Source organism: Lygodium microphyllum, chromosome 7 (genome assembly GCF_053477565.2).
Source record: "Lygodium microphyllum isolate KBCC chromosome 7, Lygodium_microphyllum_v1.1.10, whole genome shotgun sequence".
In the NCBI taxonomy this organism is placed as follows: Eukaryota; Viridiplantae; Streptophyta; class Polypodiopsida; order Schizaeales; family Lygodiaceae; genus Lygodium; species Lygodium microphyllum.
In genome coordinates this window covers 5,677,477-5,821,655 of record NC_141141.1, presented here as the reverse complement: position 1 = coordinate 5,821,655, position 144,179 = coordinate 5,677,477, and the positions used below count along the sequence as shown (strand labels likewise).

At 39.7% G+C, this 144,179-nt stretch overlaps 1 protein-coding gene across 2 annotated transcripts; it reads left to right on the top strand.

The window, feature by feature from the left end:
• The first annotated feature begins 58,386 nt into the window (after window positions 1–58,386).
• Window positions 58,387–119,532, top strand: LOC148033141 (ATP phosphoribosyltransferase 1, chloroplastic-like). Of its 2 annotated transcripts, none has more exons than XM_087680908.1 (12): window positions 58,387–58,718; window positions 59,025–59,122; window positions 59,267–59,326; window positions 59,458–59,571; window positions 101,144–101,209; window positions 101,320–101,427; window positions 101,584–101,667; window positions 118,040–118,141; window positions 118,222–118,335; window positions 118,424–118,504; window positions 118,585–118,704; window positions 118,850–119,530. In XM_087680908.1, the coding sequence occupies exons 1-12, from the start codon at window positions 58,499–58,501 to the stop codon at window positions 118,946–118,948; spliced, it is 1,266 nt and encodes a 421-aa protein (XP_087537034.1). In that variant the 5' UTR covers window positions 58,387–58,498; the 3' UTR covers window positions 118,949–119,530. The 2 variants fall into 2 exon arrangements, with proteins under 2 accessions (XP_087537034.1, XP_087537035.1); XM_087680909.1 differs by having other exon boundaries at window positions 58,466–58,718; window positions 59,011–59,122; window positions 118,850–119,532.
• The last annotated feature ends 24,647 nt before the right edge of the window (window positions 119,533–144,179 follow it).

Sequence of the window (144,179 nt, the reverse complement as noted above, 5' to 3'; positions counted from 1 at the left end):
ACCCACTTTCGGTCGATACAGCCGAAGTCACAGCGTACCCTGAAACTGCTGTCCGCAACCTTGCGGCTCTAAAACGGGCCCTGAAACGGCCTCAAATGCCCAAAATCTCTGCGGGTAAGCCCTAAAGGGCTTATCTGCAGAATATACAGCGCTCTTCGCGCACACCAAATCTCACTGAAATCTGAGATTTTTGCTCTGCCCTGCTTCCGGTGCCTCCACAGGCACTATCCAAGAGAAAGAGTGGAAGGATGGGAGAGCTTCTTACCCGTGGCTTGCTTGCTCGAACCTTGCTTCTTCTCCTTTGCTTCAACCTTCGAAATCAGCCTCTCTCAGTGGTGTGGCTCTGATACCATGTCAAGAATCGCGTGGTGGAGGGGGTTGCTCAAGATGCTGCGCCGAACACACACAGAATGCACAAGGAGAAGCTCACTCAAGAGACAAGAAGAGAGATGGAGGCCAAAACGTTTTCTTGCTGATTTCTTCTTCTTCTTCCACACACTTTACAATGTACACAAAGTATAGATAAGATACAACATAAAAGGAAAGTGGCCTACTAAGTCAAACAATGCATAACCGACTACACTAGTCGACTGGCGCTATAACTATGCCAGCTGTAAATAGGTGTAACAACCTGAATACAATAAGTAATGAGTCAGTGGCCATGTGAGAGTCATAATGACCACCGACGTGCTAAGTGTAGACGTGTGAACCCATCTAACCAGGCGGTCCATCATCCATGTCCACATGTGTTGAGCTTGCCATCTCAACACTATGTGACATTCCTGGACGCATCCTCTGAAGATGAATACCTAAGTCCAGAAGAAGTTACCACTCACACAGAAGTTAACCCAGCTCTGATACTCTTCCAGCAACCTCAACAGACCAATGAGTCATCTGTTTAGAAGGAGGACACTAGTTCTAGTGGAACATCAGACGATGACACTACTCCCTTGAAAGAGTCAGACCTCTATCCAGAAGCAATCCGTGGGACATTTATCCGCGAAGTGGAAGGTGAAAGACAAGTAACATTCTTGGATACTGGCGGTACTAAACGTCACCTAAAAGTGGGCCTCGATCTTCCAGAAGAAGAACTAGTGGTCCTGCGATACTTATTAAAGGAGAACTTAGACATGTTTGCTTGGTCGTATAAAGATCTAAAGGGGATTGATCCCACAATATACCAACATCACATTGACCCAGAGCTTGATGCCAAACCTCTAAGGCAAAGACAAAGGCGTATGAATCCTAATTACTCTGTATTGGTAAAGGCTGAGTTATTGAAACTTCTTGAAGCCGAGTTCATTTATCCCATGGCTAACAGTGAATGGGTTTCACCCATTGTGGTAGTACCCAAGAAGAACGGGAAACTTCGAATATGTGTCGACTTTCAAAAGCTCAATTCGAAGACAAAGAAGAATCATTTCTCTATCCCTTTTACAGACCAACTGTTGGACACAGTGACAGGCCATGAGCTCTATTCCCTCTTGGATGGATTCAGCAAATATAACCAAGTCCAAATCGCAGAAGAGGACCAATCCAAAACAACCTTCACCATAGAATGGGGAACCTATACCTATAGAGTGATGCCATTTGGACTCTGTAATGGTGGCAATGGTGGCTGCCTTCCAAAATCATTTGCATGATTTCATTGAGGTGTATCTTGATGACTTCTATGTCTATAGCTTAATGCGTGAGCATTGGGGACACCTAAAGCAATGTTTTGATAGATGCCGAGAGTATGGGATTTCTCTCAACCCCGATAAATGTGTCTTTGGCATCTCATCAGGAGTTCTTCTGGGCCATATTGTCTCTACACAAGGGATTGCAACAGACTTGGTGAAGATTGAAAAGATTGCCGCCGTAACAGCACCAATAAACCTCAAGCAATTGAGATGATTTCTTGGCCATGTGGGTTACTACAAAAGATTTATTGCACATTTTGCAACTAAGGCAGCCCCTCTACACAAGCTCCTAAGGAAAGATGCAAATTTTCTTTGGACTGATGACTGTGAAGAAGCCTTTAATACCCTAAAATAGTGCCTTATCCAAGCACCTATCTTACAACCTCTTGACTGGATGAAGGAGTTTCATGTGCACACAGATGCATCAGTTGAAGGGCTAGGTGTTGTTCTATATCAAAAGAGCCCCTCTAAATTAGATCAACCCATTTATTATGCAAGCCGAAGATCACTGATAGGGAACGGAACTACACAGTGATAGAGCTTGAGTGCTTGGCAATGGTGTTTACACTAGAGAAGTTTAAATACTATCTACTATCAACGCATTTCAAGTTCTACATGGATCATGAAACCCTATCCTTCCTAATGAACAAAGCAGATGTTAAAGGACGACTAATGAGATGGTTGCTCCTATTCTAGGAGTTCGATTTTAAAGTGGTCACTAAGCTTGGCCGTTCCCATATCCTAGTTGATCATCTATCACGGATCCCTCAAACAGAAGAAGAGGAACGGGATGATCCTAACCTTCTTGATAATTCTTTGTTTCTAGTTGAAACAGTTACTCCCTGGTATGCAAACATAGCCAACCTCCTAGCAACTCAACAGTATCCTCCTGGCATCTCAAGCCATGAGAAGAAGAAGCTTCTATTAGAATCAACCCCCTACACCTTGCTAGGCGGTGCACTGTACAAGAGAGGCAAAGATAAAGTGATGCAAAGATGTGTTGCACGGGATGAAATCGCATCGTATTGAAAGCATGCCATGATGAACCATGTGGTGGACACTTCGCAGGAGAAGCAATAGCCAAGAAGGCTCTGTTAGCAGGATATTGGTGGCCGACCCTCCACAAGGATGCACATGACTACTGCAAGAGATGTGATGCTTGTCAATGAATGGGAAAACCCACCAAAACAAGTGCTATGCCACTGCAACCTATTCTTCCCCTAAAGCCGTTCGAGAAGTGGGGGATTGATTTTGTGGATCCCATTGATCCACCCACCAGATGGAGGCAGAATAGATAGATCTTAGTATGTACGGATTATGTCACAAAGTGGTGTGAAGCTAAAGCGCTGAAGCGGGACGATGGTAACAGCATAGCTCTGTTCATGTACAAAAATATTATCATCCGTTTTAGTAGTCCCCTTGAGCTTGTAAGTGACAGAGGTACTCATTTCCTTAACAAAATCATGGAGGAGCTGATACAGAGCTGTATAAGATCCCCTACCATCGCAAGTCTACTCCTTACTACCCCAGAGCCAATGGCCAAGTTGAAGTCACCAATCTCATCCTTTGCTCGATTCTGACAAGAACGATTGCCGCACATCATCACGACTAGGACAATCGACTTACAGAGGCCCTCTAGGCATACAAAACCTCCCATAAGGCAGCAACAGGACAAACCCCTTTCCAGCTAATATATGGTACAGAAGTCGTCTTCCCTATTGAACTGGAATTGCCCTCTTTATAAGTGGCAATTAAAGAACGCCTGGGAGATGATGAGTCACTACAACGCCGCCTCCTACACTTGGAATGCTTGGATGAGATACGGCAGATGGCCCTACAGTGTATGGAAACTACTCAGGCGCGACGCAAGGCCTATCATGATAGTTTTATCAAGCACAAGGAGTTCAAAGAAGGTGATCTTGTCCTAGCCTACGATTCAAGATTTGGCAAGTTGCCTAGCAAGCTTCAACAATGGTGGATGGGCCCATACAAGGTACTTGCTGTCAATCCTAACGGCTCTGTTCAGGTGCAGACCGTTGATGCCTCTGATGATCCTTTCCTGATCAATGGCTATTGTCTGAGAAAGTACTTCCCTCCCTGGGGATCTTGACAATCACAGTCGACCTACCCTTCCCCTTTTGGGCGTCACACTGTCCTTCTCGTCGTGCTTCTGATAGCCCTTATGATTCTCCTCATGAGGCGATCTCGTTCTGCTAGCCCTTCACAGATGCCTCTCAACCCGACCTTGTTCTCTTCTCGTCTGATTCAACAACGATAGCGAGGTTGGTCCTGACACATGGTATTTCTACCGTTCTCTTTCTTTACGGAAAAAAAAGAAAAGAAAAGAAAAAGAGAAAAAAAAAAGCAAAAGAAAAAAAATTAAAAATTTAAAAAACAAACAAACAAACAAACAAAACTGTTATGGGAGAAAAGAAAGAAATTCCCTGTCATAACAAGCCTTGTTTCAAGAAAAGTTAGAAATACCCTTGGGCGAGAAGCTAACTCTGGAAAAGGTGGTAACACCCCGCAGTTCAGGATAGCTGACTCACCAGCAGAACCTTTTCAGCACGTCATTTGAAGCCACCTCCCTTGGCGCGTTGTCTCTGCAATATCAGTCCATCTGCCCTTCTTAACAAACGATCTTTCTTACAAATCATTAAAGTATCAAACTTGTTGGTTGTCTCCCTGGGTACGCTCGTGTTCAATATCCTAATGACAACAACAGCCGACACGATCTTCATCACCAACCCCTTGAGTGATGTGAGCTTTCATCCTAACAGGATGGGGATGTGAGTATGGACTGCCCTCTGTATCTATCAAAGCGTGAGACAGAGGGTGGGGTAAGTGACCAGCCTTTCCCTTCAAATCAAATGAGAGGTGCGATGTATGAATGGAGTGTTGCACACACGGGATGGACCTCTCAATGCACAATGAACGATCTATTCATGTGCACTGCACCATAAGGCTCCCTGGCCTTCCTTCTTGCACTATATGTCGGCATAGGGCGGGATGCACAATTGCACCATCAAAAGAGCATAAGGCATACAAGCTCTGCACAAGTGACAGTGAGGATTACATCAATGGGTTTCAGGAATGGGCTGCCCTCTGTATCTTTCAACAGAGCATGAGACAGAGGGTGGGCTGAGTGTGACTAGTGTTTCTTCAATCAATTATCGAGAGGTGAGGATTGAGGGACGTTACGACCATTAGAGTCAGGTACGTTTCTGTTTCCCTCTGCACCCACGGGATGGGTCTCTGCCATCAGCATAGGGCACGTCACTCTGTTCTGTACACTGCACTGCAAGGCTCCCTAGCCTTCCTGCTTGCACCTATGCTAGACGGGTTGGCCGCACTGATGCACTATCAATTGTGCACCCTAGCATACTTTCTCTGCACCATTCCCTTGTCGATTCCTAAATCGGGTGTGAGCTCTGGGTTTCATCATTATTTCCTTGAGTGATGTTAGTAATGGGCGAGTGACTGTTCTTTCATTCCACTTGAGGGATCGTGAGTTGAGTGCCATATCCCTTGTCATCGATGAATTTCTTGCGATTCCTTCAACCAGCTACCTCCCTGAGTGCTACCGCGTGGTCCCTGCCACGAAGAACATGTGCTGTGAAGACACCTTGTACCTCCTACAACCGACAACGATACAAGATGCACCCTCGATAATAGTCGACATTACTCCTCGGCAATTTAGGCCAAGTTTTCTAACCCTATACCTTCTGTTTCTCAGTGATGGTCATGTCTTAAGTGTGGGGATGTTTGTGGTTGGTCTAATGTGTGGTATTAGGTCCTTGATGTTCAATTTACCCTTCTTGTTAAGGTTTAAGTGTGGGGACACATCCCCGCGCGTCTATGTTACATACCCCCATGCATATACCCTGTTATGATCATGCATCTATGCCATGACTTCATTTTACCTTGAAGGGGTCCCTTCCCCACTCTTTTGTTCTATTTCACCCTGTCCCTGGAGCTGTTCGTTGATCGTTGCCTTTATCCTTTGTTTTGTGATTTTTCCATGTGAATGCACCCTACGTTCATTGAGACTCACATCCAACCTTACAACCCTGTTCGTCCCTTCGTGTTGCCCATTTTTTCTATTTACTAACCCCTGTTCCGACATACGGTTCTTGAGTTATTAATTTTTGAAGAAACTCCCATAAATTGGATGGTTTACCATGTGAACGCGTCTTTATTGCTTCCGAACACTGATCTGATATGCCACCCTGTCCTACCCATTCCCCTGACATTTTCCATTCTTACTCCGTGTCATTACGATGCACGGTTCATCCGCTATCAATTTTTGCGGGTTTTCGGGCCCTTTTCGTGCCTATTTTTCACATTTTTCCATGTGAACATGCCCTATTTTCATCAAAATTCCAGTTTAATTTGGCAGCTGTGTCTTGCCAGCCTTTCCCCCACTTTTTCTTTTTTCCTTCCCCCTCTTTCGACTACTAGATTTTTAGTTATTAATTTTTCTGCGTGTTTTCGAGAGTGTTTTCTATGTTTTTTCCATATGAATCCCTCCCAATTTCCCCCAATGTGAGTTTTGATGTGTCAATCCTGTGAATCCCTTTCTTTTGGACATTTTTCATTTGTATTTTCCTCTGTTCCGGTGCATGGTTCTTCCTGTATTAATTTTTGAGTCTGTTTTCGGGTTTGTTTTTGGGGTTTTTCCATGTGAACATGTCCTATCTCGATTGGAACTATGTTTTGCCATGATAGGGTTGTTGGACACCTTGTTTTGCACATTTTTCCTTCTTTTCGCAGTTCGTTCTGACGCGCGGATTTTTCGGTATTAATACACGTAAGTGTTTTCAGATCTATTTTTTGTGTTTTTTCCATGTGAACACCCTGCTTTTGCCCTGGAACCAGTGTCGCATTTTTCCATCATTTTCCCCTCATCTTCCGGCAACCTTTTCCTTTTTGCAGTTTTTCGATTTGACGTGCGGTTTGAGTTTTATTACTTTTTCTTCCTTTTCGTCGTGTGACCGCGTCTCTTGTGTCGCGTGTGAACGCGCCTATTTTTGGTTTTAAGCGCCTTGGAATGCCCCCGTGATGTCTGTGGCTCACGCCATCATCCCCACCCCATTTGATCCCGCCGATACCATAATAACTTTTAAAATTTTTATTTAAAAAAACAAAAAAAAAACATACCACCTACCACCCAAGAAAAAAAAACAAAAACAAAGAAAAAACAAAGCAAAAAAAAATGACAACACAAAGAAATAAAAAAATGAAAACAAATGAAAACAAAACGAGAAAAAAACAACAAAAACCAAAATAGAAACAAAATGAAAACAAAAATAGAACAAAAAAAGCAAGAAAAAAGAAAAAAACAACACAAACACACCAAAAAAAATTTAAAAAAATAAAAAAAGAGAAAAAAGAGAAAACAAATGAAAAAAAAAACACAAAATTATCTAAAAAACAACAATATCCAAATCAAAACTCATTTTAAAAACCAAAAAAAACTATTAATTTTTTTAAAAATAACCAACCGTCTTACCTGCGCGCCCGTGTCCTGCTCCCGCCTTCCCTCTCCTTCGCCTTCTCCACGCAGCCTGCCCCCTCCTCCACATGCCCCTCGTCCTCCCGCCCCCTTTGTCTTCTCACCCCCTCCTCCTCGTCTTTGCCCTTCTCGGTCCTCCACGCGCCCTTCGTCCTCGCCCTACCTCGTCGCCTCCCTCTCCCTCGACCTTCTCCCTCCTCGGCCCGCTTCGCCGCCTCGTCGCCGCCTCCCTCTCTCTTGACCTCCACCCGCCCACCCCTCCTGTGGGCCTTTCCCCCCTCCTGCCGTCCGCCCCTCCTGGCCTTCCCACCTTCCTGCCCGCCCCTTCTTTGGGTACCCCCCCACTATTTCAACCCCCCTCCAAATTTATCCCCCCCTTCCCGATTTACCCCCCCTTCCAGAATTGCCCCCTCCCCCCACCTGAATTGGCCCCCACCACATTTGGCCCTCTAACCCACAGTTCCTCTAACCCTACCCCCCATCAAACCCTAGTTCCTCTAACCCTAACCTACCCCTCTAAACCCAGTTACCCCTACCCAAGCCCCCTTTTCCACCCCTTCCACTTCTCCCACTCATAGCCCCTTTTCCAACCACCACCCGCAGCAAACCCACCGACCCCCCATTTCTCACGGGCAACCACCACACTCTCCAACCCATCCCTACATGCAAGCCTCCTTGCTGCCGATGGTCTCGTGTGTGTAAATATTCACGCGGGCCCCACCGTGTGACTATCCGTACGTGCACTGCTAGCGAGCATTCACGCGCGAGGACACGCTTTCGACTTATCCGTGCGGTGCTGTGTTGCAGTCAGCCGTTCACACGCAGTCATCCTCCGTTGTTCACATGCAGCTCGGGTACCGACTTTTAATTTCAAAACCCGAAAAACACATTAAAAACACATAAAAATAAACATAAAATACCCAAAAAAAACTTCATATTTTCATTAAAATTCATTTAAAATCTAAATAAATTTTTTAAAGCTTCATATTTTCATTTAAATTCATTTGCACTATTTTTTAAAGCGGGGATTCAAGAAAATACATTGCAAAAATTTTAAAACTTCAGAATTATTTCAAAAATGCATGCAAAATGAGCAAAATTCATTAAAAATTGATAAAAATTCAAAAAATGCTTCCATAAAATTTTCAAAAAATTTCAAAAATCCCTTTGTCCCTTTTGCCAATAATTTCTTAGTTGAAAATACTTTCATAAATGGCCAAATTATTATTTGAAGCCAAAACCCTAAATTTAATACTTCACCTCATGAAAATTCATTTTAAATTCCAAAAATCTGCTAAAAAATCATGGATACATTCAAACACATTGTTGACACTTGTTGGATTGCTGAAATTCCACCCTTACACTTCACAACATATTCATGTGTCCTATATCCCGTTTTAATCTTTTTTTAACGACAAAAAAAGAGAAAAAAATCCCATAACGTACAAAATACAAATACACCTAAAATAAAATTTTTAAAAAATAGCAAACTAAACAACAACAAAAAATAGATGAAAAATAATAAAACTAAAACAAACCCACTAAGGTGTTTTATTTTTTTCAGTAAGTGATTTTTGCTTTTTCGACTGGATTCCTTGCATTTGGGACTACTTAGTGCGCCTTTAGTCTCTTGCATACACACCCCTTCCAAGTATTTATTTTTTGAGCTTTATTGATTTTTTATAATCCCTTAACCACAGTTAATTGTTAAAATAAACATTATTTACCCGCTTTTTCACGCGTGCTCGCGCTAAACACACATTTTTCTAATAATTTAAAATCAACAAGCCATTCACTTTGCACGCACTATGTGTGTTTCAGATGCACTTTAATATTTAATAAAAATGAACCAACTGTCACAAAAAAGCACGCACTGGCAAAAAAGCGCTCCACATCACCCTTAATTTCTAATTAATAAATTTGCATTTAGAGACCCCAGTCTAGGTATCGCAGTCTGGGTTTCATTAAAGCACCGCTTCACTCTAATAAATTGTAATTAAAATTTTAAGAAAGAACCGTCATTTTCTTATTAAGGTTTATAACCTAATAAAATTTCACCCATTGTTAATAATTTCTTAAAATGAATCCTTCATTAAAACCATTTCCTCTCACTGCACTTTCTTCCCCCTTTTTAATAAACACGCTTCGTGGGATGGGCACATATAGTCCTCTTAGCTGAAATTATTGGTCAAAGTTATGGTTAGGTCCTGATTAGGTTTTTAAGGTATTATGGTTTGCTTGTGTGATACGATTACAAGTGTGGTCTGTAGTTTTTCTTCTTTTTTGCCTGATACAAGGTCTTGGGTGCCTATTTGTTGCATCGCATAAAGTTTTCGGTCGCATATGTATAGACGTCATATCAAATTTTCTCTAGGATGTGGGTTATTTGGGGCGGTCAATTGGTTAGTTACGTCTGTGTGTGTGTACTTCTTTTGATCGATTTCTTTTTTATAGCTATTTGGTTGTTTTGTAGGCACTCTATGTGATTGTCTGTGTTTGTGGTGTGTATGTTTTCCATCTGAATGACGCCTCACGCTCCTCCTCCTATCCAGTATGTCTAGTTGATCAATAGGGATTATTCTTCCCTACTGGCTTTTGAGCCTATAGCGAAAGCAGGACTTGCAACTTTCGTGTCTGCTTCACTCCCACTGATTCCAAACGATGCAACTCTGTGTGATGAATTTCTTGCATCATACGGTAAGAAATTGGGCCTGGTTCGTGGTGGTTCCATGGTATTGACACCCCGAGGGTTAGGGAAGGCTTTGTCTGTTCCCTACAAAGGAGAACCCTTTGTCACAGCCAGACAATTATTCTCCAATAATGAGATTCTCAAGCTATTACAAAAGCAGACCAAAGAGGTTCTGGATGTCAAGAAGGTGATTAACACTTCAAGAGTGTCTTTTTTCATGATCCTGATCCTCTTTGAAAGTTAGTCTACCAATTCCTCCAAGACAGGTTTATACCTGCCAAAACACCATCTCATTATTTGTCCAAGGAACTCTTCACAGCTTCCTGGATGGTGTTAAAAGGGGTGGCGATTGATTGGAGTACTTACCTTCTTACAAAGATGGACCAACATTTTGTCAAAGTGACCAGATGAAATGTCACAAACATCACTTATGGTTCATACTTATATGCTTTCTTGACATCCTCTGGCCTTAAGAAGGGTGTGCTCTCCCCCTCCTCCATCTGATCCAGTTCCTCCCCCTCCACCTTCAGAGGATTCAAAACCTATTGATATAGAGGATCTTGATTCCCCTCCTCCATTGGTCATTCAGTGGAAGTGCTTGAAGCGTGTAGCAAAGAAAACTCCCTAAGTCATTCCTTCATTACAAGTTCCTACTACCTTTCGCAGTGACCTCCCTGCCTACCTCACATGCAACAATTTATTCAGGGCACATCGAGAGGGTTCTTTGGCTTTTTGTGAGAAGATCTGCAAGATTCTGGTCAGTCGAGATCTTAACAAGATCAACAGACTTGTCCTCAACAACCCCACGTATGAAGTGATACCTCATCTCAATGTGTTTTGTCTTCGCATGGAAGACCAGATTCTTGGCTAACTGAATAGCACTCATAGAATCCAAATGCAGTGTAGGGATAGTATCAATACCAAGGTTAGCAACCAAACGACCCAACCAAATGGCCTCCTTGCAAGCCTCAGTGGCTGCAACATACTCGGCCTCTGTAGTAGAAAGGGCCGTGCATTTCTGCACCCTGGACATCCAAGAAACAGCACCTCCAACATAGGTGAATACATAGCCGGAAGTGGACTTCATACTATCTGCATGTCCTGTATAATCAGAGTTAGTGTACCCCACGACTCTTGTATCCTGGCTGCCATAGCATATGCACATATCTGCAATGCCCTTCAGGTACCTCATGATACCCTTTACGGCATCCCAATGCTTTTTGCCAGGTGTAGCCATATAGTGTGCCACAACACCAACTGCAAAAGCAATATCTCAACAAGTGGCTATCATGGCATACATAAGACTGTCCACTACGGATGCATAGGGAATCTTGGCCATCCTGGCCCTCTGCTCATCTGTCTGCGAACAATTAGCCTATGATACCTTCACATAAGAAGACAATGGACAGCCAATAGGCTTTACATCCTGTATGCGGAAGCGCTCAAGGACTTTATAAATGTACTCCCTCTGTGACAAATAGAGGAGTCCCTGATGCCTATCACGTCTAATGCGCATACCAAGTATGTGAGCGGCCTGTCCCAGATCTTTCGTCTCAAAGCTCATCATGAGCTTTCCTTGCTATCAGCATATCATCCACATAGAGTACCAAAATCAATAAAGAACCATCACGGGCTTTCTTCGTGTAAAGACACAGATCCATAGCACTCCTGCTGTAGCCATGTGACTGCATAAAGGCATCAAACTTATGATACCACTCCCTAGGTGCCTACTTCAAGCCATAAAGACTTTTCTTCAATTTACACACTAGGTGCTCCCTGCCAAGTTCTACAAAGCCCTTAGGCTGCTCCATATAAATCTCATCATGCAAGTCCCGATGTAAGAAAGCCATCTTGACATCCATCTGGTATAGATCCAAGTCAAGCTGAGCAACCAAAGCCAAGACTAAGTGCAGGGTGGTCATCTTAACCACAGGATAAAAGACCTCATCAAAGTCCACACCATGCTCCTACTTAAAACCCTTTGTTACCTGTCTAGCCTTATATGCCAACCTGGGGTATCCATGAACACTTTTCAGCTTGTACACCCACTTGCATGGCAAAGCCTTCTTGCCCTCAAGCAAGGAAACAAAATCCCAAGTCTCATTCTTATGTAAGGATTCTATCTCAGACTGCATAGCCCTCTCCCAGGAGTGACTATCACCCCTGTGCATAGTCTCATCATAGGTGAAAGGCTCTCCTGCATTTGTAACCAAGACATAATGCATCGAGGGCTGAAATCTATCAGGTGGATGTCTATCTCTAGTAGAGCATCTCACGGCAAGCTCTGTTGCCTGCCCAACTACATGTTCAACACTCTGACCATGAGCATCTGCTGCAGCTATAGGCTGTCCAACTGGCTATGCGTGAGCTCTCGGCTCCTCCTGAAATATGACCCTACAGATCTCAATAACTCTCTCAGGCTGCCGATGCATCTTGTCTTCATGGAAAATTACATCATGACTACGGATGACTTTCCTTGCCTGCGGATCCCAGAGAAGGTAATCCATCTTGCATGCATCCCCATAACCAAGGAAAATGCATTTGACACTCTTAGGATCCAGCTTACTTCTCTTCTCCCTGGGCACGTGGCACATCCAAAGATACGAAGATGCGCATAAGAAAAAGGTTTTCCAGTCCATACCTCTTCTACAACCTGGAAATCCAAACCACTAGAAGGTGATCTATTTATGACATGCACAGTTGTACTAACTGCCTCAGCCCAAAAGCTCTGTGGTAGGCCTACATGGCTAAGCATACTACATACACACTCCTGGGTTTTATTCATCCGCTCAACCAAACCATTCTGGGGGGGTGTAGGGGGTGGTCAACTGACGCTTAATATCGCTCTCATCAGATAACTGCTCAAAAGCACGTGAGACATACTCACCCCCATTATCTGTCCTTAGGCATTTTAGCCTATACCCAAACTGGTTCTCAACCAATGCAAGCCATCTCTAAAACACACCCAAGACATCGCATTTCAGCTTAATGGGATAAGCCCAAACTTTCCATGAAAAATCATCTATGAAAGTAACAAAATACTTTGCACCACCCATAGACTGACAAGGCATGGGCCCACAGACATCCAAATGTACCAATGCCAAGGGCTCACTTATGCGTGGCCTACTAGACTTCTTATGCGTAGACCTAGTCTACCTGCCATAAAGACAATGCTCACATGAATCAAAACATGCATAATCAAGGGGCAATAAGTACTACAAACTAGAAAGCATTTTCATTCCCTTCAAAGACATATAGCCCAAACAGGCATGCCAAAGAGATACATGTGGGATAGAACCCACAGACAAAACATGATCAAGGGAAGAAGCAAATACAATCAAGGGATAGAGGCTGCCAGCCTTGGCACCTCTCGCAATCACAAGTCTGCCACGAGTGATCTTCCATGCAGAGTCTCCAAAAGATACATGATAACCTACGTCATCAAGCTGTCTAGCTGACAGGAGACTGCGTGTCAAAGCAGGTATATGACATACATCCTACATAACAAAACTACTGCCAGAAGGAAACTGCAGTCTAACATCACCAATGCCCACAGTATCACCCAAGTGCATAGAACCCGAAACAATACGATATGAATGAAACCACTCTTGGTAAGGTGTCACATGAAAGGATGCACTTGAGTCCAAGAGCCAACACTATGCATACATAGAGTGTATCTCTATCATCTGCGAAGCACTAGAAGAAGCTACAAGGATATAATCATCATCAACATCCTCAAGCTACATAACATTGATCTCTTCAATTTTAACACTGGACTTTGCAAGCACTATGCTGCGATCAGAAGACTTATCCTGCACTTTGTCTTTCCTCTTATCTTTGCACATTTCATTGCGTTGTTCATGGCTTTGTGGCCTAGTATGGCCCTTTTTCCCACAATGGTGACAAGTAACATCTGCATTCTTGCCACGGGATTTGCTGCATGACTTCCCACCAGACTTAGACAGAGATTTCTAAGAATCCCGTCCACGGCCACTGCCACTGCCACTGCCATGCTTTCCATATCCATCATTCCTGCCTCTAACTGTCATAGCATGTGACATGCGCGAGAGGTATCCAAATTCTTACGGTTAACCTCTTTCTGTAGAAGAGCACTCTCAACATTAGATAATTTCAAAGTAGCAGTAGAGGCGCATAATGCCGTGCGGAATATATCCCATGACTCATTAAGAGTACCAAGCAAGAAAAGAGGAGTGACATCCTCTACAAAAGTGATATCGTGCAAAGTCAAGTTCTTGAGTATAGCATGGAACTGGCTCAAGTAAGCAGACATGGTCACATTCTCCTTCATGCGGCGCAGATCCATAAGCTACTTCAGCCAATACATCTAACTCGCTGGACTTTTCTTGTCATAGAGATTCTTGATTTTAACCCACAACTGCCATGCACTCTGTTTTTCCTTAAATAGATTGTAATGAACCTATTCTGTGAGAGATAATACAATAGTGGACTTGCATAACTCATCAAGCTCAAACCATTCCTCATCTGGAATAATTGTAGGCGGCCACCCGCCCGCTGAACCTCAATGGTTTGATCTGTGATTTCTGCACCAATACCTGTCAAATCTGGCTCTTCCAATGAGAGTAATTCGTACCATGAAGCTTAGTGATGTTGAAAATAGCATGATCAATGGACGAACTCGCCATAATGCAGGCTAGAAGACTGTAGACAATTCAAAATTGCTTGCTGTTTACTACAGAAAATGACCAAAAAATCACCAAAATCAAGAGAAAATGGCGAGAAAAGTATAACCAAAGCTGCTACCCACCAAGTACTAGTGAAAGTACAGCATTTCAAAATATTTCAGTATGAAAAATCCATGTCAGTCCAGAGTTATATGCTTACTGTAATAAATGACAGCAGGATACTATGAGAGTCAATTTCTGACCAAATCACTGCACCAAGTCAATAAATGACAGCCAAGACATGACCATCCATAAATTGGCATAAATCAGCACTAAACAGTCATCAAGACCCTGAGTAAACACCCAAACATGTCACCAAAGCATCCATCAGTGTAAGCATACCCCCTGGACAATAGGGCAAAGTATACATAACACTGGCAAGACCTGACACCAGTAGGTGTATCCTCATTAGAGTGCAAAGCCCAAGCTCAGGTCAAAAGCAACTCCAAGATATTAGTGCATGAACCATGCAATATTTAAGTGTAAGAGATCCCAAAGTTTCAAGTATCTGCAAAATGCTCAAAATAGCATAAACCTCCTGCTCAATGTCAGTCAAGTATGCAAGATGCTCCCACTGGCACAAAAGACAGATAAATGAGCTCAACAGCTCAATCAAATCAAGTCAAAGTACCAAAGACAGGTAACCAAGATAATGCCTCAATAGCATCCCAAGAGCATGACGGCTACAGAGTGACTGTAGGTAGCATCCATGAGCAAGACATACATCCCAATAAAGATCTCTGACAACCAAAGTGACATCCAATACAAAATTCCAGAATAGCAAATGAGAATCCAAGCCAAGTCTTCAGAGAGCACTAAAGCTCAACAGGTACGTGGTACACTATGCCAAGACAAATGTATCAAGTCGTAGGCATCGAGTAAGCATGTATCCAAAGAGCATATAACTGTCAAAGCACTGACCATTGTCAAGCATAAACCAATGTCAATAAGTGTGGGCTGAAATAAGCTCAAGCTTCCAAAAGCATCTGGATCCAATGACAAGCTCGAAGTCGTTCGTCGATGATCAATACATCATAGCATAACCCAAGACATAGATCCGAAACCAATAGGCATATGTCAAAGCATGAAAGATAGCTTCAGCCCAAGATTCAGCATTTTTTACTATTATAAACTGAGTATTTCTAGCCCTACAATCAGGCCAAAATCATAGCATTATATGTAGCTTCAATCCCCCAATCAATCGACATCATTAGAAGCATCACATAAGCCATAGGCATACAAATACATGCTGTCTCAAACCTGAAATCTGTTGTAAAATATTCTATCATTAGAATTTGGAAAATCCAACATCACCATCACATCCGAAGCGTGCCAAAATCCCCAACTTAGACTCTTACATTGCCTGAATCGGGTTTCAAATGCCCGAGATATGGCAAAAAGAGTGATTTTTTTGCCAGATTTTGAAACATGCGCAAAAAATACGTGAGCTGGCTGGGGGGTTTGCTGTCCCACATGTCAACAATGGGGCTCAAAGGGGACACAAATGGGGGCCAAAGAAGGCCTACACCAAGCCTCAGCAAGCCTTGATAGGCTGGAAGCAAGATCCAGGTGAAGGAAGCTCCAAGAGGTGTGAGCTATGGCTGCCCACAACCTGTGAAAACCCTGTTTACCTAGACCTGTGGACTGAGATAAATCTCTGAAATAATGAAGCAATACCTCAATATCAATGCCCTGATGGTGCCTCAATAGACCGGGAAGAATCTCGGAAAGCCGGGGAGTGACGGGAGCTCAAGAGAATGACCTATGGCTGCCGTGAAGGAGACCCAATGCGAGTGGGGAGTCAATGGGATGCTCTGATACCAATTGAAAGGTGAAAAGGATCGAAGCTTGCACTCAAGAGCTATGATGGGAGAGCAAGAGCAAGAAAGAGAGAGACAAGAAATGGGAACTCCAACGATCACAATGTGTGACCGGGACTTCCTTTATTCAAACTGTCACTAAAAGAATAAAGAATAAAGTGACGGTGACAGGCACTCGCCACCTGCAGTGTACAGTGGCGGTGACTATCAGTGTAGTAATACACGAGCGGCTAGGCAGAGGCACCTTTACCCCCAACAGAATCAACGTCAGAATACAGGTTCTACTTATGTGCAGAGAGCACTAACCAAATGAGGGTCGATCTCTTAGCTTATCTTTCCAAGAACAATCCATTTGATTCATCCTTCTTTGATGCCTACCAGAGACGATCTGTTTTAGGTCCCTCTGTTCCTAGCCTATTGTACTATCAACAAATGGCCCATCGCTATGATACTTATCTTTCCCTTTATCAATCCAACTCAGTAGCTATCTTACCTTTCCTTTTCCAACCTCAGGGTTTTCCTCAAATTCTTATATTTACCTATTGTTCTTTTATTGAAGATCGAGTTTTTTTTCCTTCTTCGCCATGTCCTTCTCCATCTATCCATATACCTTCTACTTTTCCTGCTTATCAATTGACAGCTTTCCTAACTAGTTCACTTAAATTTTCAGCCACTCCTCTTTAGCTTATTTCTCATTTTATGGTTTTGCCTACCCATCTCTTCATCCTCTTTTACTTATTCCACTTCCATCTCATGCCACTTCTATTTCTCAACCCCCTCAGTTGGTTAGTGGGTACGAAGGATTTGATCAGCAGATTCCAAGAAGAAGAGGATGGACCTCAACTGATTCTCCCACGGGACCACAAATTAACTGGCCATTAATTCTAGGGGACTGGACAACTGCTAGTTAAGCACACCAGAATTACCTCCATTTTTCTCACCAATATTCACAATCTCTAGATCCTTCAGTGAGATTGACAGCTCATTTTGCTTGGTATCTAGCATATATCCATAGGCATTCCCATAACGATCAAAAGGCCATTTCAAAGCTTTGTATGAATGTCAATGTAAACATTGATTCCCAACAGTTGGATGTCCTATATTTTCATGCCCTATGTCTACCTAGCAGATACCTTGTTTTGCTAGAAAGGATGTGCTGCCTTCAATTCTTTCAAAATCCTCCCAATACATTTTTGGATGAGTCCTTCTCCATGGATCGTTTTCGAAATCACCAAGCCTTGAAAAGGGATCACCTTCATTGATGCCTTTGCAATATATTTTGGATGATTCTTAATGATATATATCTCTTTTTGGAGGTGTCATTCAGATGGTTGTGTTTGTGTGTGTGTTGTAATAATTTGTATGTGATGAGTTCGTGCTGGTTGAATAATTTGTTCGAGAGCTCTTTTCAACTATTGCTAGTGATGGTGGATGGCAAGCCTATGATGGAACGTTGAAGAAAAACCTCTTATATCCTTTACAAATTTGTTATGAATTTTTATTTTTTATCAGATGAGTTAATGAATAACGAAGTTTTCCTTTAAATGTATTTTTTCTAGAGATACAGGTGATAAGTTGGGGTTGTGGTTTGGCAAGATTATTGAAGATACTGAAGAAGATAAAATTGAGCTCTTTACTGAACTTATATTCTTCTTTTCCTTAGGTCATGAGGACGCTTCCTTTCTAAGTGTGGGGATATGTTGAGAATGGAAAAAGACTGAATTTTTGACTGATTTTTGTTGTTTTTGAGGTCTAAATGATGGATTTTTGGTGGATTTAGAGTGATGTATGGTTGTTAATGGAAGTATTTGAGAGTGTTTTGTATGATATTGATTATGCTTTGGAAGCTCATGATGATTTTTAGTAGAAATATGAGGCTCTATTATGATCCGATAAGGTTCTGTTGAGATTCTAATTGGTTCTGATACCTTCTGTATAGCTTCTGTTTTGTTTTGATTTTCTTCTGTATAAAGCATGGATTGATGACTGATGAAGGTTGAAATATTTTAAAGGTTTATTGAATAGTTTTTGATAGTTTGAAATGGTTTTAGTATGAGTTATGAGGATTTGATGTTCTCTCATGCCCTTCTGTAACCCTCTGTAAACCTTCTGTAGAGCCTCTGTCTCTACTCTGTATATGTTCTGTCTTTGCTCTGTTTTTGTTATGTATTGTTCTGTAGATCTTCTATGTAAGTGTTCTGTAGAATGTATGTGTGACTTTGGGAAATTTTTCTAACATTTGGAAAGGATGAATTTAAATTCAAAAGAGCTAAAACAAATGGAAGAAGCAGCTATTGAAGACTGAAGAGAAGACTAGAGTGACAGTGACAGTCGTGAGCTATGAAGAGACACTATAGTGGCTTTGGTGCCTCTTCACATCAGACATACCTCTTGGGAGGTGCATCCACGACCTAAAAAGGATTATTAAGAGTCATTATAGAGCATTGTAGTGAGGATATGATGTACTATTGAGAGAGAGAGAGAGAGAGAGAGAGAGAGAGAGAGATAGTCAATTCTATCAAAACAGTGTAACTGTATATGAGAGATTGAGAGAGAGAACTATGAAGACATTGAAGATGAATACTATGTGATTGATTTCCATTCAAAAATGGTTTATTCTTTTGTGTTCATTGTTCTATTGGTGGATTTTATGAAGATGTTGAAGATTATGATTGATTCTATCAAATCCGTGGGAGATATCTACTATGATGCTGGGTGAAGAATTGTTGTTTTCTTTGTTTTGGTAATCAAAAGAATGAAATAAAAGCTTGTTGATGATACAAGATAGATTTTCTTGCAGTAGAATCCCCTTTTCCTTGGTGTTCCTCTTGGGGCTCCACGGTGGTTCCAGATGAGGTGAAAATCGATTCAATGGCAATGATTCTGGGCATGCCAAGCCACACAAACTTTCAGAATGAAAGAATAGATAAGAGACAAGGTTTATATACACCTAGCACAGCTGAAAACACCCGTACGCAATGATCAATCCATGCTTTGCCCCTCTCTCTCTCTCTCTCTCTCTCTCTCTCTCTCTCTCTCTCTCTCTCTCTCTCTCTCTCTCTCTCTCTCTCTCTCTCTCTCTCTCATTGCTGAGACTAAAATTGAGCCTTCACTCCCTCTTTAACCCCTTGTTCTAATGCCTGAGTGTTATCATGTTTGTGCTCTTGCCTTATAAATGGATTTCAACCCCCTTTTTCCCCTTGTTTTTGCCCTATATTGGGCCTATTTATAGGAGTAACCCTAAAGCAATTCGCTTCGATTTCTTCGTCATATCCTACTCTAAATGCAACAAAAATCAAAGCTCAAGAACTAAAATGATTTATCCTACTTGCCTAATCATTAAAACTCAAAATACTTACTTGCTTTTAGGGATGGTACCCTACTTCAATGCTCGATTTGAAGTGCACAAGTGCTCAAGCTTGAATCCATTGTCTCAGCAACAAAACCAAAATGAAGTGGGAGCTCACACTTGACCACCAAGATTCATAGATTGCTTATTGTTTCAAGTATTTCAAGCGAGCTCTAATGGCTATCTCTCACCTAGTCAACGTACTTCCGATCCTACAAGTGTAATGAGCTTACCTTGATGCCCAAATGAGTAGCTACCTCCCTCAAGCACTCCAATAGCTCCATGATTTGTGATGCAAGCTCAACCCTCTACCATCAAGCTCCATCCACCATCATATCCGTGAGCGTGAGACAAGAGAGAAGAGAATAGCAAAAGAAGAAGAGAGAAGACAATGGAGAGATTCTCCACCCTGATCCCTCACTCACACATACTCACTCTCTCAAGCACAAGCACAAGCACAAGAAAGAGGAAGAGAAGAGAAGAAGAAGAGAGCTACTTTTTCCACACACTAAGAATAAGCTTCTCATTCACTTTTTGAGTTTATATATAAGCATTAAATCCCTTGATGTGGGAACTTTCGCTCAAACGCCAAGACCCACGGACCGCTTATTGTTTCAAGTGTTCCAAGCGAGCTCTAATCGCTACCTCTCACATAGCCAATGCGCCGTTGATCCTACAAGTGTAGTGAGCTTACCTTCATGCCGATATGAGTTGCCTTCTCTCTCACACACGCTGGTAGCTCCACGATCCTAGATGCTATCTCAAGCATCCTCAAGCCTCCTCCATCTCCAAGCTCCATCCACCATAGAAGAGAAGAGAAGAGAAGAGAAGAAGAGAAGAGGAGATGGTGAAGAGCTTCACCCTCTTGATCCCTCACTCTCACACACTCACTCCCTCACACTCACACTCCCTCTCTCAAGAGCACACACAAGCAAGAAGAGGATAAGAAGAGAAGAAGAGCTCTTGTTAGCCACACACCCAAGAATGAGCTTTCATTCACTTTTTGAACTTTATATATACAAACCCTAAAACCCCATGGGCGCCCATCCCTTTTTACATGAATGGCCATTGTAGCAAGGTCCTTTTTTCTAATTCCCCCTTCTTGCTTAATGCCCTAAGCCTATACCCGTCTATTCTTTTACAAGTGGCATAGGAGGAAACCTAGCGCTCTTTTACAAGAGTTTTTAGAGTTTTTGAGACACCTTTCATTTAAATTTACGCTTTTGGCCACGGCTTTGCTTTAGAGGCCGCCTGCATGTCTTTGCTCCTTTTCTATCGTCTTCCCGCTTTTTCATTCATTATTCCGCCTTCTTGGCTTGGGCATTCTTTCGCCTTCTTGGCTTGGGGTTAACATTACCCCCCTCCGAGATGGGTGCCAATCCCATGGCACTCTTGGCGACTGTTGGGGTTTAAAAGGTAGTTGGTGAAGTAGTCGTGTAAGGGCAGGGCCACGTGTAAACTCGGGTGCTCGTGGAAGCTTGGTAATAAGGTTTATTAGAGAAGCCAAACTGATAGCAAGTGGTTGACAGGGGCCTTCGAAGTCTGTGTGGTTGGTCGCCTTTGTGATGCTTGAAGGAAAGGGTGCAGTGCTCTATCTAAGAGGGGTGTCTACCTTATTGTGTACTGCATTGTGCTCATGCTGGTGGAATGGGGAGTTGGGTTTAGCCTGGGTGATATCCCAAACTTGGGGACCCCATTCGTGCAAAGGGAGAGGTGCAGTGCAAGTAGCTTAGGGTGACAGGTCTAACCATAAGCGAGTGTTACCTCCCTAGGTATGTCCTGCCCCCCTTGATGGGCCCTAAGTGTGAAGTGGGGGAGCAAAAAGAGCTAGGAGTTTAGGAGCGGAGCCAGCCGACCAAAGCCACCAGGCATGCCTAACTTGAGGATCCCTAGGTGCAGTGATCATGCTTTATACTGGCCTCTAGCTTTATCTCTAACCTCCTAGTGAGTGCTTCCAAATTTCCATGCACGTGTCTTACATCACATCAATAGTTTTATTGCTTTCACAAGCCACACATTCTAGACTAAATGGAATACCTATTTGTTTCAAGCATTTTGAGTGACATGACTATGGCTACCTCTCACATAATCATTACAAACTCTCCAAATGGATATCATGAACTCACAGATTCACCTTCTCATTGTAATCTATCTACAAAAAGACCATTGATGGCTCCACAATCCTTGCAATGCATCTCAAATGATCTCCACATCCTTTGCTTTGATCGTCATGCAAGCTCTGCAAAGAAGGAGAATGTTGAGAGGGCAAGCACAACACGTGCAGACATTGATGAGTGATGGATCACCTAATTAGATGGGTGTGCAGGTCTACACTTAGCACATTGGTAGTCATTATGATCCTCATGTGACCATTGACTTATCACTTATTGAATTTGGTTAGTTACACCCACCTATAACTAGTATAGTTATACCACCAATCGATTAGTATAGTTAATTATGTACTATTTGACATAGTAGGTGACTTTTCTTTGTGTTCTATCTTATCTATACTTTGTGTACATTCCATTGTGTGAGGGAGAAGGAAGAAAAACCAACAAGAAAATGTTTTGGCTTCCATATCTCTTCTTGCATTCTTGAGTAAGCTTCCTCTTATGTGTATTACATGTATTCGATTCAATAGCTCAAACAAGTCCCTTCACCATGTGATTTGTGACATGGTATCACAACGGCCATAGTGAGTGAGATTGCTTTTGAAGGTTGAAATAAAGGAGGAGGAGAAAGGATTCAAGCAAGAAAGCGATTGAGATAAGAAGCTCTCCCATTTTCTCTCTCTTTCCCTTGGATTGTGCATTTGGAGACAATGGAAGCAAGGTGGAGCAAAAATCTCAAATTGCTATGAGATTTGACATACAAGTAGAACTGTGCATATTTTACAGATAAGCCCTAAGCCTAAAGGACTTATCTACTGTGATTTTGGCCAATTGAGGTCAGTTTAAGACCTATTTCAACTCCATAGTGTTGTTGACACCAATTTCAAGACATATTTTAATTTTGACTGTGTTGGTCCTTCTCAGGTACACATGTTACATATTTTAAATCTATAAGTTCTAAGTTGTTTGTCAAGAAGAAAAAATAAGATTTATCTATAAATAACTATAGATATTATAATTAAGTAGTCAATAAAAAACTATATTCGGTTTAGTGTTATGTACATCTTGTAAAGGATTATAGAAGTTTTGCTTGCTATTTAGTACTTAGATGTGTCATAATGATAGAGAATAGTGAAAAGCCATTATTGAGAAGCTAGACAAGAACAACTACATATCATAGAAGTTCCATATGATAGACTTCCTTAGTGGAAAAGGCCTCTACGAGTTTGTTTCTAGTGAAGAAAAGGAACCAGAGCTAAGTGATCCTATGGTTACAAAAGAATTAAAGTCATAGATAGAATACAATAAAAAGCACAAAAAGATAATGTATTGGTTATCTACAGTCATTGATAAGACTAATGCTAAAACATATCAGAAATGCAAAAAATTGACATGTAGATTGGACAACCTGTGAGAATATATTTTCAATAAATACAAAGGCACGAAAGATTGAACTCAAGTAAGAGTTGAATACTTTGAGGAAAGAAAAGATATTTATAAATGAGTATGCTTTGAAGATGAGAAGCATTGTATATACCTTACCATCCATTGATGCAATGTTTGATGATGATGATTTAGTTTTATCTACTTTGGATGGCCTTAATAACTAGAAGACCTAGAAATCTTTTGCTACTTCGGTATATGTGTAGAAGCTATTTCTAGATTTTGATGAGTTAGTCCCTCTCATGATCACTGAAGAGATTAGTCTATAGGGTGAATCACATGAAAGAAGTGATGAACAAGTCTAAGAATTTCACTTAAGTTCAAGAAGAGGACGTGGCAAATCCTCTTCAAGAGGTCATGGTATATGTCATGCTGGTGATAACTAGTAAAAACAAGCAAAATCAACAGTTTGATGATATGTAGATTTGAAAGGCCATGGTAATTCTAGAGGCAAGGGACCTTTATTGTTTTGATAAGAATGATGATATTTACGATGGCAAGTTGTAGTAAGAAAATTATGTATCACCTTCAAGATAAAATGATGATAAAAATAAGCGTATCTTTGCCATGTAGCATATGATGAATGCTATTATAGAATAGAAGGCATATGATTATACATGGTATGTTAATTTTGGTACATCTAATCATAGACAGCCATGATGAATGATTTAGAGGGATTGGTATTGGTTGGTCAAATGGTAGAATAAGGGCTACAAGTTAGATTTAAAGCAAAGGGCTATTTTATTGAAGATTTTAATAATAAGTATAGGTTGATTACAAAAGGAAGAAAAGTTAATTGCATGTTTACCTTGGATGCTTGGATTCCTACTATAAATGCTACTATGTATACTAAAGACAAAGGTATGGTTACAAATATTGAAATATGGCACAAACATATCAGACATGCAAAATTGTAAAGGCTGAAATTAATGCAACCCAAGGGGTTAGTTATAAGTTTACCTATATTCAAAGTTACATAATTACATAAATTTTGTGAAGCATGTCTGTTTGGAAAGCAAGCAAGGCAATAATTCTTGCATGATAGATATGTAAGTAACAATACACTTGATATTATGTATATAAATGTTTGGGAGTCTACCTAGAATGTATCTCTTGGTGGCAGTAAGTATTTTGTTACATTCACTGATGATTACTCTAGGAGACTCTAGCTATGTTTCATGAAGCAAAAGAATGAAGTGTTTGATTACTTCAAAATTTCAAGGCCATTGTTGAAACAGAAACAAGCTTGAAATTTGAGTGCTTGAGGTGAGATTGAGGGGATGACTAACTCTCTAATGAATTCATTGATTTTTAAAGGTCCCACTGGATAAAGCATTAGTTTACATGCACATATACTCCACAACAAAATGGGATTGTAGAAAGGGAAAATATACGTATTACAAAAGTCACATAGGCATTGATGGGTGGCTGAAAAGACTATACCCAATAATTTTTTGCTTTGATGCTATTGATACTACTGTTTACATTGCGAACATGTCTCCCATAGTTGCAATTCATATTATGACTCTTGAAGAATATTCTACATGTAAGAAACTTGATGTATCATACTTGAAAGTATTTGGTTATATTGCATATACTCATGTTCTTGATGAGTTAAGGAAGAAATTGGACCCAAAGGCTTAAAAATGTATTTTGATTGAATACTCTACTGAGACTAGAAAGGATCTCGTTGTTATAACCTTATTAGTGGTGAGTTTCAAGTAAGCAAGGATGTTATTTTTTATGAGATAAGCAGTTGATATGCATCTAGTGGTGAGTTTCAGGTAAGCATGGATGTTATTGTTTATGAGATAAGCAGTTGATATGCATCTAGTGGAGATACACTTGATGATGTTGATGATCATGATAGTTATGCATAGGTAGAAAAGTAGGAATCACAAACTCTTAGTGGACCAGAGACATCATTTGGTAGTAGATCTATAATCAATCCTAGACTAAGGAGTAGGCCCACATCTTCAAGTGCATCTACTAGTATTGCAAATAATGAGAAAGAACACTATATTAGAAAATTTGTGAATTTTCATATAGTTTGGAAATTCCCAATATAGTTAATATTTGGCCACATGATCAAATCTTGTCCCCTTACTTGAAAGCGGAGTCTATCCTAATTACTATATAAGTTGTCTTTCCAAGTCCAACTTTGAAGCATGGGTTAAGATTTAGCCACATGGCCAAATATTTACCTCTTATTTGAAACTAGGACTTAGGAGATTTCCAAATTCTCTAATATGGTGTTAAAGGAAATAAAAAGGTATCAAATGATAATAATGCATTTATTAGTCATTCAGTTATTGATGGAGACTCTAGTAGCTCAAAGAGTTTGGATGATGAGCTTAGTATTTGTTCAATCAAAACACTAGGTCTATAGAGAGCACATGGTAATGTAAAGGCTTTGTTGAGTGATCTAGTGGTACATAGACCTAGCAAGGTAAGATTTCTTGTTAGAAGATTTGGTTTTGAGAATTATACAACTCACCATTTTGCTTATATGGTAAAGGTAATTAAGAATATTGAGCTCACTTATTTTAAAGAGGCTATTGGATGCAACAATGGATGAGGAGATGGATGCATTCAAGGCCAACACAACTTGGCATTTAGTACCATTGCCCAAGGGTAAGAAAGCTATTAGTCGTGAGTGGATCTATAACATAAAGCATAATGTAGTTGGTTTTATTAGTAGATATAAGGCCAAATTTTTATAAGAAGTTGGGATGATATATTGTGGTATAAAATTGTTAATAATACCTTATTTTTTAGAATAGCAAATTATGCTTGTATGTATGCCCATAGAGGCTAGATAGAGACTTGCCCATAAGTGGCTTTATATGAGAGAGAGAAAATTATGCATGCTCTAGGAAGAGATATCCTAAATCCCATAAGCACAGTGATAAAGAGTGGTACTATCCAAAAAGCTATATAAGCATGTACTTGACACTCATTTCAATGCAATGATAATTTCATTTTGTGTTACTCAAGATTGTGTTTATGAGTCCAAGCTAATCTATCTTGGAATCTAATTCACTTGCATTACAATCTTTCACCTCTACCATGTTCCATATCTATTATATGCGACCTCCATAGCTAGCATAGCTCTAGATCTGTGTTTCTCAACATGGTATCAAAGCCGTGGTGAGCTATGTCTAGCCACACCCATTCTCCCTCTTCTACTTCTATTGCCTCTTATTCTAGCCCTCACAATAATGATAGCGGTTTAGCTTAGGAGGAGTAGTATTAGCTTGATAGTGTAGGAGAGAGAGAGAGAGAGAGAGAGAGAGAGAGAGAGAGAGAGAGAGAGAGAGAGTTCTACTATTGCGAGTAGTTTCCTTAGTACCAATTAGTTGATGCCTAATCTAGCTTTGTTTACTAGCTCTACCATCCAAATGATCTCTCCTTTTCTTTTGCCTCCCAACCAAGGTTCTTGGTAGAGTATTGGAGAATCTTGCCACTGAATCTTTGATGTCTACTGCTTTGAAAGAATCAAAGAATTCTAAAACATATTGGTTGTTGAGCACCTCAGTGATGAATTGAGGAGGAGGTTTACTAGATCTGGTGCAAGTAGTGAAAGGAAGAAAGGCATTACTAATGTACGTGTTTTTGGGAAGGATGTGCAGTTCATGGGATGGAAAACATCTTCGCCAGACACTTGGAAGGCAATGATTGACTATTTGCTTGAGATCTTGAAGTTGTCAAATCTAGTCACAGGCACTCTAAGCCACAATAGTACATATGTTTACTTTGAAGACGCCAAGCTACCATTTCATTGATTGTGCTGCCATCACCTCTTGTTGAAGAAGGAGGTCAAGGAAAAGAATAAGACAAACGCCTGCACATTAGAGGGTAGACCATTGACAAATGATATTTGTTCCTTCTCTACCAGCCCGTGCAAGTGTGGTGAAAAGCTTTGGAGCTCTGTCCATTCGAGCACAGAAATATCCTAAGCATCTTACTCTTAGTATAGCATCTCTAGCTATTGATACCACCGACTACAACACAAGCTCCTTATCCTCCAAGTTACAGTGAAAAGATCGCAGTTTTGGTCTGGGTCACGAGTTCCCTACTCACACAGGAGAATCTCACGGAAAGTCAACGCCATCAAGTGCACAATCATAGGTGCAAGTTGCCAAGTATAGATAAGCATCTTTAAATTAACACCTTATAATCCTACTACTAAGGCTTAAAGAAGCATTTATCTTCAACCCCTATTCACACCTTTTTTTTCTTCTTGAAGAGCTAGTTCACACTATTGCTCTCAAAAGTGGGCCAAGTAGCCCTATTCACACTATCCTTTGCCTCGAACTGATTTATGTAATCACCTTAAAAGGTATTTTCATGCTTGTAATTTCCCAAAAGCTCAAAAGAGTGAAGATGTGTGGTTTTGAAAGAAGATCCAACGTCAATGTAATGTCAAGCCATATAACCATTAAGCTAAAGCTCCAAACTCCATGTATCCAAGGCCATGATGTGCTATCAAGCCATGTATCCCAACAAGCCCAAGAGCTATTCAAAGAGATATGTATCCATCTTGAATGCCTAAAGCACTGCAATGCACATGTGATAAGCCAAAAACCAATCCTATGTATTTCAAGACCTATGTAGTGGATCACCAAGTCATGTATGTCAAAAAGAATCTGCCACGTCAAAGCAATGTACCAGATTATATCTATCTCATTGAACAGAAAGATTGTGTCAAGAAAATTGGAGAAAAATGCACATATCACGCATCAACAAGGGAAAAGAGCTTGAAGACCAGAAGGACCTCACAAAGAAGACTAGAGCACAAGATAATGAAGAACAAGTCAAATACCAAGATCATAAGACCAAGACCAAGTCACTTATTTTCTCTCCTCTTTTCTCTTTCCTTTGCTTTTCTTTCTCTCAACTCTGTCAGCTCTTTCCTTAACAAGTGGTATCAGATCTTAGGCTTTTGATCTCTTTTATTTTCTCATTTTCAAACATATTTTCTCCAATTTTCCACCATTAAATCTTAGATAGCAGGTACAAGAGACACATGATAAGCACTTGCACATATTTTACTTGGAGAAGAGACTAATCTTGGAGCTCTGGCAAATATATTGGAAAGATTTAGCCAAGCTATGGCTAAAATAGTAGATTGTGGGGACTAATTTTTGTTTATTTTAAATAGCATTTTAGAGAACTATGAATAACTAGGGTTAGAGGAGCAATATGTCTTGGTTACTTTTCAAAGAGAGGACTCTCTTTCTCTTTTCTCAGGCTTCCTTGTGGCATGTTTCATGGAGTTTTCTGCCAATATCTCTTCCTATCACACAAACCTTAGCACTCATACCTCATCTAAGTTGGAAATCAATTGCTCCATCTCATAAGCTCCAAGTTCATAACCATTTTGAAAGATTGCTCGTTGTCCAAAGATGCCAAATAGCCCCAAAAATTGGGACACAAATTTTGGACTAATTATTGTTGTCATATCTCACTTCTCTTGTTGCAAGTTGTTTCTCTTAAAAATCATCAAGACTGGTGCTCTATTTCTCTTCTTCTACTCTCTTGAAATCCAAATAGTGCAATCCATGGATAGCCATGAAACCTTGAGTTCAAGCTTTGACTTCTCTCAAAATTTTTGAAGATGCTTCATCATTTCAACCCTAGGATTCATCCTTGTGAATATTCTTTGAAGAAATTGCAAGGATTGAACAAGATTTGGCCAATATTCAAACTCAAGAGCTTCCACAGAGTCAAATTTTGGGGAAAGTGGGTCCAAGGCATCAACTCAAGTTACTAAGGCTTCAAATTTGCTTTTAAGCATTCAAGAAATGAGTATTGAAGATTATTTCATCAACATTGAGTAATCGAAGGCTTATTCAAGCACTTGGGACTATTCAAGTCTCCATCAAACTATTTGAAATATTTCTCTTCAATTCTTGATCTCTCCAATCCATCCAAGTGCTGAGCTTCATCCATTTGATTGAGAGATTTAAGAATTGAAATATCCCCATAAATTTTCAATCCTCCATTGGTTAGATCAGCCCATTTATGGAATGCATTTCTCTCTTGATTCAAATAATGAATTAGAAGTTTTTGCTCGAGCTTTTAGCATTGCAGTCAATCATATTGGTTGATTGAAGAATCAATTAATTTGTTGTATTGCTTGTTGTATTGCTTACTCTAATTATATATCTTGCCGATGTTGATTGATTCATGGCAGAATTCATAAAAATCCATTGTAAAGGATAAGTCAAGCAATGAGTCATTACGTGGTAAGACCCCCTTCCTACATATTTTCCCAATTCCAATCCTATTGCATCTCATAGAATGAGCTTTAGTAATGCATAGCATGTTGATTAAAATAAAGTAGAATATCTCTACCATGTTGAGATTCCCAATGAGGAAAAAGATGAATGCCAAGAGAGATAGTGGAATAATAGAGAGGTGACCCTTTCCCACTATTAAAGATCAGGAAGGGGTGCAACCAACCGCGGGGAAAACTTTGCCCAACTCCCAATGATTTAGAGCATGCATAGGGAGTTTGTCATGCCATTTTATCCCTCGTGTAGGTACCGCGAGTGGAAATTTGAAGATTCAAGTGCTCACAAAGATTCAATTCTCTTGTAGATTGTCATGAGATCTATTCAACTTGCTATAGGCTTTGATAGCCATTTGCTACAACCATTTTAGTCCCACTGGTGGAAAAATGATGCTTACACATTGAAACAAGGTACATATCTGGATAATTTAGCCTCAAAGATTGGATTACATAATTATTAGTTTAAATTTTGTTATAAATTACCAATACTCATCTTGAAGAGGGTGTTGTTCCCTCCATTTTGAACTAAAAATTTTGGAAATCAGAGTTTCCTAGCTCAAGTTATAACTAATTCACTAACAAGGGTCCTGCCAGATTCAAAGAGAAAAATAAGGCCCAAGATGAATATGCCCAACAAATCATAGATACCTTGCTGGAAAACGCACCCCAAGAGAGCCCTAAAGAGCCTTAAATGCAAGGAAAACTTAGTGCTTTTAATCATACCATGTGTGAACATGAGAACAAACAAACTCAGAGGCATATAGAGCTATTATCCAAAGTTGAGAAAATGGTCTTATCCAGCCATCAAATGAAGTCTTCTATTGGTGAATTTCACAACCCAAATGAAGGTTTCAATCGAAAATTGGTAGAGTCCAATGCACAAATTATGGCTCATGTTGAGTTAGATGCAATGGAGCTTCTATGTGTAGAGATGCAAGTTGAGAGAGAAGAGATAAATGCAAGTTGAGAGAGAGAGGAGAGATAAATACACATGATTTGTGGTACTGAAGAGTATACCTCAATAATGATTCTAGATGGGTATACGTACTATGTACATCTTGGCCCTTACAAGCTGACACGAGCACTGACCTTTATCCCAACAAGCTCCCCCCTAAAGGCAATGTGCCCAAAGGTAGATGAAAATAATCAACTAAGTCTAAGTATACAAAGCTGAAGAGACTATACCTATCCAATACCCATCATCTACCAGTAATGGGCAAACCTCTCTGCTGGAAGACCCTTCGTGAGAAGGCCTGTAGGGTTATCATTAGTGTGTGCACCTTGACCAGCTCAATGTTCTTGCTGTCAAGTACCTCTCTAATGAAATGATACTTCACCTATATGTATTTTGTCTTTGCATGAAAGGCAGGTTTTTGTGCTAACATGATAGCACTCTGACTATTACAGTGGAGAATAGGAACCTCAGTAATCCCAAGCTCAACAACCAAACATGATATCCATAAGGCCTCTTTGCATACCTCAGTGGCAGCCACATACTCTACCTTCATAGTAGACAGTGCAACACACTTCTACAGAGCCTAGATATCCAAGGGACAGATCCCCCTGTGAAGTTAAACACATATCCTGTAGTCGACTTCCTGCAATCTGCATGTCCAGCATAGTCTACATCCATAAAGCCAATGACAGATGTCTTCTACTTACCAAAGCAGATGCACAAATCCTTTGTGCCCTTGAGGTATCTCATAATACCTTTCATTACTTCTTCCCAATGCTTGTTGCCAGGGTTTGCCATGTACCTGCTAACCACTCCATCTACAAAGGCAATGTCTAGACATGTAGCAACCATAGCATATATCAAACTACCAATGGCAGACGCATACGAACTGTTGGCCATTTCAACTTTTTCATCATTAGATGTAGGGTTGTCCTCTTCACTGAGTTTCACATATGTAGGCAATGGAACTCTGATTGCTTCCCCCCCCCCCCTTCCATATTGAAACGCTGCAAAACTTTGGATACATGCTCCTACTGAGATAGATAGAGTAACCCTTTCGATCTATCTCTAAGTATCTGTATCCCAAGAATGCGATTGGCATCACCAAGATCCTTCATGTCAAAGTTGCCATGAAGACTTTGCTTCAATGAATCCAAGGCATGAGTATCCTTGCTGTTAGCAATCAGTATGTCTATCATCAACATACCAAAAACCAAGATAATTGGGTTGATATTTGCTACCTTCTTGGTGTACAAGCAGTGATCAACTTGACTTCTCTAAAAGCCCTGAGATTGCATGAAAGTATCAAACTTATGATACCATTCCCGCAATGCCTATTTCAACCCATATAAACTCCATTTTAGTTTACAGACCATCATCTCTTTGCCTTTAGCAACAAAACCCTCAAGCTGCTGTATATATATGTCCTCATACAGATCACTCGGTAAGAATGTAGTCTTTACATCCATCTATATGAGCTCCATATCTTCAGTTGCAACCAAGCCCAAAATGATTCCTAGAGTAGTCACCTTGACTAGAGGAGAGAAAATCTCATCAAAGTCAATTCCATGTTATTGCTTGTACCCGTTCGCAATCAATCATACTTTGTACTTTGGCAAAGAACCTAAAGTGACCTTCATCTTGTAAACCCACTTGCATGGAAGAGTTTTCTGCCCTTTACGCAACTGCACCAAGTCCCAAGTACCATTCTTATCAAGCAATTCCATTTCTGACAACATGGCCTTGAACCACTTCTTGTTGTCCGGTCTAGTCATTACTTCCTTGAAGCATGACGGCTCACCACAATCCATCAACATGACATAATCTACAACATAATGCGCACCAAGAGCAAACCTGTCAAGTGGTCTTGATGGTCAAGTCGACCTATCGATCAAAGGCTCAACATTTCTTGATTGATGGGCTTGCAAATTTGCATTTACAGGTTGCTGTCCTAAAGTATGGGCTTGTAATTTTGCATGTACAGGTTGCTACCCTAAAATTTCAGCATGTTGTCCTGACAGTTGAGGCTATCCTAACTGCATGTTTTTAGGCCGAAACTGTGGTGTATCATGGGCAATACCTTGTTGATCATTTCCAGCACCATTTCTTGCATTTTCAGGAGTATTTACAATAGGTATATGCTATTGTCCACACTGGCCACAAACGACTTTTGAAAAGGTACATCCTCCCTGAAAACAACCCTTCTGACTTCCTTAATCTTCTCGGGCTTCTTATGTATGCAATCTTCATGGAAAATGACGTCATCACTACGTATTACCTTTCTTTTCTCAAGATCCCAAAGTCTATACCCATCTCACCCTCATCATCATATCCTAGGAATATGCATTTATAGGACTTTGGTTCTAGTTTGTTGCATTCTTCTTTCTGTATGTGCAGAAAAGCCTTGCAAAGACAAATACTCGCAAATGAGCATAAGAAGGTGGCTTGCCCGACCACTCTTCTTGAGGGACTCCATCTCCCAAAGACCTATTCGCTGACCTATTAATCTGATGAACAGTTGTCATAACAACCTCTGCCCAAAAGCCATGGGGTAATATAGCATGAGACAACATCGTACTGACCTTGTCCTATATGGTCCAATACATGTGCTCTACAACTCCATTTTAGGGTGGATTGTGAGGGGCAGTGAGCTTCCTCTTTATCCCCTTGCTGTCACAAAATACCTAAAAGGCTTTGGACACATACTCCCCATTGCTGTCAAAGAGAAGACACTTAAGTGTCTTATCAATTTGGTTCTCAACCAATGCCAAGAATTTTTGAAACTTGTCAAGTACTTCATCTTTGCTACGATTAGGGTAAACTCATACTTTCTGAGTAGCATCATTAACAAATGTGACAAAGTATTTATTTCCTCCTAGAGATAACCCTAGAATCTGACATACATCGGAATGTACTAACTCTAGAAGCAAAGATTTCAGTGAAAGAGACTTTTTATGAGATCACAGTGCTCAAAATCAACATAACGAAGACAAGGCAAGTAACCCAAATGAGAAAGCACTTTATTCATGTTTAACTGATGTGTCCCAACAAACCGTGCCACAAGGAAACATTTGGCTGCTCGATCACAGCAACAACATGTTCATGCACACTAGATACATGGAGAGGATAAAAAGTATTGCTCTTTGAGCCTCTGGCAATAACCCTAGATCCTCTGCAGATCTTCCATTTCCCATTGCCAAAGGTGGTATGAAATCCATCGTCATCTCATTGTCCAGTACTAATCAAGTTCTTCTTGAGCTGAGGCACATGCATTACATTTTGAAGAGTGAAGATAGATCCGTGCTGAAACTGCAATTGCAGACTACCAATGCCTGCAATGTCACATGCATAATGGTCCCCGAGATGGACAACACCATGTCGAACTCCTGTATAGTTTGTAAACCACTCACGATGACAGGTGACATCAAAAGAGGCCCCTCCCATTCTCTTTCTTCCATTTATAGCAATCACATTTAAAGTGGCCCTTCGTGCCACTGTGATGGCATTCAACATCCTTACCACGTGATTTACTACATTGCTTGCTATCAGATTTACCTTTTTGCTATGATCTGCCTCTAGTATGCAAAGCACTGAAAGACTTACTAGATGCATTGTTCTACCGATTCATTTCTTCCATGAGTAGAGCACTCTCTATATCAGCATACAAAAGCATAGCATTAGGATTGCTCATTGCAGACCTAAAGGTGTCCTAGCTCTTTGGCAGAGTGCAAAGCAAGAACGTAGCTTTGAACTCATCATCAATATTGAACTTCAAACCAGCAAGCTAGCTGAAAATTGTTAAAATATGTAGGATCTAGAGCATGGCAGATGCGGAAGCTATGGAGGTTGAAAGAGAAAGAAGAAACTCATGAAGACATTGACCCTAACAAAGACAAATTGTCATACAAGTAAATTAGGTTCCAAGATTGATACTTGGACTCATAAACACAATCTTGTGTATTGACAGTGACAAGACACTTTACTGGAAAGAAAAGAGTACTATCATTGCATTAGAAAAAGAGTGCAAGTACAATGTTTTGTAGGAATTGAGTGGTGGTACTTTCTCCTACTGTGCATATGGGATTCTGGTCCTGAGCCCTCACTGCTCCTTACAAAGTGTTGAAGTAGGTGTGATTGCAAATATCTCAATACACCTCCTCAATCACAACCAGAAGTACAAAGTGTGTAGAGGCTTTAGTGAAAGCAACACTTGCAAAGTGTGGGCACACCATAAACATGGCAAAACTCCAGAGGTTGTTGCAAAAAAGGCTAAGTGTGGGTACCACAAACATGATGGACATCCAAAGGCTATAGCAAGGGCCTCACAAAGTGTACATAGGCTGTAGTACAAGGCTTATTTGACGAGTTTATAAGTTTATTTTGAAGCAATAGGGCTAGAAAATACAAAGCTAAAAAAGTCTATCTAAATAGAAGGACTGATGAGGTTTGTCATTTTCCTAGTGGTCTTCTTCTTCTTCCTTTGCTCCATTTTCTTCTTCTTCTTTGACTGGAACTAGATAGGCCTTTTGGGACCTTTTTGGCATGGCATAACTTCTCGGTGTGTCTGGTCCTTTTGCAAAAGTCACAGAAGAGCTGATTCCTCTTGCCTTTGTACATGTTGCCAACATATAATGCATGTTCATCTCTAGAGGTGCTTGGTTCTTCCTTAGTTTTTAGCTTCTTTTCCTCTCTAACAGTGATGCCTGGATATCAACAAGTTCAAGATTTGGCATGTTGATTAAAGTTGTTGATACATTATTATATTCAGGAGGCAAACTCTTAAGTAGAACACTGATGCAAACATCTTCTTCCATTTTAATGTTGATTCTTGCAAGTTGGGTTAGAAGTCCTTCCATATACTTTAGATATGTGGCAAGTGATGTGTTGGACTTCATTTCAAGCCTGAAAAACTCAATCAAGAGACCATACTTTGATGATTTAGACTGTGCACCAAATAAGGTGTCAAGTCTCTTCCATGTATCCTATGAAGTCTCACAGTTATCCACATGGTGGATATAGCTATCATCTAGCTCTAGTTTGATAATGGCCTGAGCCTTATCATCATTCTTTTGCCAAGTGATAGCAAGATCTGCATCATGAGGCTTCTTTTCTTTTCCAGTGGTAATGGCCCAGAGGCCCTTCTTCATCAAGATGAGTTTGATACGAGTCTGCCTGGTGTGAAACCCGACTCCTTTGAAGCGAGTAGTTGGAGAGTCTTTGTCCATGTTGGACTTGTGGGAATAGTAGCAAATCAACTTCAGAATTATTAGATTTGAGCAATAGAAGAGTCGGTTGAGATGTGTCAAAAGACACATGCTAAGAGCATTAAATGAGTATCAATGGACACTATGTTTCTTCCTTGAGTCTTCCAAATCTGCAAAATCCTTTAAGTTCTTTCAAATCCAAATCTTCCCCTTCTTGATTTGATGCTGGGATAGTACATCGGAGTGGCAATGGTGCATAGATCGGATGATGTATGCATACGTAGTTAGCACCGAAAGGTCCCCAAGAACAAAAAAACTCTACTTTTGCACAAAAAACAAGAGAGAAGACTTGCACGACATGAACCAAAAGACTAATTAGGTACAATCTCCCCCCATGCCTTGTGTGAGCACTCCACAAAGCATGTATTTGATATATTATTCATCTCCAAGCTCAAAAAATAGCCCAATTTACAATTAGCATGCTTTAGCTTTTATGTTTGCTTTTGTCCAACTAAAGAATTAAAGCAATTGGGCACCCAAAGAGTCCGAATGTGCCCAAATACAATGTCCAATAACAAATATTTAAATCATGCACCCATGCACATACAAAATAATAAATAAATATCAAGCGCTTCAATAAATAAGCGCACCAAAATAAATATTGGCGCCATGCCTAAGATGTGTGCCCATCAAAATGATAATTTTTTCTAAATAACTTAAATACACCCTATTGCCCAGTGCTTCCCAATGCCACCGTTGGCCTGCTCTACACATCAACTGAAGCATTAATGATTGTTAGAAAATAATAAAATTAAATCGACAAAAGTAAATGCCTAGCAATCTTCAGCTACAAAATAAATAAATTGGTTAGAACTCGATCCTAATCTTAATTTATTACGAGTGTGCACTCTAAACTCATAAACTTCTATTAATTTAAATATGTATTTTGCGGAATCATCCACTATGGAATCACCCACTTGTATATTAAATTAACAAGACACCCGAAAATGACAAGCATCCCCATCGACTTTTCGCACAAGGAATCAACCTTGTGTATGAGCTCCGAACCAAATATCTAAAATATCTACGGCCAGTTCTAGTGGTCATAAAGTCAGTATCTAGAATAGTTTCAGGTTCAAGGATTTCAATTTCTTCTTCTAGCAAAGGAGGGTTTTCATAGACAGGATGTACAGGTAATTGCCATCTAAAAGGTCATAACAAACTGATATGAAAAGTGTTGTGGATTTTCCAGTGTTGTGGTAATTCTAGTTTAAATGCATTGTCATTGATTTTGTGAATGATCTTGAAAGGTCCATAAAATCTAGGAGTTAACTTTACAACAGGGTGTTTATCAATACTTTGTAATCTTCGCTTTTCAATACGTAACCAAACATAATCATCAACGTTGAAACTCATAGCTTTTCTTATCTTGTTAGCTTGTTTTGTGTATGATTGCTGGGCTTTCGCAATCATATCTTTAACTTCATCAAAAATAGTAGCATGCATGTTAGCAATATCATCAACAGCTTGAACTTTGTTTAATAATGATGTAACAGGTGTAAGCAATCTATATCCATAAATAATTTCAAATGGTGCTCTCTGTGTAGCTATATGTGGTGTGTTATTGTATGCAAACTAAAGTAAATGTAAATGTGTATCCCATGTTTGTGGTTTTGAAATTGTATACGCACGCAAAAGATCTAAAATGGTACTATTAGTAGCTTTTGTTTACCCATTTGTTTCAGGATGAAATGCATATGAAAAATCAATCTTTGTTCCTAAATTAGAAAACAAAGTAATCCAAAAATTATTGCAGAATCTAGAATCACGGTCAGAAATAATAACTTTTGGCAAACCATGATTAGTGAAAACAGTTTTCAAAAACAATTGAGCAGCTTGAGATGCAGTTAATGTTTTATTGTATGGAATGAAATATGCTTGTTTGCTAAACCTATCGACAATAGTCCAAATCATGTCATGATTAGCTTTAGTGTTAGGCAAACCAGTGATAAAATCCATTGAAATTTGTTCCCATGGTCGTTCTGGAATTGGTAAAGACATTAATAAACCATATTGTTTACCATGGTGTCGTTTAACTCTTTGGCAAATTAAACATTCAGATACAAAGTTAGATACATCAGATTCCATGTGTGGCTAATAAAAATCTTCAATCAGTGTACGCAAAGTAGAAATAATTCCTCTATGGCCTTGGTATGGGGGACAATGAATTTCATGCAAAACAAATGATCAAAATGGAACAGTTACACATAATCTTTTTTCATAGAATATAAATCCATCAGTGTAAGACAATGAATCGATGGGAATCTAGTTATTTGCAACTAATTTATTCCAATCAGCTTGAAAACTAAGGTCTTGGTCGTAGGTATCTTTCATAGGGAGAAGAGAATCAAAAGATATCACAAAGATATTATGAATAGTCGACCTTCTACTTAAAGCATCGGCAACAACATTTTCTTTTTCGGGTTGATATTATATGAGTGGATGAAAACTTTGAATAAAAGCAGCCCATTTAATGTGTCGGTCAGATATTTGTGGTTGACTAATGAGATGTTTAATGCGTTGTTGGTCAATTTTGATCATGAATTTAGATCCCATTAAATAATGTTTCCATTGACGTAAAGCTTGTACTATAGCTAGCAATTCCTTATCATAGGTAGAATACTTAAGTTCAGAGGGTTTAAGTTTACAGCTAGAGTAGACTATGGGATGGGAATCTTGCATAAGGACTGCTCCTATTCCAGATCCACTAGCATCAGTGACTACTAGAAAAAATGGTCTATTGAAGTCAGGTAATTGCAATACAAGAGCATGAGTTAAAGCATGTTTCAGTAAATCAAAGGACTTTTGTTGATTGTCGGACCAATGATACACAATGCATTTCTTTAATAATTTTATTAAAGGTAATGCAAGCAATGAAAAATTTTTCACAAATTTTGTGTAAAAGCTAGCAAGACCTTAGAAAGAACGTAATTCGTGCACATTTTTAGGTATTGGCCAATTCAAAATTGCTTCTATCTTTTTAGGGTCAACTTTAATACCTTCAGATGAAACAATATGTCCTAGATATTCAATTTGTGTTTTGAAAAATTCACTTTTTTCAGGATTAGCATATAATTGATTCTCTTTTAATAATTTGAGAACCAAAGATAAATGTTCATAATGCTCATTTTCATTCTTACTGAAAACCAATATGTCATCAAAGAAAACAATGACACAATGCTGATGCTTAAAAAATATGTGATTCATCATACGACTGAATGTGGTTGGTGCATTAGTTAAACCAAAAGGCATAACAAGGAATTCATAGTGTCCAAATTGTGTTCTAAATACAGTTTTGAAAATATCAAATGTGTTCAATCGTACTTGATGGTATCCAGATTTAAGATCTATCTTGCTAAATATTGCAGATCCTTGTAGCTTGTCCATAAGATCATCTACCCTAGGAAACGGATATCTATTCTTAACAGTGATCTTATTTAGGGCACGATAATCAATGCACATTCTATAGGTATTGTCTTTCTTCTTCACTAATAGGAGAGGTGCACCAAATGGAGAACTATTGGGTCTAATGAGTCCTCGAGTTAACAATTCTTCAACTTGGGCTTGAATTTTTTTCTGTTCAATTTGGTTATGTCTATATGGTGCTTTACATGGTGGTTGTGATCCAGGAATTAAGTCTATTTTGTGATATTCGAGATGAATAGGTGGTAAGCCAGGTGGTAAGTCAGCAACAAAACAATCTTGAAATTGTGTGTGCCTAGGATACATCTGATTTTCTTTAACTTCAATCTCATTCACCCATATTAAGTAAGATTTGCTACCTTTTCATAATGCATGTTTAGCATGTGTATGACTAAGCAATGGAAAATTATCGAAAGTGTGCATACCATGCAATGTGATTTATTTCCCATTAGAATGAATCTTCATTGAATGTGTGGAAGAATCTATATCAGGATTATACTGATGACACCAAGGCATTCCTAAGATAATATCACTAGATTGTAAAGGCACAACTAAGAAATTGTTGGGGGTAAAGGCGCCTCTGCCTAGCCACCCGTGTATTACTACACTGACAGTCACCTCCACTGCACACTGCAGGTGGCGGGTGCCCGTCACTGTCACTTTATTATTTATTATTTTAGTGACAGTTTAAATAAAGGAAGGCCCAGTCACACATTGTGACTGTTGGAGTTCCCATTTCTAGTCTCTCCCTTTCTTGCTCTTGCTCTCCCGCCATAGCTCTCGAGTCCAACCTTCGATCCATCACTCCCTTTCAACTGGTATCAGAGCTTTGCTTTCTGAATCTTGAGCTTGGTTTGTGGCATTCTCATTATCCATCGACTCCCTACTTTCATTGGGTCTCCTTCTCGGCAGCCATATCCGACTCCTTCGAGCTCCCGTCACTCCCCGACTTCCCGAGCACCTTCCCGGCATTATTGGGCACCTTCAAGGCATTACATCAAAGGTATTTGATCATTTTCTTCAGGTTTTACTTCAGTTCTCTGGTCACACAAGCTGTGAACAGTTTGGGGCAGCCACCATTGAAGCTCCGATGCTTCACATCTTCATTGCCCCTGCTCAAGAACCCTTGAGGCTTGGTGTGTGCCTCCTTGGGCACCTACTTGAACCCCTAATCTACCCCAGGTATGCCACGTGGGCTACAGGCCTCCCAGGACAGCAACACGCTGTTTGCGCCTGTTTCAGGCTGATCCATATCTGCTCCACACCGATCCTCCTCAAGCTGCAGGCCATTGGGAACTTCCACAAGCTTCATCTGAGGCATTTGCACATGCTTGATGCTTGGTCTTCCAGGCCTGAGCATTGGACATTGATTTGGGGCTGATTCAAACACTATTTGGGACTATTTACAGTAGTTTATAGTCATGTTATGCTGATGCTACACTGACAGTAAATGCTATGCTTATCTAGGCATACACAGTCAACCGGTTTTATGCCTATTGGATGCCGATTGACTTGGGGATGGATTGCACATGTTATGCCATCATTTTGGCACTGATTTGGGACTGAAATTTCTCAGTTTTTACAGTCATTTCATGCTATAATAAAAGCGGGCTGAAGCTATTTTACATGCTTTGGGTTATGCCTATTGGTTCTGGCCTATGTCTTGGATATATGCCATGAAGTACTGATCTTTGGGGTACGACTTTGAGCTTGGATTTCATTCCGGATGCTTTTGGAAGAGCTTTGACATTACGCACTCATTGACATGGTTCGTGCTTGACAATGGTATATGCTTTGACAGTGATGCTCCTTGGGTTTATCATACCCGTTGCCTATGGCTTGATGCTCATGTCACGGTTGATTATCCTATGCATACGTTGAGCTTGAGTGCTCATTGAAGCTCCACCTTGGATGCATTTTGGATTATCTGGAGTTGTCTTGGATGTTACTTGACTTGTTAGAGTTTGGATTGGGATGTACTTGATGTCTTACATGCTTATGGATGCTACATATGGATGCTCTACCGCCTACATGTTCGGGATGTACTATTGATGTACTGTCTTGGACTTATGTCATTGGCACTGTGTCTTGCCTTGGTTTGAGTTCTTGAGCTTGTACATACGGCTTTTATGCCAGTGGGAGCATTCTTGAATGCTTATCAGACATTGAGAAGGTGGTATTTTTATGCATTGAGCCGTTATATGCTATTGAGCAGTTACAGACACTTGAGACTTTGGGACTTCTTACCTTTTGGGATGATACATCATATATCTTGGTTCACTGTATGCTTATGAGCTAAGTCTCAATTTTGGATCCGTATCTTTGTGAACTGACACCTACTTGTGTCAAGTTTTGGTAGTGGCAAGAACACTTTGCCCCGTTGACTGGGGTGTGCCTACTCACTGGCAGATGTTTGTATGGCATACTTGGGTGTTGGATTCATGCTTATCGACTATCATATGCTTATGATATGTCTGCATGATGCCGGCTTTGGCCTTGGCAATATTTGATTGCCTTGGGATCCGATTTTGGCACTGTTAGCTCTCTTTTTACTGAAATCTAAAATTTATTACAGCAAGCATATATGTATGGACTGACATGGATTTTTCATACTGAAACACTCTGAAATAATGTACTTTCACTAGTACTTGGTGGCAGCAGCTTTGGTTCCACTTTCCTCGCCATTTTCCCTCGATTTTGGTGATTTTTTGGTCATTTTCTGTAGTAAACAACAAGCAGTTTTGAACTGTCTATAGTCTTCCAACCTGCATTATGGCGAGTTCGTCCACTGATCATGCTATTTTCAACATCACTAAGCTTGATGGTACAAACTACTCTTATTGGAAGAGCCAAATTTGGTAGGTGTTGGTGCAAAAATCGTAGATCAAACCTTTGAGGTTAAGCGGGCATCTGCCTGCAACTATGCCAGATGAGGAATTGCTTGAGCTTGATGAGTTATGCAAATCCACTATTGTATTGTCTCTCACAGAACAGGTTCACTATAATGTCTTTGAGGAAGAACAGAGTGCATGGCAGTTGTGGAATAAGATAAAAAATCTCTATGACAAGAAAAGTCCAGTGAGTCATATGTATTGGCTAAAGCAGCTTATGGCTTTGCGCATGAAGGAGAATGTGACTATGTCTGCTCACTTGAGCCAATTTCATGCTATCCTCAAGAACTTGACTTCACAGGACATCACTTTTGCAAAGGATGTCACTCCTCTTTTCTTGCTTGGTACTCTTAATGAGTCATGGGATGTATTCCGCACTGCATTATGTACCTCTACTGCTACCTTGAAATTATCTGATGTTGAGAGTGCTCTTCTGTAGGAAGAGGTTAACCGTAAGAATTTGGATGCCTCTCGTATGTCTCATGCTAAGATAGTTAGAGGCAAGAATGATGGATATGGAAAGCATGGCAGTGGTAGTGGCCGCGGACGGGATTCTCAGAAATCTCGGTCCAATTCTCAGAAACCCTCTCTACAGAGCGCTTTGCCTTCCTCAGGAGGTTGATGGGCGTGGGATGAGATGACGTCTTTCCTCATCCTCTTGTATATGTGTACATGTTGTACTGTCTTTTTTCTTTTTTTCTTTTCACTCCTCACTGGGGCAGATTCGCATTTAAGTGGGAAGTTGTCGGGGATAAAGGTGCCTCTGCCTAGCCGCTCGTGTATTACTACACTGACAGTCACCACCACTACACATTGCATGTGGCAGGTGCCCGTCACCGTCACTTTATTCTTTATTCTTTTAGTGAGAGTTTGAATAAAGGAAGGCCCGGTCACACATTGTGACTGTTGGAGTTCCCATTTCTAGTCTCTCCCTTTCTTACTCTTGCTCTCCCGCCATAGCTCTCGAGTCCAACCTTCGATTCGTCGCTCCCTTTCAGAAATTTATGTTAGCTATATATAGTCTGTCTATATATAGCGCCCCAGGTCCCCTCTATATATTCCTATCATGTGTGCTCTGTTGACACACTTCTGGGGTTCCACTTCTGGTGTCTCATATCTCTCTTCTTTCCTCTCTTCCTTTCGTCTCTCGTCTTCCTCGCAATTTCCAACACAATTTCTACATTCAACATAGTCACCAATTTTAATTTTTAAATCATGCACTTCTTGTGTTCCATTGTATCTAGTGCCTAAGAATGCAGCCTTGATGTGATAATGAGTAGAAACAGTATGTAAATTCAATTATTTGACCAAATTTACAGAAATAAAGTCGTGTGTGCTCCCATCATCATGTAAAACAGTCTTTTCTTTACCATGCACAAGATATTTCATTGTTAATAAAGAATGGGGATTTGGCATACTTAGTAAAGTATCTGAAGTAGTACCGATATTGTCATCGTCTTCCGTAAAATCTGGCATTTCTTCATGTTCTTCGTCTTCTGTTGCTCCCAAATAGTTGATGTGAACAGTTGGCTTTTTGGATTGATAATTTGCTGCTAGATGTCCAGGTTGATGACATTTGTAACAGACTATGGGTTTGGCCTTAGACACATTATTGGTAATAGCAGGAAGTTTAGGAATGTTGGGATTTGGCTGTAAAGATGGCTTAGGATTTGGATTTGTGTTTGATAGTAAAGCAGGGGGTCGTGTCCAAGATTTACGGAATGAAGATGGAAGGAAACGGTTTTGAATTGAATTGTTTTGAACCAAAATTACCATTAGTTGGAAATTGTTGTGGTCACTTCTCTCATCCTCGAATTTTGTCTTCAATATCATGGGCCAAGGAAATTGCATCGTCGAGAGTCATTGGCTTGAACATTTTCACCTTCGCATAAAAATGTCCAAGTAAGCCAGACATAAACTTGCATTTATGGGTTGCCTCAAGTACATCTTCGAGCATTCGAAGTTGCAATAAAGCATTCCAAAAACACTCGGTATATTGTGAAATAGGCTCATGATCCCTCTGTTGTTGCAGAAGATCCCATTGTTTGATTGCTTTTTCATGGAATTGGGATGGAAGGAAATTCTACAAAAATTTCTTTTGGAAAGTCTCCCAAGTGGTAGGACAATCAATGCTTTTGCGGACAACAATCCACCATAGGGATGCTCTGTCCACTAGATGATTAGTGACACACTTAATTTTGTCTTTCTCAGCATATTATTCTTCATGGAAATAATCATCAAATTGACTGATAAAAGCAAGTATAGTCTTTCCATCGTGTGACCCATTGAAAGTACGAAATTTGAAATTTATTTTACTTATCTTTGTTTCTTTCCGAATAGATTGCGCTTCAAGTGTTGCATCGATTGTACGTCATATAAGATCTTCAAATTGTGGTCCATCTTGATTGGTGGTAGATCGTTGCAAATTGGACAATTGAGCTTGCAAAGTTTGACGTGTTCTTCGTTCCTCTTGAAGCTACATCATAATTAGATCCAGTTTTTGCTCCATCGTTGGTTCCGGTAAATCACCTTCGGACATAAAATCTTCCATGGTTTGATCAGATATCCTGCAAAATTTTTAAGACCTCACATACTCGAAATCTTGTTAGCGGGATGAGAATAGCTCAAAGTCGAGTTTACAAGGCTTATTTCTCATTTTTTTAATGGCTTTTTACAATATTTCTTATTTGCGAATGTTAAATTTGATATCACGGTCTTCTTCCAAGAGGATACTTTATGCGTGTAGCAATCTTGTTTGCTGGAATTGAACTCTGTCAGTCCCCAGGTGTGAACAGGGGCTTCGATGGAAGTCAAAACCCGTTCAGGATTAACTGTATATGAACAGCCACTATGGGAGGGGCTGAAAATTGAATCAAAGCCTTTGTGTAAAGCTTAGAAGCTTTAATCTTTAGGAAATTCAATAACCTTAAGCTTTAGTTAAAGCTTAATGATTTTAAATCAGTCGATCAGGACGGTGGCATACCGTTAGCGCAATCATCGCCAACGAAAACGTCCTCACGCAGTGTTTCGAAAAATTTAAGAGGCTAAGCTTTTTAAATAAAGCTTATTAAGCTTTTAACTCAAAGCTTAATCTTCTATGTTCTCTGTTAACAAAGAGACTTACAAAATATATTCAAAGGTGGTCCTCCGCTTCCTAGGAGAGGTCCTTCGCGATCCAACAGCGTAGCAAGGGGTTCTTCACCGCTAAGAACACACTGGTATTGACAGATTGCCGCGAGACTGACTGTAGAGCTCAATCGTTCCAAGAGCTTTGCCTTCGCTCGAGATGATAAGCGATTGGAAGCCCTCAATCTTAGCTTCTCTCTGATACCATTGATGCACAGATCGGATGTTGTATGCGTACATAGTGAGCGCCGGAAGGTCCCTAAGAACAAAAGAACTCTACTTTTGCACAAAAAACAAGAAAGAAGACTTGCACGACATGAAGCAAAAGACTAATTGGGTACAATCTTCCCACCATGCCTTGTGTGAGCGCTCCACAAAGCATGTATTTGATATATTATTAATCTCCAAGCTCAAAAAATAGCCCAATTTACAATTAGCACGATTTAGCTTTTGTGTTTACTTTTGTCCAACTAAATAATTAAAGCAATTGGGCATCCAAAGAGTCGGGTTGTTCCCAAATACAATGTCCAATAACAAATATTTAAATCGTGCGCCCATGCGTATACAAAATAATAAATAAATGTCAGGCGCTTCAATAAATAAGCACGTCAAAATAAATATTGGCGCCACGCTTAAGATGCGCACCCATCAAAATGATAATTTCTTCTAAATAACTTGAATACACACTATCGCCTAGTGTTTCCCAACGCCACCATTGCCTGCTCTACACATCAACTAAAGCATTCACAATTGTTAGAAAATAATAAAATTAAACCGACAAAAGTGAATATCCAGCAGTCTTCAACTACAAAATAAATAAATTAGTTAGAACTCAATCCTAACCTTAATTTATTACAAGTGTGCACTCTAAACTCATAAACATCCATTAATTTAAATATGTATTTTGCGGAATCACCCACTTGCACATTAAATTAACAAGATGCCCAAAAATGACAGGCGTCCCCATCAACTTTTTGCACAAGGAATCCACCTTGTGTATGAGCCCCGGTAACAAATATAATTTTACGGAATCCACTGCAAAACCTCATGGAATCCACTGTGGAATATGCCTCCTAGCATCAGACAGTGGGTTGTTCCAGTGGCAGAAGAGAGAAAATGAAGAGATTTTTGAGCTTCAGTGAAATTTGGCTATGGCTTCCTAGATTAAGGTTTTGACCCAGCCCTGGTTTTTTTGCTGATTGTGGGAGCAATAGTTGATCATTTTTTAAAATTTTTAAATCAAAATGAAGCTTGAATGATGGGATATCAATGCCCTATGGTGATCATCAACATCGCGACCTCTAGCAGCGGTAGCAGCAGTACGAACGGCATCGGGTGCATTATGGACAGTGACCACGAATTTTGTCAATACTGGGCTCTGGAGTGGCCAATGTCAAGGTGTCATGTGATAGAAATCTTCTTCCTGAGCAAGGCACAAGTCTCTAGAAGGAAGCTTCCAAATTTATGAGCTCTATGATGTGATATGAAAGCTCCAAGTGCAACAGGTCCTATCTGGCTATGGCTGCCACAAGGTGACTGTGAGATTCAAGTAAGAAATGAGGGCTATGCACTCAACCTAAACTGGACTGAGATGAAGAGAAGCTAAGAGAAGTGAAAAGAGATTTGGACCATGCTCAGCTAAGCTCTGATACCATGTTAAAATATGCCGGATCTAGAGCATGGCAGATGCAGAAGCTATGGAGGTTGAAAGAGAAAGAAGGAACTCATGAAGACATTGACCTTGACAAAGACAAATTGTCACACAAGTGAATTAGGTTCCAAGATTGAGACTTGGACTCATAAACACAATCTTGTGTATTGACAGTGACAAGACACTTTACTGGAAAGAAAACAGTAATGTCATTGCATTAGAAAAAGAGTGCAAGTACAATGCTTTATAGCAATTGAGTTGTGGTGCTTTCTCCTATTGTGCATATGGGATTCTAGTCCTGAGCGCTCACTGCTCCTTACAAAGGGATTGAAGTAGATGTGATTGCAAATATCTCAACAAAAATGAAGTTAAACTCACTATGGTGAGTAGACATTGCAATATCCTCTTTCATTCGCAAATCCATGAGTTTCTTCAGCCAATAGACTTTGCTTATAGCACTCTTCTGGGCATGCAATTCTTTCAACCACTTCCAAATGTCATAAGAAGAATCCAACCCTTCAATGTTAAGCAATAAGGTATCAAAAATAGATAGCTCAATAGCCGAGCATGCAAGCTCATTCAACTCATCCTAGTTGTCCTACTCTGCATCAGCTAGTTTTGTTTCCTTTACTTTAATCGGCTTTGCTTGCTTCTTCTGCAACAAGATATTATAGCACTGTTTTTGCCAAACTGCAAAGTTGTGTGCTCCTTCAAGCTTCTTGATATGCATAAGATGATTGTCATTGCTACTACTAGCCATGATTCACAACCAAATAACTGTATGACAGTAAATGACAGCTAATGCCAAGCAATGAAAGCTCCAAAAATCCACTCAGTAGTATGTTAGGAATATCCCCAAGTATGTACGGTAAGAACATACATCATTTCATTGCCCAAAATGCCTCAAAATCATTCAATGATAGTAAACATACCAATTTCCTGACAAAAATAGTGTGCATTCCTAAAATTCTTAACAATACAGGTGGCTGTCCTGCAATTCAGGAGTGCAGTCCAAACATTCAGGAAAAATCTGTCTTGAAATCTTAGGACTGAAATAACCTCTTAGACTGACGGATATTGAGCTCCAAAGACCATGCAAAGCCGCTCAAAACATCACCATAATGTTCTTGCATAGAAATATATCAAAATTTCTGACAGTGAGGTATGTTGTCCTGGATATGCAAGAAACTATTCGGAATTATAGCAGTATACCTGTAAGTAAAACTAATCCAAAAAATGAGCTCTAATCATTGCTCAAATGCATTTTAGAATCAAATCCAAGCATATAACATCAACCATAAGCATGAACGCATGGTATAGAATGCCTGTTATTCCAATAGCCAAATCTCTGTTAAAGCTAAGTGAAATCTCAATCAAAATCAGCCCAAATGCACTTCAATACATAGACATATTATTCCTCAATGTCTTGACATCACTTGCGCATGTATATGCATCAACGTGCATGTCCAAGGACCAATTCCATTAAAGGACAGAGAGCTGCCTGTAAATTATACGCTGTGGATAGTGTATTCTAGCCACAAGCAAGTTTGCAAACTAAGCAAAATGATTGACAAGATTAGCTCCAAATGACCTGAAGACAATGCCACATGATACTTGAGACATTTAGCATCCATTAACATCCAATAGCCATCAAATGAGCATGATCTGTATACACCAGACACACAAAGATATGTGTTGCCTTGTTTATTTCAAATCTGAATACTAAGTATTTCAAACCTGAAGCTGAATGTATATCAGCCCCAAGTGTAATAATACTATACCAATGCTCAATGCTAAGCATTAGATGCAAAGTCTGGAGCACAATCATGATGCCAAATGAAAAGGAGTAGCTGTTGTAGTCTTGAGCATGTTGAAAACCAGATCTGCATACCCATGCTAATGACGCCTTTAGCCCTGAAGATATTGGAATGCTGGTCCAAGTGTTGGAGATGATGGGGAGGGTCCCTAAGTGGCCAATGAGGCTGCCAACAAGCTCAAAAGTAGAGAAAAGCTTCAAATCTTGATGCCCTACCTGCAAACTCTTCATAGTGAACTCTTCTTTAACTTCAAGCTCTTGCACCTGAAGAAATGCCAAGCTCCTAATTGCCTAAACACCAAGCTCTAATACCAATTTGTTGAGTTAGCTGCAATGGAGCTTCTGTGTGTAGAGATGCAAGTTGAGAGAGAGAAGAGATAGAGACACATGATTTGTGGTACTAAATAGTGTATGTCAATAATGATTTTAGACAGGTATATGTACTATGTACAGCCTGGCCCTTATGAGCAGATACAGGCATTGCCCTTCATCCCAATAGTTGAATTCTCTCAATGGATGCAAATGCAAATGGAAACCAAGGATACTAGGGAAAATGCACAATCAAACAGTATTTCAAACAATCAATATAAAGTAGAGGAGACTTTACAAATGAATGATAATTATTTAGGCAACATAAATAGTGCTAATCCACAAAGCTTATGGGCTGAATCCTTAAATTTCTAGAAGTCCTCTACCATCGGGAAGATTCCAAAATAGTTCTCAATCAGCTTTTGGAAGAGTATGATCTACCATCATGAACATTCCAATATAGTTCTCAACTAGCTTTTGGAAGAGTATCATCACATTTTGAAAGTCCAATATCTACTAATCATGATTAGCCTATTTTGGGATGGAAACTTTTCATGAGAGGGAGTTGGAAGATAAAATAGTTTTGGAAAGTAAAATAGGCAGTTATTTTCACCATCTAACTTAGAGGAATGGATTTCAAAATTGGAGTTCTATTTTGTTATATTCCTTAGGACCGATAATATGAAGATTTACTTTGCTTCATTACATTTGGAAGGATTTGCACATACTTGGTGGAGATACATTAAGAAGGAAAACGTACTAGTGGAGATTTGGAAAGCATTTATGGCACTTATGGTTGAGAACTTTGTTTCTCCTCTTGAAAAAGAGAAATTGACATGAAGATGGTACATACTAGAGCAAAGAGGTCTAACTGTGTGGGATTATACAAACCAATTTCTCAACCTCACTATGTATGCAAAGAGTATAAGTGATGAAGCTAAATTCCATAAGTATATGTATGGCCCAAAACCTTTATTTTATCAACTAGTGTTATAGAGAAACCCCACCACTCTTTTCAAAGTCCTTGCAGAATAGTATGAAAGGAAGTATAGAATAGATTTTACGTTTCAGCCTGCTTTTGGATATCCAAGGACTATTTTAAAATAGGGATAGTTTGGCAATGTTTATGTAGCAATCATATACCAAGTGGGGGCTCTAGAGTGCCAAATTATATATCATTCAATGCTTCAAGACCTCAAGGCAATTGCAAGACAGCAAACATTCCAATATTTGATTTTAAACAAGGGGATAACAAGTCTGAAAATACTTCAACCAATGGTAATCCAAAGTCTATTCCTATGGACATATACAAAGAAATAAAGGAAAATTTCTTGTATTTCAAATGTTGATAGAAGTACACAACTGACCATGCAACAAAGTACATACATAAGAATGTAAAACCCAAGGTCCATACTATGTTAGTCTTAGAAGATTCAGAGGACAATCCATAAGAGTTCAAGTAGCAAATGTTGAAGATGAAATCAGAACTCAAATATGCCCATATGTTTCCTTATAGTCAGTTGAAAGTTATGAAGCAAAGATACACCTAATTACTTTGAAAATGGAACCCATAGATGTTGTACTTGGGTGTGATTGGCTAATGACCTTAGGGAATATTATTGTGGCTTTCTCACAATTGTATATGGAGTTTTCCATTGATAGGAAACTTAGCCATCTACATGGAATCCCTAGTAAATCTGATTTTGAGCTTATTACCATTAAGCAACTCAAGAAGGAGTACAAGTGGTGTTCTTAGATTTTTGTTTTAAACCCGAATAAAGAGATTGAAGTTCAGTCCAAGAATTCAATTGATTATCTAGCTTTGAAAGCTCTCCTTGAAGAGTACAAGGATTTGTTTGAAGTACCTACTTCATTACCTCCTAAGAGAGTAGTGGATCACTCAATAGATTTGGAGCCACATTCAAAGCCAATCAAAAAGCTATCCTACCGATTGTCTAAATGTGAGCACAAAGAAGTAGCTAAGCAAATCAAAAAGCTTCTAGAGATGGAATTTATTGAGCCCAATTCTTCATCATACATCTCTTCGGTCTTGTTAATGAAAAAGAAAGATGGGTTGTTTAGGATGTATATTGATTATAGGGATCTAAAGAATATCACTATGAAGAACATGTATCCAATCCCTAGAGTAGATGATTTGTTTGATGAGCTCAAGGGGGGGACTAGGTTTTTTTTTTAAATTTACTGAAGTTGACTTGACATCGAGATATCTTTAGATCCATAGGTGAGAGAGTAATGAAGTTAAAACCACCTTTAGGATTGATCATAGGTTATACCATTTCTTGGTGATACCATTCAACTACCTTCTAGAGTTTGATGAATAATGTTTTATAGTCTTTTCTCTTTCAATTGTTCCTTGTTTTCTTCGATGATATATTGATTTACAACAAGACACTATAAGATCATTTGTCACATATGAGGAAGGTTTTTGATGTATTGAGGCATCACAAACTCTTTGCTAAGGAGAAGAAGTGTCCTTTTATGCAAATTGAGGTGGAGCACTTGGGCTATATTGTTAGTGAAAAAGGGATATAGGCTAATCCTAAGAAGGTGTAGTGTGTTAGAGATTTGCCAACACCTACCACCATTACTTTTCTTAGAGGATTTCTTAGTTTATTATCATTATATCATGCAAATTCATTAAGCATTATGTGGCTATAGCAGCTTCTTTGATTAACAAGTTGAAGAAGGAAGCTTTCTTTTAGGATGCACTTGCAGATAACAACTTCAAACAATTAAAGGAACTCCTTACTTTTGCTCCTATATTAGTATGCCCAAATTTCTCTAGGGAGTTTACCACACAATGTGATCCTAGTGGTTGTGGCATAGGGGCTATTTTGCTATAAGAGCATGGATTTATTGCCTTCGAAAGTAGCAAGGGTACATATAACAAGATGGTTGTGAATGTCTATAACCAAGAGATATTGGCTATTCTACATGCAATAAAGAAGTGACACCATTTCTTGTACAACAGCTAGTTTAGAGTTCAAAGTGATCATAAGGTTCTAAAGTACTTCCTTACTTAGTCAAATCTCACTCCTAAGTAGTGTGGGTGGATAACTACTCTGCAAAATTATGATTTTGACATCACTCATACAAGGGGTAAGGATAATGTGGTAGTTGATTCTCTTTCCAAAATATAGGTGTATAAAGTTTTAGCTATGAATGAGCTACATAGTGATTGGATTGAGGGATTACAAGAGGCCTATCTTTTGGATGATGAGCTCACCCATGTTTTTCAAAAATTACAACAAGGTCTCATGGAGGAAAACTCACATTATCAACTAAAAAATGGCCTAATCTGGCTTAATGGCAGGATTATTATTTCTCTAAAAGTATAGAGAAGTTGCATTCTGTGAATTTAGCCAAACATTTTGGAGTCTTTAAATCTATGATAAGATCAATGAAAGCTTTTATTAGAAAGAAATCTGGAGAGATGTTAAGGATTTTATCATGAAGTGTGTGTCTCATCACCAGAATAAGGATAGCAACCATAAGCCAAGTGGTTTATTGTAGCCCCACTACATATTCTTAAAGGCAAGTGGACACATATTACCATGGACTTCATTACTGACTTACCTACTACCAAAAAGGAATGGAATAGTATCTATGTGGTAGTGGATAGACTCACCAAGGTAGCCCATTTTATTCCTACTAAGACACAATTCACTTCTTCACATGTGATTAATCAGTTTATGGAGTAGATGTTTAGATTACATGGATTACTGTAGGTGATTGTGCGTAACAGGGATTCAAAGTTCACGAGTAACTTTTGACAAGTGGTATTCAACTCCATGGGCACCAATTTGGCTCCTTCTACAACTTATCATCCATGGACTAATGGCCAAACATAAAGGGTGTAACATCATGCATATAGTAGGTCTTAGGAAGAATAAAGAGAACTGCCAAATGCACAATCAACCAAGCAAGAGTAGCAAAGCTCAATACATACCCAAGCAATGTGTATACACCACTGACATCACACTAATAGTAATAGGTGCCGAATCCAAAGCATAGATCAAATTAGTCCACTAACGAGTAGTTGCATAAAATAAGCATCAAGAGAGCACGTATGCAGCTCAACGAGTCCCATTATCTAAATAAAAGGAGTTCAACTACATAAACCCAAAGCTCTACTTAAATGCAAAATATCTAAGTAGCTCCATTGACTCCCACTGGAATAAAACTAAATGATAGACAAGTAGTCAAGCTCAATACTTAAAGGACATAATCATTTGGAACCTAAGATGCATAATGACCATACATATGGGAGCAATACAAATAGCCAATCCTCAAGCTCGTAAGTAGAATGACTGAAGCACCCAAAGAATAAGGCCAATGTTCCAATACATGTTATCAAACTCAAAGTCAATTGTCAAGCCAAACCATAAGCACATCTAGGTATATCTCAATGCTAAGCATCATTAGAACCAAGAAATAGAGCCGAATGACATCAAGACATAAGAGGCATAGAGCTTTGCCTATCAAAATGCTTGTTATCCACTAGATTACTATAGTAAAAACCAACTGAAACTAAGACAATATGAGCTCAAATCAATCCAATAAACACCTCAAGGCATCCATCAAATATTCAGGTATCAAAATACCATCAAATAAGCATCATGGGCATTATGGAACTTAATACATGCTACCATGTAGTGTATAATGTAGACATGTTTGCAATAACCAGCAATGGATGACCTTATACAACCCAAGCAAAGCTCAAGGGCAAGTCAAAAAACATTTCAAGACGTTGGGTAAATATCCTCCAATGATCTTGCATCATAGCATGAGTAAATGAGCATAAATAAAGGTCTAAAAGTGGTTCAATGGTTTTTCCATAAGTAAACAGTAGGTCTACTCTTTTCTTACTGTCAATGATTGATGCACATAGCTAGAGATTCCCAATAGAGTGCCCAAAAACTTGAGCAAGTGATAGAGTTGGAAGCCTGTTGTGATCCAGAGAGTGTAGACTAAGAAAAATGGCACAAATTTAGAATAGATTACTATTGCCTAATGCTGGTTGGTATGAGACTTGTGGAGCACTTGGTAATCCTTAGGAAGTTACTTGGAAGTTTCTCAAAATTCTTGGAGCGAGTCTTGATAAGCTAAGTAGAAATAGAAAGCAAAGGTTACCTTGAGTGAGGTAAAGCAAATGGCATCCATTAAACCTTGAGCTATAGGTACTTATGAGGTGAGGCAATTTGAAGAAGAAGCTCCTCGAACCAAAGCTCTGATACCAATTCAAGGGACAAGTTTGAGTGAGAGTACAAGCAAGTGGAATCACAAGAGGTGTGAGCTATGGTGGATGGAGCAAGAGAGAGAGAGAGTTGAGATGTAGAAACTTCAATGACCTTCCTTAGTCAATTAGTCACTAAATGAATAAAGAATGAAGTGACATTGATGGGTGCCCGCCACCTACAGTGTACATATGTGCAAGTACTATTAATGTAGTGAATATACGGGTAGTGTAGGCACATGCGCATTTATCCCCAACAAAGCGCATACTTCAAATTTGTTGCTACTATAACTCTAAAGGCTTCAAAAGAAAATATATTGCAAGTTGTTAAACATGTTCTTCTAATGTACCATTGCTTGGGCTTTATGCAACAAAAAACTGTTGCTGTAGGAAACACTACTAATAGGGCTAGATAACCAAGAACCTTTCTCATTCAAGATCCTTGAATAAGAAAACCACAATTCTCAAAAAAACACAAAATGTGATTCTTTAGGCTATTCATCAAACTAGTCCAGTAGTGCATTCCATCCATTGCATCAATTTAGGCTCTTTGAAGAATAAGCAAAAAGTATTGCTTTCTCTTCTCCACTATTCGTGCAAAGATATTGCATTTTGAAAACTCTTTGTAGATAATCTATCCTCTTCCAAGAGTGAAGATTCTCCTCCTTCTTCTCCTTCATTCTGCAATAATTACTATTGTTGCTCACAATTATTGCAATTCTGTGGAATCCATTACTTCAAGATTTGTTAGAAATTTTGAATATCTACCATAAAACAATGTCATTTTTATAGTATTTTAACTAGAAATATATGGAAATGCAATTGCATCATCTTATTTAAAAAATGCAAAACTAAGACTTTGAATTGTATCCTTCCTTCATCACGAAAGGTTTCATTGCTTTGAGTTTTACAAAAAATTCATATTTCTACCTTGAAACAATGCCATTTTTAATGGAGTTTTTAAAACAGAGGTCTAGGGAATCAATGGTAGGACATACACATAGAAAACCCTTTCAATTACATACAATAAATTTGATTTTCTTCCATAAAACAAAGTCATTTTTAACATAGCTTCAAACTAGAGGTTCATGATGACAATAGTAGGATCCCCAAAGTGTTACAACCTCTAATTTATGCATAATACATAATAGGGCTGCAATGTTGTATAGAGGAACACATCATACTACTACAAGTATTGAGGAAAGTGACTTTGTTGCCTTAGGAAACAAGCAAAAAACTCAAAAATAACACCATGGAACCTTGAGAAAATACCACATATACTTATGATACCATTATAAAGACAAAATATAAAGAATACTGTTGTAGTAAACATAGAAATGAAGTTGAAATATGGTACAAATAGTTGGGATAGATTTGTATTCTCAACATCCCATCATATATCAGAGCATGAATAATAAATGAGAGAGTCAGAGAGTCCCTTTAGGCCACATTTGATCAAGAACTACCCGTAACTACTAATCACATAATCTTATAAGTCCATTTACACAAAGGCACAACATTGACTAAGGCATAAACCATGGATAAGGGTAAATGTGATGTATCAAGCCGTGGCTAACAAGGACTAGGGGAAGTGGGTGACAATTCTTGATGGTTACCTTATTGAGTCCTCTATAGTAGCCAACACATACATGAAGAGAGCCATCCTTCTTCTTGAGAAATAATATTAGAGCTCCTAATAATGACTTCAAGTGCCATATGAAACCCTTGGCTAGATTCTCATCGATATAGTTTTGTAAGTTCACCAATTCATATTGAGATAGCTTATAGATTGAGCTCCCTCTAGCAACTAAATGGAACAATCATAAGATTGATGCTTGGGAAGCATTTTTTAATACACCATGATAATTATGATATTGGAGCGAGGGATATTGCATGCCTTTGTCAATCAACGGCTTGGATGGCAGAGCATATATTATGAAACTAGGATTTTTCTCAGCTGGTCTATGAATACATTTGCCTTAATGTAAGTTAGTCTTGCATTCTATTTTTTAGTAAATTTTGCCTTCCTTGCTTCAACTTTTTGAGTTTTCCAATTGATATCAGGATTGTGTAACTTGAGCCAAGATAGACCTATGATGATTGGATTATTTGAGTAATATATGATATTGAATACTACGTTTATTAAAGTCTCAAAATTTTACTTTTATATGATGACTTTTGTACTTGACATCTCCTAAAGCAAGAGGGTAGCCATCTATGACTTTTGTAGAGCTAGATTTCTCCAGGATTGTGATACCATGTTGTCTTGCAAACTTCTCATCCATAAAACATGCAAAGGCTCTAGAGTCCAACAATGCTCAATATCTAGTTATCAATGTGATGCATAAACTATTACCAACAATATAAAACCTGAATAGCCTTAACAAGGAGGGGCCTTCAAGAACTCTTGATTTCCATCCAATCGTGTGACTCCTATTATGGCTAGGTATCCATATTTCCCAAATATGAGGATATTGTAGAGCTTCATACTTGCATCTTCTTATTAGGACAATATTGAGCAATATGTTGAAGTTTTTCACAATCTAAGAGCATATTATTGTTGCTTCTCTTAAGTTGACAATGGCTCAAATCAAGTTGAATTGATCTACATAGACTCGATATCGGTTTCTTGTTTCCCATAGGAGGTCATTGTTGTGGTATCAGGCTTAATAAAGCCCCATGATACTTTTCTTAGCGTCTCTCAAATAGGCAATTATCACATTATATTTCTTGAGAAGTGACATCACTTAATATGTGAACCTTTGATATGATCAATAAGAGATCATTCACGTCATCATTCAGTCTCCAAAGAAATTGGCTAATAAAATAATCTAATGCTAAGTCAAATTGTGATCGAGTTGCTATAATTCAAATGCATAAATAGATTCTGATCTAGATCCTTATCTTAGATATCTTATTTTGGTATCAATAACTCTAGTTGTATTATATCTCCAAAGTTGGCTAAGAATTCTCGAATAAAAGCCTATTCCTTCTCAAGCAAGGATGCAAACCAAGAGAGGGATGTACTTGAAAGAAGGGTGCTAATAAGCCCCAATTGAGAAGCATCATTAGAATAGTGCTTGGACTGTGTGCGGATGAGCAACTACAATTTCTATAGAAAGCCTCTAAACCTTGATATGTTCAGTCGAACTTTTTAGGCAAGCTAACATTTGGCTCCTTCCTATAGCTAAGAGGGTGGCTACATGATGTTGAAGGGCCTTCTTAATGTAGACTTGTGTCTTGGAGTTGACCTTAAAGGTCTTGGATGGCTAACTTCAAAGCATGTGGTTTCTTGCTTGTAATAATTGTACATCACTCTTATGAAGTTCTAGAATTCATTCTTGAAGATTTTTGAAGGTGGTGATGGCACTTTCCATCACCATATCAATCACAACTAGGCAAGATCAAAGTATGCAAAGTAAGACTTGGCTATCACTATAAACACCATGTTAACATAGAATTGAATGGAGTTAAACAATGTGCACAATAATTAAGAACCTTAATGGATAAAATTGACTAGTGTTCCACAACCGACAGACTAACATGAAATGACAACAATTGATATTCTTGACACTTTGCTTATATTATTTCATACTTGAACACACTTGCTCTTGTGGAAATGGATAATATGCAAAAGGCACAAACTATTTAGAACCCATATGTATAAATTTGATGACTAGCATGCGATGAAACCATCCCGCATGTAGTAAACCATGGAACATCAGGCAGGTATTGTTACGAAGCACATAATAATAATATAATAGAAGAAAGTGAGCAACCAAGCCCAAGTAAGCGATATACTAGGCGCTTCGCGCCTAGACTCGCCCCAGCGCTTCGTGCCGGGGTGGACGCGATTTTTGCGGGGGGAGGGGGCGGGTGCTGGACGTGTGGCACCCGCCCCTGCGTTCTCTTTTTTTTTTGTGGGGGAGGTGGGGGCTGCCACGTGGCACCCGCCCCCCACCTCTCCTTAACTAATAGTATAGATGACACTTGTTATGGCCTCCCAAAAGGAGCACATGTAAAATATGGCACATGTTATTCGGTATATCCCTGGGACATTCAAGGCAACCCATTATATTTCAGAAAGCGACCCAAATGAGCCCACAAAAACCTTAAAACGAGAGTGGTCTCTGCTCCATGTCCATTCTTTCACAGTCTATCTAAGCATAGGCAGGTGTTCTCGTCTCCCCCTCGACATGGCCCTTCTGCAGCAGAATGCCTGCCCTGCTTCCGAGGTCCAGCATCGACTAGGGTTTCTGCCTTCATTATCTGCTTCGTCTCGCATCTCGCTGCTTCTTCTCGGGCATCATGCGGGTCGATGCCGCAGGGGTGTATCTTCAAGGGGTCTCCCGCAATGCACATCGTCCGCCTCCCCTTCTGCAACAACCGTCCCTCACACCAGTGCTGTGAATGCAGGTAAGGTTTCCTTTTGTTCACAATCTCATTTTTTTCCTCTCAGGTCTCGTGAAACGATACAGTATACGTTTTCCTTTTTGAGAGAATTTCCTTCACACGCACACGGATGTACATAGCATCGTAAAATCGGATCTCATTATCATGATTCCTTTCTCTGCTATGGCATAGTTCAGTCTCAGGAGCCTTCTTTTTAAAGCATCTTTTGTAGTTTATCAGTCAAGTTAAATGCAGAAGTAGTATTCCCCAGTCCAAAGTCTCTCTTTGGATGTGACTTGGACTGCAACTGATGCAGATTCATCGAAGCAGGTGACAATGTGACATGGAATAGCCAGGAGCGTTCTACAGTGCGACTGGCTCTTCCCAGCAAAGGAAGGATGGCTGAAGATACGCTTAATCTTCTCAAGGTGTAAGATCATGCAGTTTTACACATAAACTGTAGCATGCTGTATATGAAACATTCATGGGGAAGCGAATTAAGAAACTCAGGATCATGAATATCACAAAGACAAAGCTTTATGGGGCTTGGTGTGCTGGTTTGTTATTGACAGGATTGCCAACTTACCGTGCATAAGCCGAATCCTCGCCAATATATTGCAGATATTCCAAGTGTAAGATATGATCTGGAATAGGAAGGAGTGGATAGTATGTTCGTGTTTACACACTGAGGAAAGACTGGGCAATATGTTTGTGTATGCACTTCTAACTCTCTAAACGTTACTTTCTTTAACCCAATGCACAGTTGCCAGGCTTGGAAGTTTGGTTTCAGCGTGCTTCAGATGTTGTGCGAAAGATCAGAACTGGTGATGTGGATTTGGGTATAGTGGGGTATGACATGGTTTGTGAGTATGGACAGGTTAGTAACTCAGTTATTCAAACAGTTTTCATAGGGGATGTTTATTGTTCTCTTAAATCTTTTTGAAGTATGTTTTTCAATGCAGATTACGAATGGAAAGTTTACACTGTTTTTCTCCACTACTGCTTAATTATAAAAAAAATGTCTGATTGCTTCAGCTTGAATATAAACTGCCCTTTCGGTGAAAGTTTACAAGCTTACAATTTGGACCAGTTTTATTGAACACTCTCCTCAGTAGCTTTACTTGGGGTTGAAAAATATTACTTGACTTGGAATGAGGAACTCATCAAGGCCTTTGTCATTCACCATATTTGGCTGTTCATGATACACTATGGATGTCTAAAGAAGGGATGAGGCCATGACCTACTGTTCTTTGCCGAGCCTCTTGGAAGACACTAGTCTTCTAAAATGAAAGTTAAATGAGTGAAGAGGATTCATAAGTGGAAACCGGTATTTTGTCTAATGATGTATGGAAGGGAAAAGCTGCCAACAATAAAGCCTTGCTGCACTTCAGTCCATATGCAAACCTTTTGCTCTTTGGAAGGCCAATTACAAATTCCATTAAAATCTTTACCCAAGGCAATTCTAGAATAGGCAATAGTTGTAACTTCTTTGCTAATTTCAAGTTGTTTGGCTTTGAGGTCTGGCAATGCTCAGCATACCTTCATGAAGATGTGAATGACTTGCTTCATCACTTGATACCAAAAGAAGTGTCAATATAATTTCTCAAGGGTTTTGCAGCTAGTGTATTGTGTGCGTCTCGAAGAACTATAGTCTTGGAAGAGCTCTTAACATCAATACAATGTTGATTGTAGAAATATAGCTTAGCTATCTCCTCTTTCTCTTTGTGATTGAACATGTAAGGTTGCTAGGAGATTGGAAAGCTATTGATCGATGTTTCTATTTTGTTGTTTAATGTTCCATGAGATTGTGGAACTGCATTGGGAATGAAAAGGTATCAACAAGCTCATTATGCCATATGTCCATATAATGTCGAGAATTGCATCAAGAAGATCATGCTAGTGCATGGTAGAGAAGCAATGCTAGAAATATAGAGAGAAGAAAATGCAAAAGTTGATGAAGAAAATAAAATTCCAATCCAACTAAAATGAGTAGAAATTATGATGCGAAAATATGTAAATGTGCAATGGAAGAAAATGAATATTGAGGGAAGATAATAGTAGATGAAATGCAAACGAAATAAAAGAAAACCACATTTAGATGAAATCACATCATTTCGTATAGTTTCCCTTATTCATTTCCATTTTTGGTTTCAGTTTTCAGCCCTAGGATGGCTTTCTAGGGCATTCTGAGAGTGCTGGAGTGGTGTTCAAGAGACTTTAGTGGGCGAGACTCGAGATTGTTTGTGTCTATATATACGGCACATCCCATTCATTCTTCACGTGTAGTCACCATACTCTCACTTCTTCTGAGACTTTCGTCTCTTCTCACTCCTTCCACCATGTTTATCCCTACTCATTAGGCGCTAATTACCTTTCTCTTGAGGTCTGCGTTTATGGTGGCGGAGGCTCCATCTCCAGCAGCTACATCATGGTGACAGCATCTTGAGGTTGGCACTTTTTGTGTTTGTCATCATTTGCCGTGCTCCTCACTTGGGTGATCTTCCTATACAATGGGTGTTAGCTGCTTCTCCTCCAAGTGGCTTCATTAGCCTGTGTTTGGATTCTTGGTCTGGTGTCACATCCTTAGCTGAAGTCATCATCTCCAGAGGTTGGGAGACCTTGTGTTCATTAGTTTTTGCCTCTTCCACCATCAGGCAACAATGCACCTACTCTTGGCATTATGTAGCTATTTGGATTTGGTTGTTAGGGAGGTTGCCATCATTCGCCATTATCGCCCCTAGTGTCTACTGTGAAGAAATGCTCTAAACACAAAAAACACAAAACCAATCATACGACAAATTATAGATTGATAAATACAGAACACAATTAGGGTTAGGGTTAGGGTAACTCAGAGATAGTGAACACAATGAATAATAAAGTGAATGAATAATGAATATACAATGCTCATGCACCAAAGACACTATGCAATGAAAATTAAACCTTAAACTTTTGTATCTCTAGGATCAAGGTAGAGGTTATGAGCTATAGAGTGTATTATACTTCGAATGGATCTCAAATCGTAGCAAAGGCAGCCTTTGAGTGTCGAACATCAACAAACATAGTCAAGGAAGGTTGAATTTGATGTAGACGGCAGTGCATGAGAAAGACTAAAATTAGAGATATTTGAGGAGAGGAAATTCGGTGGCAACTTTTAGGTGCAAATGCAGTCTATGGAGGAGAGAGAAGATTAGGGCCGCAATTGGAAATTGTAAATGCAGCCTGTTGAGGATAGAGAAGATGAGGGTGATGTGAGAGTGCACAATGAAAGAAGGAACATGAACACAGAGAGAGAAAGCAGAGAATGAAGGAAGAAACACTACACTGATTGAAATGTATGCTGAATACAAGGATGTGGATTGATCAATCCTTGCACGCAGCTTAGAGCATCAGTGAGGGCACCAGATCAGGTTGAAATGAGTGGCAGCACTAATGTCAAAGAGGAATGGGAGTAGTGTGTGTTGAATTTGTAGAAAAGAATGAGTGACAGTGACCAAGAGAGAGCTGCTATAAATAGCCCTCTTCTCCTAAATTTGGATGACCAACTGGTGGCTTGCCAAAATTGGCTGACTGCCCTAAAATGGGCTGACTAGAAAATGTGCCCTAAAAATGGATTAGCAGCCACTAAAAAATTAAATGCACAAAAGTACTGAACAAACTGATAGAGCTTCTCTGCCTCTTGCCAAATCTGACAAAAGCTCACAGCCAAGAGATGACAGACTGGCATACAAAATAGGCAGGCTAACATCTCCTTTTAGACCCTGGGAGTATCTGAAGATCTAACAAACTCATGTGATGAATCAAAGAAGCTTGAGGCAAAGGCTTCGTGAAGAGATCAACAGCATTGTCCTTCGTGGGATAGTAGGCTATTGCCAACTCCAAATCCGCGATCTGCTCTTGAACATAGTGGTATTGAACCTGAATGTGCTTCGTGTGAGCATGAAACACCGGGTTCTTGGCTAGAGCAAGGGCACTCTAGTTATCCATGCGTAGCTTCGTAGGTCGGGGCTGTGAAAAGCCAATCTTTGCCAACGTATGACGGAGCAAAATTGCCTCCATAGCAGTCAAACATAAGGCCCAATACTCAGTGTTTGTAGAAGAAGGAGCCACAATAGGCTGCTTCTTGCTGCTCTAAGAGATAGCTCCCGATCCAAGGGAGAAAACATAGCTTGTAGTGGATCGTTGGGAATCCACATCACTTGCCCAATCAGAATCACTCCAACCAAAGAGAGCGACTCTCTCTTCATACATGATCCCATAGGATTGAGTCCCTTGCAAATAGGGAAGAACACGCAAGGCTGCCCTCTAGTGATCTTGGGTAGGAGTCTTCATGAAAGAAGACAACAAAGCCACCACAAAAGAAATATCCAGCCGAATGTGAATCAGCCAAATAAGAGAGCCAACAAGGCACCTGCAACGGGTGGGATCGGTAAGGGTGTTAAAATATTGAGAATGCATGCTATGGAGGATCACTGATGAGCAAATAGACAATCATAATGAGACAGAAGCATTGACAAAGAAGAACAACTAATATTATCCAAGCATTATGCAAGTACAACTGAATGATAATGATTGATTAGATGAGTGTGGAATGAGTGCCTTTTATAGGCTTACAGTAGGTGGTATTGGTATAGGTGAAAAAAGTGGAAATGGATCATGGTAATCACCAACCATGGTTTTAATAAACCATGCATAAGCTACCTAGTCTAAGGCTTTATTTGCAGTATGTTTCTTTGCCCTGTTTGTTCCATACAAAGAGGCTATGGTGGATGTGATTGCACATTTCTCAACATCCCTCCTCAATCACAACTAGAAAAGACACCGAGTATATAGAGGTTGTCGTGAGTAGAACCTTGCTAAGTGTAGACATGGAAGAAAAAACCAACCATACAAAGCTAGAGGTTGTTACAAGACCTCACTAAGTGTGTAGAGGCTGTAGTGTGCAGAGGTTACATGAGGAGTATATAAGCTTATGGAGGGAACATTAAGCAAGTCCACATGTTAAACTTACAAAAGTCTATTAGAAAATGAGCTACAAAAGAGGGATTGGTGAGTCCTATCCTTTTGTTCTTGGGGTTCTTCTTCTCCTTCTTCATTGTTGTCTTCATCTTCTTTGACTGTAGCAAGATATGCTCTTTGAGACCTTTTCTTAGCATAGCAAAATTTCTCAATATGCCCAGTTTTCTTACAAAAGTCACAGACTACGCTCTTATTCCCTTTCACATAGAGAAGTTGTCGGTCTCCTCTTGGAATGCTTGTTTCTCCCTTGTTCTTGATCTTCTTTTCGTCTTCCAAGAGAGAGGCTTTGATGTCCACAAGCTTCGGCTTTGACATGTTGATTAATGTGGTAGACATATTATCAAACTTAGGTGAAAGACTCTTAAGAAGCACTCCAATGCAAATGTCTTCATCCATCTTCAAGTTGATTCTTGCAAGTTGTGTCAACAAGCTTTCCATATAATTCAAATGAGTTGCAAGTGAGGTATTACTTTGCATGTTGAGCCTAAAAAATTCAATCAGTAAACCATATTTGGAGGATTTTGAATGAGCTCCAAATAGGGTTTCTAATCAATCCCATGCCGTGTAAGAGGTTTCACAATCATCAACATGATGAATGTAGCTGTCATCAAGTTCGAGCTTGATAATAGCTTGAGCCATATCATCATTTTTATCCCATATGATTGAAAGTGCAGCTTCCCTTGGTTTCTTCTCTTGACCACTTGTGATTGACCACAAGCCTTTCTTCATTAGGATCAGTTTGATCCTAGTTTGCCATGTATGAAATCCAACACCATTGAATTGGGATGTCGGTGAGTCCTTGCCCATTTTGAGATTGCAAGATCAGCAGCAAATCAGCTCCAAAAAATTCAAATTTCAGTTGAGCACAAGTGCCAAGAAGCACTAGTTAATTAGTATCAAGAGATACTAGGTGATTTAGTGACTTAGTACGCCCTTTGAACTTGGGATCTTCAAAGTCTTGCAAGTCCGAGTCTTCCCCTCCTTGATTTGATGCTGGAGTTGCAAAAAAAACTGAGAGTAGTTCAGTAGAAGTGTTGAATTTGAGTGTGTCAAAGGACACAAGCACTTGATGTTGAATCTTCTTCTTTGCCGATTCGAAGTGGTAACTTAGCTAAGAAATCAGTGTTGTAGTAGATCAGAGAGTCAGTGGCATTATTGAGCCAAAGGAAGTAGGAAAATGAAGTAAAAATTGAGCTTTGAGATTAATGGCTATGGAGTCTAGGGCAGTCTGGTTTTTCAGCTCCTGTGAATTGAATAGTTGATCATTTTCAAAACTTTCTCTTTAGAAATGAAGCTTGAGAGATAGGCTATCAAAGCCCTATGATGCTTGTTAGCATCGCGGCATATGCAGGCGGACTAAGTAGTACGTACGAAACAGGCACAGATTTGAGCAGTGATTCATTGCAGGTGCAATGCTGGGGTTGATAGGTGACAATGACAAGCTCTGAGATGACAAGGAGGAGCACCTTGAGTCAGGAAAGATTTCTCCAAAAGAAAGTACGAGCTGAAATGGCTCGAGAAGAGAGATTCAGGTCCTCCACTAAAGGTGGGTAGCTATGGAGTTCGGTGAGAGATTCATGGGAAAGTGAAGGGAGCCAGAAATTCAAAGTGGAATGACTCAATCAGTGGCCTAATGACTTACCAACTTGAAACCCACTCTGATACCATGTTAAAGTATTGAGAATGCATGTTATGGAGGATCATTGATGAGCAAATAGACAATCATAATGAGACAGAAGCATTGACAAAGAAAAACAACTAATATTATCCAAGCATAATGCAAGTACAACTGAATGATAATGACTGACTGGATGAGTGTGGGGATGAGTGCCTTTTACAGGCTTACAGTAGGTGGTATTGGTAGGTGAAAAAAGTGGAAAGGGACCATGGTAATCACCAACCATGGTTTTAATAAACCATGCATGAATGACCTAGTCTAAGGCTTTATTTGCAATATGTTTCTTTGCCTTGTTTGTTTCATACAAAGAGGCTATGGTGGATGTGATTGCACATTTCTCAACAAAGGGGAACTCCGTCTACCACAAACTTGGACTCTGGGGCTATGGGGCAAGAAATAGGTTGACAATCGGCTATATAAAACTCTGAAGGCAACTTGGAGATGTACCTATGCTGTGAAATAAAAATGCCTTGTGCCATCTGATAGATCTCCAATCCAAGAAAGAAGTGAAGGATCCCAAGATCCGTCATGTCAAACTCTTGCCTTAGAATAGTTGGAGTGTGATCCACCTATTGAGTGTCGCTCCCTGCAATGATAAGATCATAAACATACAAAATCAGCAAAACACAGCAGTTATCCTCAACTCGAAAGTATAGGTCGAGGTCATGATCGGAGCAATGGAAACCACTCTACATAAAGAAGTGATCAATCCCTTGGTACCAAGCACGAGGAGCCTGCTTCAAGCCGTAAAGGGCCTTCCGCAATGTGTAGACATGATTCTTCTTCCCCTGCACAAAAAAGCTAGGAGGTTGTGAAACATAAATCTCCTCCTCAAGGACGCTATTCAAGAAGGTTGACTTGGCATCCATCTGATAGATAGGCCAATGGTGGTGGGCTGCAAGAGCCAAAATAACTCGAATAGTAGACATTCGAGCTGTAGGAGCAAAGGTCTCAAAATAATCCAATCTTGCCTGCTGTGCAAAACCCTTGGTAACAAGCCTAGCTTTGTGCTTGGTCAAGAAACCATCGATAAAGTACTTGGTCTTAAAGACCCACTTCACACCTATCACCTTTCGCTTTGTGGGATGCGGTATGAGCTCCCAAGATTGATTTTGCTCGATGGAATCGTGCTCAACCTGCATAGCTTGTCTCCAAACATTGTGTGCAAGAGCCTTTGTGATTGTATAAGGTTTAGAATCCTAAAGAATGAGTGACATCAGAGCATAGTTCACATAGAGTAAACTATCTCGCTGGGCTTGTAATCGGGTTGATTTGTGTGGACCTAAAGGAGTACCAAGAAAGTGAGTAACACCAGAATCCTGCGTAAGCTGCTTGTACCACCGAGGAATCCTAAGAGACTCCTCCTGCCGTGAGGGAGACTGAATAGCCTCTAAAACATGCAAAGCACGTGCCTAAGAGACTCCTTTTGCCGTGAGGGAGACCGAATAGCCTCTAAAACATGCAAAGCACCTGTCTGTGGAAGGGACTCCCCCTCACCAAGGGAAGGGAGATCTGCCTCTAAAACATGCAAAGCACCGGTTTGTGGAAGGGACTCCCCCTCACCAAGGGAAGGGAGATCTGCCTCATTGAAAGAAGGCTCCCCCACTGACAGCTAAGTATCCTTAGAAGACTCTTGAGGAGAGGCTGAAGGGGTGGAAGAATGCGACGAAGAAGTATGCATGTTCGTCAAAGGTGGAAGGGAAGCCGAAGTAGAGGGTAAAGGAGGAGGGGTAGGAGGGGGAAGAACCGCAGCAGGAGGAGGGGTGCTAAGAGGCAATCTGGAAGGAAGAAGAGGAATAGAAGGCAGGGGAGGGTGAGTCGATGATGAAGTATCACCTGTAAGAGAAAATTCAATCGGATCCTTGGAAGTCGTAGCCTCATCAAAGATCACATCTTTGCTCACCTCAATCTTCCATGTTGTCGGGTCGTAGAGCCGATATCCCTTCGTGGTCATGCTATAGCCCATGAATATAAGCTTCTGCGACTTCGAGTCGAGCTTGTCTGCCTCTTCTTCTTGTCCACATGGACATAGGCATCACATCCGAAGATGCGAAAGTGGGATATAGAAGGTTTTTTCCGGAAGAAAGCCACACAGGTAGTCATGTCTTGTAATGTCGAAGTCGGAGAGCTGTTGTGGATGTGAATTGCAGTAGCCACCGCCTCACTCCAAGGGGAATAAGGAATATGCCTACGCTCCAGCATCGATTGGGCCATCTCCACCGTGGTCCGATTTGCATGCTCCACCACACCATTCTCCGATGGTGCGTTCTGATGGGCATACTCCACCCGAATGTCGTGATCCTTGCAAAACTGAGAAAAGAGGTGAGAAGTAAACTTGCCACCATGATTAGCTCGAACACCACGAATTTTGGAAGTAGTTCGTGTCTCCGCAAACACCTTCCACTTGCAGAATTGGGAGTACACATCGCTCTTGTAATCTAGGAAATAAGGCCCCACACATAACGACTAAAGTAGTCAACAATCAACATCACATACTTGGCCTTCCCAAGGGAGGATGTGCCCATCGGGCCATAGAGATCAGTGCGAACCAACTCTAGCGGTGAAGATGCCCTCCTAGAAGCAACCTGGGAATGTGGCTGCCTATGCCCCACAAGTAGCTAGGGCACTAAGTGTGAATAGGAGGGAAATTTGGAAGTCCCTCCACCACCTTCCGAGAAGCCCGCCGGATGGCGTCAAGGTTTAGATGCCCATAATGAGCATGCCAAAGCAGCCCAAGCTCGTGGGAAGTGTAGCCAAGGCTGTGAGCGTATAAAGCCCACCCTCTTGTGTACTTGTCCAAAGAGTTGCACCTGAGGAAGCATCCTCCATGGTAACTGCATCCTGTGTAAAGACAATGTGGGTACCTAGCTTGGTCAGACCATAATCAGGCAAAAGGTTAAAACCCAAATCCGGTACATAGAGGACCCTGGCAGAAGAAGAGTGCCGATCTGGTAGTAAGGGAATAGTCTCCACTCCATGAACGGGAACAATAGAATTGTCACCAATGTTGACTGTGCCCCCTCAGGAACATAGGTGCTGAAGCCAATCCTGTCGGTAGGTCATGTGAGAAGAAGCACCACAGTCCACAAGCCAAGGCTTCGCTAGTGTAGAAGAAGCAAGAGCTGTATCCTCCACCTCAAACAAATGTACAAAGATAGATTTTGTGGTAGCGGGGGTAGCCTTCGAATCCTTCTCCTTTGGCTTCAAATGGGGGTACTTCTGCCAACATTTCTCTTCGGGGTGAGTGCCCTTCCCACAGTGTGGGCACTTGGGCTGCTTCTCCTTCAAATCCTTCTTGTCCTCTTCCTTCGTATCCTTGGCCTTCTCTTGTTACTTCTTCATCTTCTTCCCGCCACCTATACGTGCAGTAAAAGCCTTGGTGGAGGCAGATTCATTGGCCCCCACCTCTTTGAGTCGCTCATCATGCTCCAAGACAAGCGGTGAAAGCTCCTCCCATAAGAGTTTCTTGTGGGTCCTCGAGGTGATAAGGCTGGTCAAGAAGACATCGAACAGAGGAGATGGTAGTTGAGTCAAAAGAATAATAGCCATGTCTTTAGAGGAGTTTTTTGTCCAAGAGAGGCAAGCTGCTTGTCATGCCTTGTCATCTCCTGCTTGTGAGTCTTAGTTTGAGTCAGACTATGAGGACTTTAGGAGCTCTGACTTGTCTATCACTTGTTTTGATGAAGGAGGTAGCTCATTCTAGAGCACTTAGTTTATTGCATTTTTGTGTATTTTCTCCTCTAGTCAAGATTTTATGTGCATTTCCCAGGGCAATTTTTGCATTCTTCAGCCTGCCTCACCTGCCGGACATTGTCCACTCTTTTCGGGATTTTTTTGAGCATTCTTGGCATTTTTACTAGCATTAAATTCTGGTCGAACCAGCATTAAATGCTGGTTAGACATATTTTTGGATTCAAATTTCAGGTTGGCCAGTTTTTGGGTTTTTTGGCTATTTATAGCCTCCCTCCTTCCTTGGTAGGTGCACACTCTGACTTTGTCATCTTCCTTCGTCTTCGGTGTTGCCGTCATCATCAGCTTGATTTGGTGCCCTCACTGACGCTTTGGGCTGCATGCAGGCACCGATCTATCCACAGCTTTGTATTCAGCATTCATTTCAGTCAGTGGAATATTTTTTCCTTCATTTTCTGCTTTCTTTCTCTCTCCTTCCCTCTCTTTGTGTTCGTGTTTCTTCTTCCATTGCGCACTCTCACATGGTATCAGAGCCTAACTGAGAGCACAGAGGAGAGCTTCCATTGTAGAGGAGGACACCATCAAATGCAGCCCTTCGTCCATCCTTTCCAGCCCCTGGTGGTGCTGTCCAGGCTGAAACGGAGCCTTCCATATCTGCGTTTTGCTGTTTTGCAGCATCAGGAGGAGTAGGCGACAGCTTTCTAGGTGTTTGCAGCTTGCATTTGCATCAAACACAGCCAACAAGAGGTCGTCCACATCAGCAAAGGAGGAAGCGTCATCATCTGGAGGATAGGCGGCAGTTTTTCTCTCTAGGCGGCAGCTTTTTCTCTCTCCTCTTGCAAGTGACAGCATCTTCTGGGTCTTTTTTGACATAGGCGACTCCGTCTTGACTTTCTGTTGGTTGCACTTTGTTTGGTGATTCAGATATATACGAAGATGTCTTATCACTAGTTATTTGCTGACTCAAAGGGTGAGGTCTGTATTCCTTCCTGTGAGAGACGGAGAGACTTTTGTGTTGGTTCACATGATGAGTGGAGGTTACCTAGCCCATTTGTATGAGATCCCTCTATTCCCTGTTATGAGGGCAGTACTCCTTCCTCACCCACGTGATGGCGTCGTGTGATGCGCGTTGATAGCTCCACCCACTACACGTGAAATCTTGTCCCCCAAGCCTTCTGGCTTTCTTGTAAATATACTCGTGCCTTCGTTGTACCTTGTAATACACATACCATGTTACCTTCATTCCGTGTCGTGTTACCTTGTCTTGTGACGTGTTACCTTCCGCTGCTCATGATGTGTTACGCTTCCGCGTTCCGTGTCGTGTCGTGATACGCTTTTGCAAAATTGTGGGACCGCTGATTAGAGGGTGATCCCTCATGAGGCGAGCTCCACGGGGTGGGTGTCGCCTGCCCCATAACGGGCCTCAAATGGAGGGTTCGTTACACTTGGTATCAGAGCAAGCTCCTCGGCTAGTGTGTGATGACCCTGGAGTGAGTGAGCCTGGTCGAAGTAAGATGGGTAAAAAGAAGAAAGGTGATGAAAGAATTAAGAATTTTTATGTTGAGAAATACAAAATTTCGGCACAATGGTATGATGGTGAGGATGAAAAAAGAGTCCTCTGGACAACAAAGATACAATGGCTGCAAGGTGGCTCTTTTTTCAAAAAAAGAAGAAAATGATCTGGAAAGTAGATTGAAGCTCGTAAGGGATCCACAACTTGTTGTAAAAACGTGTCTTTGAGCAGTGAATGACAACATAGCCGATTGGTCTGAAGCACACAAGAAGAATTTAGCATTTGATTTGTTGCTTGTGGAGCGACAATTGAAAATGGAAATGATAAAAGAGTATGGTGAAGTCATTGCGCAAGGGGGTATGCCAGATGAGACAGTTCCAACAAAGACACCCCCCGCATGTCAACCTACACCGTGTGCTGAAATGCACAAATCCGACAGTGAATCTACACCGTGTGCTGAAATGCATAAATCCGATAGTGAATATGATTCAGAAAGTGACTCAAGAAGTGAATGTACTGATAATGATGATCTGATGAATAATGAGGAGTTTTGCACTGCGGCTGCATACCGGTTGGCCCTGGCTGAACAAATGATATCAAATGGGCAATTGACTACCGAACAACAAAGAACGCTACCACAGATGGTAGACAGGATGAAGCAAACGCTGATAGCGCACAATCCGCAATGTGAGAAAACCGTCCATCTACAGGCTGCCATGACTGAATCAAGACATAAAGAAGCAGAGACCATCCAACCCGACCTAGAACTGCAGGCGGCCCGGTTTTATGAACCCATAGATTGGAATGCTTACAGATGCTATGGTACACCGATCAGGGCCATTGAAGGAGATGATGAAGATGAGCAAAATGATAATGAAGAAGAAGGATACTATGAGGAGAAGCATTGGAGAAATGACAGCCAGACTGAAGAGGTAAGCGACATGGACACATGTGATATAGCTCAGTTTGATGACGTAGATGCAGAAGCAGAAATGCAGGGGGAGGCTCACTGGAATGCAGATGATCCAAAATGGAAAATAGACTTCGGCCGGTACGAAGATTGCGATGATCATTCTTATGCTCCTGGATATGAAGTTGCTGGAGGTGCACACCAAGAAGAACTAGAAGGGGCCGATGGGCCATATGCAGAGGAACAGTATGAAGAACTTGTGGCGGCACGGATGAGTGTAAATGAAGCTGTGGCCAACGAGACTCCAATATGCATACAGGGGGCTAGTGCGGCCAGTTACATGGTGGATGGAGTACTCATTGAAAAATATGAGGATGAACAGGCGACCTTTGGTTGGAATCAGAGACAGAAGAGCAAGTTGAAGAACTCGTGACGGCACGGGTAAGTATAAAGGAAACCGTGGCCATACAAACTATAGTATGCTTACAAGTGGCCTTTGGGCCTAGTTATATGTTTGATGGAGTACTTATAGGAGACTGTGCTGAAGAAAAGACGACCGCCGGGTCGGATCCATTACTAGACGGAGTGATCCTTGAAGCGTGCAATATTGTGGACGAGGCAGTTGAGGCCCAGTCCCAAGCAGTTGACCGCCCCTATGGCATGGAGTCGAGTTCGAACTCGCATGACCACTTTCCCTATGAAGATTCCTGGAGCCGGGAGGATAAACGAATGGCCACATCATGTATTGAAGACTCCTGGGTCCGGGAGGATAAACGAATGGCCATATTCCAGGATGACATCTGTGAAGATTCGTGGTGCCGGGAGAATAAACGAACGGCCATAATTCACCATGAAGATAAGCCATGTCGCCGAGAGCTGAGTTCGAGCTCAAGTGACGTTTTTTCCAGTGATTACAGTTATGACTCGGATGAGTCCGACAATGAAGATGGCTCTGCGCAGTCCAGTGATATAGATGCAGATGAAGCTAATGAAGATAGGATTTCGGTCTGTTTCGTCTTGATGAAGACCGCCATGGCAAAATTTATGCAGATATGGGTTGAAGCCCAAAGAGAGAAAGAAGAAATGGGCCACATGGAGCCGGGTTCGAGCTCGTGGCTGGGTGATTTTCAATGTGGCACACAGTCGGATACGAACTTGCATGGCCAAGTTATCAATAATCTACCGGAGGCCAGGGGCGTGTCAGAGGATGAGGAGTCAGAAACCGAAAATCCGAAGACACATGCAGATAACCCAATGTACCAGGAGAGGTACTGGAGAGACGACAGTGAACCAGAACAAGACAGGGCCATCTTTGATGAAGAATCAGGCCAGTTTTACCAAGAAGAGGATACTCTTGAAGACTCTTGGAGCCGGGAAGATAAACGAACGGCCACATTTCCTGTTGAAGACTCCTTGTGCCAGGAAGATAAACGAACGACGACATCCTGTATGGAAGACTCCTAGAGCCGGGAGGGTAAACGAACGGCCAATTTGCATGTTGATATCCTAGAAACTTCGTGGAGCCGGGAGATTAAACTGACGGCCATATACCATATAGAAAACTCCTTGCGCCGGGAGGATAAACAAACGGCTATGCTTATTAATAATCTTTTCAAAGACTCCTTGAGCCAGGAGGATAAAAGAAAGGCCATTTTCCACGATGATGCTTCTGAAGACTCCTTGAGCCAGGAGGATAAACCAATGGCCATACAGAATGTTCAGATGTTTGAAGACTCCTTGAGCCAGGAGGATAAACGAATGGCCAATTTCCATGATGAGATCATTAAAGACTCCTTTAGCCGGGAGGATAAACGAACAGCTACTTTCCAGAATGATTCTTTCGAAGACTCCATGTGCCAGGAGGATAAAGAAACGGCCAATGTTTGTACACCTTTTGTCGAAGACTCCTTGCCGCAGGAGAATAAAGAAACGGGCAATTTCCATGCTTATCTTGCAGATCTACCAAGCTCCTTGTGCCAGGAGCCTAAACAAAAGGCCATTTATCTTGTTACCATATGGTACGTGAAAAGAGTGAAGATCCGAAGGATAAAGAACTCCTTACGCCAGGAGTATAAACGAATGGCTATTGGGCAAGCTGCCTCAAGAGCAGTCAAAACCTCGCGTCGCCATGAGTATAAAAGAATGGCTATCCCCCTTCCACTTGGCGCTTTATGCGTCACTAAAAGTGCCACCTTCGCAAGACGGTGACATTCTGGCCCAACTTTTTTCAAGGGGAGGTGCGTCTTCACAGCGCACCTCACACAACTATCTTGTTCCTAGATTGACAGATCAGGCCAATTGGGGTCTTCTTTCTTACTTCATTCAGGGATTGACAGATTTGGGCAATTGGGGCCATCAAACTCAGGGCGCCGCTTACTGGGCCCTTGCATTCATGGCGTGGCACACTCCAAGCTGAGTTACGCGCCTCGCCTCTTTAGTCCGCTGACAGTTTCTGCACACTCAGTGTGTGAGGACCGTCAGTTATTGGAAGTGAACACAACTTGTTTTAACTTGGTTATTCTCCATTTTGTGCTTGTAAATCTGGTCAGCAGATGGATGAATTGAAGTGTTTCCAATATTACATCTCTTCCTAGTCAGCCAGTTTGGATCACTCCACAACTGTAAATTGAGTCAGTGGGTGATTTCCTTTGAGTCAATGAAGACCATGTTCCACACCTGTAATTAAGTCAATGGGCATGGCACCTAGTGGGCAGACCCTGGTCGGCTTGATAGTGAGTTGACAAAGACCCCCAAGTTTGTGGTCATAGGTTAGGTCTAGCGGGCAGACACTGGCCGTCTTGATAGTGAGACGTGTTTAGACCCCCAAAGTTTTGAGTCTCATCACACCACCCTTGGTGGATTTGAGTCTAGTTTCGAACCTTGATGCGGTCGTTGAGTTCTTTCAAGGGGAGGTGTGTATAAGGGTAGTACTCCTCCCTCACCCACGTGATGGGGTCGTGTGATGCGCGTTGATAGCTCCACCCACTACATGTGAAATCTTGTCCCGCAAGCCTTCTAGCTTTCTTGTAAATATACTCGTGCCTTCGTTGGACCTTGCAATACACATACCGTGTTACCTTCATTCCGTGTCGTGTTACCTTGTCCCGTGACGTGTTACCTTTCGCTGCTCATGACGTGTTACGCTTCCGCGTTCCGTGTCGTGTCGTGATACGCTTTCGCAAAACTGTGGGATCGTTGATTAGAGGGTGATCCCTCATGAGGCGGGCTCCACGGTGTGGGCGTTGCCTGCCCCATAACAGGCCTCAGAAGGAGGGTCTGTTACACCCATTCTCTCCATGTCTTACAGAAGGCTCATTCTGCTGGCCTTCATATGCCTTCCATGGCACATCCTCTATACAGGTTCCCGTACTCCCTTCTTTGCCCAAAGAAGACCGGCTTGATGGTTCCAACCACTCGATTTGGTCGTATAAGGTGGAGTGTATCCTTGGTACCTTCGATCTTTGGGAGTTTGTTACCCACCCTATTCCCTGTCTAGTGGAGGATCCCACCGTTGGATCATCGATGGATTGTGCAGCCTTATGGGATCGGCTCAACTCGAGAGCTCGATCTTTCCTCTTTATAAGCTTATAGGATTTTGTCCTAGTGGATGTGCGCAGGTTGCGAAAAGCAGCGAAAGTGTGGATAAAGCTTGCTTCTTTGTACCATCAGAAGACTTTTGCCCATTTGATTACTCTCGAGAAGAAATTACGGATGCTTGTTGTTGATGATTCTTCTTCCATGAAGGATCATACCAATAGGTTGGAGGACATGAGGGATGAGCTTGCGTCCCTTGGCAGGATGATCTCTTCCGAGGATATTGGCCATGATTCTTTTGACTTAGCTGCCATCTCCTTGTTTTGATGTCTTCTATACTAGCCTTCTTACATCAAGGACCCGTGAGAAGCTTCTTTGGGAGGAGCTTGCCCCACCTGATTTGGAGCATGACGAGCGCACCAAAGAGGTAGCCAGTGGATCCACCTCCACTAAAGCTTTTATTGCTGGTTCGCGAGGGGGGACATAGAAGAAAGAGAAGTCATAGGCTAAAAGATGGGAGAGTTCTTCAGGTTTAGACTCTGACTCGGAGAAGCCTAAATGCCCATATTGTGGGAAGGGGACACATCCAGAGGAGAAATGTTGGAAGAAGTACCCTCACCTTTGTCCGGGAGCGAAAAATGGAGCTAAAACATTTGAGCCTTCTTTACCTCATCTTCTGAGAGGCCTTGGTTGATAGTGGAGCTTCTAGTCATATGACTCTAGGAGGTGATCTGTTGCAGGATCTATGCCCTTTTGAGGTTCAATCACTGTTGGTGACATTGTTTCGGTGCCTATTTGTGGTGTTGGCACTTTGCTTTTATTTCCCAACCATGCGTCAAGCTCCCTTTCCCAGGCTCTTTATGTTCCGGACTTGGGTTTTCCACTCCTCTCAGTCTATGGCCTTGATAGGCTTGCTACCCACGTTGTCTTCACCAGGCAGGCCGTTTGTATTGAGAATTCTTCTACAAGGGCTGTTATCACGATAGGTTGGTAGGAGAGCGGGCTCTATAGGCTCCATTCCCCTTCTCTTATGCAAGGTCCTCCGAGGCAGTTGTCTATTGCTACACCCGTTCCCGCTTGTGCACCCTCTTTTCCATAGGTTCCTTCCCATCCCCCATCCTCTCCTCCGATGGTTCCCTCGTATCCCCCATCCCTTTTAGAGGGGGACAATGTCGGAGATGCGGCTGTGGATTTCTTGGCCCCTAGTGTTTCAGAGGGGGTTTTCAAGGCTCGTGAGGAGCTGCTTCATCGGCAATCTTTATCGACAGACTTCATCGACATTGGCATTCCTCTGGCCACCCCAGGATCTGTTTTTCCCTTGGCCTTCCGCCACATCCAGGATGATCTGAGAGGGGATGTTAGCAGTCATGTTTGTCATGCCTTGTCATCTCCTACCTATGAGCCTCAGTCTGAGTTAGATGAGGACTTTAGGAGCTCTGACTTGTCTATCACTTGTTTTGATGGAGGAGGTAGCTCATTCTAGAGCACTCAGTTTATTGCATTTTAGTGCATTTTCTCCTCTAGTTAGGATTTTATGTGCATTTCCCGGGGCAGTTTTTGCATTCTTTAGCTTGCCTCACCTGTCGGACATTGTCCACACTTTCCAGGATTTTTTTGAGCATTCATGGCATTTTTACCAGTATTAAATGCTGGTTGGACATATTTTTGGCCTCAAATTTCAGGTCGGCCAGTTTTTGGGTTTTTTGGTTTTTTTTAGCCATTTCCTGCTTGGCAATTAGTTGGATTAATCATCTTCCCTCTTTCCTTGGTAGGTGCACACTCCGACTCTGTCATCTTCCTCCGTCTTTGGTGCTGCCGTCATCATTAGCCTGATCTGGTGCCCTCACTGATGCTTCGGGCTGCGTGCAGGGACTGATCTATCCACAGCTTTGTATTCAACATTCATTTCAGTGAGTGCAATATTTTTTCCTTCATTTTTTGCTTTCTTTCTTTCTCACTCTCTCTTTGTATTCGTGTTTCTTCTTCTGTTGCGCACTCTCACAGAATCATCAAGATTGAGCAGCCGCAACTTCTTCTCAAGGGAGATCTTATTCGCAAAGTTCTTGTGTTGATACAAAGACACAAGCGTCTTCCACTCTTCTGCTGCAATCTGTAACTTGCGAACATGCTCAAGAACAAAATCTTGTAGACTCAGAGAGAGAAAGGAATGGGCTCGAGATTTTGAGCCGATCCCATAAGGTCACATGGTCCATGGAGATTCCATCATTAGGGTCGTCCTCGGGACAAGCAATAGGTGAAGAAACAAGCGTCCATAGATCAAAAGTGTTGAGGATACACTCCACCTTGCACAACCATAGGGAATAGTTGGAACCATCCAACTTGTCTTCCTTGGGAAAGGAAGGGAGAATGGGTACTTGTATAGAGGGAATTAGGGAAGGCATGTGAGCATTTGATGAAAGCTTCTCCGATGGGGCCTTATGGAACCCTTTGAGATACATGGACAGAAGGACGGGTGTGAGGAGACTCCCGTCATTGATCACAAAACTCCTGATAGTCACGTCTCCGCTTAGAGGAGTGTCGAGAAAGAAGCTCTTCCTTTGAGTCATCAAAGCCTGAAAATTGGTAAGACATCTTGCAAACACCCAAGAAATCGTGTTTGCAGAGGGAAAGGACTGTGAAGGGGATGATTGGTCCATAGAAGAGGACAACTGGAGCAGAGGAACAAATGCCAAGGAAAAGGGAGATTTGCTTGATGGAGAGGCCGAAACAGCCCGAGATTATGACGACTGCCACTTGAATGTGGTTACCAAGCCTCAGAATGAGGTTGCCTAGTTGTGGATGCTGCTGCCTTGCCACTAGAGAGGGTTGCCTCTACACAGGTGCAAAAAACGTAGGTGATTTTGGTTGCGTTTTGGGGCAGCTAGGGTGGTCTCCGCAGAAGATCTCAAATCTGTGTTCACTTAGGCGATGATACCGTGTGAGTGTGTGCAACGGAAGAAGGAACACCAACACAAAGAGAGAAAGCAGAGAATGAAGGAAGAAATACTGCTCTGACTGAAATGTATGCGGAATACAAGGATGTGGACTGATCAGTCCCTGCATGCAGCCTGGAGTGTTAGTGAGGGCACCAAATCAGGCTGATATGAGTGGCAGCACCAATGTCGGAGAGGGACAGGAGCAGTGTGTGCTGAATCTGCAGAAAAAAGAGCGAGTGAGAGTGACCAAGAGAGGACTGCTATAAATAGCCCTCTCCTCCTAAATATGGCCGACCAGCTGGCAGCCTGCCCAAACTGGCCAACTGCCCTAAAATGGGCCGACTAGAAAATGCGCCCTAAAAATGGGCCAGCAGCCACTCAAAAATGAAATGCACAAACACATAAATGTTGAACAAACTGATAGAGCTCCTCTGTCTCCTGCCAAACTCTGATAGGAGCTCACGACTAGGAGACGATAGACTGAATTACAAGATAGGGCAGGCTAATAGGCGACAACTCTAGACTGCTGGCGACAGTACCAAATGTTGAGGTCAACACAAACACATCATTGAGACAATAGGGGCAAAGGTTGGAATTAGGCACCAAATGGTTGTAGATGGCTCGTGGAAGCTCTGACCGCGATGTCCTTCGTGAGTGGGGTGTGGATAGCAGAGATACCACTCCTGAAATCTGCAAAAACGAGATTGAGGGAGAGTGGTGGATTGCATGCCTATTTATAGAAAGTTTGGGGAACCAAATTAGGGTTTTGCATGTGGGACATAGTAACTCTCTAAGATCGCATTTCTTTTTAAAATAAGAAGGTTTCTTCATTAATTAAGTGTGTTTTGGGTATGTTTAATTCAGACTAATGCATTTTTAGCTTAATATCCCCTCTTATGCCCAAAACTGAGCCATGAGAAATAAGCCCTTTAAGTTGGTTTTCTTTTACCCCAAGGCGTCCCACCTTAAAGTAGCTAGGGCATTGGGCAAAGGGTGCATGCTGGTTGCGCAGTGATCTGTTAGCAAATATGTCAGCTCATGTTTGAGTCTGAGCTACAGAGGCTTGGGCACATTATTTAGGCCACTTAGGCATTTTTTATCGTGTCATTTTATGGTCATATTGGGCACTTATTACTGGCTGACCATCATTAAATGCTGGCCGACCTGACATATTTAATGGCATTATTTATGCCTATTTATTTTGGGCTCCTCCTCCTCAGTTGGTCAGCTCACCACTTGGAGATCTCGTGGAGAGAGGAGCAGGTGCCAGTGCCCACGCAGCAAGTGACTCATTGTTGTATGTGACAGTCTCATATCTGATATATGGATTCCATTTCCTGAGCATACATTTGAGTTCTTATCTATATTGTGTTCTTCCTTTCCCTTTCTCTTTTGTCTTGTGTTTCAACATTTTATTACAGCTTATGTTTATAATTCCATTGCTTCATCACTTTTGACATGGTAACAAATGTCAAGATTTGTGCTCTTGCTGTGTTTTCTTGCTGATTTCAGGACTGTTTCCACCTTTGCTGATCAGGTGATTGCTACTCCATACAGGCAACCTGTTTGACTTGCGTTTTTTGTAGATTTGCCATTGCCTGCTATCTACAGTCCCTTTGCTGCCTGCGTTTTCAGTTTTCAGGCTGCTGCGACAGTTTTCCAGCCTATTTGTGGTAGTATTCAGTCTACATTTTGGTGTTCCCGACTCTTTCCTGGCTGGGCGCTTGTACTTTCAGGCCGTTTTTGCCGTTTTTGGCAGTTTTTGATTGATTTGTTGATTTTTTGCAGTAGCTTTTGTCTTCTTTTGGTCAGATTTTGGGTTATACTGCATGTGAACTCTTGTTTTTTGTAGTCTGTGCTCGTGTTCTGGGTGTGTTTCCTCTCCAAATACCTTCTCTTCTCTACTTTTCTTCTAAATCCTCTATAGATGGCTCCTCCATGCACATCCATTGATGACAAGCTCCATGGACTTGATTATGACACATGGAGTGCGGTGATGAAGGCCTGGTTTATCTAGAAGCGGTTATGGTACGTGGTTGGCGGAGCTTTTGCACACCCTCAATAGCCTTCTTTTGTTCTTTTCATGAAGACAACCATGAGGAAGTAGTGCTTACATGGGATTCGGATGATGCCCATGCTTATTTGGTCTTACTTCGGTGTATTTCCAAAGAAGTCCTATAGGCGGTCACCTCTTGCAGGACAACTTCAAATGTATGGTCGAAGTTGCAGTTGATGTACGAGGCTCCTTTCATCATGAGGGCCATTACTCTCTATGGCCAGCTCTACCAACTAAAGTTTGAAACCAAAGATACAATCCAATCATTCCTACTTCAAATTATCCAAATCCAGGATCAGCTTCACACTATGTAGTTTGCTCTATCAGAGGCACATCTTGTTGGTACGGTACTCTACAAGCTTTCTCGGGAGTTTGCTGGAGTGGTGAATGCTTTAAGGGCGCAGACATCTACGACTCTTGTCGGTTTTCTTTGTATTTCCTCGATGTTGCTTGAGCATGAGGCAACTTTGCAACTATAGGGGTGGCTTTCGTCACATTATGGAGGTTCAGGTGAGGCTTTTACAACTTTAGAGAGGGGTTTGAAGATGAAGAAGTTGAAGACCCAGTATTACCATTGTGGCAAGAAGGGCCATTTACGGAAGGACTGCAAAGAGTGAGCCGCTTCTAGGAAGAAAAAGGAGCAAAAGATGAAGCAAGATGTGGACTACTTCGATGAGTCATCATCAACCTCGGATTCCGACTCAGATTGTATCAGATCACCCATGATCTGAGAGAGGGTGTTAGCAGATATGTCAACTCATGTGTGAGTCTGAGCTGTAGAGGCTTGGGCACATTATTTAGGCTACCTAGGCATTTTTTATTGTGTCATTTTATGGTCATATTGGGCATTTATTACTGGCTGACCAGCATTAAATGCTAGTTGACTTGACATATTTAATGGCATTATTTATGTCTATTTATTTTGGGCTCCTTCTCAGTTGGTCTGTTTACCACCTAGAGATCCCATGGAGAGATGAGCAGGTGCCGGTGCCCACGTAGCCAGCGACTCACTGTTGTATGCAACAGTCTCGTGTGTGATATATGGATTCCATTTCCTGAGCATATATCTGAGTTCTCATCTGTATTGTGTTCTTTTTTTCCCTTTCTCTTTTGTCTTGTGTTTTAGCAGTTTATTACAGCTTATGTTTATGCTTCCATTGCTGCACCACTTCTGACATGATCTACCAAGACTACAGAGGCGATGGCTATCTTACCAAGGAAAGCCCAAGTGATCACCTTAGAGAGGCCAGGGCATGGACCAAGGTTGGGCGTTAGTTGCGCGGGGTTCCTACTAAGTCCTGCGAAGATGGATGGAATCAACAATGGATTTTTTTTTTGGAGAGCTTTTGGTGTGATTTGTTCAAATGATTTAGCATTAAGTAATGGTTTCAAATAAGTTTTCATCCCATTGAGTCATTGTGTCCCAAGGTACGGGAAAATAAGGATGGATAGCCCCACTACCTATAAAACAAGCAAAACAATGTCACACACTACTAGGATAATTGCCTAGGGATTCCTTAGTGTGTGTGTGTGTGCCAATATTATGGAGAATATGTGGAGAGAAAGACAAAGTGGATAAGCATGTAAAATAAGCAAAGCGAGCATGCAAGCATAAAAAAAAAATTACCTTTGGGGACTGCCATGTGGAATGCCACGATTATGTTGGATTCAGAGTCAACCACTCCTAGGGTGATTGAAAAGGGATAAATGTGCGCAGATCCATGTTTACATGAATAGAATGCCAATGCATGGATTAATGCTAAGGAAGATGTAAGTATTTATGCTCATGTAGAATGCGATGCAATGGTGCCACTTGAAGAGTGTCCTTGTAGAGGAATTATTTACTTGTCAAAGCGCCCTTTTACTGTTATGGATATGCCATGATCAAGGGTATGGATTAATTCTTGCTCATGCCATATGAATTTACACCCCATGTGAATACACCCTTAATAGGACATCCTCGAGCTAACCATGCGAACCCACCCCTGTTATGTCATCATAGAACCTTCTAGAAGATACGCCATGTCATCGCTTGCATAATCGATGATATCATCATGGAACTTTCTAGAATATCTTTAGTTGCCCTTCAATACCTATAAAAGGAGGGGCTCGCCATAGAGCTCAATCTTGCCAATGCTAGTCTTTGGAGCTCAAGGAGTTGAGACCTCCAAGTAAGTAACTTCGAGTTTCAGTTCTAGTGCTTAAAAAATAATTTCACCAATTAATAATTAAATTGGCTAGGTCAATGTCTTCCAAGTATTTTGATTGTTATTGACCCTTAGATTAATAATAATTAATTAATTAATTAATTAATGCCTAGTCTCTAATGTGACTATTGCCATTAGTGACCAACAAAATGGTCTAGGTCCAAATTTGACACTAGGTACCACCTAGGACATGTTAGGCATAACTTATTACAACTTTTGCCTTTGATATCCACTGCATCCTCAGGGTTCTTGGCTTATTACTATGAAATAACTAACATGTGCATTACATGTGCTAAATAACCTTGCATATTTGATTAATAACTTAATCAAATGTTATCAGCAAGATTAAAGCATCTCAAAATTTCACAACCCTATAACAATAGAGGTCCTAAAGATTGGGCCTAAATTTGCAGAATCCCCTGGCCTAGGGTGTGGTGAATAATGTGGTGCAATTAATGGAAGCCGAAAGAAAGGTGTAATGGAAAATGAAGGAGGGATGAGTGAGAGCCTAAATGGATTTGTGATGGATGTTGTTGTGGAAAATATGATTGGTCTCTTTTGTTCATTAAACACATTAGATGAAGATTCACTTACTCCATATTGATAATGAGAAATAAAATTATTTGAAAGAAAAGGAAGGGATGAAATACTTACAAGTTCTTCTTTCAGCTTCTTACCTAGTTTTGAGTTCATAAAGAAATACTTTTCTTCCTCATTACTCACAAACCAAAGTTTGTTTTGAAGAGTTTCTTCTTGATGATCCTCGATCCAACAGAAGATACAGAATCGGTTGGCACAGAATCTGACATAATAGTATTTGTTCTTGGTATTGGAGAAAAGAAGTTATGTGGTAGTGATGTGTAATCCAAGCCAGGTTCTACTTGCGGATGGCTGGTTTGTAGTGGAGATTACGAAGGTCCTGTAAGATCATTAGGTTTGTGCACGGAATCTAGAGAGAAAACTCAGGCTTACCTTCAACCTTCTGTAGAGTCCTATACATAAGGATGAGACCTATACATAAGGATGAGATTATACTTAGTGGCAGAAATGTGATATGGTCTTTGGACTCCATGGTAGTCTGATGGTTCTTTGTTCATGTCAGATCAGACAATAGCAAGTTGGGGGGACCCACTCCTGATCGTTTTTGTCTATGTTTGGTTGTGGAGATTGGAGCAATGTTGTGAATGTGTTCGAAGTTATTTGACCCTTTTGTTGTCTCTACTTTCGTGAATGAGCTTTCCGATCAAAGTCAAATGCTTCTCAGATGTACCAAGCTGTGATGCCATGCGAAGAAATACTCTTTAATGTAAAAAACACAAAACCGATTGTACAACAGAGCACAAACTGATAAACGCAAAACATAGTTAGGGTTAGGGTAACTTAGAGACAATGAACACAATGAATAATAAAGTGAATGAATAATAAATATATATTGCTCATGCAACAAACACACTATGCATTGAATATAGAATCTCGAACTTTTGTATCTCTAGGATCAAGGCAGAGGTTATGAGTTGTAGAGTGTCTCCTACTCCGAATGGATCCTGAATCATAGCAAAGGTAGCCTTTGAGTGTCAAACATCAGCAAACACATCCAAGGATGGTTGGATTTGATCAACATCAAACACAACACTTAGATTGTAGGTGACAACTCTAGGGTACTAGGCGAAGGTTGGAATCAAATGCTAGATGGTAGCGGTTGGTTGGGAGAAGCTTAGATTGCTATGTCCTTCGTGACGGGGTTTGGGCAGCAGAGATACGACTCTGGAAACTTGTAAAAACGAGATTGAGGGAGAATGGTGGACTGCATGTCTATTTATGGAAAGTTTGGGGACCAAATTAGGGTTTTGCATATGGAACACAATAACTCTCTAGGATCGCGCTTCTTTTTAAAACAAGAAGGTTTCTTCATTAATTAAGCATGTTTTGGGGCTATTTAAGTCAAGATAATGCATTTTTAGCTCAACTCCTACATCTTGCGTTTGGCATCTTGATGGCTCTTTCAGCATCTAGTGACCTTCACCTCTAGTTGGTATTAGCATCATAGGCTAGTGGACCTTGTGTTTGACAGCCTGGGTCCATCACGAGTTATCATTTTTACGTTGTAGTTTCAAAGAATGTATCATGGAAAGAAGAATGGTCATGTAATCTACCGGTGGAAACAATTTAGGGTCCATCTAGTGGTGATTTGCACAATGGGATGCATAGTATGTTATATGCCAAAGAATACTCATGTAGCAAGTGCCACTTGGATAGTGTCCCTCGTGGGAAAATTGTTCACTTGCCCAAGTACCCTAGTACAAAGATGATGAAATCATACAATGCATAGGGGAAGATACAATAGAGGGGGAAAGGGCAATGTCAAAGACAAGTACCGAAACTTGTAGAAGACCAAGAAGGGTAGGAACCCCCTCTCAACCATGATGTTGAAGCCGAAGAAGGATGAGGAGTCTGAGGATGTCGGTCTTTATGTGGTGCCAAAAACCATGTGGATGAAAATGATGAAGCATCCCTATTGGAAGTGCAAGGATTGAAGTCACCGCCATGATAGCATCAAGAAAGATACTGCATGATCCACCGCGGGAGGGGAAGCCCCCATGTTGGTAGAAGAGCAAAACTCCAAGTAGATGGAACCATGAAAGAAACAATGGGCATCTCCTCTCTCCTGCTCAGAAAGGATTGATACAAGCATGGATATTAGCCTTACATTGAAATACAAAACCCTGCAAAAGAGAAACATTTGCAAGCATAGATGTGAGTAGTGAGACAAAACTGAAGATAAAAACAAAGAAAGCAAAGCTAAGTGCAATGTAATGAGTATGTAAATATGTAGCGGAAGTCTAAAAAGAGAGGCTAAGTGTGTGGCCACAATCGCGTATGGTGAGGTGGGGAAGTGGGCCTAGAAGGTGCAGTGGAGATCCTGGGAATGGATGTGTAAAGTGCAATAGGTGAGCCACTGGCAAGACCAATCGGCCAATTCTTTAGGAGTAGTGAAGGAGATAGGCTATTGAGTTTGTCTGCATGCCATATATCCCATAGCCGCTGGGGTGGATGGAGTAGATGGCACAACCATTGGAGATACATAGCCCCATTGGCTGGCGAACAGGAGTGAAGGTTGTTGCAATAGTTTGCTGTGGTTTTCTAGGAGGAAGATCTTGGGCCTTGATACAACACTCCTTGTCCACATGGCTTGATCTTTGAGAGTGTGTGCAAAAGCTATTTTTCTTAGGAATTTGCTGTCAAAGGGGTTTTGTTTCTTTGTTTTGTCGAAGAAAGTGGTGACATTCTTGTTTTGGTTTGCCTTCGCATCTTGTGAGTTCTTGACACATGCAACCAACCGTTACCCCTTTGAATGGATGTGTGTGGAGGACTTTTTGTGTACTTGATCATGCAACCTCGTATAATGTAAGAATTGACACTCGAACTCGTAGAAGGTTAGTAGTCTAGGTAGTGAGATAATGTGATGGATAAAATGAAAGTATTTGTTGGGCAACTTGTTCAAGAAGAATGTGACATGATCGTCGGTTGGCTTTGGGGAGCGAGTGTTGGGTGTAAAGTCCCTTAATCTCCGTGTATAAACTTATATAGGTGTGAACATACTCTTAGTTGTATCCTAACATATAAATACATTTTATTCAGTGTATTGTGAATAAGTTGGTACACTCATCTTGGGATTCTCTCACTCTCACACTCAACATTGCTATTGCTCCACTTTAAACTTGCATTCCATTGTGCACTCATCCCAACAAACTTGTATTGGAGTTGCGGCAAAGGTGTGTGCGCTTCCAAAGGAGAGTGCGAGTCAATTCCAACACGCGCGCTTGAAGAAGGCAAGCCGTCACCTTTGCAGCTAGGCAGGCCAGGCGGCAGTCAGTTGTGTTCAGGCGGCAGCAGGCGTCCATCATTCATGACTAGGCAATAGTCGTGACTAGGCGAAAATAGGTGGAAGTCAACTCTGACCAGTATGACAGCAGACGACATTATCTAACAAGCCGTGTTGTTCACGTTAGCACATTTCAGACCTGATTCGTTATTTTTTTAGAAATTATTACCTTTAAATCAAGCAGGCCTCTTGCTCATTGATGGGGTTTTGCACATGTAAGCATAGCTCTAAGATTTGTGCTTGAAAATTTGGGGCTTTTCCCAGATTTGATGGTGTTCATGATAACAGTCACATTTGACCCAAAAATTGCAAAAACTGCACTCATTGGCTTTGAAAAATTTGGGGCTTTTCATGTATCAATGAAATTTTACTCAGTTGAGCCGAATTTATTGACATTGGTGCACATTTGGACCCAAAAAATTTGGTGTTTTTGCAAAATTTGCCTATTTTATACTCTTGAGAACATGTATTAATGCAATTGGGGTAGATTGGTCAGTGAGTTTTTGGGGCTTTTGCTGAAATTTGTGGATTATGGTAAAATTGATGTGTGAAATGCACTTTGGGGACATTGTTGAGGCAATCTTGGTGTTGTAAGCAGTGTGATTGGAGTTTATTATCTCCCACTTGTGAGATTTTGGAGAAATTGCAGAGAAATTTGGTGGTTTTTGTGTATCAGAAGTGCTTTTGGGCACATATGTATGCAGTTTACATGTTAGGCAAATCCTGTTGAGTTGATGTATTGCTGAATATTCATGTTGTAGCAGTCTTATTTTTCATTTGCAAATGTGGGATTGTTGCAAATGTATTTTGGTGATATTGCTGAAGTGGGAGTCACTTTGCCGTGATGTATGCATGGAATGTATGTTGAATTTCAGTTATGTTGATGAAAATCATTCTTTCTATTGCTGTACATGTATTTAGATCAAAATTTGCTCTTATTCCCTGAAATTTTGGGCTGAAATTAGCTGAATGTTAAGCCTTTTATTTACTGTCATATAATACAACATCGGTACTTGGCACTTTGCTGAAAAATGGCCACTAATGCCTCTAGTAGTAGTGACACAATTCCTTCTTGAAATCAAGAGGTTTAATGGCACTAGCTTTGATATGTGGAAGTTCTAGATGCAAGGCATTTTGTTTCTCAAGGATTGTGACAATACTCTTTTGAAAAACAAGCCTGTGGCTATGACAAATGAGGATTGGGCTAGGCTCAATAAGAAGGCCATTGCATACATTAAAATGCATGTATTTGATGATATACTTATAAACGTTAAGCATCTTGATACGACTTATGCCATATAGAAAAAGTCAATGGACACTCATGAAAGTACAATTCCAGTGAATCAAGTGCATCTCATGTGCAAGCTTGTGAACATGGAGTTGGATGAGTCTAAGCCAACATTTGAGAATTTGAGTGCTTTCACAGGGATTTTGAGTAAGTTGCAGGACTTTGGTTTGCAGCCTTTCAATGATAAATTGAAGGCTCTTTTCTTATTGATGACTTTGCTTGATTGCGGGAAGTCTTTAGTTGTTTCACTTAGCTACAACATTGCTTTAACCTTTGATTGTGTTAGGGGTTCTATTCTCAATGAGGAGATCAAAAGATAGTCCAGTGGAGAAAGCGGTGGTTTAGCCTATCATCTTAGAGGTAGGTGAGAGAAGAGGGGTAATGCGGGAAATAAATGCAAAAGCACGAGTAAAAGCAAGGGCAAGCATTAGGATTTTACTTGCTTTCAGTGTGGGCGTAAAGAGCATAAAAAGCCTGATTATTGATACTACAAGAAAGAGCAAGAGGGAAATAAACAAGAAGGAAAGAAAAAGAAGGATGTTGTGGCAGAGTGCAATGGAGTGTGAGATAGGAATGGAGTAGGAATAGAGTTGAGAGCGTATCAGTTTGTTGGGGTACAAATAATGGTGTGTTCACACTCAAGTTTATACACACGGAGATTAATGGGACTTTACACATGAAGGGACTTTACACCAAACAACCTCCCAGTTAAAGGCCCGAAGTGGTACCTTTAAGTTAGCCAACTCCCACTAATAAAATGCAATGCTTATGCTGAGCCTTTACAAGACTTTTAGTAAAAACATCTGTAGGGTTATATTGGGTTTTGACCTTAGTGTGACGAGACCATCATCCAAGACTTGTCGAATGAAGTGATACCGAACATCTATGTGTTTGGTACGTGCATGAAACATGGCATTCTTAGCTAGGCATATTGCACTTTGGCTATCACAACCAAGCACTGGAGTACGTGAAGAAAGACCAAAATCCTTGACCAAAAGGCTAAGCCAAATAGCTTCCTTAGAAGCTTCTATGGCTGAAATATATTCAATCTTTGTAGTACTCAGTGATACAATTTTCTGCAACCTAGAATACCAAGAAATAGCCCCATTAGCCAAATTAAACACGTATCCACTTGTAGATTTTCCAGTGTCAAGATCTCCGGCCATGTCCGAATCACAGAATCCTTGCAACTCTAGTGTACCCTTTCAATAGCATATACACTTGACTCGTGTACGTTTTAAGTATCTAAAGATACATTTCACTGCTTCCCAATGTGGTTGCTAAGGTTAGACATGAATCTACTAACAACTCCTACTGCATGAGCAATGTCAGGACGCATAGTAGTAGTAGTAGTAGTAGTAGCATCATTTTTTGGGCAATCAACTTTGCTAAGCTTTGTATATGGCGGTAAAGACACACCAAGAGGCTTAGCATCAGCCATATTAAATTTGTCAAGTACTTTGTTGATGTACTTGTTCTAGGAGAGAAACAACAAGCATTGGCCTCTATCTCTTTTAATGCGCATATCCAAAATGTGTTCATATGCTCCCAAATCTTTCATTGAGAAGGGTGAACTCAGTTGTTTATAAGAGCATGTAGAGTACTCTTATGCTTTCTTGCAATGAGCATCCACACATATAACCAACACAATGAGGCTTCCATCATCAACCTTTTTAGTGTATAAGCAGTGATTTGTATGACTGCATTTAAATCCATGGTTGAGCATAAAAGTATCAAACTTTTTATACCACTGTCTAGGGGCTTGTTTCAGCCCATGTAAGCTACGGTTCAATTTACAAACTAAATGCTCTTTCTCTAGAATAACAAATCCTTTAGGTTGTTTCATGTATAGCTCTTCATTCAGGTCATCGATGAAGAAAAACAGTCTTCACATTCATCTGATCCAACTCTAAATCCAAGGATGCACTAAGAGCAAACAAAACACGAAGCATAGTCATCTTCACCACCGACGAAAGAACCTCCTGGAAGTCTATGCCTTTCTTCTGTGTATAGCCCTTAGCAACCAAATGTGCCTTGTATTTGGGCTTTCCATGAATACATTTCACCTTATAAACCCATTTATTAGGAATAGATTTCCTATCTTTGGGCAAGGGTACAAGCTCCCATGTGTTATTTAGATATAGAGACTTCATCTCTTCTTGCATAGCGAGCCCCCAGTTTCTCTTGTTTTCACATGACTATGCCTCTCTAAATGTCAGAGGCTCACGTTCATTAGTCAATAAAATGCAATCCAAAGATGGCTGAAACTTTTGTGGCTGCCTTTTGACACGTGCAGACTTTCTTACCCAATGATCTATATTGATGAGCAATGGGTCTACATCCTCAAGTATGTGCATACCATTACCTGGTGGCTGATTTTCAGCATTTGCTTGCTGTTGTAACGTGTTTTCAGCATGTTTTTCTTGCTCTCCTATTCCATCGTGTGCATCTATTTGCTGTCCATTATCTTCAGGCTGTAGCACAATAGATTGCTGCTTATTTTCAGCATCAAAAGTGACAGAATCTTCAACTAATGGTTGCTGAATGGCTGGTTGTTCATGCTGAAATTTGACATTTTTTTTGTCAAGGTCACTATGTGTAGCATTTTTCAGTAACTTTACCTCATTAAATACTACAGCTTGGCTATGTACTATCTTCCTATCTAGAGGAAGCTAAACTCTATATCCGATCTCTCCCTCATTTCAATATCTCATGAAGATATGCGCGATGGATTTCATGTCTAGTTTAGTCCTCTGATTTACATGAATATGCACAAATGCATCACAACCAAAGACACACAAATGGTCATATGAAGTAGATTTGCCAAAGTAAAGCTTTTCAAGAATGCCATTTTTCAATGCACGATTGGGAGAATAATTGCACACATGAACAACATTTTTAGGAGCCTCTCCAGAATTGCTACGGGAAATTAGCTGTGGACAACGTGCATCTGACTCTCTCACAAAGTGTGCGATTATATCTTTCAACCATGCCATTTGATGCAGGATTGTAAGGGGTTGTCAACTCCCTCTTAATGCCGTGCATCTCACTGAAGTTTTTGAACTCATTAGAAACATACTCGTTCCTTATCCGTTCTTTTAGCTTTTAATTTAGGACATTTCGGTGTTGTAAGTAAAGCATGAAACCTTTTAAAGGCATCCAACAATTTCTTTTTGCTCTTTAACATATACACCCATGACTTTCTATTGAAATCATCAATAAAAGTGACAAAGTAACGTGTATCCCCATGTGAATTAACAAGCATAGTGCACACATCAGAGTGTACTAAGTCAAGAGCTTTGGACTTCTTAATGACACCAGAGTAATAAGGAGACTTTATATATTTTCTATATATGCAATCATTACCAAAGTGGAAACTAGAGTCTTTTACATTAAATCTCCCTAAAGAAGAGAGAGCTTGAAGGCCTTTTTTTAGCTCATATGGCCAAGTCCATTGTGCCAAAGTTCCATCTGTGAATGAAGTCGATCTACAGCCAAGAACTTGCGAGGTGATGCTTTACAATGCAAATAATACAAAGTCCCCTTTTTGCTATCTTTAATAATCAACATAGAGCCTTTGTGGATCTTTCAAGATCCACCTCCAAAGGTAGTAAAATATCCTCTTGCATCAAGCTACGCAATTGACAGTAGACTTTTCTTTATGCCCATTACATATTTGACATCTTGCAAAATCAGCTCTTGGCCATTTTCAATGGCCAAGTGAATGGTACTTACACCCTCTATTTGAGATGCATAATTTTTGCCCAAGTAAACCTTGCCTAGGCAACATGCAGTGTATTCAAGAAATGACTCCAAAGAGAGAGTAACATGAAAAGAGGCACCGTTGTTGACTATCCATGATTGGGACAACCCATCATGAGTTGAAAGTAAGGCATCAATTACCTCCTTTTTTGTGATGTGTATATCACTTACTGCTGCCATAACATGTATAGCATTACATGAGGCTGCAACAAGTATCTCTCCAGTGTTTGAGAGCTCTTCAATGAGCACAATAGATGCAACTTTTACCTTTGCAACTTCTTTTGAGGGAGAGTGCCATCATCTTGCTTGTCATCCTTCTTTTTCTTTCCTTGCTGTTTCTTTATTTCTTGCTCTTTCTTGTAGTACCGACAATTAGGGTTTTTATGTTCTTTATGTTCACATTGATACCAAGTAACATCTTTTTGTTTGCCCTTGCTTTTACTCTTACTTTTGTCTTTATTTCTTGCATTACTCCTCTTTTTTACCCACCTCTAAGATGATAGGTTGAACTACTACTTTCTCCACTAGACTTTCTTCTAATCTCCTCATTGAGAATAGGGCCCCTAACACCATCAAAGGTAAAAGCAAGGTTGTTGCTTAGTGAAACAACCAAAGACTCCTAGCTATCAAGCAAAGTCATCAACAAGAAAATAACCTTCAATTTATCATTGAAGGGTTGCAAACCAGAGTCTTGCAATTGACTCAAAATCCTTGTGAACGCACTCAAATGCTCCGATGTTGGCTTAGATTCATCCAACTCCATGTTTACAAGCTTGCACATGAGATGCACTCGATTTACTGGAGTTGTGTTTTCATAACTGTCCATCAACTTTTTCTATATGGCATAAGCCGTATTAAGTTGCTTAATATCTGTAAGTACTTCATCAGATACAACCATTTTAATGTATACAATGGCCTTCTTGTTGAGTCTAGCCCAATCCTCATTTGTCATAGTTGTAGGCTTGACTTCCAAAGGATCATGATCACAATCCTTGAGAAAAAAATGCCTTGCATCTTATCCTTCCACAAGTCAAACCGAGTGCCATTAAACCTCTTGATTTCAAGAAGGGATTTAGTGTTAGTGCTGCTAGAAGCATTTGCAGCCAATTTTCAGCAATGCACCCAAAAGTCAAACCCACAATTTATGGTAGCAAACAATGAGCTGAATAATCCTAATATCAACCCAAATTTTCAGGCAATAAGAGCAAGATTCAGTCCGAGTATACGTACATTAGTAGAACGAATGACTTTCAGCAATATAACTGAAATTTCAGCATATAATCCATGCATACATCACTGCAAGGTGACTCCCACTTCAGCAATATCACCAAAAATACATCTACAACAATCCCAAATTTGCAAATGATTACTGAGACTGCCACAACATGACTATTCAGCAATACATCAACTCAATGGGAGATGCCTAACATGTGTATTGCATACATATGTGACCAAGTCAACTTCTGATACACAAAGACACCAAACCTCTCTGTAATTTCTCCAAAATCTCACAAGTGGGAGATAAATCTCATTGCTTACAGTACCAAGATTGCTTCAACAATGTTCCCAATGTACATTTTAGACATCAATTTTGCTAAAATGCTCAAATTTCAGAAAAAGCCCCAAAATTTTATTGATCAATCTGCTTTGATTGCATTGATGTATGATCCCGAGAGTACAAAAGGAGCAAAACTAGCAAAATTTGCCAAAATTTTGCAAAAGCCCTAAATTTCTTAGGTCCAAATGTGTACCGATGTTAGTAAACTTGGCTCAGCTAAGCAAAATTTCTCTAATACATGAAAAGACCCAAAATTTTGAAGGCTAATATGTACAATTTCTACAATTTGCATGTCAGATATTCTTGTTTGGTATCATGGTTCTCAAATTTGGGAAAAGCCCTAAAATTTCGGCCAAGATGGCACACTATGCTTGTGCATGCGAACACTTGCTAAGGAAGGAGAAGTAAAATTGCAGAATAAAAAAACGAAAGAAAAATGGGCTTGTTGAGGCATTGACTAGGCCTTGTTACCCAGTGCGGTCGCCCACTCGACCTGCACACGTGGTAGCTTGATGGACTTGCATGCGTGCTTGCCTAGTCGCTATGTGGTTGCAGGTTGTTGCCTCGTCACGTGCTGTCCCAACTTGTTGCACCTATCTGTTGTCGCTTGACCTATTGTCGTTGACTTGGTGCATGGTATCCATTTGGTTGCGATGACGACGACGACAATTCTTGCCATGCTGGTCGATTGTGTAGAAGTACTGTCCCCTGCTATTGTGTTGACTTGGTGTTGTCTGCAAAGAATGTGCCCCTCTTGGTTCGATTGCCTTCGACAGGCAGTCAATTGTTGACTCTGACTTGTCTGAGTAGAAAATGATCTGTTCCTTGCTGTCGAGTGACTGCCTGAGCAAAAATGAGCTTCTTCTTGTGCGCAAAATTGACTCGCACTCTTGGGAAGCATGAACACTGTTACGAGAGCTTTGATACCGGTTTGTTGTGGCATAGTGCAATGGAGTGTGAGACAAAAATGGAGTAGGAAGAGAGCTCAAAGTGAGAGTGAGGGAATCCCAAGATGAGTGTACTAGCAAGTGTTATGGTACATAAAAATGTATTTATATATTGGGATACAAATAAGGGTTTGTTCACAACTGCAAGTTTATATAAATAGAGATTAATGGGGCTTTACTCCCAACAAAGGATGATAGGAAAGATGATGATAGCTCTTCCTAAAAAACAGTTGCAAAGGTAAATGTTGCATCTAGTGTGGTCATTGAAGAGCTTTCTGACACTGAAGAGATACTTGTTGTAGCATCATGGAATGATGTAGATATTATGGCAGCAGTAAGTGATATGCACATCACCAAAAAGTAGGTGATTGATTCTTTACTTTCAGCTCATGATGGGCTGTTCCAATCATGGATTGTGGACATCAGTGTCTCTTTTCATGTTACTTCCTCTTTGGAGTTGTTTTCAGAATACAGTGCAGGTTGTCTAGGCAAGGTTTACTTGGGCAACAACTATGCATATGAGATAGAGGGTGTGGGTACCATTTACTTGGCCCTTGAACATGGCCAATAGCTGATTTCACAAGATGTTAGATATGTACTTGGCATAAAGAAAAGTCTATTGTTAGTTTGGCAGCTTGATGCAAGAGGATATTTTACTACCTTTGGTGGTGGATGTTGGAATGCCCGCAAGGGCTCTATGTTGATTGTTAAGGGCAGCAAAAAGGGGACTTTGTACTATTTGCATTGTAAAGCATTACCTGGCAAGTTCTTGGCTGTGGCTAAAGTTCATTCACAAATCTAGCACAAAAGACTTGGCCATATGAGCCAGAAAGGCTTTCTGGTTCTCTCCTCTTTAGGGAGATTTGATGTATAAGGCTTTGGTCTTGAATTTTGTAATGATTACATGTATGGAAAACATGTGAAATCTCCTTATTACTTTGGTGTTGTTAGAAAGTCCTGTGCTCTTGATTTGGTACACTTTGATGTGTGCACTATGCCTTTTAATTCATATGGGGATGCACAGTACTTTGTCACTTTTATTGATGATTTTAGTAGAAAGTCATGGGTGTATATGTTAAAGAGCAAAAAGGAAGTGTTGGATGCTTTTAAAAGGTTCATGCTTTTGTTACCACATAGAAAGGCCTTAAGTTAAAAGCTATAAGAACGGATAATGGGGGTGAGTGTGTCTCTAATGAGCTCAAAAAGTTTTGTGAGACGCATGTCATTAAGAGGGAGTTGACAACCCCTTACAATCTTGCATCAAATGGTGTGGTTGAAAGATATAATCACACACTTTGTGAGAGAGTCAGGTGCATGCTGTCCATAGCTAATCTCCCATAGAAGTTATGGGGAGAGGCTCTTGAAACTTTAGTTCATGTATGCAATTGCTCTCCTAATCATGCATTGAAAAATGGCATTCCTGAAGAGGTTTGGTGTGGCAAACCTGCTTTATATGACCATTTGTGTGTCTTTGGTTGTGATGCCTTTGTGCATATTCTTGTAAATTAGAGGACTAAACTAGACATGAAATCCGTCAAGGGTATCTTTATGGGATATGGAGATGAGGGAGAGATGGGATATAGAGTTTAGCTTTCTTAGGATAGGAAGATAGTACGTAGCCAAGATGTAGTATTTAAAGAGGCAAAGTTGCTGAAAAATGCTACACATAGTGACCTTGACAAAAAGAAGGTCAAATTTCAGCATGAACAGCCAACCATTTAGCAACCATTAGTTAAAGATTCTGTCACATTTGATTCTGAAAACGAGCAATAACCTATTGTGCTATAGACTGAAGATAATGGACAGCAAATATGTTGTGAGCGCGGCTAATGGAAGCGTGAAGATTTCAGCAGAAGTGTGTAGGTGATTGAGAGTGACAGAGAGAGAGAGTACGAGCTGATTTGGGTGTATGTACAACATAATAATACACGTGTACAATACACGGAGGTGAATAAAGGGCCTTTACATCCCAATAACCTTCCACTTAAAGGTCCAAAGTGAACCTTTAACCAATTCCCACGAGTCGTATGCAATGCTCATGCTGAGCCTTGCTTAAACTTTTAGTAAGAACATTTGTACGATTGTCCTGTGTTTTAATCTTGGTCAATGTGATTAGACTATCTTCTATAATCTGTCTGATAAAGTGATATTGCACATCTACATGCTTTGTGTGTGAATGATACATGGCATCCTTTGCCAGATACACAACACTCTGGCTATTACACCCCAACATTGGAGTACTCATAGACATGTTGAGGTCCTCTCCAAGTTTGCTCAACCATATAGTTTCCTTAGAAGCTTTAGTAGCTGATATGTATTCAGATTTAGTAATACTTAGTGCTACGATGTTTTGCACCAAGAGACGGCCCCGCCAACAATTGTAAAGATATACCCGCCCCAACATTGGAGTACTCATAGACATGTTGAGGTCCTCTCCAAGTTTGCTCAACCATATAGTTTCCTTAGAAGCTTTAGTAGCTGATATGTATTCAGATTTAGTAATACTTAGTGCTACGATGTTTTGCACCAAGAGACGGCCCCGCCAACAATTGTAAAGATATACCCGCTAGTGGACTTGCAAGTGTCCAAGTCACCTGCCATGTTTGCATCACAATAACCCTGTAGACTAAGTGCACCTTGCCCATAGCAAATACACTTTCTTTGTGTACCCTTTAGATATCTACGAATACATTTGACAGCCTCCCAATGTGGTTTGCCAAGATTTTGACATAAACATGCTGACAACTCCCACTGCATGAGCAATGTCTGGACGAGTAGCGACCATAGCATACATAAGAGAGCCACAAGTTGATGCGTAAGGGACTCCCTTAATAGCATTGGCTTCCATGTCATCTTATGGGCTGTTGGCTTTACTAAGCATAAGATATGGAGGTAAGGGTACCCCAAGAGGCTTAGCTTCAGCCAGGTTAAATCTGTCCAGTACCTTTTCAATGTACTTCTCTTGAGATAAGAACAACAATTTTTGCGTTCTATCCTTGCTTATCCTCATGCCCAATATATGCTGTGCATTCCCCAAATCTTTCAAGGAGAAAGCTGATTTCAGTTGATCTTTGAGAGCATCCAAGCTAGTCTTTCTTTTTCCAGCTAGCAACATATCATCCACATACAAAAAAAGTATGATGGGATCGCCATCTGTATCCTTTTTCATGTACAAACAATGATCTGCATGGCAGCGTTTAAACCCATGAGAGAGCATAAAAGCGTCAAACTTTTTGTACCACTGCCGTTTTGCTTGCTTCAGCCCATACAAGCTGCGCTTTAGTTTGCACACCAATTGCTCTTTTCTAGGAACTACGAAGCCCTCGGACTGTTTCATGTAGATCTCCTCATCAATGTCACCATGCAGAAAAGCTGTTTTCACATCCATTTGGTACAACTCTAAATCCAATACAACAGTGAGAGCAAAAAGCACACATAGAGTGGTCATCTTCACAACAAGTGAGAAGACCTCTTGGAAGTCAATCCCTTCCTTTTGTGCATACCCCTTGGCAAGCAGTCTTGCCTTGTACTTGGGTTTCCCATTAACTGTCTTTACTTTGTAAACCCATTTGTTTGAAAGAGGCTTTCTTCCTTTGGGCAATGACACAAGATCCCAAGTATCATTAGCATACAAAGATTTAATCTCTTCTTGCATAGCTAGCTCCCACTTATTACTGAATTTTCATTACTTGGCCTCTTTATATGTAAGAGGCTCACCCTCATTTGTAAGGTTTACCCAATGCAAAGAGGGGTCATATCTATGTGGTTGCCTTCTTAAATGTGTAGACCTACGTATCCAATGATCTACATCCTCAAGAATTGGGTCTACATCTGGAGGCATGCTATTTTCAGCATTTATTGGTTGCTATAAGCCATTTTCAGCATGCTTGTTGTACAACACTTTCATTTTCATTTCCAACACTTACATTTTCATAATCAGCAAGTCTATCTTGCAGTCCATGATCTCCTTGTGCTTCTATTTGCTGTCTGTCATCATCTGGCTAAAAAATAACCAGTTGATCATCAGTTTCAGCATGTGGTACAACATCATGAGGTTCATCATTTGAAGTAATAGATGGTTGCAAATTCGGAAATTTGACATTTTTCATGTCTTCATTAGAGGCTAAAGTACTTTTCAGCAACTTTGCCTTACTAAACACAACAATACGGCTGCGAACAATTTTCTTGAACTGTGGTAACTACATTCTATAGCCAAATTCACCCTCATCACCATAGCCCATGAAAATGCCTTTGGTGGATTTCAGGTCAAGTTTACTCCTAAGCTCATCTCTAACATGCACAAAAGCATCACAACCGAATATTCGTAGATTGTTATATAAGGCCGATTTGCCAGACCAAACCTCCTCAGGGATGCCATTATTTAAGGATGTGTTTGGAGAGGGGTTGCAAATGTGAACCGCGGTTTTAAGTGCCTCTCCCCAAAATTCATGAGGGAGATTAGTAGTGGACAGCATGCACTGCACTCTCTCACATAAAGTCCTATTGTATCTTTCAGCCACACCATTTGAAGAAGGGCTGTAAGGAGCTGTAAGCTCCCTCTTGATTCCATGCAAGTCACAAAAAGACTTAATCTCAGTAGATGTGAACTCGCCCCCATTATCAGTTCTCAAGCATTTCAGCTTTCTACCTGTCTAAGTGGTCACAAATGCATGAAAAGTTTTAAAAACAACAAACACTTCACTTTTCTTTTTCAACAAATAAATCCAAGTCTTCTTGGAACAATGATCAATAAAAGAGACAAAATATGTAGCACTACCCAACGATTTCATGGGCATACTACATACATCAAAATGCACTAAGTCCAAGACATTGGACTTACGGGAGACACCATAGTAAAATGAATTTTTCATTTGCTTTCCAAATTGACGTTCATTACAAAAATCAAGTTTAGAGTCTTTTCCATCAATCCTTTTCAAAGAAGTAAGGACATCAAGTCCTTTTTGGCTCATATGGAATCTCTTGTGCCACAACTCCAAATGACAACCAATTTCAGCAATTGCAAGAAACTTGCCATTCAAAACTTTACAATGCAGACAATACAAAGTGCCCTTCCTGGTTCCTCTCGCAATCAGCATGGAACCCTTTTTCAATTTCCACAAACCACCACCAAATAGTGTAGTGTAACCATGCAAGTCAAGTTGTCCAATAGATAGTAAACTCTTCTTGATGCCAGACACATATCTGACATCTTTTAACACAAGCTCTTGCCCATTTTCCAAAGACAAGTATACAGTGCCTACGCCATCAATGCTGCAAGCATGGTTATTTCCAAGATATACTTTTCCATAACTGCATGCATTGAACATAGCAATACACTCCAAGCAAGGAGTTACATGGAAAGAGGTACTAGAGTCTACAATCCAAGTTTGAGTGACACCATCATCAACTGACAAAAGTGTATCAATCACGTCAGTCTTTGTAATTTGCTTATCCTGCATGTGGCATACAAGGACATCATAATCTACTGCACATAGTACATCAACCTCTGCATTCGAGAGCTCCTCTATGACTACACTAGAGGCCACATTGGCCTTTTCCTTGCCTTTGATTGCCTCAGATGCATTTGTCTTATCCTCTTTTTTTTTTTTGTCTCTTGCATTCTTCTTTCTCTCTTGTTCCTTCTTGTAGTATCTGCAATTAGGCTTCTTGTGGATTAATGGATTTTTGGCCGTTGCGAGAGGAGTGATAGTGCTAAGAGATGGAGAAGATGTGTAATGGGGATAGGATGAATGGGGAGGATAGGAAGGTAGAGTGGAGTACACTTGGGAAATAATCCCTGAGTGCCCACCATGCATACGAGAAGTGTGCATAGCGGATCCAAATGTGGCCAAAGGCGGATTGGGTTTGGGTATGGGTATGGTAACTGCCTGTGGAGCCCAAGGTGGAGTGATTGGAGGGTGGGTAGATGGTGGGATGGAGAAAGAGAAATTGCTAGGAGCGGAGATGACAGAAATGAGCATTTGTTTATGGTGCAGCACATGAATAATTCTGTGATAAGTGCAGAAGAAAGCAACGATGTGTGGTATGTTGACTCGGGTGCATCAAACCACATGACAGGTCATGCAGAATGGATGGAGGATACAAGGAAAATGGAAAAAACAAGATTTGTGGAGATTGGTGATGATACTGCACATCCTATTGTGTAGATTGGAAAAATTCCGTTGATGTGCAAGTACTCCTCAAACTCTTCATTTGTAAGATGACCAAAACGAGAAGAAGAAGATGGTAAAGTTGAAGGTGTCTCTACCTCCTCCTCGAGACCATAATACTTTCTCAGAGCCTCCAATGATGGAGAAGCTTGATAGGGCGTCATAGGATTAGAAGAAAAAGTTGCTTGAGACATTATGGGTCAGAATCGAGTTGCATGTGAGTCTTGTACAAAGACTAGCCTCCACAATCGCGGTATGATACTCTTTTGAAGAGCACTCGCTTTGATACCATGTGGAGATATGCTAGGGCTTGCATTGAGGAAACATAGCATGTACGACCAAGACTGAAACACAAAGATTCAGATAGAGACAAGTAAAACTCAAACCCTAAACACAAAATGCAAAACACAAAAACTCAAAACTCAAATACTAAGACAAACACAGAGAGGAAGCTCTGAAGTGAATGAATGCTGTAAATGAATGTAAGAGTGTACAGAATGCCCGAGGAAAGAGCAATGCAGTGTTGGAGAGTGACGTCCACGAATGACAGATCCCAAGTGTAGTAACCACCAGTCGGAGTGCAGGAAACACCAAATGCTGATCACTAGAGTGCCAAGGAATTGAGGTGACAACAGGAGGGGTGTTTGCTGATGTAGACGGCCTGTTGGACAGCAAAAACACACATATTGCAACAGTGGCCCAGTGGGAGAGATGGCAGCAGCTTATTGCCTGGCACCAGGTGCTGAAATCATAGGTTGATCAGGTGCTATGATGACGCAGCAGATGGAGACCTCAAAACAGTAAGGCAATGGCTGAAAACAAGCTGCATAGGGTTTATCATCCCTTAGCCTGCTCCTTGAGTGTGGCAATCTTAAGCTCCTTGAGGCTTGAGCACTCAGGTTGTATCTTGTAGCTCTAGTTACTCATGTGTTGTTGTGTAGTGTACACTCTGCATTCTCTGCAAAACCCATTGTTTCCGCGTAGTGCCAAGGCTGGCAGCTTCTTACCCTTTCTTTTTTGCAAAACCCCTAATTGGCAATCAGACCTGCAAGCTCTTTAGTCAGCGTATTATTTTGGCATGATTTGTATTTGTTGAATGCATTATGCATCAAATGTGATTTGACTTGGAATCCCTTGTGCTTGATTGTTTGTTTGACCTCTTGTGACTTTTTTGTAGCCCAGCTCTATGATGTATCTTAAATTGCTTACAGTGGTCTTTGATTTTATATTCAATTAAGGGAGTCGAAGAAGGCTTTCTTATTTTCACGGACAATTCACCACTGTACTTGAAATGTTTTCAGGGTGATGAAGATTTGATCATAGTGCACGATGCTCTGGAGTTTGGAGAATGCCATTTGGCTATAGGTGTAAGTGGGATTGTTACTTTACATTTAATTTCTGGGGCCATTGTGATGGTTTTATTTTCTGTTCTCATTGAATCTAGAGGTATGATTGTTTAGCCTATTTTTAATTGCAGGTGCCAACTTATGGAATTTTTGCTAATGTTTCATCAATAGCTCAACTGGCAGCTATGCCACAATGGACTGCTGAAAGGCCTTTGAGAATTGTCACTGGCTATACTTACGTGGGTTTCTGCTTGAAAAAAAAGAAGTTATTGTTTGGATTACACTTTCTAACATCTTATTCATTGCGACAATTTTAATAGGCAGTGGTCTGAATTTGTCCTCTGTTTTTCACGATCAATGTGAAAATCTTAACAGTCAAAGTCCTAACTTTGCAGCTAGGAAGACAATTTGTGGAGAGAAATGGGCTCAAGCATACACAACTATTGACAGCTGATGGGGCCTTGGAAGCTGCTCCTGCTGTATGTAGCGCTCATTTGAACAATTTTGGGATGAATTGATTGGCTTGTTTACTACTTGTGTTTGCTATTTGCCAAGTGGCAGCCTTTCAAAAGCAGTTTTTAGTGTTAATTAATTTATTTTCAGAATGAAATTCCTGAAAATTAGTTAATTATCCATTGGACCATGCCCTTTAATTGGCTAGCGCTGTCCACTTTTAATGTGCTAATCCCTTTGGGACTTTAAGTTATTCACAACATTAAATGGTGTTAGATCAGCATTAATTAATTAATTAATACCTAGTTCTAATGTCACCTTAGGACATTTTAAAGGCCCTATTAATGTCCTAGGCCCAAATTGACACTAGGCACCTACAAGTACATGCCTAACATAACTTAATACTACCTTTGGCAATGCAAACCATTGCATGCTTGTGGTACTTAGCCTATCATTGCGACTTAATTGACTTGCACTTCACATGTGCACCTCACATGTGCACAACTCAATATTGCCAAATCTAAGCATTAAAATACATGTCCATGTGACTTTGTGTCCAATTCCCACCACAAAACTCTAGGGTGACACCGGTTTAGCAAGTCAACTCTCCTCCAGGGGTGCTACTATAAATAGCAGTCCCCAACCAAGCTCTCTATTATAGTGTTTTGCAGACTCCACCACTCTTCCCCCATCATCTTGCATATTTCCTATGTCATCAGCTTGGTGTAGTGTCCTCGTTGACGCCTTGGGCCATGTACAAGATCAATCCTTCTTGTATCAAGCATTCCATTTTCACATAAGTGTAGATCGTTTCTTCTATTCCCTGTTTTCATATTAGTCTCTTCCTTCCCTCTTTGATGTTTGTGTTTCTTTTTCCATTGCGGATGCGCACAAGGTTGACTTCAAGGGGTTTAGATTTAGAAAAACGAGTTCAACACATAAGATTCGACCAATAAGCAATCACAAGAACTCAACTAGCATTGAACATCAAAGGTCTTAAAGTGGGATCACTAGAATTGTGCACTTCATACTTAGGAAGCGGGAAGTTATCCTGCACAGAATATTCATTGGTGCATATGTAGGTGTTTGAAAGCCGGTCAAAATTAAAGGGCATCTCAAAAGAAGATTGTGAGGACTGTTTTTCGTAGACTTTGAGAAGAGAGACTAAGAAATGGTACTTTTAGTAATACATATATGCCAATGAAATCCACTCATCACAAAAAGAAAAAGAGATTTGCCAACTTACCAGGCTATAATGAAAGCCTTGGTTTTCAAGTCTGGAGAAGAAAAAGCATAATGGGAGATCATGGAGAAACTGGTAAAGATCAAGCAAAGGAAATTGAAGTCCAGGAAGTTTGTGGAAACAATAAAGTATTTAAGCACGATGGATAACCATGCCACCCAAGATGAGGATATGCACTCATGGTTTCTAAATGGAACTTTAATCAAGCAATTAGCAAGGCAAAAATTGCCACACCCACCAAACCCTTTAAATAATTGGTGTAGAGATTGTGAAGATGAAAGCAAAGGTACAGAGCGGGAGTTGAAAGAAATCTTTAAGTAAAAGTAGTAGTGGTTGAAAATCATGGATTTTGACACTCACCAAAAGCACAAAGAGGAGAAGGATTCTTTGCCGAAGGAAGTAAAGAGGTTGAAAGAAAGTTTGTCGCATACATTGCATAACAAAGGATTAGATTGAGAGTTTTGCAGTGTGTGGGATTACTATGAAAAACAAGGATATCAATTGAAGGAATGTTCCATTAGATTTGCACTTGTTATGTGATTGGCAGGTGCAGTAGTAGTAAGACCAGAGGTTTGGGAAATGATTATTAATTGAGGAACTTCGATAGACCTCCTTGGAGAATGTTCTACTATTACAAGTGGGGAGTTTGGGCACTTTGGTAGAGATTTCCAAAAAGAAGAAACACAAAAGCTTAAGGCTAGTTGCTTGCTCTATTAGTTGTTAGAATGGCCATCCTAGTGGTTGTAAACTTAACTCTGTTCTTGAAGGCTAGTTGCTTGCTCTACCAGTTGTTAGCATGGCCATACTAGTAGTTGCGATATTAACTCTTTTGTTCAGGCAGCACGACACCAAAACACAACAAATTTTTAATATGTTTGTAGGTTTCTTTGAAGAGCTATGAGTATCCGTTCGATGCATTTGATGACTCGGACAGGGGTTAATCCATTCTTCTTCAAATTGATGGTTTTAGGAATCCGAATATCATGAAGAGTGACACAAAGATCAAAGACGAGTGCCTTGATCCTAAAGACAGTGATACTTTTAGAGGTCTTGAAGATTGGAGTGGCCTCATTTTTCCAATGCTTTTCTATATGTCTCTAAGAAGGTCTCTATTGCAATTCCTTGTATGGTGGTCCTAGCACCTTCAATGGAGGTGCGTGTTCTTTCTTCTTTCTCAAAAGAAGACTGCCTTGATGGCTCAAATCACTTCCTTTGATCGTACAAGTGGAGTGTATCCTTGCTACCTTCCATTTATGAGCATTTGTTACTATCCCAATCCCTCTTCATCTAGAGGAGGATCTCTTCATTGGTTCTACGTTGAGCCAAGCTCCTCTTTGGGATTAACTTAACTCTAGAGCTTGATCTTTTCTCTTTATGAGTTTGCAAGATTTTATCTTTATGCATACTTATGGACTTTGGATCACATTGAAGGTATGGACAAAGTTATATTTTCTCCATCAATTCGAGACGTTTTTTCATTGCCTTACCATTGAGAAGAAATTTTGGATGGTTTCTATTGATGATTCTCCTTCCATGAAGGATCACATCAATAAGATGGAGGAATTGTATGATGACCTTGTATTTGTTGGCAAGATGGTTTAGTTAGAGGGCATGGCGATGATTTTTATTACTCATCTTCAATTTAAAAAATATGATGTCTTCTATACTAGCTTGCTTACCTCCAAAAATTGAGATACCATTCTACGGGAGGAGTTAGCTCTATTGATTTTGGAGCAAGAAAGTGGCTCAAGGAGATTGGAGTGAGTGGATCTAACTTTACAAGCTTTTATTATAGGTTCGGGATGGGGAAACAAGGAGGACAACAAGAAGTTCAAGAACAAGTAGAAGAAGTAGGTTAAGCATGTAACACAATTGGTCACAATTTGATAAAAACCAACACAATTTTCAATAGAGTGACACAAGTAGAGAGAGAGAGAGAGAAGACCAAAATGTTGCATACAAATGTCTGGGAGATTTCAAAAGTCCCAGTGAAGCTAACATTTATGCTATGTTGAACTAAATTGAGTAGGTACAAAATGATATCTGGACTAGATACAATCTAGAGGTACTCCCAGTGCGGTGTGGAATTGCTCCTGGGGGTGTTCATCCTAAGATGTCCCGCATGAGTCGGTCTAGCATGGAGAGGCTAAAGCGGCGGGGCAAGGCCCTCCGATGGCGGCGTAGTATCCCTTGTATCTTCGACCAGTGTCTTCTGCGGGGACGGGGGCCGGCGGGGCGTGGTCGCCAGGCTTTACCTCTCGTTGTGGCTATTTCTAAGGTGGTCCTCGGGGGCTGGGAGGCCGGTTGGGCTGGTGGGGCCTTGGTGGTGGGGAGGGTAGCTGGTATTTGGTAGAAGTCGTTGAGTGTGCGTTGGTTGGTGGCTCCTTGTCTTTGCTCCGTGGTTCGTAGGAGGTGGTCTCTGTGGCGTCGTATTTCCAGTAGAAAGAGCCCCAGGCATCTCTGGTCTTTGAATTCCATCACCTTGGAGAGTGGTCCAAATCCTTCGCTGAATAGGCAGTGGAAGCATCCCCGGATTTCGTAGTACACTGGGCATCTACAGATATAGTGTTCCTCTGTCTCTGGCTCGAGATGGCAGAGCTGACAGATTCGGTCTTTTGGGGGGAGGGGGTTGGCCCCGTATCTGCCCGTTTCGACCCGTAGTTGGTGTGAGGACGTGCGGATCTGTCCGATGGCACTTCTGACCCCGTGAGACAAGTGTGTGTCCATGTAGCTTGGGCGGGTGATGAAGCCGTTCGGGGAGATATGCAGGAAGTGTTCTCGGTAGAAAGCCTTCTTGGTTCCTAGTTCCGATGTGGGGGTCACCCATGTCCTGGTGGTGTCTGTCTGGATGATAGAGAGAGAGATGTATTATAGTTTGAAGGAAACAGAGGAGCAATAGTTAGCACAATTAGAACTTACATTTTGATGCGGAGCTTGAACCTCCTGATCACCCTTGAGTTGATTTCATGTACATGATAAGAGATCCTGATCTTACTCTCAATCTCATTGCCAATCACAATGATAATCACAATCCCAAATTGTTGGATAAAGATGAAGAATAAAAATTGCCTCAATTAGTTGTGCTCTATATGAATCCGTGAATTGTGTATCTTCTCAAATAATGTATTTCTCAAGAAAAGCCTGTTCCAACTTGTCGATATACCAAGCTAGATGTGTGGGCATGACTCTTAATCCTATTTTTGATCTCAATTCTCATAATCAAACTCAATAACATAGGAGAAAATAATCATACACAACTCAAAAAGAAAAGAATTAAGAAATAGGAACTCCTTATATCTATGTAGTTTGAATTGTTGTGAAGTAGTTAGCAACTTATTTTTATTGTAACTTTTTGCTATGAACTTAGAATATAGATGTATTGTTACTCAAATCGATTGGAACACGGCTGGTTGACAAGGCAACATAGGAAGAATTGTAAAATTAGGCTTTTTATGAGACAAAACGATGATTTTAGGTTGACTATCATACAGAACATGTTTTTGTTTTTCATGACTCATGCATACTATTTTAGGCATTATTATGTATTTTATTGAAAAAAACAATAATATCCATTAAAAATATTAAAAATATCATTTATAGCCAATATGATTGTATTTAATCTATGTAAACTATATAGTTTGAACAATACTATTAATAAGTCCATGGATATATACTTTGATTATAGCACGATTTATTTATTATATTACAATCCATTAGATAATATAATATATAGTTTTTCACATGGAAGGATCATACAATTAATATGTTTGATAGTTTTATGGAGAAGATCGTTTCAAAGCACTCAGAGTCCTCTTAAAGCTTTGACATAGACTCAAATGGGCAGCCTAAATACCCATAATATGGGAAGGTGCCTACCCTCAGGACAAGTGTTGGAAGAAATATCCTTGCCTTTGCTCGAGAGCAAAGCATGGAGCTAAATCATTTGTGCCTTTCTCCACCTTTGCTTTAGTTGTTACTTATTACATGTACGTGTTTCTTCACATCCATAAGATGGAGGAGCGTTCTTCTTTGATTGTCTCATCTTTCGAGCGGCCTTGACTCATTGATAGTGGCGCTTTGAGTTATATGAGTTCTCGAGGAGATTTGCTTTAGGGTCTTCATTCATCGGAGGGTATAGTCATTGTTAGTGACATTTATTCGATGTCTATCAATGGTGTTGACACCTTGCTATTATTACTTGACCATCCATTGAGCTCCTTTTTGGGCATTCTCTATGTTTGAGATTTGGGCTTTCTAGTTATTTTAGTAATGTCCTTAATAGACTCGGTACTCAGATTGTCTTCATAGAGCAAGTCCTCTTTATTTAGGCCTCTTCTTTAGGTGCCATTTTAGCGACATGTTGGCAGGGGCTACATAGGTTGCATTTTCCTTCCATTGTGTAGGGTCCTTTGAGGTAATCTTTTGTAGCTACACTTATTCCTGATTGTGCAGGGCCCTTTGAGGTGGTCTTCATAGGCACACCCGTTCTCAATGGTGCACACCACAGGTTCCATCTCATTCCTCACCATCTCCTTTGGCGGTTCGCTCCTACCCCCAGGCTTTTAGAAGGGGACAATATTGGTCATGTGGCTGTGGATTCCCATTCCCCTCGTGTTTTCGAGGGCGATTCTCATGATTGTGAGGAGCTAGCTTCATTGATGAACTACATCAATGGACTTCCTCAACATTGTCACTCCATCTGGTACCCTTAGATCCATTTCTTCTTCTTTGGCTTTCAGCCACATTGAGGATCTAAGTGGGAGCATTGGCAATCACTTATGCCATGCATAGGCATCTCTTGCTTGTGAGTCTCAGATTTAGATGAGGACATTAGGGGCTCTAACATTCTGTTTATATGTTACTTTTTGTGTTTTGATAGAGGAGACAGCTTTGCTAGAGCCTGCATTACAATGCGCTTCTTTTTCAGTCACTTTAAGTGTGTTCACATTGGCTGTTCCTGTTTTCCAGCCCTTGACATTTCTTTTTTAGCAACTGGAGCTTGCATTCTCACTAGCTTGATGGGGCGACCACTTGATTCAGCAAAACTGTTGGAATGCCTACATACCAGTTGGCCAGATGCTTAGCGCATTGGCTATTTATAGCGATCAGGCAGTGGCTGGTCATTCATTCATTCCTGCAGGTTCAGCACACTCCGAGTTTCAAGAATCTCCTCCATCTTTTGGTGCTGCATTTTTCATCACCTAATCCGGTGCCCTCCTTGATGCTTTGGGCAGCATGCTGGACTGATCAGTCCACATTGTATTTGGCGTTCTTTTGGAGTTCAGTGCAGATGTATCACTTTCATTCTCTTCTTTCGTTCCAGTCTTTCTCTTCCTTCCCTCTCTGACCTCATGTTTTCTTTTGTTGCATATTCTCACAATAGCTTCTCTTGGAGTCTGCAAAAGACGAAGATGATTGCGAAAACAAGTGTGCACCTGCAGAAGAGGAAGAAGTGATCTGCCCAAAGTGCCCACCAGCTTTAAATAGCTGAAATGCCTCTAAACTAGCTGACCAGCCAGCTGAGACACTAAATGTGGTAGTTGTCCAGCTAAATCTGACTGAGCAGCATGAGAAAATGCTGAAAGTGCTGACATGACAGGGGTAAAATGTAGATAGGGGCAAGCAAGGCAAATCACAATCTATAAGGGCTGCACAACCTGACTGGTGCTTTACAAAACCAAGAAATGCACACTAAATTTAGTGAGAAAAGAAATGCATGCTTTGAATAAAGGTGCCTTCTCTGTTAAAGCACATGATAGAGATGTTAGAGCTCCTAATGTCCCCATTTGTGGCTTAGACTGAGGCTCATAGCCAGGAGATGACAATGCATGACAAACATTATTGCTAACTATTTATCACGGAGTCATTAAGCACAACTTTGATTCTATGCCTTCCTATTGATTCTTCATGCTTTCCAAGATTCTTTTTTCTTTTAAGGACAGTCCCAAGTAGAGTGATTTGGGGATAAACAATAAAAACATATTTTTTCCTTTATTGCCTTTTCATAATTCTCGTTTTTTAGCTTAACCCTTTTTTTCCCTTGCAAATGTTGGTTGCTTTTTATCTTTACTTTAAGATGACTTTCTTTTGAAATCCCCAATGGGTTTAGTGTGTGATTCCGTAGCCTTGGACTTAAGACTCAACGGGCTTATAAATGTATCCAAGCGTGTATTATCTTCATAATTAAGGCAAATTCAATCACCTCTTCTACAAGCCTTGTCTAGTCCTCTAACAAAAATCTCTGGTCTTTTGGAGTCATGAGTTCCCTTTTACAAGCTTCGTCTAGCCCTCTTTACAAAATCCCTTGTCTTAGGTGTATTATGCTTGACTTACCTTTTACAAGCCTTGTTGAGCCCTATAACAATATCCCTAGTCTTCTAGAGTGGTCAATTCCCTTCCATGTGAAGATTATTTTGTAGTACTCCATACTTCACAATATATTTCAATGAGGGCCTACTCCTTTCCATGATCTTTCTTAATCCTCCCAAATTCTTTGAATTTCATTTGGTGGAAGGAATTCCTTTAAGAGGATGGTTTTAAATTGAGGTTAATCTTTAAGAATTTGTTGGTCTCTAAGATGATAAACCACCACTTGTATACTGCTAGCCCCAAATATAGGCTAGCCTCAAGGCTTAAGTGCTTGATACTCGGGTGGGGTATTCTTTAACATATGTAAATCCTATCATTTTTAAAGAATGAAAAATTGTATCTTTATTTTACTCTTTTTCTTTCTCATGGAATATTGTAATGGCTTGCTTTTGAGGTGTAAATGATCTGGATGTGGATATATTATATTGATTTTAGTGATTTAGTGACGGAAAGTGGAATGAAGATGATGATACAAAATGCATAGAAGGTGAAACACCAAACTCATTTTGACTTTGAGAAGCATAATTCAAAGAAAAAAAAACAAGAATTACCAAATTTTTCCTTATAATCCCCTCTATATGTGATAAGATACAAGAATAGATCTTTAAGAAATTTTTAACATGGTCAATAGATAATACTCTCTTCCTCATGAGCTTTATCGTTCGATGTTATCTTTCCTTCGTTGTTTCTGTTTTGAAGTTGGGGTTTTCGATCAAGGGTCTAGATTCTTCAATGAGTACCTAGCTTTGCTATCGTGAAAAGATACTCAACTACAAAATATAAACACAATTATATGACAAACATACAAAATGATAAAGAAATATGAATAGGGTTAGGGTAACACATAGACAAGGAGCATAGACGATGAATGAAAGTTGAATAGTGAATGAATAGAATGCTCAATGTAGCAAACTGACTATTCAAAGATAAAGTATTGACTCTTGAACTCTCGAACTCTCATGTCTCTAGGATTAGGGTAGAAATTAGGAATAGAAGAGCGTGTCGTACTCTGATTGATCCTAAAACACAAGATGCATTAATTTGATGACGTGGCAAGGTTGGGCGGGTTCGGGAACAACCAAATGCAGATTGCCGTTGGTCATAGCTACAAACACAAAGAGTTGTCCACGTGCTAGCAAATGGTATGTGGTTAGGGTGTAGACAGTAGTCACTAGGTTGGATAGCAAGCAGGAGAGGCTGAGAACGGTTACAATCGAGAGCAGAAGGTTGGATAACATGCGTGTGATGATACGAAATAGTGCCCAATAACTTAAGCTAAGATATTCTCCACAAATGGGGTATGGACAGTAGAGAGAAGGCACTTGCAAGTTGCAAAAATGAGATTGAGGCAGAGTGTTGGGCAACTTGTCTATTTATACATGGATAGGTCCTCCCAAATTAGGGTTTTACTTATGAGACACAAACACTCTTCAAGAATGCACATCTTTCAATGAAAGTTTGGTAAACTAATTAATTATGTGAAAACCTGCTATGGAGGAGAGAGAAATAAGAGATGGTAGACCATGACAACATGTGAGCTAAAAGAGTATATTAACTAAAGTGAGAATCATAGAATGCAAGTATAAAACACAACAAAGATCTAAGGTTGACCTGGCAAACCTTTCACACTCTAACTAGAGTTGAAATAACTTTACTCTAGGGCCTAGTATCACCACCTTAAAGTCCTTAGATACATCATCCTTTGACACTTTAATAAGTGTCAACACACCACATGAATTACATTGAGCACAACCTAGAATTGGTAAATTGTAACACCTTCCTACTGTGTCAATGTGATGAAGTACAAGGACCATCAAACACTGAGGGGTAATAAGTTCAAGGACTTGCGAAAAGCCTCAAACTTCTCACATAGTAAAGCTTTGGTGAAAATGTCTACAACATTTTCCTATGTGAAAACATATATCAAGCTGATCTCTCTTGCATAATATCTCTCTTTGACATAATGGTAATGAATCTCAATTGCATGAAATACATGATTTTGTGCTACTGCAATAACACTTTGATTGTCCGAGAGAATGGGTGTAGGATCCTTCAATAAAACTTGTAGATCAGCTAACAATTTGCACAACCATACATATTCTATTGTTGTTGTGAAAGCTTTCTCGTACTCGACCTTGCAAGACGAGATAGCCACTGTAGGCTGTTTACTGCTAAGCCATAAAATGCATGAATGACCCAAAAAGAAACAATATCCACTAGTAGACTATGAGAGTGTTTGTGTCCCCAGCCCAATTTGAAACACTATAAGCTTGTAGCTACAAGTATCCTTCCCTAGGAAATATCAAGGCATGTGTTTGAGTACCTTTGCAAGTAACGAAGGATTCGCTTAGCACAAGGACTTGAAAATTTAGTGCTTTGCTTAGCATTTGACTAAAATTTAATCAAATGTGCAGTTGTGACTTACACATGTGAGGTGCATGCTAGTTATCTAACAGTGGTGGGGGAGGGATGTAGGACCTCGAGATATTGGTTGGTGTAAAAGACAAAAGTTGTAATAAGTTCAACTTGAGAGGTACTAGGTGGTACTTGGTGTCTGATTTTGGCCTAGACCAATTTATTGGCCATTAATGTCAACGGTGATATAATACATTAAAGACTAGGCATTAATTAATTAGTTAATGCTAGTCTAGGGGCTAAGAAGTGCTTAACGATGCTTGGGAGATAAATTGGCCTATCCAGTTTAATTATTGGTGGTTGGTGGAATTATTTTTCTTGGCAAGAAGTATTTATTAACTTAATCTTTAGAATTAATATTTTGAAATTAATTTAACAAGCTAGATAATGTTGGAAAATGGGACAAGAAGGCTGCCATTGGGCAAACTTGCCCATGCAAGTGGGGAGAGGGCTGTTGGAGATTAATGGAAGATCATTGTGAGAGAAGAGAAGGCTCTAAGAGAGAGGGGAGCTACTGCTAAAGTGACCTACAACCACTAGGGACTGTGCTACGGCTGATGATAGCAATTTTGTGCCCTCCAAGACGAAGCGATAGCAGTCCAAAGGCTTTTGAGTTCTAGGTGCAGACCACAATAAACAAAAGGGTTTAGCAACATATTGGGCGGTCGAGAACTTTAGGCCATAGCTTCCAAGGCTGCCATAGCAGCATTAGATTTCTTCTCTTCCACATGAAGAAAATCAGGAATGCCTCTCTCTTCACCATTATCTCCATTCTCTAGCCATTTTTGAAGTTCTCTTAGCAAAATCCAGTCATCTCAGCCAACAAAGGTAGAGATTTTGGTTAATCTCTATTGTAAACCCGAGTTTACAATAGAAATTAGGGTTTGACAGATATCTCGAGATGCGTGCTTAGAATTGAGGGCCTAGGACTTGATTCTAGAGCTGAAATTGAAGAATTTCAAGGACATTCAAGAGGCTAGATGGCCAATATCAAATTTGGGGCCAAATTTGTCTTGCAAGGAGTAGGGTGAAGGCCAATCCTCGTGCAAACCAAGGGGCAAGTTGGTTTGAAGGCTTGCTAGTTGTATACGATAGCAAGAGGCACTGGGATTAGTGGAGGAGATTAGAGTGTCCAAGATTAAAGTGGTAAAGTGTGCATTTCAGAATTATTGAGTAACCAAGTTATTATCACCCTATTTGAGGAGAAATGATGGTTTCATGGTTCCATTGCCAGTATTTGAACCAGGAAACCAGCAAGAAGTAATCTTCGACAATCGACACCTGATTGTTTTCAAAACTTGGCGCTCCTTGTGGTATTTCTTCAACTTGTATTGCAAATGTATAGAGTACAACTAAGATTTTTCAATCTCCTCCACTAATCCAAGTGCTTCTTGCTGTCATAAACGAGTCTACAAATTGATTTGTCTCTTGATTTGCTAGGTGATTGGCCTTCACCCATGGTCCTTGGAAATAAGTTAGCCCAAATTTAATGCTGGCTGGTTGGTCTTTTGAATCCTTTTGAAATAGACTATTTGAGCTTTGAAAATTCAAGTCCAAGGCCTTTAAATATAGGCATGCTTCTCGAGGTGGTTGTCAAAGCCTAATTTCCACTATAAATTAGGGTTTAAAGCAAAGATTTATCAAAGTATCCACCTCCAATGGTTGGATTGCTTTAAAACTTAGACTTAAGCTAGGGAATGGTTGGAGAAATAGAGAGAATGTTGTAGAGAGAGAAAATGCAGAGATTTGTTATGAGAATTTGGTGAAGTTGAGGTGCTGACCTAGTTTTCTAGCCCCAATGGATTCACCAACAGCAAAAGGGAGCATGAAAAACCATGATATTGAGGAGAAAGTGTATCAGTTGCAATCGCCAGCTTCCCTTGGTCAAGTATTTGCAGTTATCTTCAGCAAAATGGTCTTCAATGGCTGGGAAATGGCCCCAAAAGTAGGCAGCAATAATTTAGTACCTCTTTCCAACAGCTTTAGAAAGAAAAAACGAGATTTTCTTATTCTTTCAATCTCAATTCATTTTTCCTTAACTTGCATGGGTAAGTTTTGCTAAGTGATAGCCTTCTAAGTTGAATTTCCAGCATTATCTAGCTCATCAAATTAATTTTTAGAATATAATGTGAGAAAAATAATATAACAAGCCAACAATTAAATTGGCAAGGCCATTTTTCTCCCAAGTATCTCTGAGCAGTTATTGTCCTTATAGTGGTATAGTTATTTAATTGATGCCAAGTCTCTGATGTCACCGCAACCACTTATAGTTAATTAAAGTCTTATAGGCCAATATCTGACACTAGAAACCACTTGTAGAATCTAACAACATAACTTGTTATAATATTTTCCTTTAGCACTAGCTTATTATTTGGGGTCCTTGGCTCGCTACCGTGAAACAACTTGCTTGTATATCACGTGCATCTCATATTTGCACATTTGATTTTTAAATTAATCAAATGCTAAGTAAAGCTGTTAGCAAAGCCTTTAAATTTCATGTTCTAGGTTTGTCATGAGGACATGAAATTTTAGTGCTTTGCTTAGCATTTGATTAAAAGTTAATCAAATGCGTAATTATCACTTGTATATGTGAGGTGCACATTAGTTATTTCACAGTGTGTGGCCAAGAACCTTGAGGTATGAAAAGGTGCGAAAGGCAAAAGTTGTAGTATGTTATGTTTGACAGATACTAGGTGGTATGTAACTAGCCTTTCTTCCATAGATGGGTGGTAAATCCCTGATTACAACTAAATTAAAGCAGCAAACAATTAATGCAAATCTGAAAATACAAATTTACCTACTGATCTTGGAAAATGCACACCTGATTGGCTCCAAAATTAACGCCCCTTTCGGTGTTTCTTTAGCTTTATTGAAGAATAAGTTGATTTACAATGGGATTTTCCCAATCTCTTTCGGTATTTCAACTCCCCTTGTTGTGATGAATCACCAGCAAGTCTTTAATCCGATTTGCCTCTTGATTCGGGCAATCAATTGGCCTTCATCCGCTTTGATGAAAATGGAAAATGTCCCAAATTCAATTATTTGTTGGTCCCTCCACTTGAATAGGCTAAAAACAGCTTCAGCCTTGTTCAATCCAAGTCTTGGAGCTTCCAATTTCTGGTACAATTCTGGAGGCTGTTGGTAAATCTTAATTTTTGTTGCATATAGTATTTACAGTAGAGAAATCTGAAATTTCTCAACCTCCAAGGGACCAAATGCTGAGATCTTCAGAGCAAGGTTGTGAAATGGTTGGGAGATGAGAGGGAAAGCTGTAGATAGAGAAAATTCAGAGTTTTGTCGTGAAGAATGACTGAAAATTAGTCAAATGCAGCTGTTGCCCTTCCACAACAGCTTGTAGATGCAAAGAATTGAAGAAAATTAGTAATTTATAGCTGCTGTCTTGTCTCAATAGCCTGTAGATGCTATCTCGTGCTGTTGATTGGTCTTCTTTTGCCCTTGGCAGCCTTAGAAGGTCCTCCAATGGCTGCAAATCAGACCAACAACCTCTCCTCCCTCTCCTTTGCAGGCTGAATTTATAGAAATGCTTCTCCAACCTCTAATGATGTTTTTCAGTCTTGCATGGGCAATTTTGACAAGTGGCAGTCTTCCCAAATGGGTTTTTCAGTAATTTTCATAATCAAATATTAATTTTCAGTCTTTAAAAATAATTAAATTGACTAGTCAACTTTCATTCCCGAGTGTCTCTGTGCCATCTTTGACCATCAGATTGGCGTTAGATACCATTAAATGCCACTTCTCTAGTGTCACCAATTGACACTTATGGCTAAATGCATGACCTAGGCCAACAAATGGCACCAGATACCACCAAGTATCTGTGCGGCATAACTTATAGCAACTTTTGCCTTTGACACCCTTAAACTCTTCGGATCCCAGACTCGCAAATTTACTTTAATCCCAGTTGCACCTCACATGTGCAACATTTACTTAATCATGTGATTAAAATTAATCCACATGTTAAGTGAGGTTTCAAAAATACATGTCCTCATGACATGGTACCCAGTGTGAGATTTTGGGGAAGATCAATTTATTGGCCATTAACATCGGTGGCATGAGATGGTACAAATTTTTTGAACAAAAAATAATTTTTGGATTAATATTTGGAATTAATGTTTTGAAAACTAATTCAAGTAAGTGAGGTAATGGTGGAAAATGGGATTAGAAGGCTACCATTTGGTAAAACTTGCCCATGCAAGTGGGGAGAAGGCTATTGGAGGCTAGTGAAAGACAAATTCCGGCCATTGTGAGAGAAGAGAAGGTTGTAAGAGAGAATAGAGATGTTGTTGAAGTAATCTACAGCCACGAGGGATTGTGCTACGGCAAGTGATAGCCGTTTTGTGGCCTCTAGGACTAGGCGATAGCAGCCTAAAATCTTCTAAGTGCATGTGATAGCTCAAAAGAGGGGTCAATAGTATATTGGGTAGCCTGCAATTATAGGCGATAGCTTCTAGGGCTGTCGTAGCAAGGCGACAATAGATTTCTCATCTTCTGCAAAGAAGATTAGAAAATGTCTCTCTGTACAACATTCTCTTATCCTCATGCCATTTCTCAAGTTATCCCAACAAAATACAACCATTTCAGCCATTAGGGGCAGGAATGTTGGCTAATCTCTCCTGTAAATTCTTATTAACAGTAGAAATTAAGGATTGATAGCTACTGCCTTGGGATGCATGTGTCAGAAGCATCTATGGTGAGATATGGAGAGGTAAAAAAGAAGTGCAGAAAGCAAGCTAGATAAGCTAAGCAAGCAAGAGAGATTGTCATGTGCAATGCCATGAGTATGGTGGATCTAGAGTTGACCACTCAAAAGATTGAAAAGGGATAAATGCTCTCAGATGCATGTTTACACGAGCAGAATGCTAATGGATTGGAGCTATGCAAGAAAGAACATACTCATGCAAACTATCATGCAATGGTGCCATTTGGATTGTTTACTTGTCCAAACGCCCTTTTACAATCATGATCATCCTTATGATATGGATGAAGATATATGCAATATACATAATGTGTGAATTAAATAACTATAATTAACACCTTGCTATCAACAAGAGAAGAAGACTGCCCCCTCTTAAACTGGAAGGGAAAGGTGGAGGGAAACATCATTTTCTTGTTATTTTGAATAAGTAGGGGAGAAAGCACCCAAGCCGATCCTAGGTAGGAAGTATTGTAGCAATGGCCAATTGATCGCCTTGATCAATAGGTCTGCAAAATTATCAAATGAAGGCACAAACTCTAGACATATAGTGCATAAATCAACTTGCTCTCTGATAACATGAAAACATACTGTAATATGTTGTATTCTAGGTGGGAGGATCGAGTAACGAGCTAGTGCAATCACACTTTGATTATCGTAGCAAAGGATGGTTGATGCAACTCATGGGAATTGAAGCACCACCAACAAGCTTCTCAAGCAGATGGCCTTCGTAGTACCAACAAAGAGAGCTGTGTATTGAGTCTCCGCCGTGGAAGGAGCCATCATCTCCTACTTATGAAGATATGCTAGGGTTTGCAGTGAGGAAACACAACATATATGACCAAGGGTGAAACACAAAGACTCAGACAGAGACACGCAAAACGCAAACTCTAAACACAAAACGCAAAATGCAAAAACTCAAAACTCAAACACAGAGACAAACACGGAGAGAAGAAACTCTGAAGTGAATGAATGTTGTAGATGAATGTAAGACGGTATAGAATGTCCAAGGGCATTACAATGTAGTGTTGGAGAGTGACATCCATTGGACATGGATCCTAAGTGTTGTAACCACTAGTTGGAGATGAGAGGGTGCTGAATAATGAAGGGCAACAGGCTGGCTGCCAGAACACAAAAGTCCAAGGCTGAAATCTGATAAACGCAGTAGTGTACCACCAAAAGAAGGCTGAAAACTGATCACCTGAGATAGAGAACTGCAAGGGACAATGGGAGAGGTGTTTGCGGACATAGATTGCCTGTTGGACAGCAAAGATTGCTCTGATACCACTGTTGGGTATGGAGCTCACGTGTGTGATGGCAGATGGAACTTCACACACACACACACACACACACACACACACACACACACACATATATATATATATATATATATATATATATAGAGAGAGAGAGAGAGAGAGAGAGAGAGAGAGAGAGAGAGAGAGTAGTACCCTCAAACTGAAAGATAGATTGATAATAATAAGTGAAAGATGTGAGATGCTGGTACAAGTGATAGGGCCTGAATATATTGGCTAGATTGTGTAGCTAACCCTTTGACCCTTATTTAATGCTAAGTGACACCTAAACACGCATTTTCCTTTCGTAAATGCATTTTCCTTCGAGCCAAATCCCTGACATATGTGAACTAATTTTGTGCCAGATGGGTACGGCTGATGCAATTCTTGACCTTGTTAGCAGTGGTACTACACTACGAGAAAACAACCTGAAGCAGATTGAAGGTGGCTTGGTTTTGAAAAGCGAGGTCCTGGTTATGTAATGTTTTCTGTTGTTCTGCAAAATTTGTGTTTAATTATTTCACATTTGACTGATAGATCTTTGCAGGGTGTCCTTGTTGCAAGTAAACGTGCTTTGATTCAAAGAGCTAGTGCTCTAGAGACAACTCATGAGATGTTAGAGAGATTAGAGGCCCATCTGCGGGCAAGAAATCAATTCACAGTGAGTTGTCCATTCTGTCAGAAAAACTTTTATATCCTATCTCATGATCTGATATCATGGGTGAGCTCACCTATCTAGCCGCTGGCAGATTGTGGCCAATATGCGAGGAAAATCAGAACAAGAAGTTGCTGAACGCATATTGAAGGGTACAGATTTTCACGGATTACAGGTACTTCCGTTATACTTTTGGAATGAAATTCTCTTTGCTGGCATTTCTTTTCTTTTGCCTTGTAAACTTGTTCTTTACAGGGTCCTACAGTAAGCCCTGTTTTTAGTGGAGCTGATGGGAAAGTGCAGACGGACTATTATGCAATAGTCATCTGTGTAACCAAAAACCGCCTCTATGATGCTGTCAAGCAGCTGAGAAAGGTACTTCTTGTCCCCAAAAGAATATAGCTGTATCTGAGAAACAGGAGGGGAAGCTTGTTGCGTACATTTAAAATTTGTTTTTTTGTTTCAATTTCCAAGTTTTATTCCACCAGTTTTGAAAATGTTGGTGTGTGGGTGTGGACAGGTTGGGGGAAGTGGCGTTCTTGTTTCTCCCTTGACTTACATTTTTGACGAGGAGCCTCCACGATGGCGAAAACTACTGAATAAACTGAATCTCGGCTAGGTTGCAGTCAAGCTAACGTCAGCTTCTCTCGTATTAGCAAGACATGACTGGCTCTCTGTTGTGTTTGGTTAGGAGTTCCTAACTTTTGTATGAAAAAGGGTTGGTAAAATGGTTGTACTTTACCTTGCTGAGTTGTGACCGATTTTGCCTGCATGAGGCAGGGAATGGCATTTTTGGTTGTATACCATCCAGATCAAAGAGATTTCGACAATGACTTTTGAACCACCTTTCTTGAATACCCTCCAAGCTGTGGACTGTGAAGATGGGCAATGCTATTGCATGTTAGGGTTTGCAATAATTGCATGGATAGTTTGGCATAAAGCTCTCTACAATCCTTGTTGGTCTCATCAATTGATAAGAGGAGAGCGGGCGAAGGGTTTTGGAATGTGTGATCAGGTGAAAACTATGCAGTTCTTTTGAAGATTAGTAGGCTTTTCTAATGTTTGAGTGGGTCTTTTTCCATGCCTAGAGGACCTTTTAATGGTGCAGAGAACATGTAAGCTGTTACTGGTTGTATGTTTCATCATGAAAAGCTTAATAAAACAGGTTAAACTACTCAGTTATTGCAAGGTTAAAAAAGTCAGGGATCAAAAGGTCTTACATCTGTTGTTAGTGTAATGTCAATAGAAAACAATGAAAGATGACACGCCAGAAAATAATGTTGTATTTTGACTCATATTATCGTGTTCCAAGTATGTCAGAGGATCTCTAGTTGCCGTCAGAGGATTTGGATTAGAAAGGTCATGATCGTCAAACCTGCAAGTTTTCTTGTTGCAAGATTTGGTCATTCTTGGGGCCTTCTTAGTTTAGTGATTCAATGTGTTGATGCATACAGAAACGTTTTGGAGTAATTAAGGTATCCTTCGTCAAATATTCACCTTTGTTGCCTTTGTGGCTTGATAAAGGTAAACGTCAACTTTTTGAGGAACGAATCTATAATAGAGCACATCTAAGTAGCCATTACTTGAAGGCTGTCAAGTGGGATCATCACCTAACATAGAATAAATTTGGTTTGATAATGCTTTTGCTAAAAATGAAATTGTTACAATAAAAAAAAATGTTTGAGAATGGGTTTCAGTCACCATGCTAGTTTGAAGCTGTGGCATGATGTGTAAAAGGCCACCCTTGAAAACATGCTCATCAATGTGGGACCTTATAAGGCATTGATGTGGGTTGGATCCCACAAAGTGGGTTTTAGATGTTTTGGTTATTCATTATATTTTATGTTCTCCACTTAAGGATGTTTTGTTTCTTTGAATTGGCATCGGCATGCCTTTAAATTTGTATATAAAGCTCAAGTATTCTGAATATAGATGGACCCGCCATCCACTTTCAACACGAGGAAAGATCCTTGCCACCATCTCATGCAAGCCTAATGTGTTTCAAGTATCACTTAGTTTACTTTAGGAAGTAACTCTTGGATATGTAAGATGTGGAAGGGTGTTTGATTGCAAGTTGATTTGAGGAAATAGTTGGACGTGCAAGATGTGAAAGGGTGTAACATTCCGAAATTGGGAATTCAAAAAGCAGTGCATTTTTTGGTACTTACACAATTCCCTTTTCAAAAACAGAAATTGTAGCCAAGCAAAACCTAATTAAAGCCATGCACTCTCCCTTGAATCACGAATTTTTGAACTTTGTTATGTTATGAAGATTATGCTTATGCGAATAATTATCATGAGTATCTTTCCAATCAATACCTCTTGTGAGATAGTGTTGAGGTGCAAGATGACATGAGCTTTTCGGAATTGAGAGGAGAGTTGGAGATGGGGAAGATAAACTTTGTGTAGGACATGTCCCAACACGTCATAACTTGTCCAATCTTTAACAATTGGCTTTCTATTTCCAATCTTTAACAATTGGCTTTCTACTTGGTTATGATCTATGTGCAATCTAGGAATTCACTGTTTACTTTGAGACTCATTCAATGGTTTTACTCGGAAGCTAAACCAACTTATGCACACTAGGTATATAATTGCTATTGAAATCAATGTCCATGTGGAAAGATGCCAATGTATTGCAAGAGTTAGGGTTTTTCCTTGACTAGAATGTTTTGGTTAGTCTTGCAATTGATAATAAGCATGGAAGTAAAGCTTGTACTCCTAACTTGTTGGAGCTCTCGCTCTCACTCTCTCTCCCCCCGCCCTTGCCCTTACCCTACGCCCGTCGCTTGACTCGCCCTCTACTCACCTTCACCTTCGCTCTGCAGTTAGATCCACGCAACACTTCGCCTCCATCGCCCTTGCTTGCATCAATACATTCACTGCCATCATGGGGGGGCCTTGGTCGTCTTGCCCTACCATTCATGTAGGCATCAAACCTGAAACAAAGATCAACATCACAAACATATGGCGAGCGTGGACACCAAGCTAGAGACACGCTAGAGGAAACATGGAAAGCGATCATTGGCAATACAAAAAAAAAGCCTCGGACAAGAGCATTAATCAAGTGCAATGAGGCCTACTAGATAAAATCGCGAAACTTGAAAGTGAAGCCAAAGAATAGAGGAATGAGAAGGTCGCTATGCTAACCGAAATCTCGCAACTAAAATGTGACACTAAGATCCAAGAGGACACTATCATGGTGAAGAGGACACTATCACCACCATGAAGGTTGAAATCTCCAAAGTGGTGGACCTTAAGCTTGAGGCCACACAATAAGGGTAGGTAGAGGCAGTGAAGAACGTAAAAAAGGTGGAAAAAGAGAATATAAGGAGGAGATACACATTGTGAGTGCCACATTAGAAGAGGATGAGAGAAGCAAGGTGATGAAACATGTGTAAATGGCATATCTCACAAAGAAGGCTAATTGCTTGACAAGGATGGTAAGACGTGCATACACCTTGGATACAAAGAGGAAGAATCACTCCCCTTTACCAAAGCGTAGAGTTGGGAAGGATCCACAAAAGCGCATGCTCATCTTGAGGTTTTGAGAGGAAATTGAAAGGATGGCTTTCATGAGGAAGAAAGCCATACTACATGTACTCCTAGGGGATCCTATCTACCTTGATGACGACCTTACCAAGATGTAGGTAAAACACATGCGTGTGCAAACATGCCCCAAATAATCCAAGCTAGGAAGGAGGGCAATAACGTAGTGTATAGAGATGACTAAGTCATTATTGATGGCAAGGCAGTTGAATAGGGATACACGACCTATGAGACAAACACTTTAGAGATACATATGCCAGTATGGAACTATAACAGCTCATTATGGACACACCCAAGGAGAATGGAGGAGGTAATGGGAGGATCATGAGCTAATTTTGCTCACAAAGACACACTAGAGTCCTGAGAGGGGACTACCCAAAGTACATGGATATGTATTGGAGTCCACATACATGCACTGTACGAGATATCAAGGCACCACCCGAGCCAAGGATTAGAAGTGGTGGTACTAATCAGGCATGGGCTACATGATAGTCCACATCATGGCATGAGATTTAGAATCATGATACATGTGGATTAGAGTGTAGATCTCGTGGGGCTAGATGCTACATATTGCCCTCTTTTACTTTCCCCCATGGGGGTTGAGATATGCTATCGAGGAGTCTCGGTAGCATGATGAAGAGGGGGATGCAAAAGGAGAATCCCCTTTCACATACTTATCAGATGAGATTGTACACAAGTATAGATAGGGAGAGATTCTCACGGGAGGAGATTTTAATGCCAATACACAAAGCAAACAGTGTGATACATATGATTTTGAGGATCCAAGGAGGCTATAGGTTATGGATATAGAGGAGGCATCAAGCCATGCCGTAGTGATACTAGACGTCTATATGTTTGGTGCACCCACGACAATGGCTATGAAACTTTGGTTGTAACAATCTCGAATTCCCATGTGCTATAGGATCCATCTTAACCATATTGCTTAACATGCAATAAAACAAGTTGTGTTGTAATCTATCACTGTAGGAGATAATGAGGATGTTTGCTACTTCTTGCTAATTGAATAGAAGAACACAAAGAAAAACAAAAACCAAAATCAGATTTCGTAAAATAACCATCTCTTTCTCAATTTGAGTCTAAGTTCTCGACCAAAGAAGTTCTAGAACCATACATGATACCATAGTTAAGAGTTCCTTTCATATATTTGATAACTTGCATCATAGCTTTCCAATGACGCTAATGGGGTTTGTTTGAGAGAGTTCTTTAAACATTGACAACAAAAGTAATATCTTGTTTGGTGTTGCGCAAATAGATGAGATTGTTGACTAATCTCGTGTACCTCCTAATGTCTACTAGTGCTGATGCATTCTCAATGGATAACTTTACATTGATCTCTATAGGTGCAGTTATCTCCTGATTCACCATGAGAAATCCTTTCAAGATCCTCCATGCACAATTCTTCTCAAAGATGATGATATTTTATAGCTCTTACCAGACTTCAATCCCCAACCAATAATACATAAAACCAAAGTTTGACATTTCAAACTTAGAGCTCAAGCCCTTTGAGCCTCATGGATCATATCTTCATAGACATATGTAATAAGACGGCCAGGAATCCATTCTCCAAAGAAATTACATTGAATTTCTCTCCATATTAAGACATCTTGATTTCTCTAAGGGGAAGAGAATCTAACATACTCATTTCTCTAAGGTGAACCACTCAATTTTTTGGTTTTACATATATTTATATACCCTCACATAAGCTCAAACTAATTCATTTACTCATTTATTTATTGCTTTTATTTCCAAAATTTTAGGTTGAAATTTAAAACTTTAAAAATAAATATGTAACATAAGAAAAAGAAAGAAAAATATTAAAAAAAGAAAAAAAGAGAGGCTTTAAGTGTTAGGGATAAGGGGTAGGGACCCCCCTTTGGGGGGGGGGGGGGGGGAGGGAGCTGGTGGGAGCCTGAAATGATAGATAGATAATGCAAGCTTATCCATATCATGTTAAGCTTTAAACCTTCACATTTGATAGCCTTTACTTCCTTCTTTTGCACCAAGACATTGTATATCTATTCCTTCCAATATGAGATTTTTGTGTCATCGAACTACTCAATATTCAACAATGCACTTTTTGAAGTAGATCATGAATCCATAACCATTATAATATGTGCAAACTAATAAGCAACCAAGATAGCATCAAGCACACAACCAAGACAACAAATGTAGTTGCTTAATACTATCTAACCACTTTTGCATCAAATTTATTGAGTGGTTAGATACCATTTTTGCATTGAATTTATGCAAATATGATACCAAAATGACCCAAATTCGATGCAGAAATAGTATCTAACCAATCCTTAATATATATTGACATTCTATAAAATTTTAATTTTTTGGGTAATTTTCAAATATAAAATAGCCTAAAAAATTTGCATAAATACAATATTTTATGTCTTCCAAAGTATTTAGTTTTCTTCTTGCAGTGTGAATAGTAAATAGTTTGTAAGCCACTTCCTATAAGTGGCTTACAAAGTAATAGATTCTAATGCTTGCAATAGTGTGAATGTAGTCTTTTGCAAAAATGATACAAAGTAAATGAGTTTCAATGCATCCAAGTATCTCTCAAATTCTAGTTCAGTAAAATGCTAATGTGAGAGTATCTCTCAAATTCTAGTTTAGTAAAATGCTAGTGTGAAATAGTTTTTATGAGCATATAATTTAGCACTAGACAATAGATAATTTTGAAAGGAGTTTAATTGTCCAATGATTAAATATTCAGTTAAAAGGATAAATAGCTTATGGGGGGGTTGGTTTTTTGGAAAATAGCATGAAAATGAATAAGCCCATGGTTTGTTGTGGTGGTGCTTGATCTGGAGGAGGAAGTCCTCAGTACCACATGTACATTCAAAACATATGAATTCCTTATAAGCAAGCTACAAGGATCAATATTCTCTTCTCTATCTTTGTCTTGATCTCTTCTCTTCCTATCTTTGACATAGACTTCAAGAAACCCTTAAACTTCAAAACACAAGTAATTCCTTTTTACGCTAACCCTCTACTTTTGACAACAAGATGCTTAAACAACCCTTATGCTTGCATCCATCAATACATGAATCGAATCTCTTACTAAGCAATCCCAAAATAATTTTTTTTGCCTTGTTTCCAACTATTATTGGCTATCGAAACCTTTTGGAATTGGGCTATGGTAGCCCCTAAGTAGAGTTGAAAATAATACTGCTTATCTTATGTAGTGCTCCTCACTCTCTACCCTTATTGAGTTGTTTGGATAGCCAATATTAGTTGGAAATCAGACATATGTAGTGCTCCTCACTCTCTACCTTATCCTAAAACTACAGTATTAAGGATGTGGGCTTCTCTCCATGTCTTCGTCTCCAATTGATGAAAAGAGGCCTTTAGCCTCACTCTCTACCTTATCCTAAAACTATAGTATTAAGGATGTCGGCTTCTCTCCATGTCTTAGTCTCCAATTGATGAAAAGAGGCCTTGAGCTAGCCAATGCCTATTCATATCACATGTGGCATATATATATATATCTAGGTATCCAAGCCTCTCAATGAAACTATTTATTGTGGCCCTCAGAAAGTGGTCCCTACAATATGCTATCTTCGAGGGGGGCGGGAGGACGGGGGACCTTCATTAGGGCCAAAAATGTGAAAAAATGACAATTTTGTTAATCCCTCGATTAAGAAAAGAGCCAAAGAGTGTCTACAAGGTATAAAAAATACATTATATTTTGTTGTCCACTTTGGAGATAGTGGAGCCCATTTTGTAGCTCTCTTCTCTTTTTTATCTGAAATATCTCAAGTGTGACCTGTTTTAGTAGTCCTGATAGTTCAATTTGCTAACAAGGTTGTCAAAAGATATGATATTTTGAATATTGAGAGATTTTTAAAACCAAAATATCTAATTTGCCAATAAAAGGTTGATACTCTCCACCTATTCCAACACATTTGATGTGAATTTAAAGACATACTTGTTGAGCAACTATGTGGTGCTTCAGTGGTGGTGGCTTGCTTACTCTCGATGGTTCTCTTGTGATGATGGAAGCTCCTCCTTTGCACTTTGCCGTAGCTCTTCCTCCAATGATGATATTTCTTAAATTGTTCTCCCTTTCCAATTGTTTCTCTTATTGGACAATAATGTGTAGCTATGGTACTCCGGCACAAAAGAGGGGGTAAGGAAAGAGGAGGTGGAGGTATGATGATGATCAAGAGGATTATGTCAATGTTTGCAAGGAAGTCTTAATGATGATGGTGGTCATGATAGTGATGATGAATACACAACAAGCCTTGCGGATGATTCAAGCTATGATGATGACGATGATGCTAATCATGCAAGCATAGACTCTACAAACAAACATGAGGAGGAGGAGGAGGATGCTTGTGTAGACAGGCTATCTCAACTAGTAAAAAGTGGATGTTTTACTAGATATGTATATAGTAAAATCTTTACTAGATAGCAAAATCAATCTAGAAAAATTAAAATATAGCTATTTGATTGAGTAGCAAAATTGCAAAGATTGCTAGCTAGCAATTCCTTACAATTTACCACTTTTTCAAATAACTATATAGTAATTTAATACCATAATTTCGCTATCTAGTAAAAAAGTCTAAATAAATTTTACTACATACATAAACTAATAAAATACAATGTTTTCATTAATTTTAACTAGATATAAATCTATCTATCTAGTAAACTTCTATTTTCAAGTTCATAAAAATGATTAATCACCATATAAATAATCTTAAGAATGATGCAAACAAGTTTACATATCATAAATTGAAGTTTTCATAAGAGGTTTTAATATAAATATTTCACTCCAATAGGAGTATATCATCAAGACTTAGTGCATTGTTCACACTTCTTGTAATAAAAAAATTATTTGGTATAAATAAGATAGTCTACAATAAGTTTTTTAATCACAAAAGGATATTTCTCTCTACAATCTCGTACAAAGGTGACATCTCTTTTTATGATGTTAAAATATGATTTCAATGATAAACATAAATCATCAATATTTTGAATGTAAAAAAACTTCATCAGTATGGTCTCTTGATCTTCATCATCATATGTTTCTACCTACATAAGTTGAAGAGACATAAAGGGTAAGAAACACAATCCAATATTATCATTTATAATCTATAATTGATAAATGTTCTAATATAAGTATAAACTTATATTACATAACCATTATGTATAAACAAGAAACAATTTTAAAATGCTATCCATGCGATTAGTAGTTACTATCCTTACTTATAAAGTAAATATTATAGTAAGCATTTATAACATATCGAAGTAGTCATAAGATGAGATGATTGAACTCTTTCGTGTTGTGACAAAGAATGAGATATTTTAGAATCTTGGATAGAACTAAGACGCTGCATTATGATCAACACATATATCAATATAAAGTTCTAATCTCAATCAAAAGAACAATAATTTTTCATAAGAGCACACACCTTTATTTTTTTTTGCTTTTTGTTCTCATGACTTATGTTTCTACTTTCAATGTTGGATTGTATTTTTTTAGTCATCTTCAAAATACCATCAATGTTTTAGATAAACACACTTAATATAAAAGACTCACAAAGATAAAAGCCAATATTTAACTTAGAAATGTAAAACTACCTTGCATGTACGGTTACTTTTTTTTTTGCAGCAACAATATCTACGTTCTCATTTTGCAAATCCTCTTATGATCATTATGTGTCACCTTAAAAAAACTATTTTATAAATATAAATAAATTATATTTTTATACATACAAATTGTAAAGATATCAAACCTTTGTAGAGTCATTTAATAACTCCATAAATGATGTCCTTTCTGATAGCAAAGAATCCTGCAATATATAAGAAAGTTATCAATATCATCTATGACTACTTTAAATATTAAATATGGAGATTATGCATTTAAAAAATGGTTGTACCTCATGATAATAAACAACTTGATCCTCAAATTACGATCGATACATATCCTCTTCTTTTGCATCCTATATATTTTTGTCATTTCATATACGCCATTGTATGATATGTTCATATTTTACAAACTCAATATTCAAAGACATAAAATGGAGTACACATTGTTACATTCATCTTGTTTTCTTCCACTGTCTCATGGGATGTAACAACTTCATCACAAGAATTACTTGGTTTGTATAACTTTTTCTATAGAATGAATGAAGTTTATATATTTAAGTATGAAAATTAAAAATTAAAATACTGATTAGAAAATATCACTCACACTTTCTTGAATAAGTTCATCATCCATATTTTTTTTCATGGATATTAGTCTCTACTTGCTCTTGTGAGCTTTCCTCTTGCATAGGAACCTCAGATCTCATAATATACTTTCCCTACATGTATAAGGAAAATGTGTATTAAATATGAAATTCAACTCTTATGAAACAACAATGTAGAAGTAAGATAAATGACTTATTGGAAATAGACCCATTTCTTTTTCTTTTGCCTTTTGATTCTTTCGACGTGCAACCAAAGTTTCGCGAAGATAAACATATATATATTCTCTTTCCAATATGTAAGAAGCTCTAGGAAACTCAAGAGGTAAAATAGTGTGATGATTTGCATCAATGATATCCATGAGATTTTGTTGCTCTTCCTTATTGTGTCGCAAATCATGATGTATACTATGGCCATCTAGCCAACTTTTAGCTATTCTATGGTTTGCACAATAAACAACATTTTGGTTGTGTTTACAAAATTCCAACGAAAATGAATTTTTATATTTTTTGCTCTTTTCATGATCATTTAACTTGGGAGGTCAAAAGATTTTCTCATACAAAGGAGTCTCTAACACAACCACATTGCCTCCTCTAGGAATCAATGTTTGTAATTTGCTATTCTTCATTGAGCCTATAACACTATGTGGAGCTGGTTGGCAATCATTTTTTTTCTTACTAGAAGATGCCATCTCAAAAATGTTGCCTACACATGCATGTGACTTGATAAGATTGACATGTAACTTGAAATGCTTTCAAAAATTCTACTCATTTAAGAACAATGCAATGCATATGCATAGAAACAACTCAATCAAAAACATGTGATATATCTATCAAAGACTTATTCGAAAGAACATGACAATAATTCTTGTTTAAGAAACTCCATATCATAGGAAGAGAACACAATTCACCATTGGACAAGATTACTTTCCTTCTACTTATAACTTTTGAGCCTAAGACTAATGACGATATCATCTTTCTCCAACCAAGAAGGTATGCAGCCAAGTTGCCCTAACTCTAGGAATCTAGTGCATTGAGATAAATCTTTTGTCTCATAAGTTATAATTTTATTACCCTTAGGTATAGGAATAAACTTGCGTAGCAATGAGCTTATGGGTCGTATGCAATTCCAATCAAACCTAAGCCTTTTTGGTTGTAACACACTCATCCTTGTACTAACGTCAACTAATAGCTCCTCTATATCATCTTTTCTTATTATGCATTGCGTGTAATATTCTCCACTTATTACAAAACTAAAGTTTGCCCTTCTCACTTGTATACAGAAGAAATTAGTTATTTGAGCCTTCCATGGACCTGTGCTTGGGGCATCTTCACACGTATTATCTACTTTAACTACTATATAACCTCCAACTTTGTAAATTTCTCCACTGTAAAGTACTTTTTGGTAACATGTAGCTATAGTCTCATCAATGCAACCATTTTCTAATGACAAAAATAGTAGAAAATACATTTTCTCTTCACAGGAAAGTCCCCTTTGTATCCTTTTTTTGGGAGATATTAAAATTCATTTATGCTTAATCATGTTGAAGCATGGTGATGTAACATGTTCCCTACATAATACTTTCCAAATTTTCTTTGCCTTTGCAACACATGAACGTTCTAATATTCCATCCTCATGTAGGGGATGGCAAACAAAACTCTCACGATTAGCAATCACAAGACCGTCAGGAAGTGAAACACATTGGTGGCATTGAACAAGTATTTTTTCTATTGGTAAAAGGTAATCTCTTTCCTCATGTAGTGCTTTAAATGCCATGGTAATTGGTATGAAAAGATACATAAGATATCTTGTTTTTCTGGCCATTTGTTTTAATCCCTATATATGATGATACCATGCACTCAAAAATATAACACCAAAAAATGTCATGTGAGCCATGTCTCAAAATGTCATCTAATAATTCACCATTTCTTGCTACATTCTCTAGTGGTGAAGAGGTTGGACCAAAATATTCATCTTTTCAAACACGCCAACAAGTTGCAAGCAAAGCGCATACTACTTCTGTAAAATGCATGTGCTATATCCACCAAAAGAATACCTAAATCATTAAATTCCATTGGAATACCGTCTATAGTGCTTATGATGCATGGCAAGCACCATTTCATAAAAAGTTGATTCTCTTGCGCTTTAAAGCCTTCATAGTCTTTACTTGGAGTGTGCAGCCACTATCCATATTGAATAGAAGGAGGAGCAAGCTTATAGATATTTTTTGCATAGTTGTGAATGGTTTTCTTTGTCTCATTTGATAAATTTTTCATTAGAGATAATATATATTCACTAGACAAATTAAGTGAAAGAATATGCATTGTATCATATACTAAATCTAATGACAAATCTAACCCATACAAATTGTACAATCTCCAAAGTGACGATTCTCTAGACAACCCTTCTATCTTTAGTATATTCTCTCTCACTTGCCTATCGTCAAAGCTCTGTTTGCTTTGGATAAGGCTATGACCATATCACTAACTTTTCATTTGATTGGTGGATACCTAACTTGGTGTCTATTTAAATCATACATGTATCTACCTTGAAAGGATGGATTACTAGTATCTAGACTTGCATGAGCTTTGCCTTTGCGACAAAAGAACTGACCACCATATTTAAAGGAGCGTATTTTACATTGTGTAGGATGGTCCCTAGTAACCATCATTAACATTGCACGAATTCTACATGTTTTGGAATGGCCTATCGGATCTCCAAATATACATTTTAGTGAATAGTTATAAAAAATTTAACACCATTGACATAAAGGTATTCTAACTTAGTAATTAAAGGCCGCAAAAGGTATGAAATACGTCACTAGTTTTTCGTATGACTTTTCAAGTACTTAAGGGTAGAAACAAGATGGGAAGGGCACCTATACTAGAATCTTCTAGCATTTAGAACTTTTATTTCTACCACACCATAATCACACTGAGTTGTTCGAGATGCTTGGAACCAATCCCAATGGAGAAGAATAGCCAAGTTATGGGGATCACCTTTTAACATATGTTTTTTATGTTGGTTTTAAGAATGACATTGTTTACAGGCAAAGTTATAGGTCATTTCTAGGACTTCAGATTCTAGGAAATGTAGTATATACTTTCTTAGATGATACATTCTTACACACAATAGCCATCTCTTATTCAGCACTTGGATTCCAAATTTTTTGAATTTGTCTACATTTTCACCCATCCCAAAATTCATTTATATATTCAGGGTACTCATTTATCTCTTTACCTAACCACCTATCTTTTTGATTGCCACATTGTTTGCATGTCATGATAAAAAGTTTTACTTTGAGCTAAAAGTTTGATTTGTTTTCTTATTGGTAAATAATCAAAAGCCATAGTGTTCTTTCTAGGCTTTAAACAAATTTTACACTTCTCACAATAAGTCAAACTATCACGTCTAGGCTTACAATTTTCTGTGCCATCTTTACATCCACATGTGACAACATTTCCATAGTACAAGTCCTCTTTGCTAGGTAAAAAGTACTCAACTTCATGGAGATTTGTTTCATCACCTATACATAGCCTATAACATTGTGTTCTAACCATTCCAAGTTCATGAAACATCGTGTTTAATTGTTCCCAACATGCTGGAACTCTCACACCATCTAAATCACCATCCCACGTCTTTGGCAATTGGATCAATAGTTTACATAAGCTCGTATTTGCTTTTTCTACTCTACGTTTTCTAACCCTTTTTCCACCCAAATCCCCAAATAAGAGTTGAAGCATATTATCTTGAGCTGTGATTGAGATTCGGTGTTTGTCTCAAAGTGACTGAAGCTCAATGAGTCTCTCTATAATTTGATGAGCTAATGAATGCATTATATGGTTATTCTCACTATTAGATTTACTCTCATCATCTTTGTTGTGGCAATTATAGTTAATCTCATTGTGTTCCTCTTGACAAAGGTCATTGTTATTCTCATTGATATTCTGGACAAAAGAGTCACATGGTGGGGTTTCATTTGCATTATTATTGTCACTACTATCAGTAAGGCCATTGTTATTATTATCATTATTACTTTGTATAATGAGATTATTATCACTACTATATGAACGTGACTCATCACCACTTAGAAGACCTAAATTTCTACCCAACCCATTATATGCAAATTTGAATTGTTGATGTTTGAAATATGTGGAAGGGGCCACTTAGTGCCCACCACCACAATATGCAACACAATCACACCACATATTTTTTAAATTAATAGGAGAAAACTCCACTCTATTTGCTTGATCTTCAAAAACGATATCAACACCTTCTTCAATACAAGGATATAAGTTACCAACAAGGCATGATTATTGTGTCTAAAGTAGGTGCTTCTATTTACTAATTGCCAGCCCTCAGGTGTGCGTCCACATTTGTAATTGCAAGTACATTTGTGTAAATTCCCTATACTAAAGGCATGATTAAATCTTGATGCAAATATTAAAGTTACTATATTAATTAAATATCAAGCTAGTATAAATAAAAGTATGAAATTTCAGGTCAAGAGATAACTTGCCTCTAAAGATGTGATGGACAACTTCAATGTGACGGAGGACACACAGAATGACCTCCCAACTTCCCTTTTTGGAGACTGTTTATTAAAGAGCAAACAATTAAAGTAAACAATCAAAATGACGATTATATTGTCTAATACACGATCCTTTATGTCTTTTTAGAGAGAGGGACACATGCTTTATATGGCCAGAAAAAGGGACACAAATCCCAAGTTACAAGAGTATAATTAAATTTAAAAAAATCACAAGACAATACAAAACTTCCATCTTCCAACTTGCATATGGGTTTTACTTCTACACTACTAGTAAAATTCTGAAGACCTTACAACTTTACAACCTCTTTACAACTTTTGAAGAGCTTAGAACCTTACAAAGCAATACCCTTAATTGTTTGTGATCCAACTTATTAGACTTTTGACTAGTAAACATGGACACATGGCACTGCTACATTAGACTATCAATGTACTCACAATACACTAGTTGGGTTGATTAGCAGCATGTTTCGACTACTTGTTCTCTTTGATACTCGCATGCAAGGCTCATAAAGGGTAATGAATTTAGGCAGGCACTACTTGTTCTCTCTGATACTTGTTCTTGGTAGGTGTGGCAGTTGGGAAAGATTGGCGCGTTGTTGAGGTAGCACTACAGCATCTCTATGAGGGAGATGACCTTGTTCCGCAAGTGCTTCGGTGTACTTCGACCACCATCATTAGTAGTGCACCTTCCATCTTTTACAGTCTAGGTTAGCCTTCCTACTTTTCTATTTTTCTAATCACCCCATGCATGTTGACTTGCTAAAAGATGCGTTAATTATAATCCTTGCTCCCTGTTCTTTGTGTTTCTAACATATTTCTTGTTGTGTAACTGCTGTATAATGTTCTCAATCAATTCCTATTCATCAGGAAGATATTGGGATGGTGGCCGATATGGGAGTGGATGCCATGCACATCTCAATAGCATGGACCAAGATCTTTCCAAGTAAGTGGTGGTAGTCGCAGATAGTTGGTGTTAATTTGCCCATGGGCACCTTGCATGAATGCAATGACCCTTATCATAGTAGTATGCAGTGCCGTACTGATGAAACATGCCACTTATTTTACTTGCAGATGGCACAAGAGAGTCCCCTAATGCATCAGCTATTACTCATTACAATGATGTCATTGACGACTTGCTCGAGAATGGTATAGGCCTACCGCATATTTTCCATGCATAGAATTAGATCGATTATTTGTGGCATATCCTCTATGTCCTACTTGATTAATTTTTTCCTGATCAGGCATTGAACCTCACGTCGCTCTATTGTCATAAGATCATCCTCAGTCTTTAGAAGAGAGCTATGGAGGTCCTTTGAGCTCATTGTTTATGTAAGATGGCATCAAAATTTAGAGTAGGATTGAATTTGCAGACGGTTGTATAATCTTGGACTTCAAAGTTGAAGATATCTTTAGTCTTTTTTTGACTCTAAAATTAGTTAGGAAAGACAAGTTGTGGTGATACTAAATTGTCATCTATATCATGTTGTGCCTCAATGATGACTTTGTAAGGTACACAAATGTGTGCTTTGTTGAGTTTGGTGATTGAGTGAAGTATTGGATAATGATTGATGAGCCAAATGATTATATGGCGTTGGCGTATGCATGTACAATGAATGCTCTAGGAAGATGCAGCATCAATGAAGGCCTAGGCAATGGGAATCGCACCCATGGCAACTCTTACACAAAGCCATATATTGTTGGCCACAATCTGCTTTGAGCGAATGTTGTTGCTAGTAATCTCTACAAGAAAAGTTAGTAGTTACTCATATCCTTTGTGTCTTGCTTGATTAACTTTTTCCTGATCAGGCATTGAACCTCACATCACTCTATGGTCACAAGATCATCCTCAGGCTTTGGAAGAGAGCTATGGAGATCCTTTGAGCTCATTGTTTATGTAAGATGGCATCAAAATTCAAAGCTGGATTGAATTTGCAGATGGTTGTATAATGTTGGACTTCAAAGTTGAAGATGTCTTTAGTCTTTTTTGACTTTGAAATTTGTCAGCCAAGACAAGTTGTGGTGATACTAAATTATAGAGCAATACTTCTTCTTCTTCTATGTTTCACTAGACCAATGTGCAAGTAATTGTGTTCTCTACTGTTGACATAGAGAATGATACTCGAAGATTTCTAGGATGGGTTGTATTAGTTATGTGGCTCTTTGTGATTCTAAAGTACCTATTGGCTATAAGACATGATAATTTATGTTGAATGTCACTTTCAGTGCTTGTATTGAATGTTGACCCAATCACATCCAACATCATCAAATTTTGCATGTGGGATGCTTTTTGGCTTCTACCAGACAATTTCTCACAAGGTATACTTATTCAAGCTTCCCATAGTGAATGCAATCTCTAAGTGAGTGAGCATTGAATCTATTCCTGCAAAATGGAGAATTGGTTTTGAATTTAGCCACATATGCTATGCACATATGTCTGTTTGACTCTACATTTATCTAATTATCTTAATATTTGGATTTCATGTATGGAGTTTTCATTGATTGAGAAGTAGGCCAGAGCTGTGGTAACTTTAAGCATTTGATTGCTAGTGTTTAGCAGGCATTTCCTCGAGGCTCTGATATAATGGCAGACTTGTTAGAAGCCATACTGTAGATGTCCCATAATGGGGAGCTTGCTCTTCTTTGAGAATATTGGTTCAAGGAGCATGAGTGTGAGTGGGAGGCACCAAAAGTCGTGTGTAGTCTAGCCAACTATATTTTAAGAGCTTCTAGGGCCTCTTTCTTATTTCAGGTGTGGCCTTAGTGGTATGCGTAGCTATATACTTGGCAAGGCGGCTGAAAATGTACAAACATAACTAGTAGCAGGAAGGTCCTCCCATCACATCCAACATCATCGAATTCTACATGTGGGATGCTTTTTGGATTCTATTAGACAACTGCTCATAAGGATACTTATTCAAGCTTCCCATAGTGAATGCATGAAGGTTCCACTTCATGGAACCAATATGCTTCTGCGAGATAAGCTAGAGTGAATTGGATTGTTATGACCCTTGAAGTCATTAGGGCTAAATTGGCCAACTCCATGGCATTAGTGCTAGAGCTTCCTAGGCACTGATGGGGTTTCATTCAGTCTCACATTGATGTTGATCATCACTTGTCTACATGACAGGTGAACAATGTCCAAACATGATTTGAAAAACAACACTTTGATGAAGGTTATGATTGAAATAAGCTCTGAAGGTATAATCCTAATTTGTTTCATTCAGTCTTTCATTGATGTTGATTATCACTTGTCTACATGACAGGTGAACAATGTCCAAATAGAATTTGACAAACAACACTTTGATGAAGGTTATGATTGAAATAAGCTTGAAAGGTATAATTGTGATTTGTTTTAGGCCCCTCTCATTAGTGTGTAACAATACCTGATTTCCATTATTGAAGTGGCTCATAGAGTGACGGCATAAGCATGGCTTAGATATCTCTAAAGATAATAATAACCATTATATGCAATTTCATTCAGTCTCACATTCATGATGCTTATCACTTATCTACATGACAGGTGAACTATAGGATAATAACCATTATTTTCAGTTTCAGCCTCATGTCGATTATTACTTCTTGAGCTATAGGACAATAACCATTATTTTTTTCAGTTTTAGTTTTAGTTTCAGCCTCATGTTGAACTATAGGACAATAACCATTATTTGTTTCAGCTGCCTTAGCATTGGATTAAGCTGAGAGAAAAGACTAAATTGTCCCCAACTAGTTGTAGGATAATGCTTATCAAGGCCCCTGAAGTCATCACGACTAATCTGTCCAACTCCACAGCATTAGTGCCAGAGCTTCCATGGCACTATGTTTCATTCAGTCTCACATTGATGTTGATTATCACTTGTCTAGATGACATGTGAACAATGTCCAAATAGATTTTGGAAAACAACACTTTGATGAAGCATTGGATTAATCATATCCAATGCTACATATCCAATCTATAGAACTAAGAATCGACTAATAATATTGATATTACCCACCAATACTAGTATTAATAGCTTTACTTCTGTTGTAGCTACTAGTAAAATGTGGGACATTCAGGGCATTTAGTGGTTCTTGCCTCAAGGCAACACATTTTTGTAGTAGTTACCAGTAAAATGTGGGGCTGTGCCTCAAGATAGCACATTGCAAGGTTAGGTGCAGCAAAATTTGGGGCATTCAGTGTGTTTCCTCAAGACAACACTTTGCAAGGTAAACCAAAAGGATAACACCTTGTATCCCAACATTTATTGCAATGCATTATTGATGATACCCACCATTGCAAAACATTGAAAAGATGATCACTATAATATATTGATAATACAACCATACTATGTTATCAAATCTTAGTGAAAAGAAACTTGTAACACATTGCAAAATTGTACCTGGATAGCTAAGAAGCAGTGTTGATGGTGACCGATAATGAAATCTATGATGTCTCTATGTTTTCGTGCCTTATCACACGGGGAATCATAACTGCACCAATGAGACTAGATTCCAGTAGAGAAGAAATATTAGCTCTTCTCATGAACTATGATTAACATATTATATAGAGGAGATGATAGACATAGGTGCTAATTTATATTATTTGTCAATTAATTAGATAACCCTTTTTAAGAGATATGCTTTCTTACCTTGGAGCTATACAGATTTCCAAGCCGTGATGAAGATGTGCTAGAATAGTATGACATAGAGAACGTTAACTCCAACTAGCTCCTGAGTACTGTTTCGTTCCCTTGTGCCGAGTAGCTCATGTACAAAGTACAACCAATTGTTTTGTCTAGAATGAAAAAAAGGGAAAAGAAAAGAAGTTGTGGTTTGGGGAAGGTAGGAGTTCCAAAATGTAATAGAGGGAAAATATATTTGGTTTGGTATTTGCAATAGTAGGATGAGAATTTTGTTGTTGAAATTTTTTGTTTGAGTTTATAATTACTTATTAATATGACATCTAATGGAGGGTTCTTAGCTTAGGCTGATTCACACTTCTGAGATAGTCGGGGCAATAGTAAAAAAGTGTTTGTGAATATTACACACGCTATGCACATGGCGAATATTAGTAACTTGTCCAAGAACGTGTTTCGAGGTGGGGGGTCTCTACTGCCGAGATGTCAATTTCTTATTGAATTTCTCTTTTTTCTTTCTGAACAATTCTAGAAAAAGATAAGTCACTTCAATATCTCACCAGTGATATTTGTAGCTTCCAAGTCTCGAGTGGACATGTTTGCATATCTAATAGAGTCTACATCTCTAATATATATTTTCTCCATACATTTCAATGCAGAATGAAGCATTCACAATATCAACATGACCATGTTTACCTAGATTTAAACAAACTTGGTGAGAATGTCCGCCAAATGGTAACACTTTGCTTGCACATACTTTTTCGATTTGCATTATACCCTTTAAGAATACATGTTGTAGTTTCAGCATCCTTACCTAGCATGTGAATATCAAAGAGAACAAGCAATGGAAGCATACAGTTAGTCCCACCTAGTGTACTGGGAGTACATTGACAGTTTGATGTAGCAACACCTTACCCTACATGTGAATATCAAAGAGAACAAGTAGTCGAAGCATGCATCTAAAACTGCCTAGCGCATATAACTTGGAGCACTGGAACGAGGTCATCTCCCTCATTGAGATGCTGCACTACCTTAAGGGCGACGTGCCTATCTTTCCCAACTGCCATGCCAAGAAGATCATCTTGGTATGACAATCATGAAGAATCTCAAGGTGCTGATGATGCGTGGAGGTAGGGGGTGCCTGCCTAAATTCATTACCTTGCATGAGCCTTGCATGTGAGTATCAAAGAGAACAAGTAGTTGAAGCATGCAGCTAGTTGAAACTAGTGTATTGGGAGTACACTGACAGTTTGATGTAGTAGTGCCACATGTCCACGTTTACTAGTCAAAAGTCTAATAAGTTGGATTAGAAACAATTAAGGGTATTAGTTTGTAAGGTTCAAAGCTCTTAAAAAGTTGTAAAGCTGTAAGGTCTTCAAAATTTTATTGATAGTGTAGAAGCAGAACCCATATGCAAGTTGGGAGATGGGAGTTTTGCATCGTCTTGTGATTTTATAAAATTTAAGATCAAAAGAAGGTCACGATGTTTGGATTTGCAATACCATGTTCTCTTGCTTGTGATATTGGACAACTAAAGTAGGGCCTATGATAGATATGAATAATTGTAAAGGAGTGTTGTAACTTACTAGCATATATAGGCCCCAACCCAAACACATGCATGCTCTCTTGATAAGCACATGCATAAGCACAAGTTGTTGACATTAGCGCCTTTAAATCTCAACAAGTAACGTAATGATTCATTATTAGAATGTTCTGGTAAAAGTGTAGTTAACTCATCAATATTCAAGGACTCAAATAATATTCCTAATTATTATCCCAAACATATCTCTACAAAATAGGCTATATCTTTGTAATAGTCTAGATCTTTGACTCAACAAACATAAGATTTGTTGATGTTGATTATTCAACCTTAAGAGATGAGTAGGTTTGTCTCTATCATTCATGGGATGCTTGATGGTTTGGCTTTTGAAATATTACTAAAAAATACAACACAAATTGGATAGGAATACAAAAAATAACTAGAGGATGTAAAAGTAGAGGTGACATTTTATTTTGACATGTAAATCCACTCACTTTTTAAGTTTTGGATCTTGTTAGATGACATAGTTTTGTGTGCATGTGGGAGCTATACATGTGTATATATAGAATTAAAGGTATATGCTGTTACTTAATAGTATGCATGATATATATATATATATATATATGATTGCCTCTAAAAGGCAATCATGCCTCTCTCTCTCTACACACACACACACACACACACACACACACACACACACACACACACACACACACACACACACACACACACACACACACACACACACACACACACACACACACACACACACACACACACACACACACACACACACACACACACACACACACACACACACACACACACACACACACACACACACACACACACACACACACACACACACACACACACACACACACACACACACAAATATTCGTTTTGAATTGTGTAGGTAGACTTCTCAGTAGACACAAATTGTGTTTGGGGTTCAACTCCCCTTTGTTTATCATTACTTCTTCTTTTGTAGGTTTAATATGTGCAGCCACAAAGGTTTGATTACAAATGAACACTTGTGAATTTTGTAAATGATATTGTGAATACTTTCCTAAGCTTAATAATAAGAACTTAATAGTAAGAAGTTAAAATCTTGTGATTGGTTCCTAAACTTGATAATAAGAGCTTCAAATTTTATGTGCCTCTTGAAATCGAGACTGTAAGTTGAAGGAGTGTTCGGATCTACAACCTAAACTTAATATCAAATAATTAAAATTGCTTGAGCCTTTAATAGCTATCTAAGTTCAAAGAACACTAAGATCCACAGTCTAGGCTTCACATCAAACATTTGTGATTGAATGAGCCTGTTGGACCCATGAACGCAAGTTATGGAAACACTAGTAGTTTTTGTGATCTGATTATACATTGGGATGTGCTCTATGTGTAGGGGGAAAATGAAAGTTGTTTTAAAAAAATTAATTGTACACCAAAAAGTCAAGATTATCTAATATTTATCATAAATTGGGACACATCCATCCAAGATAGTGGTGCTATATAGGTCACAATAGCATGTTGTGAGTTATTGGTTTACAACGTAATCTAGGCGATTATACATAGGCCTAGATGGCTAGTTCACATTGCAAAATAGAGGGGTGTGGAGGTGATATGTCAGCAACAAACAATGGATGCCGCACAATCCACATGAAGGGTGGATCTGGGCAAGGGAAAGCCGCCACCTAGGGGACTAGTGCACGGATAAGTAATAAGAGGACAATCACTTTTCACTTTATTATTTAAGAAAATGTAGAGGACCTGACAAGCCTTGAACCCACAATCTATGAGACGCAAGTCCCAAGTTCTTACCAGTCAACCAAACACACTTTTTTGCAATTTTGATCTGTGCCCAATGTGTAAACAAAAGCGCAGTTTGTTTTGACGCTGAGTGGGGACATTTTCTTGGTGTGTAACTAGCCTCGAAGTGTTTTGCTCATGTGGGTATGTATTGCACATTGTAAAACTAGTCATAATCTCACATGGTGGCTTGCCATAAAATGATCCAAATGTTTTATTAGAATTGTGCTACACTCAACTAGTTAATGTACTTCGTAGTTACAAAGGCTTCATTGTATGGCAAATGGGTCTATCTATCAGGAAGATTACATTTTACTATATAAAAAAGAATAACTATATAGGAAAATCAATAGGGGAGGATACTTGTGTAGGCAGGCTAACACGATTGTTGATGGTGATGGAGATGGTGCTATCCTAGATTGTGTTGCAGGTTGTGATGTTGATTGTGTCCCAAATCATGTGCAGCCCGTGATGATATATGGCACCATTGTTGCTACCCCAGGTTGTATAGCTGATGATAATAATATTGGCGATGATGATGTTATCCACGCTATAGCCCGTAATGATCGTGATGATGATGATGGCCTGCTACGAATCATGATGTCCATGCTGCAGGTTATGATGAAGACATTGTTAGCCCTGATGTCATGATGATGATGATGAAGAAGAGGCTACAGAGGCGACTGCAAGAAGCAGCAATGGAGATGGAGATGAGGATGATGACAACGATGGTGTCATGATGATGATGATGAAGAAGAGGCTACAGAGGCGACTGCAAGAAGCAGCAATGATGATGATGATGAAGAAGAGGCTACAGAGGCGACTGCAAGAAGCAGCAATGATGATGATGAAGAAGAGGCTACAGAGGCGACTGCAAGAAGCAGCAATGGAGATGGAGATGAGGATGATGACAACGATGGTGTCATGATGATGATGATGAAGAAGAGGCTACAGAGGCGACTGCAAGAAGCAGCAATGGAGATGGAGATGAGGATGATGACAACGATGGTGACACAGGAGGGCAGCAAGCAGCCTATTTTCATGGAGCAAGGGATGATGGCAACGAAGATGATGCTGATCACGAGCCGCAAACGCAGGTATTCATGGAGTAGAAGATCATGACGATGATGGTGATGTTAAAGAGAGAGAGGTGGAAGAATGCCACGCTTTCTAATATTATTTAATCTGCTTTTTCCTCCTCCTTTAATCTTTAAAAAAAATAAGGCACAAAGAAAATAAAAAGGTTAACCCCCCCTTTCCCTACAAGGCCACTCTCTTACTCTCCCCTTGTTCTCTCGCGAGCCCATGGCTATGGCTCGGTCATGCGTGGGAGTGCAAGTCCTAGTCGTTGTGTACCACTTATGCATTCTTAATTAAAATGCTCTTTTGCTCCCAAATTATACATTCCTTTCCAATGATGCATCATTTTGTTGCTTGTATGATGTAAGAGAAAGGGACAAAAGAAAATACGTCAAATGTCGTAAGAATCTACTAAGTAGGATCCAAGTGTACTTTATGAATCAATGAAACAAACAAAAAATAAAAACCAAAAACAACTGATTCGTATAAATCCATTGAACCAGTCTGGCTCGAAACTAGAGCAAACAGTCTTTGATTCAATCTCTCTCTAGTTGTTGCATGTTTCAGAGTTGATGCATGAGCGCCTCTTCTATTCCACGATAAAATCCGTGTGAATAACTTCGTGGTAGATGTGTTATTGGTTTCAACAATGGAACCAAAATGTCAAGCATCGTGCACACAACATCTTGGAACTTGGGACATACTCCTATTATTTCACAAGCTTCGACAACTTGAAGTTGGCTTCTCTCACACACACGACAAATGCTACAATTTATGTGTAATAAGAAAGCATGGCTTCCCTCTAAACATGAAGAATGCACGTTGCTAGCTCTATTATCCGCAATGCATTCCCATAGTTCTCAACACCCTACAATCTTCCTCATGCATGAGGATAGCATAGATAAGGCACGAGAGAGTGTTAGAGAAAAAGAAGGATGCTTCACACACTTGTTTCTGACACACACTCTCACTCTCTTAGCTCTCGACCTCAACCTCACACACACACACACACACACACACACACACACACTCTCTCTCTCTCTCTCTCTCTCTCTCTCTCTCTCTCTCTCTCTCTCTCTCTCTCTCTCTCTCTCACAGTGATTGAAGCAATATCGAAAGAACAAAAGGTAGCACACACATAAATAGCCTTTTCCATTATCATTCATTCTTTTTATACAAAACTTAGGGACCAGGTTAGGTTTTCCCCATCCCCCATGGACATCTAGCCCTCTTTTTGGGTCAAGTGACCTATATTCCCTTTTGCATGCATATTAAACTAGTTGATTACAATTGAGTTGGCCTCGCCTAGCCTTTGATAACCCTCAACCATTAGTACAACTTGTATGGGAAGGAGCCTAGATCTCATAATAGGATCTTACACAAATCATGGTGGAAACAAGCGTAACTGCGGTCGAAAATTGTGGTGGATCTTCAAGCAACTTGTCATTTCCTTCATGCTTGTATGTCGTCCTTTAAGTAGTTAACATAAACATGTGTGAGTTGAGTCTAGCTCAATGTTACACCTTGGGAGTGGTGATTATTCCATCTTCAATGAATACTCTATAGGTATAATCTTATTATTTGAGTGATCATTTTTTGTTTGCATGTTTAGTTGTTTAAGGAATAGTTATTATGGGTATGGTGTTTTAAGTTCTTATTCATTAGTCGTTTGGTGACCAAGCTGCTGGAGAGGGAGTATGCGAGAGGGAGAAAGGTATACACCGTCTTGTGAGTAAGCTATTCCAATAGCAAGGAGAGAGAATATCTAATCCAACTAACCATAGGCCCTACATGGATTTACATGTAGTGTTTGATCCAAGTTACCTTATTTATGTGGCTTTTTCTTATTTGCAAGATTGCTATGATGAGGAATTGGAAGAAGATGAGATCTCTCAATTGACATCACATCATGTTATACTATATTTTTAATGTATTTTTCTTTTATATATGCATGTATAGACTTTCTAATATTTTATATTTTAAATACATTTAGTTGGGACTTAGTATTCCGTTTGTTGTTTTATACAAACTTTGGATTTTAATTAGATATGATTACTTTTGTTAGTATGCTTCTATTGGATTGTACACACATCTAAACACTAGTTGATGTCTAAGTTTTATTTTACATTATTCTGACTTTTTTTTAGTGTGCTTGTACTTCAACAAAGGCTTTTCGATCAAAGAGATTTCTTTTATCAAGATCTCTTGTGTTCCTTCATTCTTGCAAGTGTTTATATTCAATCTTTTAGCTTGAATTGGCATGAAGCTTGCCAATTGAAAATTCGAAATTGGTTTTTTTCTTTTCTAATATTTTTAAAAAGGTTTTTAATACTTTAAAACAATAGTTAAAATTAGAATAGTTAAAATAATTAAATATTTAAATAAATTGAAGTAAGTGAATTAGTTAAATAATTTTAAAGTTAAAAAAACTAAAACAAAAATTTGGTTAAATATTTAGTTAGTTATATAATTAAAATTTATT

Bases quoted from the DNA above. Each gene is read 5' to 3' on its own strand.
- LOC148033141 (XM_087680908.1), top strand. From the start codon at position 58,499: ATGGCCCTTCTGCAGCAGAATGCCTGCCCTGCTTCCGAGGTCCAGCAT. The intron at 59,123-59,266 runs GTGTAAGATCAT...TGTTATTGACAG, and splicing joins ATACGCTTAATCTTCTCAAG to GATTGCCAACTTACCGTGCA. The intron at 59,327-59,457 runs GTAAGATATGAT...CCCAATGCACAG, and splicing joins ATATTGCAGATATTCCAAGT to TTGCCAGGCTTGGAAGTTTG.